Below are 144,179 nucleotides of genomic sequence, written 5' to 3' on the forward strand. Positions count from 1 at the left end.
AGCTTAAGATATGGAGAACTTGTGTTTCCTGATGTTGTTGCTTATACACATAAAATAATTCATATTTTTAAGTATTTATACAAATTAATGTATTTTCCCAAGCATATTTCAAATTAGAAACTTTTACTTTTGTTTTTCATGGAGAATGAATCTATTCTTTTTCTGTACAATGCTGAGATTTAGCTTCAGCACTGTAAAGGATATATCTCCTTCCAATAACATCTTGCAGAAAAAAGCCACTTTGAAAACTGTGGAATAATCAACTGCACATTCTGAGTAGGTGCATATGGACTACATGGATAGTTACACGTTTCTTGTTAAATGTTAAGGCATACCAGTAGTGATTGACCCTTGATTTTTATTTCAAAACAATTAAAACTAAAAAGGTAAAAGCTCACTATCTTGCTCATTAGAAAAGCTGCTAAAGGAAGACAAAACAAACTCAGGATGTTGGTTCTTTCAGTCATTTACCTCTTTTGAACAGAAGGGAAAATAGCTGAGTTAAGTAATAACCTGGCACATGCTTCTCTTCCACTGAGACAGAATTTTACAGCTGGCAAAAAAGCTATTCCCTTGCAACAGAGCTTTAGCAAAAGCTCCTGTTCTATCTGTTTTGGATGAGAGATGCCATATCGAATGTGTCAGGCTTGGACTCTGCACATCCCTGAAATCTCACCAAAACCTAGTGCCTGAACATCTTTGAGTCAGATGTCAGGAGTGACAAAAAGGCCAGCTAACTGCTTGCAGCTGCCCAACGGGCAAGCTGTTGCTCTGCTGTCAGAGAGTAATCAATTTTATAGGTCTTGTCACACAGAAAAATAAGTGATTTTGGAAAGAAAATCAACAAATAGAACTAGGCTTGGAGCAAAATAGTTGGTGCCTCTATGATTTTAAATTAGCATCACATTTAGGCATCTTGCCTTATTACTTGGGTGGGATTATGAACAAAGTGCACTCCCTCATTCAGACCTACACCACTACCCTACATTTGTGGTGTGGTTTGGGGGTGAGAAATTCTAACATCAGCTCAGATACACCACTTGGTTCATTCCTTGAATGGTGCAGTGACACCACAGGCAGCCAATCCTCATTGCCTTAAAGAGTCATTCTCACTCACCCAAACGAAGGAAACAGCAGTGGGAAACTGCTGGTGGGAAACTGAAGATAGCAAAAGAGAGAAATTAGGAGGACAGTGTATTTATTCTGTGCTTTCTGCCAGGCAAACACACTCTTGAAAAGTCTGTGTCACTGTATGTGTCTTTGGACAACCAAATAATTGTTCTTCCTTTCTCGCTGAGCTGCTTGAGGAAGGGGTTATTTATTTAGTTTAATGATTTAATTAGCTTTTTTTTTCCACATACAGGAGCATGTGTTTACTAGCATATCTGCTGAAAATGTTTTAAAAATTCAAAGACCTTCATCTTTTGAACCACTTAGGTTTTCAGGCTTCTTTTCAAATACAGATAAACAGTATTGCATTAATGAATGTATCAAGCATGAGAAAGAAATTGCATTTTCATTGATCTCAGGTGAAAATAAATTGTTTAGTTTGTTGAAGTTTTGTGAACTACAGGGATTACTCAGGCTGTGAGATAACATACAGAAGCTTGTTTAAGACTCATGATTTTAATCTAAAGTTTTTCTGTGTATTCAGTTTCTCATGTAACCTTTGGTGAAGGAAGAAAATGCTTTCATTTGGTCTCTGAACTGATGAATTGTCTCAGATTTGACAGATGTCTCAGACAAATTTCAAGGAAGTTACAGAAGGGAAGGGAGGTTTAACATAGTGTGATTGCAAACCAGTTTTAACTAAAAACACTTTAATGGCAGGGAAAAAAAAATTGAAGCAATGTTAGTAGACAGTGGAATATAGTCCACTGTTTTACTGTCTGAACTTTAAATCATTTTGAAATGCAACAGGGCATGTAGTAAAGGACCAGTAAGGACATTTCAGGGAAGAAAATTCCATCTATTTCATTACCAAAGAGCATGGAGGAAACAAATATTTAAGCAGTGTGAGCAGCATAAAACTATGTTTATAAAGTAAGGCATAAATATTATTAAAAAAGGCTTTTTCAAAAATAAAACCAAGTTACAATAAATTGCTGGTTCTCATTCCAGCACCCTGTCTCATTAAGGGACACAAGGTAGAGACATCTGTTTCTTTGCTCTTTGATGGCTGATTTATGTATACTGGTTTCTCAGGGTTTTTTGGACAGGAATCTCTTGGCAGCATTTAACAGCAAAACTATTTTGAATGCATGGCCTAGAAAGGCAGTGATATCTAGTTAATTTTTATATACATATAGCATGCCAGAGAGAGTAAAATATGCCTAAAAATCAATAATGCCACAAGTTTGAGTATTGATTCATTTTTGCTTCTACATAACATTTTAAAATATTTCCACATCAATTCAGCCACTCCAGTTTTGAATACCAAATGATGCTCACAGATGTTTTACTATAAGGTAAACAATGAATTTTACTTTCTCCTGAGTTTATGAGGTTTGGTGTTATCTTTGTTAACTCCATCTTGGGTACCCTTTTGCTCTGCTTCCTAGCGTGATATATGAGGTTTGAACTTGACTTTTTTCTTTCATTAGAATTCAGTGGCATCTGGAGACCTAAATATTCACTTTTTCATTGCTTAGCTTTGTCCAAAGTAAGAGTAGTTGAAATACATTTTCTTAAATATTCTTCTTTGTTTTCCTTTAAGTCTTATTAAAGTGGACTTAATCTTCTAATGGCCTCTTTTTTATTTCAAATAATTTTTATTTAAACTTCTCTCTTTCTATTTGATTTTAATAATAATGTTTTCTCCATGTTTACGTGTCCGTATAGGAAGCATCTGTTTCCAGTAATATGAATTTCTAGTAATATGGAGGGTTTGTGCTCCAAAAAGCCTGCATTTTACTATATACATCTTTTTTTAATTGACATAATTCACTTTAATATATGACTTCATGTACTTTTGAAAATATTTTTATTCCAGCATAAATCTACATCCCTATGCACGCTAATTTTATTACTTTAGTATCTCTTGTCCTTTCTGCCTTGCTTTCTTGTCTCCAGCTCTCTAATTAAAACTGTCTGTAGTTTGCTTCAGGAAAGAGTTATACAGGCAATCCAGGGAAAACCTCCTCATTTAGCCATTAGATTTATTAGCCAATCCTAGCAGTCTTTAAGGAAGAAGAGTTTACTATATTTATTTACACACTGGTCAAAACCAAAGTAATCAGAAATTGATCACCAAACTTTTTCCTGGTTTCTAGGACACTTAATGTTGAAACAAGTGGAAATATATTGCAGTCTGAGAATCTTCAAATACAACCCTTGCCACAAGGAGAGTCTTGATTCCATAGATAGCATTTGTACTCAGCACCTTCCTGAAGATGCCTTTTGAAGCCAGGGTTTCAGTCAGGCATGCATCCTAATTAGTGTTCAGACGTGCTCATGTGTTTTGAAGAACGGTGCAACAAGAGGCTGCTGCCAGTCTTCAGGGAAGCCAAATGAAATTAAAAAGTCTAACCCATGCAAGTGCCTAAACACTGGAATTAATATGAAAGATGCTGATAGCCTCTTTCTATCAGTCACCTTTTAAACATTTGTAATTGGGATCACCACAGGAGTATCATATTAATATGCAGAGGAGGTAATATTAAAGAGAATAGGTGAGATGAGATGAGGTCACAATGGAATTTGTGAAGCCTCTTTTATCTATGAGGACCAATATACTGCAGCTGAAGCATGAAGTGCCCCAGGAGTTATGTAGTATCATTAACCCATTTAAGTGGCATGTGGGTTAAAATGTAAAAAAAATTTCTAACCTGAATCACCCAAAAGTTCTCATAAACTTGGAATGCGCAAATCAGCAGAAGATGTAAGCAATGTGCTCTTATCTTCATCCCTCACAGTGCTGGGTGCTTTCCCCAAAACAGGAAAGGGACTAAAGGCCTTCTGTGCCATCTCCATACTCCTCTGGATACAGAACCCTGCAGGGCTGCAGCATGGCAAGGATCAAGTTGTTGAAAGAGTGTTCTCAGCAGCTTTGCCATTTTTCTCCAGGGAAATGGTAACACTACCCCCTGTGTCAGGCCCAAAAGATAGGGCTGGTAATAGACTCTCACACTTGCAGCACACAGGAAATATTTTGGAGTATTGTTAGAGGAGCTAGTGAGATAGCCAACTTGGGTACCGCAGCAATGTTTCCAGACATTTTATTATAACTATTATGACTCTTTATTAAGAGACCTATGTATTTTTTTTTTCAAATTATCATAAAAATTTGGTGGTAATCAATTTCTTTAATGAACAAAGTTCATTATCACCATAAGGTTGCTATCTGCTGAGATAAGTTTTTGAAGTATTGTCACAAATTATAAATTCCCGATGAGCTTTCTAATATTAAATTTTATTGTGATATATATTGGCTTTTAGGAAGACATATTTAAGGAGTCAGCTCTCATATTTTACAATGAAAACCAAATTTCATTTGGTTTTGGTAAAGCCTGAACATTTTTTTTCTTTCCTGACGAATAGTAAGTTCAAACTGCACTGTCTTTTATTGTTGTCTTTTTTGTGGAAAAGAAAAAGAGGGGTCATGAAGAAACAAGAAAAGATAATAAGGAAAACCCCCATTATTTATTAATAGATTAAATTAGAATCTGATTAAAACCTTATTAACCTCATTTGGGAAACTCCCACCAGCTTTAGTCATATTTGGGTCTAGCTCTTAAATTAAGTAATTAATATTTTGAATCACACTGATTCTAAGGACCACATAATTTGTATTTTGGTATTCCTCTAACTTCCAGAGCATTAGGGAAAACTGCCATGAGCAAAGGTTTACAGTTCATCTGAGACAGTGTGCTGTTTTACTGCACAAATCTTGTTTTATTTGGCTGTCTCTAAACAAGTTGCCTCCAGATAATTAAATGGAACAGTAATTGAAGGTTAAATGGTTCAGCCTTTCATTCTCTTGAAAGAACATTTTAACCAAGTGGATTTTATTTTCTGTCTTCCAGTATTATATGCAGTATAACCGGTTTATCTTGATACTGAGAATAGTTTGTTCAGATTCTAAGTAGCAAATGTAACAGAGAAAATATGTTATGAGCCCATAAGGCTGTGGGTACCTCTGACAAAGTGTGGAGGTTTCATTTAATGGAGTTTTGTGGCCCCTATCAGTGATATGGACAATCTTGTAGTCCCTTCTACCTGTCACTTTTCCCTCTCTGTGGTGATTTTTATGTAGGTTTCTAGTAAAATTTCCCAACAGTCTGTGTATCTGGGAAGGAAGTTCTTCTTTTCTACAAATATTTGGAATTTAATTTTTTTATTATTCCAGAATAAAATGAATGGAAAACATATGAGATACTCTTCTGCAGTCATTTGGATTGAGGGTTTATAATGAACACTACAGATAGACAAGGAAGAGAGACTGCATACTATGCTATGTGATTAGGGAGTTAGCAGAATCAATTTCAAGTGCCTGTGTCAAAATATATTTAGGCTAGTACTACAGAAGATAATTAATCCAGAAAGAGAATCTTAAAAAGGACATTTTCAGAGAAGCTGATAGAATAGACAGTGACATGACATGAACTTGCAGTATACTCTTGTGAGTTTTTGAGATAATTGGCTGTACCAGAGATTTTTCTTCACTACTTTTTACTGACTGAAAATATTTTTGTTCAAAACTGTTGTAAGTTCCAGTGGTATTTGTCTTCCTATCATTTATCCTACCCAAAGGATTAGTGAAAAAATAATCCTAGTCTGTTCATGTTTGACACAGAAATACTTTTCTCTAGATTCAAGTGCTGATCGCAGCTTTTCTCGTACCTGTTTTCCTTGAATTTGCTTATGATTCATAAATAATAATTGTGACTACTCAATCTGCTAATAAAACACATTCTCAAAGATTTCAATAATTCTTAATGATTTTTTGAGGAAACTTTAGCAAAGGAGGTGCTCAGTGCCTCCCTGCAGCAGTATTTCCCGGGCTACTCACTGGCCTTTGTGTAGTGAGTTGAGTGGTGAAATGTCCTTTGACAGAAGCGTGAACTCTTACACAGCTAAAGTGGAATGGCAACTGGCCACACAAGGAACTCCTACAGTGTTCCATACAAGAGCAGGCATAATCAGTCTTCCCATGACAAACTTATAATTTTCTCTACCAGAGCTGTAGCCTGAGGAGAGCAGTATTGTTGTTGCTGTAGTTTTGAATAAAAAATTTCCATGGCATTGGAAACAATTCCTTTGGAAACTCCAGTAATTACTGAACTGAGAATGGAAAAATACTTTTGACTAAAGAAAATCATCCTGAGACCCTTTTAACAGCAGTCCTGGGTGAGATGCTTTGAGCTCTCCTGGACTGCTGCTGACTATGGCCCTGCGAATGGGATGCCCCTTGGAGATTGACAGCTCTCCAGTTTGGAATCCTCAGAGGATCATTGTTGGATTACAGGACCTGGGCTGATACCCTCACTACTTGATGCTCAATCCTTTGCCCACTGAGAAAGGCCAAAGCATTTGCATGAGTATTTCATAACTCTTGAAGGGAATTTTTCACAGGTATGCATTTGTACTTATGAGTATGTATTGATCTGAGTGCCTTACAGAGAGTATAGCATAAATATGAGGAATGCATAGCTAAACAACTGCTATCATTGTAGTAAATTCTATTGAACCACTTTATAAATTAGTCAGTAATAAACTGCTGCTGTAATCCTTAAGACATAAACTCCTTACCAAGTCTGACAATAAGATTGGAACCAGCACCACTAGAATTCTCTCTGCCAAGGAGTTCAGGAGACAAGGTGGTCCTTTCTGAACTTTATGACCCAAAAGGAGGGTCTTCTCTGCCTCTTGTTTTACCCTATTAAATTCTTAGACATAAACCATTGACCAAGTCTGGGATGAGGACTGGACTCAGTCACACCTGGACTCTGTGAGGATTTAGAAAGCAAGGGAGACCTCTCTGGACCCTGTAACTCAATGGAGGGTTTCCCTCTTAAAACTTTACCCGTTTTTTACCCCCATTCTACACATAAATCATTCTATATAGATCTGAATTCCATGTTCTTGTCTACATTGCATTCGTGTACTAACTAGTAGAGTGAAGCTTGCAACCAAACTTTGTAAAGTTTTTGCAAGTGTATATTAAACCTGCTTTTGCTGATACCATTTTCAGTGATCCTTTAAGCAGCCCAAACCACTCATTTTGCTATAGTGTTATCTCTTAATGTTTGTTTCAAAGGCTTTTTCATATTTCATGATGTTTTGCTAATGACATCTGCTTTTCATGTCCTTTTGAACTAAGAGTCTCTGAATTTTTGGTACTGTTGGATACATACAAGCAAATCTGATGTTATCTGAGTCTATTACATTCCCTGGCGGCCCATATGCTATCATCTTTTAATGGGTTTATTTTCTTCACTGGTGTCTTGGTTTATGCTCATAGCCACATCCAGTTTATTACCAATTCATGGCCAAGGCTGATCTTCTGTCTTTAGAGAACCAAGACTCTTAAGTGTAATTAGCATTCAAATAGGTGAATTATTTTATACTTGTGTACGCAGTAAGTTTTTTCCAACATTCAAAATTAACTAAATGCTTCAGGTCTCAGCTATAAGACCAAAAGATTGATGGCTGTTGTAATGTGAATGCAAAAATTAAATAGCTGTTAGTACAGTTGGATCTATTATGTGTGCCACCGTGACAACTTTTGTGTGCATATGTAATGCAAATGTATAAATCATAACCTTCCCTCACTACTTAGAATTTACTAAAATAAAAATATTCTGCTCTGATGAAACTAAAATAAAAAATTTGAAATAATTAGAGTACTGTGAGTTACTACTTAACCAATACATTCTTCTGTAATCTTTTGTTATTTAATTTTGAAATTAATAGTTTGCATATTTAAGAAGGGGGAAGTGACTAAGAAGATCTAGTTATATAAGTATTTTATCGGTGATTTTTTGTTTTTTTTTCTGAAAGATTCTTTATGTGTGCTTGGCATGCATTTAACATTCTTAAACAACAGCTAACTGTGGAAAACAATCCAAGAAACAGTTCTCTCATTCAAAGTCAAGCAGCACCATGTTATTCATGTTTTTGTTGTTCTGACTGCAAGTACCACACTGTCATTACATCCCATGTTCACAAATCAGAGAATTTGTTTTCATTTTCAGTATACCCTTGGGTATTACTTTTCCAACTCATCCATCTTAAGACTCCACATTTTCAGAAAAAAATCTGCATTTGTAAAAGCAATTTGAAATATTTTACTAATATCTAAGGAATAATATTGAAATCTGATAAAACTTCCTATGTCTTTACCACTCATGCTTGTATATACTCCCTCCTTCCAGAATAATGTCTTTTATTAAGAACTTTTTTTTTAACTGATAATTTTTGCAAAAAAAAAAATCAATTTATCTGAATCTTCCATGCATAATATTTATAAATTTTAAGACAACTACAAATATTAACTCTGCTGTGGAAAACTAAACTAATGTGAATTAATCCTTTCATGGTTATCAGAGACATGACACCTTCTGACTATTGTTAATACATTTTGCAAACTGTAATTCTTCAAAATTTTCTTAAAAGCACAAAAACACCTGAGGGTTTGTTTTTTTGGTAGGTTGTTGTTGTTTCTTTTTTTAATTGGGGAGTGTGTGTGTGTGAGTTGGTTGTTTGTCTGGGTTTTTTTTCCTCCCCAGGGAAATGCAATCCAGGAAAGTGAAAGCAAGTTATAAGACACAAACTCTAATGCAAGTTTTAGTTAAGAAACCAGTGACATGTCTATATTTACCTACCTAATCATTAAAATAACTGCATAAAAGAAAATTTGTGAAATTAGCTTTAAGAGAGGCTACTACTCTGCATATTTACCCTGTTATACATACATTTGTATGCTCACATTATATTAGACTTAGAAAAAAAAAATTACATACACTTGCACACGTTTGGGAGAATATTACTCAGAGAAGTGTGTCTTTATCAGAGATTGATGTGTTTGCTTTTTGCAAACCACCATGCATTTAAAGCTTCAGTGATTTCCTGTACCATTAGTTATTCTATTTGCTTAGCAAAACACTATGTAATGTTCATGGTTCATAAATCTTTTCTCAAATGTTAACAAAGAAATTTATCAATACTTTGTTTTCTTTTCCCATGTAACCCTGATTCAGTCAAGTTGCTTTGAAGACATGATTTTTAATGAACTCTAACATTTATCTTTGCCATCTTGACATTAATTGGGGCTTCTTTTTTGTATGAATGTCTCATTTTACTGCTTTGCATAAGCTTGAGTATTGATTTACAAGTAAGAGTGCATTCTTCATAGAGGAGAAGAACTTATTTACAAGAAAGCTCTTAGCTAACTCTGTCCACATCTATAGTACATTTCCCCCAGTGTATGTCAGGAATCAAATGTTTTATGTTTTGTGGGTAGATAAAACCTTTGAAATTGAACCAGTCTAAATAAAAGCAGAATTTAACACGTTTTATTTTCCAGATTAGAAATATAACGCTTAATTTAGAGCTTCCTTTTTATTTTTCCCTGTGTCTGGACCAATGGGCTCCTGCTGCTGCTGTTCTTCAAGAAATACAAACGACAGCAGATAACATCTACCTCTGGATGTACAAGCTGAGAAGAATCAAAATAATTGCTACACCAACATTATGTTGTTAAATATGTACCGTGCATTACAACAGTGTAATTCAGCTATGAAAACAATGTAATAATAGAATAATTTCTGTGATACCTATGTTAATTTGTTTCTCCTTATCTAAACTGTTCTAATCCTAAAAGCCAGATAGGAAATGAGTACATCAAATTCTGAAAATAACAGTTTGCAGCACTAACAATATATTTGCATGTACCCTCTCTAATTGAAGTAAGAAATAATTATTAGGCATAGCAGGGGGAATCTAATTTTTTTTTTAATTGAAATTGTATGGCAAATGAAGAATGAAGGGGCCTCTTAGAAGTGATTTCAACTTTTTTTACATATCTCTTAGTGTATTTTAAAACCAGTAGGTGTAATGCTACCTAACATAACTGAAACAAAATAACAAAAATATTAAAATCTAACAGATATCTAAAAATAACAAACAAAATTTAAAGTATTTCCTCAATGAACCCAGCTTAATTTTTTATCCTGGAAATTTTATACCAAGGACTATGAAATCTCCAAGAAATTCTCTTGGCTCTTACGAGCTACCAGCCCGAGGTTACTCCATGAGTAAGTGTAATAAACCCTTTATCACAAAAGTCAGGTCAAAAAAAAAATAGTTGCCTTGCCACAAAATGGCACATTGTAGGCTGTACTGCAGAATAATTGAAGAACCTAATGCTTGCATCTTCAGCTGGTTTGATGAAACAAATATGTAGCCATTAACATTTGTAGAGTTGCTTCTCACTTTCAGTCTCGTTTGATCTGCTTTGCTGTACTGCATATTTAAAAGTTAACTAGGTTTTGCTTGCCATGGACCTCTAAAAATCCTTCAGAAATTACACTTTGACATCACAGATGAGTTGTGATCATTGCAATCTAGTGAAGAATATATTAAAGAGTTATATACTATGAAGAAAAAAGTTCCCCCTAGTTTTAAGGTAGCTCAGTGCATTTGAGTGACATAACAAAAAGCATGGGAATGAATCCACTCTTAATTTGGAGATAAAGCAGCTGCAAATGATTTATTGTAATGCTGACACTGATAAAGAAAAATATTTTTTTCAAATAAACAAATCCAGGCATTCAAACGCTACAAAAATGCCTATTACTGTCTAAACTCTGGATCTGAGAGTCAAACTGTGCTTTTGCCAATTCAATTGCTATGTCCTGAAATGAGAGAGGTTGCAGCAGGGGCAGTCTGAGGTCATGTGCAATGCCATTCTCACCCAGCCATGACTTCATTAGCTAAAGCTCTCTTTAGAACCACACAGCCTAAGCAAAATTGATGCCTCTGCAACTCATTGTATTCCAAACTTCTTCCTTGGAAAGAAACAAACAGAGAATGCAAAGGAAATGGCCCATTTTCATCAGTGTAATTAAATTATCCATCTTAACTATCTCTTACTTGAAACTTATTGAAGCAGGATTTTTCTTTCAAACTTGATGAGGCTCATAATCATTTTAGTAATCAAATCAAGACTGAAGAATCCAAATGCTACATTGTCATTTAACAGATGGTTATAGGGACCATGAAACAAATACTAGTTCTCAGATAATTTACATTTTTTATTTTAGTAAGGACTCAACTATAGCACCTGGGGTAACTTGATTTTTGAATGAGTTTGTGGTTTTCTTGTATGTAGAAAAAGTGTGAATCTTTTCAGATACATTTTTATTTTAAACCTGAGATATGGAATGGAAAAATTTCATCCAAAAAGAAACTACTTTTTGAAACCCATGAGCAATTTTAGAAGTAGAAATAAGGCAAAAGCTCCTTCTCAATTATAAAAGACACTATCAATCCCTAATGTAATACCTTGCACTCACTTTTTGCTGCTATTGAAATTATTACTTAAAATTCTGGGAGGTAATTTCTCTACTGATGGACAATGTGCTGTCGTGATATCTGCTGTCCCTCTTGATTGCTATGGATACTTTTCTTAAGTGTTATGCTAATATGATGGAAAATAATCACTTTTAAGAATCACTTTCATGTATTTCATTGTCCTGCTTGTTTCATTGAGTTCTTCTAGTTTATGTATCACCTATTAAAAGTTAGGCTTGCCTCTGAACTTGATATAATAGGCCTTCTTGAAATTATAATTGACATAACCAATAAAAATGTTAATCTTTTTTAAAAGCTTCAAATGTCCATTATAAATATTCAAAAGTTTGAACTTGATAGTCAATAAGAAAATGCACTCTGCTAATCATTTTCTCTGGAAAGCTTTTTACATAAAACCTTTTTATTACCAGGCTTGAGATTTTATGTGGGTTTTCATTTCCAGAAAAAACATCTTTCTGTTCCCCAAGCATAGAAATTCACCTCATTATTTGTGTCATGAAATTCAGTTTTGTGGCTCAAGGAAACTAGGCAAATTCTAACTAGTTAAGAACAGATTTGTAAACTTTTCTCCTGGCCTTGTTACCACAAATTTTATCTGCACTACATTTAAACACTATATTCTATATATATTTACGTTGTAGCCTGTTTAATTTTTCACTTTTCTAGACTACAGGAATTTAACTTTTTCTCCTATCTCTTCTGTCTCTGCTAGAAAAAATTCTCCTTAATTTTGAAAACTATTTTTTGTATTATTCCATTATTTGCCCACAAAGCTACACATCTCTACTTTTGGGCTGATGCCAGTTATTCTCCAACTTACTGGTGTGCTACGTAGAGCTGTTGATCCCTTAAGCACTTGGTCAGTAATTCCAGGTGAGATGAAATCAGCACTACCTGCTACTTCCCTGGTAATCAGGTCTCAAATATCTGCTTGTGATTTCAGCCCTCTGTAGTCCCCCAGTTTAGTCATCAATCTAGTCCCTGTATTGCACTGCTACCTCAGCTCCTTCACCCTCCTAAAGCCTTCAGGCAGAAGGTAACAACCAAGCGGTAGAGGCAAGGGAGAAACTTTTCTGAAACTCATACAAATTAGGTTTTCAGGCTTTCTAAGCCAGGTGCTGAGGTTGTGCCCAAAGTCATGGCTTCCTGAGAGAATGCAGACTGAAGAGACCATTTGTGTAATGGTGTGAGCTGGAGATATTGCTGGACTTGCACAGCGTGGGGAGAAAACAGCCATAGCTGTGGCTTTCCTTTGCTGTCTTACCCTGCTATTGTTGGACCAGAGAAAGACCTCTGCAAAACAAAATCTTCAGTGAATTCAGGCATAAAACAGAAAATATATATCTTGTTAGCAGAGAAGGAAGATTTTTCTTGCAATTGTGCTTTGCAGAACCCTCTGCAGACACACAACTTCACTGAGAATCCTCTAGGTTGATATTAGCTTTGGTGCTACACAGCTATCTTTTTCCTTTAAGACCTTCTGCCTGCAGAATTAAGATTAAAATCTAGAAGTCTCTTGTGGCTAGCACAGGTTTTTCCCACGAGAATTCTCTTTGTGTTTTATAAATAAAGATAAAGTTTGGATGTTATTGGAACAGTGTCCCAGAACTTGGGCAGTGCAGGCCTGGCCAATCAGGCCTGGGGGAAGGCTTCTGACTGACCAATCTGGGTGACTTTTGAGAACTCTATAAATGTGATGAAATCAAAACAATAAAGGTCATTCCTTCTTGCCACTGAGAACTGGTGCTTTCATTACTCTGCTAGCTGCTCAACAGCGACAGTCTCTCACTTTATTTTAGCTCTCAGTTAAGAGGTAGCCTGGAAAAAAATCTGTTTTGATTGCAAGCAAGACTATCAGAAAACAAAGATCACATATCTGCTAGGAAGGCATGAAATTTCTTCACTTTCACCAATGATAGGTTCATTTATCTATTGAATCTAGAGAGACAGCTAGGTATCCTCGGTGTTAAATTACTACTGTGAGATAAAGAAATATGTTCTGGCTGCAATATCTTCTCTGTTTTCCTTGTAGGTGGATGACAAGCAAGATTCATATGAAATGAGCATCAGTCAGTAAAAATGTAACTATCTGAGTCAACAAGAGAACAGATTAGGCTATCAAATATCGTCATTAAAGAATGATCTTCTATAAACATTAATCTAAATATTATAAATCACTTGGTTGTCAAATGGGAATTGGAGAAAGAGATACAAAGATGACAAAGAAAGACTTTCAGCATTTCTGATTTGTTTATTACTGTGGTAAAATATCACATTCAGCAAAAGTACTGGAGAGAGATAGCCTCAATTACCATAAGAAATAAATGTTAACTTGGGAAGATGGATGATTCTTTCTAGATGATTCTTATTTGCTATAGATTAAGATTACGGTGCTGTTCGCTGAAGCATTGTTTTTCCAAATGAAGAAGATAGGCACAGGAAGACAAAAGGAAGACAGAAAACAGCTTTCTCTGCTCATACCTATATGCACGTGTATTAATGGCTATGCCTATGCTCTATCATTTCAGAAGGCTAATAGTCCTTACACCTTGACTTGGGAGGCATTGTTTTAATCACACCGAAGTGTAGTCCTTATTTTGGATGCTCCCACCCTGCCCTGTACATTTGGGCCTGAATCAAGCTGATCTGATCTCTCCATTATCTGATAAACTTTTGAAAATTTATCCTCATGTATTTTTTCCAGCCACAGACTTTGTCAGAACTCCTTTCAATTTCAAAATTAAATTTTCCAGACAAAAATCTCCTTGGGGCTCAGGGAGCTCAGCAGAGCCTGTCCTGCCCATCCCTCCTGGGGCCAAATCCATGGGGTGTGAGCATTCCCAGTGAGGAGGCACGAGGGACACAGGTGCTAGCACACTGAAAAGAGAACATCGGGAGCAACAGCACTGTTTAATTAACTTAACTTGAATTGTCTTTTTTTGGGTTTTGGCAACATTTACGTTAATTAAGGATGTGTTACAAGGAAACTGGTCTCGCAGAAGAAGTTTTATCAAACCCTAATACCCCATTACATCCTCCAGGATTAATTCTTTTTTCCCAGTCCTGTGGGCCAGAAATTATGTTAATTAAACCAACACTTCTCTTGTTTACAAGAAGTAGTTTAACACATACTGAATTAGGAAATAAATGAAGATTTTGCTTTTTTCTCTAATGAATTTTTCTCTTTTTGCAATAATATTGCATGATCAGTTATAACTGAAATCAATAGGAAAGGTTGAGCTACTAAGTTTTTGTAGAAGGAATAAGGGACTAGGCTCTGGTTTCCTCATGGAAATGCATGGGCTGTCAGACACGAAGAAACACACATTCTTTTTCTTCTGTAAGGATATATTCTTAGGCTATTTTTCTTGGATTAATTGACTCCAAGATGTGGAGAATAATAACAAATGATGTAGTCTGACAGTAATCTTTTGTCAGTCCAAACTTATCAAATTTAATTTTTTTTTTTAAATTTTTTTAGTGGTAATGGCAGGTCCTCTCTGCCCCTAAAGGTCTTATTTGCTGGTTTGTATTTGCTGGGCTTTTTAAAATCAATGAGTTGGCAAGAAGCATGAAGGAAGAATTATAGTCATGGTTCATCAGGAAATGTAAGGATATATTCACCATTTCACCTCTTTGTGTGAGATGTGTTAGGGAATGTTTTGAAACTAATTGAAAACCATTTGTGCAGGGGGAAAAAGAAAAGAGAAAAAAATTACTGTACCTACAGCCATATACAGTTCAGGGAAATGACAGTACCTGAAAGAGCTGAGATTTTCCAAGCAGTTATTCCATGATCAAAAGTATTATCAAGTTTTTATTACTTCCTTAAAGTTATTTAAGTTCCTTGAGCACATGTGTAAGTGTATATGTGTGTGTGTGTGTAAATAATTATGTGCATATGTATATGAGATAGATAGATAGATATATATATACACATTGACAAAATTCACCCTAGCCAACAAAAAAGAAAGCAGGAAATCACATGTTGTCAGCATATGGTAAAATATATGATAGGACATAACTGTATTTGCTCTGCTCTGTTTTTCATCATCCTAGTTTATTTTCATGTAGGATATGAATTATTCATTTTTAAGCACAATAGGAAAACATTGGCAATGTTTAATGGCCTAGTGGGATTTTATAATGAAAGACTTGTGAGTGATTCATTGTAATGAGGAACATTTTCACAAGAACAGGTATTAAGTATGAGAAGTAGTGTTAACTTCTTTTTCAGACTATGATAGCCTGGGTCATGAAAACAATTGCATTTGGGTTATTGATAGAGAAAATGAGAAATGGGCAACAACACTTTCTTTTTCTAAAATACAAACCACTGTATGATTTAGCTCCCAACTAGTAAACCACACTGGCTATATTCTTAATAACAGAGAAGAAAAATGTGGATTGGTGAACAATTCCACCAGCACCCCCAAGGGTACAGAGGGAACTTCTGGAAGAACTCACCAAGTTATTTTCAATCATTTACCAGCAGTCCTAACCAACCAGGGATGTCACTGTTTTCTGAAAGTTAGCCGATGGATACCTATCTATGAGAAGAACCAGAAGGAGAATTTGGGGATCTGTAGGCCTATCAGTCTGACCACAGTGCCAGGGAAGCTCATGGAGCAAATAATCTTGAGTGCCATGATGTGGCAAATGCAGAACAGCCAGGGATCAGCCCCAACCAGCAAGGGTTTCTGAAGGACAGGTCTGCAGGTCCTGCTTGATCAATTTAATCTACTTCTATGGCAGGTGACCTGCTTACTGGATGAAGGAAAGTTCGTGGACATTGTCTGTCTAAACACTGGTAAAATCTTTGACACAATTTCCAACAGCACTCTCCTGGGAAAACTGGCTGTGCACTGTTAAGTACCTTTATCCTTGATCTGGAGGAGGGTATCCAGTGTACCCTCCATCAGTTTGCAGACAACACCAAGCTGGGTGGGACTCTTGATCTGCTGAAGAGTGGAAAGGCTCTGAAGATTGATCTGGACCAGCAGGATCCATGGGCTGAAGCCAATGGTATGAGGTTCTGCACTTGGGTCACAACAACCCCAGGCAGTGCTACAGGCTGGGGCAGAGTGGCTGGAAAGCTGCCCATCAGAAAAGGGCCTGGGGGTGCTGGTTGACAGTGGCTGAACATGAACCAGGTTGTGCCCAAGTGGCCAAGAAGGACAATAGCATCCTGACCTGAATCAGCAACAGTGTGGCCAGCAGGACCAGGACAGTGATTTTCCCCTAGTACTCGGCACTGGTGAGGCTGCACCTTGAGTACTGTGTCCAGTTCTGGGCCCCTCACTACAAGAATAACCTTAACATGCTGGAGTGTGGCCAGAGAGGGGCAATGGAGCTGGTGAAGGGTCTAGAGCACCAAACTCCCTGTAATTGTATCTTCATGATATTCAAAGTTAAGAAATTTAAAATCCTATTATAATAAAAATAATAATTATTATAATGGAAATATTAAAATAAAATCTAATCCCGTTATTTTTATCTACCAGAAAAAAATGGCTTTAGTTTAAGTCTCATTGTTATTTTTTATGATCTGGAAAAATAATTTTCCACTCAAGGCAATACTATTTTGGATCAGAGCCAATCTTTTGTCATGAGCTTGACTTATTGCTTTACATGCTCTCTAATTCTAATGATCAAGTATCATAATACTTAAATACAATACTAATCCATTAATTGAGCTGATCTGATTAATGAAGGGAAGTCACCTGCTAGATGGTTTTAAATTTCTAGTCTACCTCTATTTAGAACTATGTAAGCCTAAGAGGTGATAGACTTTAAGGCATGTTCCATTCAAAGTCAAAAAGAAGAAATGCAGCTCCATTTTCACAAGCTATTATGTAAACAGATTTTCTTGTCTTGTCCTATTGCTTCTTTTGCTATCATTTTATCACACTCTTTCATATAAACTGTGTTTTCACTATGACTGTAACCTGCAAAAGGGTCACACAATATAAGTCTTACTGAAATTAGCTTAGTGTACACTGTAGAGATGGTTATTACAAAGAGACTGGGGGGCTTGCTGTACTTTTCTTACACAAAACATCTAGGTCTGTTGCTTTCTGAATAAAATCCCTGACACTATTCCTGCAAAGTCAAGGATTTAACAGGCTCAGGTGATTATTAAGGTTTCACCAAATTAAAACATAGGAAAACTTAAGTAGGTATTTCTGAACCAGAAACTGCTTGTCTTCTCTGGAAAATACTAAGGCTAATCAGTCAGCTGGGAAAACTTTGTGATACATTAAACAGAGTAAGTTAAGCCTGGTCTTTAGAAAAAAAAAATCTGAAATAATTTCTAAATTATTTTACTTGCCCCTATACACTCTCTTTCCACCCCCCCCCCCTCCATGGGACATGTTGTAAATTAGATGAAAGTCCTTAAAAACTTGTACATGTTGAAATTTGATAAAACATACGTATCACCAGACAGCCTCAGGCATCCAATAAATTCGAGTCATTGAACCATTTGTTTTATCCAAGTCACAAAATGAAATCTGCCACAAAATGCCCTATAGTAATTAAACATCTGATTATGAGACTTGATTCTTTCTAATTTTGCTTCCTGCAATTGCTATTTCCTTATCACAGTTCAAAGTATTTCTCAATGGATTTTAAAGACGTAAATTTACTTTTGTCATATCATTAAATTCTTACTGGAAAGTATCAGTCAAAACATATCCAGAGTTCTTTAATTGTCATGTACTGTCTGTATTTCCTTAAGTACATTCAGAGGTATGTTTGTGAAAATGTGATGGATCTACAGGGAACTTTGCTTATCAGTTTCCTTTGATTGCTCTGAGAAAGAACGGACATGCTACTTATGTAGTCATGTAGGCATGCAAAACGTGTCCTGTGTACTTAAGAGCTTTGTGAATTCAAAGTCCAAGACAGAAAAATGTCTGAAGAGATTTTGTAAAAATAAAAATAGCTGCTGAATCATGATGTAAAGTATGGCAACCGATAATTCAAGCTCTTCTGAAGGACAGTGACCATCTCCCTTCCTGCACATTTTCCTTTCCCATTTTGAAACAGTGAAGTTATTTGTGTCCATCCAGAACTTTCCTCTACTAGTGTGAAACAATCCTAGTGCATTGGATGTTACATAGTTGATGCTGCTGTCTGCACAGGCCGGCTCTGCCATCTGTGTGGGTGAGAAAATATTGTTTACCACTATATGTCATTCTGCCAAACTGCATTTAAATAAGTGTTTTCTATTTTGCAAAGCAATGCAAAATAATATATAATAAAACCAAAAAGTTTTAATACTTAAAAAACCCTTGTGTTAACATTGACTCAGATTGATTTTCTGCTTTGGTCAATTTTAATGTGTGCTTTGTGTTTTGGGGAAGAGTTCTCTACTCCATATAATAAAAAATATGTTTTACTGTGACCAAGAATTATTCAGATGCTCAAGTACAGACTGTAAAGAAGATTTAGAAATAAACATGAGTTGGAGAATTTCCTTTGAGCAGCTCATGAAATCTGAGATCCTGCACTGTCTCTGCTGTGACTGATATGCTAAATAAGGATTATTTTTAAATTTTTTAATTATCTTTTTCCATTAGAATGCTACATGTTCACTTTTCCTTTTAACAGGCAACATTTTTTGACTAAAGTTGTAGTACTGATAATGATTGTGCTCAATACACACACCAATAATCACATACCTTTCTCAGAAATCTCTTGGTTACGATAAAATTAGTATCAACCCCATGTGGTGTAAAGTCACCTACCACGGCATGGAATGTCCCCACAGTTTGGTGGCAACCTGTGCTCAAGAGAGAAATTCTAACACAGAAATTAACCAGATCATTTTTCCAATACAAGAACAGGACACATTTTCTCTCCCTTTCTTGCTGAAAACCTTATTTTTCTGTCTGGTTTGCTGACAATAACTAGTTCAGCTAAACTTCCAAATACAACAAAAAATACTAAATGAAAAATTATTTAAAAAATACCACTACAGGATAAAGATTCTCTTCACGTTTCAGTTTCAAAATATTGTCCAGTAATTGCTGTAGCTGTGTGAACACAATCCTTGTGCTGCTCATCTGTCCAGTAACACATGATAATTCTGCCTAGCTAGCTTAAGCTTAGTAAAATATGTGAACAGAAATGTCACAGCTTTTTTCCTCTTCTTTCTACTTTTCTGATTAGAAGAACAATGCACATTAAATAAACAAGCAAACTATAATAGAAGAAAAAGAAAACAACAACAAAGAGCTGACAGATAGAAAGCCAATGCTGAAAGCCTTTGAATTTAACTTCCCCTGACAACCTATCTTGAAGTTCATTGTAAAAGTGTAGGAGACCTGTAAGAGAGGAAACCAGCTGTCAAAACTAATGTCACAGGAATCAGAGAGTGAAACCAAGCATGGAAGGCTGAATCATTCTTTGAAAAGTAGAGTTTTCCTCAACTTTAAGAAGTCTTGACTTAAAATAGCCTGGTGTTTTATGCACATGAACAGTGGCTGTATAAGCAAATCACCTTAGAAAGCGACATAGATTTTGACAATTATCCAGATTGCTCATATAACAGAAATTACCTTAGCAATAAGAAGAAGCTAAAACTGAAAATTCATCTTTCTACGATTTTAAAAGTGTATGAATCATTGTTAAAAATGTTTGAAAATACTGCCTTCAGTGTCCTTTTTCAATATTAAGGAGAGCTAAAATAATGTGTTTTCTGTCTTAACAATTTTACATATCTCTGTCATACCGAAAAGAGTCCCATGGAATACCATAGCTTTATTTGTGCTATTCCTTATGTAAAGGATTTATAAACTTTGTATTTCTGACCTTTCTAAAGAACTCAAAAAAGTGAAAAGGTCATACACATTCCCAAGCTCTAGTCAGAATTTACCTAAGGGTTCAGTTGCACCTGGAGCTATATATTTTAATATTGTTTCATTCCTAAGGCTTATCTTCTCATCTCATTTTATGTTAATTCCATCACCCAAAAGAAACTAAAAGAAAGATAAAGCCATAATGCATGATTACATAGGCTTCCAATAAAAATACAGTTTTTTAGTTCTCAGATAATTAACAATCCTAATGTAGCATCTATTATAGAAAGAGGTTGTACTTTAAAAGAGTTCAAATGTTAAATGTATTAACTGATACCAGTAAATGCAAAAAGGGAGCTTGAAAAATCATGATAGCGACGAGTTTTGTGAAAACATTTCAGAGGAAGTGAGAAGAGAGGGAAACATGCCTTGTTTCAAGACAAAGTTTGATCAATACTTAGAAAAAAAAAGTAATTGCTTAAAATAACAGGGAAATTACCTCTGTGGCCCAAAAAGGCCCCTTGTACTTGAGTGTATTGGCAAGAAGAACTATATATATGCATTTTAAAATGTATTGTTTGCTTCTGATGGGGATTTACCACAAGGTTAGAGAGGTGTGAATGCTCAACCTCAAGCTCTGTGTGGTGGGAAAAAGAAGATAGAGAAAAATGAGAACTCAGAAATAATTGTCTGCAGTTATTAAGTGCTCTCAGAGCTGGGATCTGGGACTATAAAAAGTCAAGAACGAAAGGAGTCCAATTATATCAAAGCATATGTATATGTTTTGTCTCATTAATAATTTAGGTATCTGTAGAAGAGAGGTGCTGGATAATACACAAAGAGAGAGAATCTAAATCCTCTTCTTCAGGACATTGCAATATTTCTCAGTAGAAGTTGATGTGCCTTTCCACTTGATTTGCTCTGCTGGACTGGCACAAGGAGAAGTGAGGATCTGGTCATGGTTCTCTGGTTTCCAAAGTAAAACTTCAGGATCTTTAACAGAATGAAAATTAGAATTAATTAGAAAACCAATGAGATAGTGTAAGGCATCAAACATTTACCTGAAAGGAACTGATTCCCATTTCAGAAAAGACTAGAAAGATCTAATCTTGAATTATTATAGTCCAATAGGTTTTAAAAATGTGTGGTAAGCACCACTCGCCTACACATTCCTGCCTGGCCATAAGACACAGACTTTCCAACTGTGTGGAGCTTGGGATTAGGAATACCATCCTGTCCCACCTGCTCTACCAAATGTGCTGCCAAGGACTTGGGGATCCACATCTGCTGGTCGCCCAGCCTAAGCGAGGCTCCTGTTTGGGATGTGGGCATAGGTTTTGTTTTGGAAAGGAGGGCTCAGGTGGGAAATAATTGGAATTGGTGTAGGACTACTGTTTTGCAAAACCATGGGGGCAAACAGCCCACCACCATTCAGCTGGAATGCTGTGCCTCACATCTACTGCTTGCCCTGCCCCCCTCTCGTGTAAAGGATTTTATGATTAAATGTCAGGGGAAGTTGCTCCGACCCCAAGCATTTAATAACAAATCACGAAGCATGGGCAGATTAATCAAAAAGTTATTTAATTATTACAATCTTCAGGCTATTTTCCTCGAAGTCTCTGCGCTGAATAATTCTGGCAATAAATAATTAATTTTTGACAGCTTTAAATTTGAGTATAAAACTGTAGACACAGATTGTACCACAAGGTATATAAATTAAGTAGTGAAAGAATAGTTTGACGATGATTTTCATATTCCTTACATTAAATATAGCATCTCTTGGAGCCTTTTCCACAAGCTGTGTATTTTAAACCCAGTGGTATGCTATCGACATTAGCCATTTTCCTTGAAACTAATGAAGGAAAGAGAGCCTCTGAATCATAACTGAGCTACAGTTGTTTAATTTAACAAATGGAAATCAATTATTTTAGAAATATCAGATGTCACATTACATTTGTTTCAATGTATTAATTTCCATTAAACTTCGTTGACTTCAGATCATTTTAATGATTCTTCCCCTCTGGGCAGGCTGTCACTTCAATCACATGGAGATAGAGTTTTTTTCAATTAATTTTAAGACAGTTTAAAAAAAATTCTCTCAAAAGAAATGGTACAAGAAAGGGCAAGAGATGAAAAAGTATTTGGATTGAAGCCTTGATTTTGAGTTACAGGTACTATATGTCCTACAGGATTCCAATCAATTTGCCTTTTGGCCTGTATACATTAGCTTGTATGCCCTTTAAGGAGTAAAAAAAGAAAATAAAAAAAAGCTAAAATTATGACAAAACCCTCTCTTTTTGCATGTATTTATTTCACTGTTTTGTATAGACACTGTTCACACAGAAATGATAGCCAGACATGCTTTATGTTGTGTAGTTCCTTGAGAATTCACACCCATCCACATGTCTGTTTTTAAGGATTTAAAAATTTAAAGATTTTAAGGATTTTACCTTAAAATTTTAAAGATTTTAAGATAAGTTTTTAAGATGTAGCTGATATCTAACCACTTTTTTTCTCCTGCTGAAGTCCTAGGACTTCCTTTCATCTTTCCAGACTGTTTTTCATTGCCCACTTGCTTCTCTGGGGGCCTCATAAAGATTTGCTTGCAATCAGTAGCAGTGCTTGTCTTCTAGGCCATGTAGCCAGTCCTCCATCTCTGTGAATAACAGAGTAATGCAGAGCCAGGATTACACTGCTTTTAAGGAATACAGTTCACTGCTATTCTTATTTCTCACAAACTAAAATATAATCAAATATTTTTTCCCCATTGACAGGTGAACAGAATTTCAGCCTTCCCCTTTCCTATATAAAAGCCTGCTTCTGTTTTACTCATGAGTAACTTTCACACAGGCTTGGGCAGTCCACAGCTGGAGTTTTAGGTCATGAGTACTGTGGAGCACTGCCCACTCTGCTCTACAAAATCTGCCTCTGAGATACTTGAGTTACCCACACCTGCTCTCCTTCCACCTTTCTGGCTGAACCACTACATTTCTCTTGAAACTGGAAGAAATACTTTTACTCTAACTGAATAAACAGCTCACCACCTGTCATTTTCAGATGCTGCATGTTTTCACCCTTCATCTCTTATAAACTGTATAACCCTAATCTGAGGTTAGAATGTATCTAATGTTTGTTCCCATAGGACCCACTGAATGAGGATTTCTTCATTTCTCTCAGAGACATCCCATGGGATGATCTACTGTTTGATCTCCAGTCTTCTCTGGGAAGGTTAGGAAAAAAAAAAAAAAGACCGTGAGAAATGTCATACAACCTTGAATTATACTGTCTTTCTCTATCCCAGCTATACTAGTTTGGCCTCATCAGCAGCACCTTCCAGAGCTGTTCAGACCTTGACACCAGAAATTAATCAGAAGCTTTGCTAATGTTTCCCAAGCAGAGCTTTCAAATAAAGCAACAAAACCTTCCCAGAGTAGACCACAAGGCAGTTATCAGTCACTCACCACTCTTTTCAGTGAGCTGAGTATTCCCAGAAGAGCACTGCTTTTAACTTCACTTTTCCTGTTCATTTTCCTGTCAAAAGAGGAGCTATTCTAAACCTCCACAATGGTCTGGGAAAAGGAAACTGCTGGCTGCCTGCACAAAAGGGCCAAATTAGGGAATTCTCCAAAGGACAGAAATCATATCCATCCTGTAGTGTGAGCATGTTTGTTGCCAGGGTGAGTAAGCTCTGATGATTTTTATAGAGGGTATCAAAGTTCACATGATCCATATGCTTTAACTCCCTCATACTATAAATACCTTGCGACTGTATACTTTCAAAAGGAAGTTGTGTACTGCCATGATTTATAGCTTTGCAAGCTGCTGTTCCATATTAGACCTGTTGCCACCTGAGAAAGTAAGAAGTATTTTGTTTTATTTATTTAATTTTTAAGCTGAAGGACAAAGAATGTGTCTGTTTACATGAACAGAGCATGGTATGCTGTCTTTCCAGTAGCAGGTGTTTAAGCCTGTCCAGACAAGTGGGTTTCCCCAATTTTCCCCAGCAAATTATTTGTGCAGACAAAAAGGACACAGAAATGAAAATGTGCGTATATGGCTCCAGTGCTCCTTCTTTTGTTTCTCCCCTGAAGCCACAAAAGTCATTGAGACAGAATTTGTTGCTTTCTGCTATTCCATGCATTCTTGCTAAAAGTAATAGCAATTAAATTAAGTGATGGTATAAAGGCAGGAAGAACAACTAAGACAGGAAAAAATGTTGCTTAATGTTTATGAGGTATTTAACACCGGTCTCAGTAATACAATGCTATTATTTCTGTGTAAAACTGACACTAAGTAATTTAATGCCCATTATATTTCCTGAAAATTGTCTTAATCTAATAATTGCAAATGAAAATTTCACCATGGTGTCTGCACTTAGCAGTTCAGTGTATTCACACATGTTAAATGCCTGATAAGTTTTAATTATGACTCAGAAATGGACATTAGAGTAATATAATATTATTCTTCAGAATGGGATTTAATTCTTTTTCCTCTGCCTTTTTAATTCCTTCCTCTTCCTTTTTTTAAAATTGATTTTTTATTCTCATCATCTAAATGGTAAGTGACAGAAACTTTTCCCACCTCTGAAAAAAAAATTACTTCTAATAAGATTTAAATGGTTTTAAAAGTCCTGGGCTACACCTTTCTCCCATTCAGGCTTATCACTTTTAAGCTTATTAAAATCTGAATAAAAGACTTACCAGCTTGAATTAATATCCTTTTGTGAGATGTTTGAGTTTCTTTTCTCTCCCTTTTCTACAATATAGTCTGTTTTTCCTACTGGAATAATGGTTCTAGTGAATCCATTGAATACCACAATAGCAGGGCATTTTCTGACTTTAATGAAGGCAATTGCCTTCCGAATGAAGTAGTGGGTAGTGCAATATATTCATTTAGAGCAGTATGTGGGAAAGAAGAAGGGGGAAAAAAGACTAATTTTTCTACAGACTTACTGTATTAAAACCCTACATTAAGAGAAACCTAGGTCGTTAATAACCAAATCCTCTAAAGGTAATCCATGCTAAAAAAACCTTCAGAGTGAAATTCAGACCATGGTGTTTGATACCTGAGCTTCTAATGCTGCACTGGACAGAATCCACTCCAGTGTGAGGAAAGCATCCCAACTACTTGTCAATACAGTCTCTTTGGGGCTGTTCCTGGCCCAAGTTTTGTATAACTTCTACAAAATACCAGCAGGTTTTTTTCCTCTGAGACTAGTCTGTAGCCTCGCTCAGATATTTGTTCATGGGTAGGAAGTTTTAGGCCCCAGTGCAGATCTTGTTGTTTTTTATGAATTTTACACCAAGTCATAACTGTTGACAATTCTAAGCAAAAATATAAAGAACTGTCACAGAAGTGAGAAGATGAAACATTGTGCTCCTGGATTCACGAAGATGACAATTTTGACATTGCCCTGTAAACTGCTACCTGAACCAATAATTATAAGTATAAAATCTGGTCTATCCTTACTTTAAAATACTCAATTAATCTCCAAATAAGAAGTCACTGCAACATGTACTTCATTGAAACTTAGACACTAGAGGTAAGTGCCCTCTGAATAAAATGAGAAGTTACATCTTTCAGCAAATATCGTATTTGAAATATACAAATTTATTGATAAAATTAATTCTTTGATGAGATAAAAAAGACAATTATATATGTATTTTCTATAACGTGATTTTCTTTCCCCTAATAATTAATGTGATTTTCATGAATCACAATGTCCTACATATCAATGTATCTACAGTTTAGTAGGAAATTTTTTGAGCACAAGCGCTCATTCTAACAATCTTTTCAGGTCAAATAAACTCACACATTCAGTATTTCATTGCTCTATAACATTTATTTATCACCTGCTCATCTGAATTTCTCAGATCTTTCTGCCTAGGTTAGGTCATAGTAGCTAATTAACTTAAGACCTGTCAAAGGATCATTTTTCCCTGGTTTTCCTCAGCATCTGCCAGCCATATTTACACCTGGAGACACTTTCTTAGCATGTGAAGAATGATCAGCCTCTTTAAATGTTGTTTTGAATTATTTTTTCTTTTTTATGTGACTACTTGCAATCTTTAACTAATATCTTCATTTATTATTGAACCTTTAGAAGGTGAACCAATCCTTCTATGCTCTGACTCTCCTTGTAGCACTCTCTGACTGGGGACTTAAATTCCACCTGAAAGGGATGACTGCAAGCTGTGCTCCCTCTGCAGTACTCCACCTCAATAATCATAGCCATAGCTGAAATTTTCTGTTATTGAAAAGCTGTTGGTGAACTTCCCAAATACCACAAGTGGGTATTGTTAATTTACCTTTACCTGTTACCTGAAAATTCTAATTAATTTTAATTCTAAATTCTAGCTGGACACTAGCCTGATGCTGAGTTTATCTTATGACAAGGCTTATTATTTATTGAGAATAAAAACTCTTTTTCTGTTGATTCCACCTTATACATGAATTTAGCTACCTTCAGTCCTAAATTTCCATTCATTCCTCATTTTTTAGTATTTTTTGCCTCTCTATGTTGGTTGTCCTCAACAGGCCCAGGGTTTTGTTTCTGTTTCCTGTTTGGATGACTGATCAAGTGCTCATGACATTTTTGCTTTCAAATGCAGGGTGTATCATCAATGTGTGTTTAGTTGAGTGACTTCAAAATTGTCTTTACATAAACATTCATGCTTATAAAATTCAGTTATGGGACCACAGGAAAACAAACACAATAGATTCATAAGAAGGATTGGAATAAATTTATTTTTAAATTAATATTCATAGCTATTTATTTTTCACTGTTTAACCACTAACTCTAGACAAAAAAATGGTATGAGTAGGAACCAGACTGAAAAAATTAAAATATTACAGTCCCAAAGTGAATATTTAACAGCATTAAATGCCGTATACTATAAAATTGACCTTTACTGGAAAAACAATACTTTGAGACACTCACTTGAACAGAAAACAAAAACATGACAAGATTGAAAATATTGTTGTGCACCTCCAGCATATGCTGGTTTTCACTGAGTTTGATTCTGCAGTTATATGGTTGCATTTCATATGATTACACCCAAGTAAATATAATCTTTGCAGCAACATCAACAAATCCTTAATACAGCTTCAAAAACATTTTTAAGGGAGTGTTAATGTTTACATTGAAATAACACCAACAGCTCAGGTGTGAAAAACCAATGTAAACTGCAGAAAGGATATTCCTCATAAGGCACCATGGCTCAAGGAAGAGCAGAGGCACCCAGACCTGTTAAACTTTAGTAAAGTGTTAAGTTTTATTAGACCTTGCCAGGCGCTGGCAAACACTTGTTAGTCTAAGATGGCTACTAAAAATCTCTGCTCTGAAGAGGTTCAAATGTTTAAACTCAAAAATAATCCTCTCCTGTGAAGCAATGTTCATAGGGAGAAGTATTATATTTTACTAGAGCAACTAACATAGCTAGAGAATGACAAGCTTTCAGGCATACAAGACTTTTCTCTGTCAACTTCTGCAGCCTTCTTTCTTTGAGAAGTTGTAGAGACTTCTTTGTATCAGAGGAAAATTATGTTTAAGCATCTTATAAATTTTAAAATCTTGGTGAAAATAAAATGAAAATGACAAGACTGCTGCATGGCAGTAAAATACTAAGAAAGAGAAAATTAAAGGGAAAGTTTTGAGAACTGTGTGTTTATATTCATTAATTCAACCTAAAAATCTGACAACAAACCAGCACTCTATGCCTTAGTGACAGATATCCTCCAAAAAACAAGGGATGATGAACATCAGTTCTATTCTAAGGAGGGCAGCAGAAAACATCAATTCATTTTTTCCTGCCACACATATTTAGCAAGTTGATGTCTGTGCCCTCTATGTGAAAAAGACACAATGCGCTGTAGAAATTCTTTCTCAAACGATAAGTGTTAGATTTGACAAGCACACTTGTATTTTTAATATCTATTGTCAATAACAAAGGGACAGCCAAAAAAACTCCAAAACTGAAGGTATTAGCACAGTAAGCAATTGGATTTTTAGCCATTTTTCTTGATCAAATCAGATTACAGGGGTCCGGTTTGCAGTCAGCCACAAGAACGCACAATAGGCTGCTTGGATGGCAATGGTCTTTGTACCCCTCTGGGTTATTCTACCTTTGTATCCTGGCAGGGAAAGCCAATGATTTTCCCAACAGTTGAAAGAAGGATGTTTTCCTTTATGGGTACACAGAAGAGCTTGAAACTACTCCCTGGTTAGCATTTATTTGGAAATTCATTTAATATGTTATTCATAACTCTCCCATGTCCCCTTATATTAAAACGAATCTTAACATTAGCCCTTGTGGTATTTTTCTGTCCCATTCACAGAAGCTCTGTGGTTATGAGCTTTTATTACCTTTTTGTTTCCCTATCATGAATACCATAGCATGCCTGTTGAAGCTGCTTCAGACTCACAAAAAGGTAAAGCTTTTGTGAGGTTACTGACTTTAAGATTCAAGTGGATGGAGTAAATGCCCTCTTACCTACCCAGCTGCTATTTAAATGCCTTCATAATGCTAGCACAGAAGCCAAGTCATCCTATTCTTTCTACTCAAATCTCCAGACCAGAGTGGAAAGCAAAGCCAAGCAGCAGCTAAGTGGAAAGGAATCTGCACTATGGGAGCAGAGTGTGTCCCTCAGGCTGCAATGGATGCCTGTTTTAGAGACACCAGAGAAGGCTCCTGGTCTCCACAGTTACACCACTTTGCATAGGGAAGGGAAATTTGGCTCTCCTAGGGGGTCACTGCTCTTCCCTAAATGTTACTGCTAACATAATTCATGCTCAGCACCAAGTCATCTGATTTCCTCTTTTCCCTCTCTGCAAACAGCTTGTGTTACTTTGGCTCCTACCACTGAATCCTCTGACAATGAGTACTCACACTGAATCTTAAAAACGAAGAGAGGCACTCTTTTCACAGGCAGTGAAAGTTTCTTGAAGGCTTCCAGAGGTCCCCACATTTCTGCCAAGAGGCTGATGCTTCAAGCAGAACCCTTTATGCTGCTTCCCACAAAAACTGGGATTCCAAATGGTTCTCATCACTGTCCAAAGTAGCTTTTAACACCTGCCTTTGGCATTTTCATATGAACTCTTAAATTGGGTGTAGCACTGTGCTAATGAGGTGTCAGATAGCTATGGTCTCCAAGAGGTTTTAATGATGAATTTGCAGAAATTAAAATCTTAAAGGTTAGTTTCATTAAAAAATCCTATTAGGTTTTGGTTTTGCAAAGAAATAGAGGAATATAAATTCATTTAAGTAACACACAATACTATTATTATCCATATCTGTTCAGACTTGCTGTAGTATCGACAAAAAACGGAGCAATTCAGGCCATGAAATCTTTTCATGCTGGTGTTACTGAGCTTCTGATGGTTTTACACAGATCATCAGAATTTCAAACAAAATAGTTTCACAGTCAGTGAAAGCAAGGAAATAATTTTTAGGTGAGAAAGAGTAGCAGATGCACTACAACACTAACTGCTGCCCCCAAATGACATATAAACCTACTTAGTTTAAGAGAGAGTTTTGGACACATTTCAGGGATCGAGGTTTCTGTGATACTAAATAGAATTTGTGCTCATTTTTATTCTGCAGTCTGTTAAAAAAATACATTAGCAGATTATTTTCTATTCCAGTAGGCAAATTATAAAATATTTGGGTGGCCAAAAACTACAGACAAATTTTCCAGCATTTAGATGTTGTACCATCTCCCATTATCTCAAAATATTGTAAAATATGTAGTCAGATGTAAATATCCTAAGTCTTGGCTCACTAGCTTAAGTTTTGTGAAAATGAATGCAAACCAGGCTCAATTATTTCTGTTAGACATTACCCCTGTTTCACTGGTGAAGTGCAAAAGTGTTTTCAAGGAGAAATAACTAAACAATAAGCACAGAATTGGCAAAATATACAGAGAGAAAGCTATCAATAACCACCACAAGCAAAACATTACGGGAGATTTCACTTTTATTAATAAACAATATTACTGCTTTTTTCTAATATAGTTGTTATTATGGTCACCATATCAAACCAGTATACGAATCCTGGCTGAGGGAAGCCTCTTTTTAATTTGGGACATGTCCCTTTTTATTTTTAGTGGAAGAAACTATTTATGCAAAATAAACATTTCATTAAGTCTTGTTTTGGAAACACAGGAGTACATTTGTGGAAGCAGAATGGTTTTGATAGTTTGAGAATTTTTGGATGATGTTTCAAAATATGGGCTGCAACTCTGAGAAGTAAAGAATTATGAGAATTTTATGATTGATGTCATAAATTACATTCTGTGTTTATGGAAATTCATAGTTAAAACAGTCACATTTTTTCTATTGCATGTAGAAAAAAACTTTTGATACAGGATAAATGTTTGAGAAATCAGTTCTAGTATTTTGAGACACTATCTTTTCCTTTTGTAACATAATGTTCTGGTTATTGATTTTGGTTATCTCTGGGCGTTGCCAATTCATAGCTGAAACAAATTTTCAGGAGTTTTCTGGCTTTTATAAATTCCAAGTAACAATTTAGGTGGGATTAAAAATACACTTTTATACATCTGGTGTCTTTTACATTCAGTTACACATCACCGCACAAGGCATTTGGAGATTAGCACTGATTATATAAACCTGACAACTTTGGACTTTTATTCCCTCGTCTAAGCAAGTAAGTGTCTTCTAAGTCTTGCAAGTAGTGATGTTCCTGCTAACTTACTAGGGGCCTCATGGGTCTTTGCCACTTTGATGCGCAATTTAAATGTTCATCACACTCAATTGTTTTACTTAAAATTTGGGGAGGGAAAAAAAAAAGGAAATAGCATTGCTCAGATTATTCCCAAAGCAATTAAATTAAAGAAAAAATAGTAAATTTACTTAGCTCAAGTTCAGCCCCCTGATGTAAAGAGGGATTAATGGCTTTTAATTTGTGCTAGTTCTGAATAACTCTGGAGCCAGGGAATGTTCCATGGAAACCCATTCCATGCCAAACACTGTCAGGCCAGGAAGCAGATTTTCCTTCAGCACAACAGTGGTGAAAATAGCCCTTGGGAGGCCACCAGAGCATGCAAAAGATGATCAGGTAGACTCACAGGGTCCTTTGGGATATAATTTCCATTTCTTTCCTCATTACTACAATAATTATGCAATATTGCAAGCCAGATAATTCCCTTTGATGGATATTATTTAGTCATTACCTGACAGCTACCAAAAATCAAAATAAGTTTAGCAGCCAAACTGCACAAATGCAAAAAGCTTCCATTTAGGAAATCAACTAAAACCCAATAAGATAGAATTACAGAGAGAGGACAGGAGTCCCCTTTCAATTATCTGTTGAATGATTTGAGGACAACCAAAACTTAAGTAACAACTGCAGTGCACCAAGAAAACAAAAACCCCTATAATAACACTTGAAGTAAATCATTGCACCATGATATTTGTTCTAAGCCCATCAATATTCAGAAGTTAGAGGTAGCAAAGTGGCAAGAACAGTCTGCTCAAGCAGGAAAGAATATATGTATCACTGGACCTGTTCTCATGTTTTCTCCTAAAATAGGGTAGGTTTGGAGGGGCTCACAAAGCCCAGCCTTGGCAAAGGTGCCTGGATAACGATTGCTTGAGGTAACGAGCTATTTGCTCATTTTAAATTAATCTGTGAGTGTCATTTGCACAGAGCTTGCAAATGGCACTCACAGAACTGACTATGGAGGAAACACAAAGGAGGAATGGAAGTATAAAGGAAGCCTGGACATCTGTAACTGGGGAGAAAGAAGAGGTACCATAGCAGCAGTCAAAACCTGATTTGATGCTGTCAAAAGTCACCCCACCAGCAGCACATCTCTGCCTGCACCAGAAAGATTTAGGATCACAGATTCTATATTTAAAAACCCCTCCTTCCATGCACAATGAATTTAAAGAAAAAACCTTTGAAAATTAGAAACCTTCTACGAACATTTATAGGGAAGACAGACTTTATCTTCCCCAGCAAGCATCTGAAAAACATGAATTCAATTCAAATATATTTTGAAGCACATTCTTCTCTTGAGTGCTACTTCATTTCTCATTAGCTATCAAATTATTGGCCGATGCTCAGCAAACTGTCCATCCTCATTTTTTATCTATTCCTTCTGGAGCCCTTCTTATCACATTAAAATGAAGAGCAAACATTACTTAAAATATGATGAGATCACCAGCCTTTCAAAAATGTGATAGACAAGAAGCTAAACTAAACTTTCAGAAGGCGTTTTTCATGTATTTAAAATTTAAAAACATGAAAAAAAAAGCAAACTAGGAATGTATAAACAAGATCACAGTAATATCTAAATATTGTCAACTCCAAATACTCAATAACCTGAGAGTTCTTGGATATGGGGAATTTAAAGAAAAAATAAAAGTAGGTGCATTTATTGTAACCACATAGGGAGGCTCATTTGAACCTACTCGTGTATCTAGATTTCTTTTCACTTCAACCTTGAAGCTGAAAACACATTTAATGAAGAATAAAACTGTGATTCCCACAAGATCAAGAGAATCTAGGTGTGAAAATCAGAAGTGATTGAGAAACACGTAATATTACCAGGAGACCTCTCAACTGTATTCCACACCACTCAAAAACCTGGACATTTTCTTCTAATTCTCCTCTGTCTCCATTAAAATAAAATGCATTCAAAAGTGAGATGCAAAATTTAAGTGTCATTGATTTTAAGTGTTAGCTCCCCTGTTTCTGCATTTAATATGAACACATTTCTAGAGACATTTACTCTAGTCTTCCTTATTTTGCTGGTTCTCTTGAGGGGCTCAGAGACTGTGAATTGAAGCATTTCATCAAGCTTGCATACTGGAGCAATATTATTTTAACATTTTGACATAAACTATCTAGTTAATGCAAAGTGAACTTGATTAAATTAATCCAGTGACTCAGGAAATGAATCTTGTGAAAACTGCCTTCAATTTGACAGTAAAAATTAATCATGCTTGAGATAAAATCAAAACAAAACAGGAAACATGTCCCTTCCCCTTCCCCTTCCCCTTCCCCTTCCCCTTCCCCTTCCCCTTCCCCTTCCCCCTTCCCCCTTCCCCCTTCCCCCTTCCCCCTTCCCTCCTTGAAATCTTCAGACATTCAGAAAAATGTCTTAAAAATATTTTTATGCTTTGTAGTTTCTCAAGTGTAACAGCTAAAGATATTGAGACCCTCGACAAGGGAAAGTGGAAAAATGAGCAGAGGAAGGCAAGAAGTTTCCAAATTGGATTAGCCACTGGGAGCCGAAATTGTTTCCTCTGGTAGCAGCTCTGTCATCAAGAACATTTAGCTCTATCTCTCACTGTCAAGTTAACATCCAACTTGAGGTTGTAGAACCCCCTGTGGAGGCAACAAATCTGATACTTTACCCCCTTTTCTGCAAAAGATTAAATTACTCTTTTGATTAAAGGCAAATCTAAAACTCTGTCTTTCATTCTTCTTTTTGCATACTCAGGTAACCTGTGGAGGGAGGTTTGAGGCGTAAGAAAGTGGAGTTGCTTAATTTTTCACCGTTGAGTGATCTAAAATCATCTGTGTGTGAAGATTTTATGAGTTCATGCAACCATTTTTGCTGAACACCTGGAGAATGATTAGGCTGATCAGTATTTTAGAGTGTTGTGGTAATAAAGTTTAAATCCTCAACATAAATGGTTTTTCTAATGCATTGCAGCTACTAGGCTATCAGATGAGCTCTAAATATCAATTTTATGATGGTTTGTTTAATTTGATTTACTTGATGTAATTTTTTCCAGAACTTCTGCCAAAATATCTGAGAAAAAGTCAGATAAAATGAAAGTGTCCTGACATTTCTTGAGAAACTAATGTCAACATAAGTTACTGTGCAACACATGATAGAATTCAGACTTAATTTTTCCCCTTCCTGCTATTTTAAATCATTCACCAGTTTTGCCAGCTAGTATATTTTAATTTTTAATCCATATGGGCTTATGAAATGCGCCCACTTAATTTAATTTAGAGAATTGACTGTCAATTATTTCTACCTCTGGCACATGACTCTGAAGCATGATAGAGAGCTTCAATTATTTGTCAGGTGGACAGGAGAAAAACTGCATGGGTATAGTGCCATCTAATGCCATGGAGAGTTCAGAGATGTTGTGCTGTCTTCACCTTCAACCTCTGCAAAGGTTAAGGATACCAAAGCTTTCAATGATCTACAGAAAATTTAAGTGTACAGTGGTCCTGAAATAACCAGAAAAAAATCCTAAAATGATACTTTTTTTGCTTTTACAAAACTCCATTTAAAGGTATAACATTTTGAATTGTTTTAACTACACTTAAGTGATATGCAGATCTGTAGTTCTAAATGTTCTATATTCAAAACTAAAGATTTTGCTGAGCCAAGTAAGAGTTAGAAGGGCCTACAGACAGAAATATCAGCAGAATATCAAGAGAGAATGCAGAAATGGCCACAGGTTGTTGCCATAGGAAGATATGCAATTTTTTTTTTCCTGAATAGGTTCTTATATAGAGTAACTTCCTAGTTATATTTAACAAGGTTTACTATTAGTCATTTTGAGAAAATTCATCTTGAAGATGTTTTACCTGTTTGTTGCATTCTGAAAATTTCAATTTCACCCTCTCTGGATCATTATTAGTTTGATTTCCGTCACTGTTTTATTCTCTTCTTTAACTCTTTCTCATCATGTCTCATGATGCATGAGTTATCTTTATGCATCATTTTCTTCTAGCTTTCTTTTCACTGTTTGGCATTGCATCAAATTCTCACAGCATCAGCTATCCAACTATGACCTTTAAGGTGATGAAAAATTCTATCAAACTGTTTTAATTAAGTGAAATACTATGTATTTATATGGTATGGAGCTGTATGATTTTTTACTGCTTAAACTTTATCCTATAGTAAGTGTTCCCATGTGCTTTTGTTTTCTAAAACTGACATTCTCTTTACATAACTGACAAAGGATACATTAGATTTCTTGCTAATCAGTTGACAGAAATTTCTTGCAAGTATCATAGTTTGTAAGGTTTATTTCCAACAGACTTTAGAACTGGAAAATACATGACATTTCACTGCAGCATTATCCCTAACCATGGTATGTACCAGTATGATTACAGGCTAGAGGAAGCATCAACAGGTCATATTCCTGTCAGCAGAATAAGAATTAATAAGAATTATGTCTTATGAAAACAATTATAGCAAAGACCTAGCTGTCCCATATCACTTGACTGCCCTACTTGACTCCCAGTAAGCTGAGAGATGTGTAAGAGATCAAGAAGGAAATGGAAAAGCTTTTTGCAGATTTTCTGTTTGTCTGCTTTTGCATTATTTACATGGCTTAAGAATGTATAACTTAAATCCAGGAGAAGACAGAACTAATTCATTCAATGAAATTTCATTCTATTTTCAACACAGCAAAGCTTTGCCACTTGGCATCCAAGCTGTAGCTGAAATCCTGCCTCCAAACACTATGGTAGTCAAGTGAGCTTCCTGCAGTTGTCAGGTACAGTGATAAATTCTGAGAGCTTCTTTTCTGTGAATGAAATTATTGAACAAATTATTAAGAATGAATTATTCAGATTCAAATAGGTATAAATACCTATCTGTATTCTGTGTAATAAGAATAAACACGTGGAAGACATCAGAAATATGCATGCCAGTTTATGAACAAACTGGAATCAGAAGCCTGAGAAAAGCTGAAAACTACTGCTAAAAATCTGCTGATAAAGAGATACTAGACCTCCCCCAGGAAATCTCCTTCAGTAATTACCCATGCTTCACCTTTGCTGGCACATCTTAGAAGTTTAAAAATCTGTTCTTGCTTTCCTCTTAATACTATTCAAATCCCAGCTCCCTTGTCCTTTCTTCATGACATCAGACTTCCTAGACTTCTAAAGATTGCTTTCCATCTTCTGATGGTCCTTATCCATCCAGATGATGTCTTCCCATATGAAGTTGTGAATATAGGCAAGGTACTCCAGCTGAGACCTTCACAAAGGTGTATGATTGGATTATTTACTGTCCTACAGATGTACTCCTGTGGACAGATCCCTCTATGAGATCTGCTTATTGCTACAGTATAACATTGCAGCATAACATTGCTGGCTCATGTTTAAATATGATTTGCTATTACACTCAGAATATTTTCTGCTGTTTAGCTAGGTAATCTCAATCCTGCATGAGCAACTACTATAAAAGCACAGTATCTTCTACTTGTTGAATTCTAATTGTTTTCTTCTAGCCTCAGTTTGACAAAGTCATTTTGAATTTGAGATCATTTTTCAGCAGCCAGTCCTAGCTAGGATGCATCTACAAAAGCAATTGGTACAATCTCTGCTCTGTTACCCTGCTTATTCATTAAATGTTATCCTCTGCAGAATCTCACTTGCACATCCCTCCATTCTGGTACACCAACACTTGTTTTATCAGGAAGGTTTATCCAGCCACTGGATCCCTGCTGCAGTGCTTCTATCTAAAAAACATTTTCACAGATTGCTTCTGAGATTTACCAGATGTGATTCACTTGTTTTCTGTTCCGGATTGAACATTACTTATTTAATTCCTTTTCTTCTACACTTTCAGAGTTTACTTATTTGTTTCAGTATTTTTGTCTAGATCAAAATTAATCTGATTATATCTGCAAGTCTCAAACTCCTACTTTTTTGTCCTTTCTAGAGACAGCTCCACTCTTCAATTTTCTTTATTTTCCTTTTTGTTCCTGAATATTCAAAGACAATGCTATGATCATTGACATTCCATTAGCCAATTCTTTTAGTAATCTGGAATATGTTTTAGCACACCCATCATGATGGATAGAACAGAAATACCCCCATCATTTAATTTTAATTTGCTGTCTGAAAAAAACCACTAATTGATCAAATTACATGCTTTTACATTAATATTTAACTTTTAATTTAGTCTATTGTGTCTCTGGTATAACAGTTAAATCATCATTTTAATCTTATATCTAGATTGCCTAGTTCTACAATTTTCCCCATACTTCCTTTGATATCTTTGCTCATCAGGAAAACATCACTGAAATACCACACTCACAATATTCACATACAGGGACAGTGTTTTTCCTTTCATTCCTTTTGTAGTATGCCTTCTTATGAATAGTACAACAGCTTAAAACACTTTAAAAATATCTAATTTCCATGCAAATTGCCTACAATATTGTTTGCTCACAGGATGCAATTCTCATCCTCTGATTGATAGAAGGCCAGTAGCAAATCTCACTTCAATTTGTCAACTATTTTGGTATTTGGCATAATCAGACTGCTGGCTAAGAACATCTTCTGCATCCATACTTTGGAGACAGGTAATGATGACAGACTTGCTCACATAACAGCCTTTCACCCAGGAGGATTCAGAAAATATTGCAGAAAACATGGTTTGAATAGCATTTACATATTTGGATTGTTTTATCCACCACAATGAAAGGAACTATGGCAACAGTTTAAGAATCTCACTCCAGGAATAAATAACATAATATATAGAGAAACAGAAGAATTTTGTGTTTTGGTGGGCAAAAACATGGAAAATTTGAAAAATCTGTTATCCTGTATTAACTAGGATATTCTAAAGAATGTTAATATAATTTTATGATCTTTTCTTTTCTTGCATGAGTCAAAGCCAGTATGAGAGCTGTTGAGAGGCAATGAAAATCAAGTATTGAAACGCTAGTCACAAGTTATTCTGAAATAACATATATAAAATATTTAGAAATAATCATGTGGGCTTGTGTAAATACTGCCCTAATCTTAAAAAGAGACATCATCAGAAAATTCACAGGTATAAAATAGTAATGAAAATAAATCTGTCCCCAGGACATGGCACTTTTTTGGGCAACCTTGCAAAGGATGAGTGAGTGCTACATAAAAGAACACATATACAAAAGCAGCTGTCATTTCCATATAAGTTTTATTTTCTTTAAATAAAACTCGTTACTGAAACAGCAAGACAGCACCACTTGTTCCTACCCACCCCTCCAAAAAAAAAAAAAAATCCAACCAATGAGTTGATCAGAGTGATTTTAGAAACCTAAAGGATTTTATGGTCTACATGAGGAAGAAAAAAAGATCAGTGGTTATGACGTGAGAGAAATAACAGCAAGAACACAAAAGCCCTGAGTTCTCAGAGAGAAGGGCTAAGGGCAGCTAAATTTGAGTTGAGAGGTGGAGTTGGGTTGGTCCAACTACCCTGAGCAATCCACAGAATGGCACAAGAACATTGATGCTAGAAGTCAGCTGTATCCCTCAGAAATCTCATGGAAAGGGAAGTCTGTTCAATAACACAGTTTTCTACCACATTAAAAAAAAAAAAAAAGAAAAAAGAAAAAAGAAGGATCCAACCTGTCAGTGATGTCATGTAAAGACAGCATGTTTAGCTTTTGTACCAAAATTTCCTGAACCATCCAATTTGCCAGGTAGAGAGATTTTGATATCAGATACTATTTTATAGATGAAAACTGCAAGAATGTTCTTTTTCAGTGTTTTTGCATGGAACCATAAACTTTCCACAGAACCACAGAAGATAGGTTCTCTTAAAAACTAATTTTCTCACAAAGTTTGAAACATTTGGAGGGCTTCCAGAAGGTCTGCACTGCCCAGACACCATAAAAAAGCAACATGTTTTAAGGGTGAAGAAATATGTAATTTCCTGTGGATGTTGATGTGTTTTCCATGTGGGATGGAGGGCACTGAGGAACACTGATCACACCCTTGGTGCTGTGGTGATGACTAGTCCTAATTATTTCAGAAAAATTACCACATTTTTATCCAGAAGAAAAGGGAGAGTAATCACATACTAGACCTGGATCTAATTGGCTCTGAACTATGGAATAGGCAAAAGAAAAAGTGTTTTAATTTATGGTTAACCCATGCTGTTTATAGGTCCTTTCTTTCTATTGCAAAAGCGAAGTACCTCCTATTGTGATTACTATTACCCAGCGGGTTTTCCCAGTGTGTCTCCAGGCACCATGCTCAGTATGATAAACGTTTTTGGGCTGTGCTCTTTCATTGGATCTGCTGATGGAGAAATTCCAGCAGGCTTCTTCTGAGGGTTTTTTGTGAAAGAGCAACAGTTGCCTTTTTGAGGGAAAAAAGGACCTATTTAGAAAGGTACATTCTTGTAAGCCAGTCCAGCAGAGCCCAAGGCGGGGGGGAAGCAATGACCAAACAATTTTTCAGAAGCCTTTATGGATTATACACTCTGTTACAATGTGCATTAACGCAAATTATAAATTTTAGTTATTCTACGTTGCCCTGAATAGGGGAGATAAAGCAAAATTTTGTTTTATTCAGGTATTTTACTACTCAAAATTTGTGTTTCATGACTATAATGTAAGTAAATATTTCTGTAGTATTTCTAAAAATGAAAAAAAAAAGAAATTAAAAAGAAAAGAAAAAAAACCCCAAAAAACCCAACCTCCCTCCCTTAAAAACTAAAAAAAACCCCACCAAAAACTAAAACAACAAAAAAACCCCAACCACACAAAACCAAAACCAAAACAAACAAACAATCAAAACCCAACCAACCAACCAAAAAAAAAAACCAAACCCAAAACCAAAACCCATGCAACTTCTGGTGGAATGGAAAGCACAGAAGAGAGAAGGTGAATAATGAACTCCCTGTAAGGCCGAGGAACATGGGAATATAAATTTGTGGATATAGCTAGCCATCTTGAGTGATTGCAGGCTTTTATTAATGTAAGAATTAAAAAGTAGTTGGAAGGTTATCTTCTGCTTTTCTGTCATACATGAATTATGAATTTTCAGAATTCAACTTCAAAATATTAAAAAGGAACCTGTCATAGAGTTTGGTAACACATGCTTCTCCTATATGTTGCGTTATGATTTACCATGTGTTAGCCTGAGGGAAAGGCTCTTTCCATGGTCCGTGGTTAGACTAAGAATAATCTGGCATTCCTCATGCATGTGAAAATTATTTTAATAAGAAACTTTGAAGTATCTGATCAATAGGATCACACTATAAAAAAGCACACTAGTATTAAAGTATTTGAGGTAGGAACTGTTATGCTGTACCTCAAGGAACTTGATAATCTTTGCTGAAGTTATATTAAGTTCCTAATAGATCTAGGCACTTTTCCTCAGTTCTGCTACAGTACTGGACTTTAGTTAAGGCTTAAAAACATTTAGAAAATAAAACTACTATATGAAATTTGGAATAGATACAAAATCAATCCATGTTAAAGGTAGGATAAATCTTACTTCTGCTTTTCTTCTGCAGAAAAGTAAACTACCCGTGTTTGATTGTCCTGGCATTGTTAGGTAGGAATACGTGAAATTTGGAAAGAAAGACTGGGATATTGGGTTTGGGTTTTGGTTTGTTTGTTTGGGTTTTTGTGTGAGATAATATTGAAATGCCCTGAGGGTGTTATAATGTATGTGCCAGAAAGATACACTGAATTGCTAATGACCTGGTGGGTTAGTGATTGTGAAGACAGACTTGCTTCAAAACAGAGGCTGTGAATGACTTAGTGAACACTGAGTGGAAAAATGTATGGAATGAGCAGAGAGCATTTGAGAGCAAAAGTAAATCCCTTCCACTTTTCACAAAATAAAGTCAAAAGCCTATTAAAAATGTGAAGACATCATCATTTTGAAAGGATCCAAGGCTAGCGGGGAGATTTTTGTGATTGCTCTTTTCTCAGAAAGACCATGGAGAAAGTAATGCTTACACAGAAGATTTGAAGGGGAAGATGCTGAACAAAGGACAAAAAATTCACCCTCTCTGCATAAGTGTCAAATGGTAATAGCTGACAAAGTAAATGAAATGTAACTTGGACACCTACAGAGTTTTAGGTAATACAAGGTGACTTGTGCTGTGACACGAATATATAGCTGAAACAACCCACATTTCCTGTCCCCTGAAGTGTCACCTTGTCTGGCACACTGCTGGCCCCAGTCCTGGTTCTGCTGAAGTGCCCTGTTGATGCTACACCACACACATTTAGATTACAAGGTTTGGGTAAAAAATATTTCACTACTGAACACCCATTAGTTTGTATAGAAGTCCCTATTAAATCTGAGTGGTGTGACAGCCACATTGGAAGCACAGGCAGGAATAAACATCCTGGGAATTCACAATAGGAGAAATAATAATTAAAGAGGAAGAATAGGAGAGATCAATCTTCACCAGGAAGTTTTGCTCTTAAATTCTCATTTCTCAGCTCCTCTTAGCAAAGGTTCAGATGATTCAGGAAGATTGCTTCTGAACTTAGGACCATTCTCTCTCCTTTATTTCCGCTAGAAGAAAATGTAATTGTTTTTTCTTGAATTTATTTTATTTATCTAGTAGTTATCCTGGATAACAAATATGTATATTTCTGTATCTGTTAAGGAGCAGAGAAGGAATGCTGTGCATTTAAAAGACAAAAATCTATGTATAGCAAGCACAAGAGCTCAGATATTTAATGGATATCTGGATATCTTCCAATATAAATCCAATAGATTTTAGCATCATCTGGCTTGCTCATCCTCTTTCCAGTAGACTTTTATCCTGTGTCTTTTTTGTTTTTAAATTCACAGATTTCACTTAATCATAAATTCCATTACATACAATGCAAGTTGCATATACTTACATTACTGTAATTTTAAAATGCTATATTAGATTTATTTACCATAATTACAGAAATTGTATTTTCCCAACTGCAAAATGTAGTTTTTTACCAAAGACATATTAAACTCATAATTCCAAACAATGAGGAAAAAAAACATTTGGAAGTGCTTGAAAAACATCTGAAAAAATCTAAAAGAAAAATATAAAAAATGGTAGGACTTCCCATCCATTTCAATCCTTGCAAATATTTATATATCTTTCCTCTGCTTAAGTTCAAGTATTTCACCTTCTGACTTCAGCCTGAACTGAAGCCATGCAGGGTGGTTTTATAATTCTGCCTGTCCTTACACTACCAAAATAATATGTGTGTGGTTTTGTATGTATAACACTTATATAAATAGTTTTTCTATTTTATCCCTAATCTCTTTAAAGCCTAATCAGGATAATCTGACTTTCTGACATTTTAATCTAGGAATCTCTTAGATGACCATGAAGCTGAAGCATGCAAATAAAATAGAAGCTGGAGTTGCAGGATCAATACACAAGACAAACATATCTTGGGAATGGTTATCAATTCCATTAAAGAAAAATGCCTCAGGTGAAAGTGATGGGTTTTTCTTCCTGTTACGTGTGGATTTTTATTAATAACCTTTCATTTAAAAAAAACCAAAACCCCAGCAAAACAGCAAAAACAACCAAAAAACCCCTCAGATCATTCTCAAGGTAGAAATATGTTGGCTGCTGTTCTTGCCATGATTGTGACAGATGTGAGCTGGTTGGGCAGAGGTACAAATGAATGAGTTGTGGAAGAATTTTTGGTGCATATGTGCAGCTGTTTTGAAATTGAAGTTACCTACTATGAGCAGAGTGATCAACTTCTTATAAGGCAGCTTTGTAGCTGAGGAGGATCCAGAAGGCAGTGACAGGGTCAGTGAAGAGGTTCAGCTCGAAGGGGGAATGGCTGAGGACGGGGCACCCATCACATCTCCTCCTAGCAGCTCTGTGCCTGCCCCTCTGACACCAGTGCAGCTTCCCCAGGGCTTTGGCTGAAACCATCAGGACCCCTCTGCTGCAAACCACAGGAAAGGCATTTCGTTTCCCCACAGGCTTTTCCCTCCACATTCTGCTGACAGCCTGGGAAAGCTTATGAGCCACCTCCCAGATTAAAAGTGATGGTTTCTCAATGCACAGGCACTCAATATTATATCAAAATGTTATACAAAGGTGAAAAAAATATTGCATATTAGAACACACTTTTAAAACTATCTGTATATATGTGAGGATACATACACGTGTGTGTGGAGATATAAATATTGTTCATATTTCACATCTCTCCCCTAACTGGAGATGACAAAGAAAGTTTCCAGTACATCAGCCAGCTGAGTGAGACTACATAATTATCCAAATTACTTTCCACAGCTTTGTCAGTGATTCAGAACAGCCCACTGGGTGGAGTCACTACCAAGGTGCATGATCAGATACTTCCCCCAGTGAAGAAACTCAGTACCATGCTTCTCTTCCAATGCATCCTGATACATTATCCTCTCTTGGCATCTATGGCATTACCTGCAAGTATTTGTTGAGACAGTTTAAAGGAATAGATAATACTATGAAGTAATTCTTCCTATTTAAAAAAAGGAAAAAAATCAATTTCTCCCTTTTCCATTAAGTTTGATAAGGAAAAATATGAAGTAGAGCTTGCTGTAATTTGAAAGGTGCCTTGAAAGCAACGGGATACTAAGTAATTCTTGCAATCTGATTTAGAAGTAAAGCTAAGGAATCAGCAACAAAGCCTATAAATATTAAAACAGCAACAAAATTATAAATTTCCAGGCATTTTACCTATATTTAAAAGCAAGTAGGCACATACATCTGAAAACAGAAGCCCTATGCTTGTGCTACATTTAAAGGCTCAGAAATTGCTCACTCAAAAGAAATCTTGGTAAAAGAATTGAGATTCCTTAAAATATTAAAAAAAAAAAAAAAATGCTGGAACCTTCAGGTCTAGTTCCAGTGGCTGTCATCCAGCTCTGGAGACATGGGAGCAGCTGTTCCTTCCTGCCAAGGGACAGGTTCTGGCCTGCAGGAAGAGTCTATGCAAACTCTGCTATATATAATACCAAGTAATTTCAGTGTCTGACACTGAGGTGTTATAATAAAACGAATCAGAAAATTAAGATGAAGTAAAAATTATCCTGCTTTCTCCAGTTCTTCCATGATAATTAGACATGTTGTCACTTAATTAGGACTATTAGCCCTTAAGTAGCACATACCCTGTTGTCAGACTATGCCTTCCAGGAGCATGTTCTCTTCTTTTGTTTTTCTACCTTTCTTCCCCAGTAAACCAGTGACCCCTGCCTTCCTTTCTGAAATGCTAAATTATTTTACTGTATTTTTCAGGATGATGAAAAAATATCATCATCAAACAGTTACCTTCCAAGAGCACCAAATATTTCAATTACATTTGTAAACAGACTTCGAGTAGTTAAGTATAGAGATGCTTTCCCTTACTTCTATAAAGCAAACCTCTGATATCTATTTTTCTTTGTTTGCATTCTTCTTTTCTGCCTTTCTCATTCTAAAATAAATATCAGTCAGATTTCCTTGCCCCTGATATAATAACACTGATATAATAACCCAAAACAATCCCCACCAAAACCCACACAGGAATAAACAAATAGACCTTTTGCTAATGAAATGATCCATAACATGCTAAAACCTGCTTCTGGCTAAAATCAATCCACATTTCATTAACACTCTCTCCTAATCAATGGATAATACCAATAAATAACAATTTGTCCCAGTCATAGCAAAGGAATGAAAAGAAAACCCAAACACAGCCTGCTGAAGTGGGAGCTATATTAGGAAAAACTTTAAAAGGAGCTCCTGTGCCTGCTTTATTTCTAACTTTATTCTGTATTTTCCATGTTGTTCCTCTCAGGATGTGTAGTGGACTGCAGTTTTGCTCCAGCTGTGAACAATGCAGATGCAGGTGAGGACTGAGCTGCATCATTGCCAAGATGCATTTTCATTTCTGCTGCTGTTCCAGGCACCGTTGAGGCTTGTGTGAGCTCTGGCACCTGCAGCTGGCACTGAGAGGGAGCCAGGGCTCCTATCATGTGCTGGAGCTCCAAGAGCTGCTGCAGTGGTCTGCTGAACTCCAGGGAATTCAGGGAAGGGGCTGAGGGCAGACAGGACACCCCAAGGCGGCCAGAGCCCTCCTGCCTGCACAGGCAGCAGCAGTGAGGCTGTGGCATCCTTTTCCTTCACTCACTGCCACCCTGTATGCCTGACTGGGGAGGAAAGTGATGGATATTCCTGAGTGGTGCTGAAAGTTCATGGTACTGAAATCTAAATGTAAGTTGTAATAAATACATATGAGAGAATGTGGAATTTCTCTCTTTAAAGTACTTGAGACATGTTAAATCATTCAGGAGGCAAGATATAATTTTCTGTAGGAAATGCACTTTGTGGGGGAAAAAATGATATTTTCAGTGAAAGTATAGCTGTCTGATCTGGAGTTAATTTCAAGCCCACTTGTCTTCACACTGGAAAAGAAAATCCCTGCCTTTCACATGCTTCTGATGGCATTTTTTGTCTCTCAGTAGTTTTTAGCAAAGTGCAATTTGGCAGTGAAGGAGTGTCATGTGTCAGCCAAGAGGCAAGATAACTAAAGAAAAGGAAAAGCTCTGAAAAACTTTAGAGTTTATTTACAATTCATAATGAAAAGACCTTTCCCCCCGAGGTCCCCAGAGAGTCCACCAGTGAAACTTCTTAATGTAGAAGTCCAGTAGAACAAAAGAATATAATTTCAGGGCAAAGTGAAATAATAACTGATTTTTGTCTTGGACTCTCCACTGCATGACTTATACTACAAAACATTCCAAGTAAAATTTTATACTTGGAATAATATAGCTACATTTTGGAAGGGAATAATATAGAGACATTTGTAGAAAAAAATTCTTTGATCTTTCAAGAAATCCTTTTTTCAAGGTAGTAATAGAACTTCAAATACAGTAGTTTTCTCTTTTCATAGCTCTATTTTATCTAGAAGACTTGCTCACTCCAGTCTGTAATTTTCTCCCTCATCTTCTGCATAAAATCTCCAAATAAACAGAGAAAAAAACCCCAAACACACACAAAAAGCTCTCAACAATGTAACTTTCGGTGAGTTAACAGAAGTTGCAGTTTGAGTAGGGGAAGAAGAAATGTTTTTAAAAGCACATAACAATTCTACTGATTTTCATTTTCTTTTTCACTAAAAAAAAAGAACATTTTTAACAGCACATCAAGAATTACAGTTCTTTAAGAGTAAATATAGACATCTAGCCATGGCAACAAGTTTAAAGGTCCTAATTCTTGGCAGAATAACTTTTTTATCAGTTTTGTTATGTTGTTTGGCATCTTCTTAGTGCTGAAGCACTTGGTTTCCTTTAGGGAGTTGATGAAAACAAGTAAAAGTAGGACAGGACACCCCAAAAATGAAGGGATTAATAATTAATTTTTAATCGCAAATGACTGAGATGGAAAATGATTCACAGCATTGAGGTGAAAGAAAATACAGTAGAAGTGGACAAAGGCCACAAAGGGTTGAAAACTCTGCTCAGCTTCACACACAGTGTTATCCATTAAATGAGAGTACATACACATATATATATATATATGTTATATGCAAATGTAATAGGAGAAATTTACATAATGACCTTAAGGACTAAAGAATACCTTCCTGTATCTGCAGATGCCAAATCAAGAGAAATCATAGAAATATAATTAATTTCTGTTATTTTGAGGTATGAATGTAAGCATAATTACTTACTGTTATTAACATGGTTTTAACCTTTCAAAATAAGAAACATAAAAATCACTTATGGACTAAGGAAACAAAGAATGAAAGCAAAGGTTAAATTTGTAAATACTATAGTAACTAAATACTACACTATAGTAATTATGTACTATAATTCCTTTAAAGGACCAGTCAAGTTTACTAAACACAGCTTGAGTTCCTGCAGACTGCAACGATGAGAAGATAACTGAATAACCTGTTATTCAGAAGTTAAAATTTTACCATGTCTGTGATCCCTCTCACTACTTGATTTTCAGTTGTGGGCACTTATGAGAGAGCAGCTCTCAAAGCTCCTATATTTTTTACAGTTGCATACAAGCAGTTTCTTTTGTTCCAGCTCCTTCAATGGAAGGCTTTATGGCTCTACATGATGTCCAAGCAGTGGCACAGATTGGAGTGGAGCTTAGAAGTAAGCTTAAGTCTCTAAGCAGAAATTTCTTTCCTCCCCTGTCATGACTCAGCAAGCCAGGGGCTGCCAGGTCCAGGATTAGCCCACTGCAATGATCTGAAGGGGCTTTTCATACATGGAAATCCTCACCAGCACTAAACCAAACAAGGTAATGTTGAGTCAAAAGCAGTACATACAAACCCTTCCCACTCTTCAAAAGAGAAAGCCAGTATTCCCACACACATTCTCCTTAATAATTCATCCTAAAGCCCTTTCTCTTGCTCCAAGGCTCTGGTTAACCATTTGTTTTCTAGGGATGAAATCACTTCTGTTCACATACCAATTTTTCTGGAACTTAAATGAAAATGCCTTGGACTTAAAGGAAAAATATGTTTTTAAGAAAGCTTCTACAAGGTCATTGTCTGCAAAAACTTTGAGCACTGAATGAATAAAATGAAAGAACATGTGTTAATGTTATGTTTGTTTACATAATGTTGATTTTTCTAAAAATGTATATAAAACTTAGTGTGTTCTCTTTGGCTGCAACATATATGAGTAACTATGCATTAACATAATAATAAAGTGAAGTAAGGGATTTAATTAACAAACTCCTAAAGTTCGCACATTTCATTAAGCACCAGAAATGAACTCACTATTAAGACCTTAAAACTTTTCTAAGTGTCACATTGTATTTCACCATTCTGTATTTGCAGTTTGCAAGGCACAAAGAGTATTTTCCCTTTGCACAAACCTTTCATCTGCACTTTTTGCAGCTCTTTTGCAGATGACATGAATTTTTTTAGGTGTATTTCAGTTTTATATATAGCTGACTGAAAAATACTAAGTTGGAGCAAATAGCAATGATGTCTGTGCATACTCTCCTGAGTATAGTCAGAATTAAGGCCCTCTCTCTCTCTTGGATTCATCTTGCTTGAGAGGCAACTTCCAGGGTGGAAGATACATTTTTCCTCCTGCAGGGCAGCAGTGAGATTTGAAGGTTCTGAACAGTCAGAGCAAAACTGGGGTACCAGGGGTTGCAGTCTCCTGCAGGTTGCTTTCCCAGTGAGGCAGAACAACTCACACGGCTTTTGTGAAGTTCTGGTTGATTGCTACCAAGAATTTCTATAATCCTATAGTCAGATGATGTGAACCATCACAGAACCACCTTTATTTCTTCAACTGGTGAAAATCTTCCATAATAGCCAGAAGATGTATGTTCCACACTGGATATTGCAGGGTGTGTTTCTGCATTTGTTCATATTGAAGGAACATTATTTAATTTGGTTTTTCCCTCTCTGGTGTGAGCTGAGTAGTTTTTGGAAAAAATATGAGGCAAAAATTAGATAGGTATATTTAGGGAGGCTGGAAAAGATGCAAATGCACTTTACTGAGTTGAGTGGCATAAATATAGTTACTTTACCTAGGTAATCTGTTCTCCATCTGTCTGCTCTCAGAAGCAGCCCCACTGCCTTTATCCTCCCAAGCAGTGGAATATGTTACTTGGAAACAATCAGTCATTAACACAAAAATAACATTTCCATGCCTGTCACCAAAACCATGTGTCAAAAAAAAAAAGAGCCCTGAGGTGCAATTCTTTAGCTACTTTTAAGCACCATTCTGTGAACTAAAATATATACTTCTGTGTGAGTTCTTTGAGGGGAAATATTTACAGTCTCATTTACCTTTAAGAAAATACAGTGGTTTAAAATTTAGGTATATTTAATTTTCTGTTGTAAAATGGAAGTATTAGTGCTTGTCTGCAAGAGCATATGGACATTTATAGTAAATGAAAGCTCCATAAATTGCCATGATTCAAACAAAAACCAATAAACAGTGCAGGTGGGCTGGTTTTTTATGGATAATGAAAATTTGAGTTATGTTTTGAGTTTGAAGCAAGTATATTGACCCAAATCTGTGCCATCCATCTGTTTGATGCCAAACTGAGTTTGAAATTGTTCTTTCTACCGATGTTTGCCATACTTTCCAATGCTAAATTCCACTACAGAAAATTGAAACCAGCTGTGCCTTCTTTCATCTCACCCATATGCTCTAAACTCTTTGCCAAATAAGCTCCATAGCTTTTCCTGGTAGGATGTCTTCTTTCCTGTTGTTCTTTTGAGCAGTGAAAGAGCTATCAGAGCCGGCATTTGGATGCCACCAGTGACTGGATTAACATAGAGAGGAATTATCTCCGTAGCTGGAGAGGTAGCTGTTGGGCACTGCAGGAGCAGCACAGCCCTGATCAGTGAAAGGACATGGGGTGAGTGGTGCAGCAGCACAGGAAACACACAGCAGCATCAGCACAGCTATCTTTTGTCTACACTGCTGGGTAGTTTTCAGAGCACATTTGGATCCTGAGGAAGGCCAAGCGGCTGGCCAGAGAGGCTGTTCTGTCTCCATTTTTTGCAGGGGTTTAAGATCCAACTGGATAAAATCCTGATTAACCTGATCTGACCTCAGAGATGATCCTGTTTTGAGCAGGAGATTGGACTACAGACCTCTTGATGTCCCTCTCAATCTGAGTTATCTGATGATTCTGTGACTCTGGGATGTATCTGTAGACATGCCCAGGGTATTTCTTTGCAACAATAGTAAAATGGATTTTTATATGGCCAAAATAGGCCATTGATAACAATGTTCCTGTCTTTTCTGGCACAAAAATATTTATAACTTCAGAAACTACTGTGGTCTATTTTAGTATTAAGCTGTACTTCATGTAAAAAAATCTAAGATCATGTTTCCAGAAGATCATGCAAGAAGCATGGTCGTGGAGCACAAAAATATCTAGCTGCCTTAGTTTTTACTGCTGGTTTCAGATAGATATTGCAGCCTACCATGGGGGCTGTGAAGAATCTGTTTCTACTGAGGTGAGGTGCTGAATCAGGAAGAGATTCAAGGTTGAAGATCTGAAAAGCCCTAGGGTCTAGGATATAGAGAGAATAACCCTAAATATATTTCAGTTCCAGAAGATTTTGAAATGTTTTTTATTTATTTTTACCAAGGTTTAAAAAGAGTTTCCCATCACAATAAGGACTCAATTCAAGTACACTTGTACAAGTTGACAGGAGTTTCAGGCTGGGAGCACTGAAGGTCAACAGAACATGTTCCTACCAGTAAATGACAGATTTTGTGTCATATCAAGCCCATCCCAAGCAGCTTGGTGCCACCGTTACATGAATTCTGAAAGGGCCTTTCTCATCTTCTAGCTGTGCTGAAACTTTCCTTGCAGGTAAAAGCAGCACTTCTGAAAGTTCAAGCCAAATATGTTTGCTCTGTCACAAATAACATAGCCTGTATCTCACTAATTGAAATACAAGAGAACTTGCAGCTAATATTCACCATTGACAAATATTCATCAGCAGGTCAACTTCTGTCATTTGTTCTCTGAAGGCAATGACTAAAATTAACCTGTCAGCATCTTGTTTTATTTGGAAGGGCATCTTATGAGCTTCTCAAGAAGCGAGGTAAAACTTGGCTACTTAGCATGAGTCTATGTAATGGCTCTCTTACTACAGCTTACTTTAGTCTTCAAAAGAAAAAAAAGTGCTACATGAGTTTCAAAGAGAACATCAAGTACAAGAAATTTTTATGGAATTAGGTAACAGAATTGTGTCACTTACCTTTATGAGCTCATTGTCTTTTCAGTGGGCTAATATTTTTTCTGCTGTTGCCCTGCTGCAATCTGATATCCTTTGAAGATAATAGGATTTTTCATGTAGTCAGACTATGTGATAATTGAGTGTATACACTGAGCATTCTGTATCCATTAGAGTAGAAGGGAAGTGGGATGAATTGTATTCGTGGCAAGGCCTCTTTGAGGAGAGAAAAATTTTTTGTGAGTAAAACTTCAAGAAGCTTAGTAAGGAGACATGCCAATTTGTTTAAGTGCAAATTATTGGGAAAAAAAAAAGTGCCAAAATGACCAGGCTAATATGCAATGCTCTGCAATTTGTTTTGACAGTGCCCCAAAGGTTTAAATAAATGAAGATCAGAAATAATTAATTTAGAAGAAAATGTTAAATTGGATGTAAGGAACATTGGCTAGTGTTCATGTTCAGAAGAAGGAAATTAAGGATCTGATTTCCTTTTCCCAATAATATACCTTTCCCAAGCCATTTAAATAAGGATTTTATTAGGGTTATTCTTACAGCATTATATTTCACACCTCTCAGTGGTTTAGTAGGACCACTTCAATCATCTGCAGATTGTAAAATTTTCAACACCAGTGCAAGTGCCATAATCAAGCCTTGAAACTCTTTGGACATCAATTCACACATCTTTAAAATAGTGGCACTGTTGGTTGTAATCATATGTTATTGATGAAAATAAGTTTAAGCCAATAAAGTGATTTAAGGAAATAGTAGAAATAAGTTGGATACTATGTTTTTAACTTAGACACTTTCATTTTCCCAGCCTCCTTTTTAGCACATACAAGAATTAAACAAAATGTTCTCTATATTTCATTTTGAGTAATGGAATTTCCAAGGATTTTCTGAGACTCCTCTTAAAAATAACACCATAACCTGTAAATAAATTATCCTCTCTCACAGAACTGTTATGAGCTTTCATAAGAGAATGTTATGTACTTTCCTGGAAAGCTTTTTAGGCACCAGATCAGAACAGAAGACACAATTGGCCCTTTGTAGCTGACTTATTGCTCATTTTCTACTTCCTCATTATGTTTACAGGATTATATCTGCTTCTTTTCATTCATATTATTTTATTATTTTTATTTGACAAATAGGATAATTTCCCTCTTTCTTTTCAATGTCAATCTTATTTGTGTTTGTTTCTCCTTCTCTCCCTTCTCCTTGTGACTTGCTAACAGTCGCCAGCATTCCTTGCCTTCATCAAGCAGAAGAATTGTTTTCTTGCTTCATCTGTCTCTGTATTTCAGAGCTTGAGTTGTTTTTCTTTTTGCTGGTGCTCTCCACAAGAGTGTGGAGCAGTGATTACTGCTCACTGAAAGACAGTGCTGTGACCCTCTTTGCTCTGCTGATTGCCTGAGGGACTCACTTGGTACCAATGACCTGCAGCCACTTACCTTAAGCCAAAGCTGTGCAAGGAAGGCACCTGTTAAATGCTTTTTGCCAGTGGGATTTTCTTCATTCCTTTTGAAAAATCTAAGACCCTATTCAAGGAAAAAATCAGCCATGTAAGACAAAATAACACATGGATGCAGAACTACTCATAGACTTCTGCTGTTGCTGTACACAAAATTTCTCCCATAAACCGGTGACAGTTTTTGGATTTTCTTCCAAAAGAAATCTTAATTGTGAGGTGAAGCCAGAAGACTTGCTACCAGATCTTTTGCGTATTGTTTCCTGTTCAAATCAGAAGGAAATCTGTTGAGGCCATAGACTCCTATAGAAAGCCAGAATAAGAAAAAAAAGAGCCCAGATGTGTGTCTGAGTTTCCTCATATGTCAGAGAAATAATGATCATCCTCATAATGGAAATCTTTAAGTAAGCCAGCTTCTCAGACATACTTCTGTTGTGTCCTCCTTCAAATCTGCTCTCCATATGGATACAAGTACAATACCAGATCAACAAGTAAAAGTACTGTTGGATGTTTGACCACCTGTATGTAAAATTTTAGCAAAAAAAAGACTAGCTATGTTCTGGTAGTTCTCATCTCTCAGTTATTAAAATGCTAATAAATTAACCCTATATTACAAAACCAGAGTGCTCATCAGAAGAAATTATATTACCAGTCAATACTCAAGACACAGTTCTTATATTTCCTTTGCAATGTGAGGGGAAGAATGTCAGTTTTTGAAATTCTTCAGCTATGCCCTAGTGGTTTAGACATAAGGATTAAATGATGAAAGAAAGTGAAGCTGCTGTTTAGTTTAACTTTTGCCGTGTTGGCAAGACTTGGGGTTGCATTTTTTTATTTTAAGCTCAATATTACTGCAGAGCACTGCCCAAAGTAACTCAACAAGCTCTGAAACAACAGAAAAGTAGCTTGCTACGCTTTCATGCCCTGAGGCCCACAGCAGTGTCTGCTTGTCTGATAAGTGTGAGGTAAACATGAAGCAGACACTCGTAGTGTCTATTCACCAATTTTCAGAACAGCCTGTGGAATTTGGTGGAAATTAGTCACTGGCTTTACAGATGACAAACTCAAAACAGACCACTAAGCAGAAATATAAGGACTAACAGTAGGAATAAACTCATATAAAACAATTTTCTCTCTGAATTGAGTCTAAAAACCTGTAAGACTTCCTAGTGCCAAGAAAAAAAGAGAAGTAATATTGAGGGCTTATGAATTCCAACAGATTTTCAAACCTGAAATTCTCTAAGTTTACTCTCTACGTTTAACTTATTTATTTTCAATAGTCAAGTCATCTTTTTCTTTTTATCTCTCTGTGCCTCTGTGTCTGTCCATATACTTAGATAACTCCGATGAATATTTAAAGGACTGAGTAAAATGCTGCTTTTATATTAACTTTAGCAATGAAATAAATGAGGGATTTTTCTATTTGCCTGGCTGTCAGAAAAACTCCTGGCTTCCACTCACCAGACAGAAGATTTTTTTGTCTGGTTTGCTTTGTCTACAAAATAAGACTAACTTCTCTTTGATGTTTTCCCCAGAATATGACCTGTTCATCATGATGTTTATCCCCCTGAGTTCAGCCCAAGCAGGAATGGTTAGTCCTGAACTGTTCCTGAAGCCAACTACGTGTAAGGTAGCAATTGCTATAGTTGCCCTAGGTCATCTTTTAAAATCCTTTTCTTCTTAATTGAGCAGTTTAAAAATAGAAAGAAGCAATATGCCATAGAAATGTACTAGAGCTTGACTCCTGAGAGTGAGATTTTTTTTCAGACTACATGCGATCACTTTGAGTCAGCGTGAATCTTATGAACATGTAGGCTTGAAGGGGATTTCTCTGTATTATATTAATAGTATGAAAGCTATTATCAAGAGTTGAAACCAAATCCAAACTTTCTAGCCAGCCACAAGATGAAGTTAGAAAATAATAAACAATAAAACCCAAGCAAATCAACTGTGTTCTTATTAAAGTCAATGGACATTTTGTCATTGGCCTTGATAGAAATGGGATCTGTCCCAAATACTTCAGTTCTCCCATTAGAAATAGGAAACTGAAATTTATGTTGACATTTTCCCACTCCTAATCTCATTTCCTCGTTTTCCTCTCTCTCCCTCAAACCTAATTCTCCAGGGACCTTCAGAACAAAGTAGCAAGTATCAGTGGAGGGCTACAGAAAGGATGTGATAAGGCATATGCAAGGCAACTTAAGCTTCGCTGGCTGTTTGCTGCATCCATGTGCTGTGGTTACAAGCTACAAAAGTTTGCTTCACTTCAGTCTAGACTGTGTCCGATATAGAGCCAGGTATTTCACAAGCAAATAATATCATCCTCTGACTGGCTGCTTGAGTGGGCAATTTTCACCTCATTGGTAAATATGGGAAGATATTTTAATATCACTGGAAGCACTGGGGGGCAGTGTGATATAGAGAAGCATACATTGGCGCAGCTGCTCTGCCATCTGCCTGGAGTGTCACTTCCAGGAGGGACTCATGACTTTATCTGGCAGCTCTGCTGTACCTCCTGGGAGGGCTGAGAGTATGAGTGTGTGCTCTGCCTCTTCTGGGAGAATGAGGCACTGTAAAGTAAACCACGATGTAATGTTAAGAGAGTCTGACAGTCTAAAAGGCTTGACTTACTGTGAGTGTGTTTTGAATAGGTGGACGCTTGTTTCTCTGTAGGACCGTATGAAATGTGAGAGCAAAAAGAATAGCAGCTGTACTTGGGTCTGTGACTGTGTTTGGAAAGAAAAGCAAATCTTGTCTATTATTTCTGAAGTATACTTTTTCCTGAGAGTAGAGTATGAAGAGGGTTATAAATTGTTATTGACCGTTGCATGTTTTCTGCTTAGGTTCTGTTTGTTTGTTTGTTTCAGTTTATTATTTCTTATCTTCCTCTAAAGCAAGCAAGCAAACTAATCAACTTTATAACATCAGCTAACCTGGAAAGCAAACAAAAAGGCTGCACACACAGGGGAAACAATATACAAACAAAACATTTCCCAGAATGTGCTTACGTGAGTTATTGATTTTTCTTTTTAACATCAGAAGGTCCTGCGATTCTTGTTGGCCTTTTGATTCAGAAAACTCTCTCCTGTAGGACTGCACTGGAATTTCTAAATTATACAGAGAAATAATGGAAACTTGGTGCTTTTATGGGCAACCAAAATGCCTAATGCTGAGGTTTTAATTCTGTATTTGAAAGCAGTCATTCATAAGCATGATCTTTACAAACAGCTTTTATCTGGAAAGAGTACTCTAAAGGGATTACAGTATTATAGGCCTAGCAAAAAATTCCTACATTGATTTTCTAGTTCAAGAGCAGGGGAGCTGTTACTGCTTTAATAATGGAATGAAGGCTGACCCCCAGAAATGGTGTTGAAAGGTAACTTCCACTCAGGTGTATTAGAAGAAATTCTCACCTTGGGGCTGTCTACATGACATAATGTATTGCGCAATGTATGAGTTCACTTGGACATGAGAGGCAGTAGAGTTCTAGTCTCAAAGAACTCTTTCATATGGTGCATCGTGTCCAGTCTTCAGCCAAAGGCCATATCTTCAGTCAGTCACTTTTCCCCCTGCAGTGTATCCAAAATAATTCTGAAAGCAAGAGTTGTGATGTCCTCTGTCTCATGCCCAATAGCCTTGCTGTTTTTATTAACTCCTTGATAGCATCCATGCTGCACCTATATTTTCCAAAAGACACATAAGCCTGGAAAAGGGAAGAAAGGGCTCAGAGGAAAGCTTTTCTCAAAAAACAAGAACAATCAGGGCTCCATAAGGCTTTCCTGGGGTATGTAAGGCTTTCCTAACTAAGCTAGAAACGGAATGAAACTGAACATGCCTCTTTTTTTCATCTTGTTTTTGTCAGCTTCTATGCAAACCAAAACCAAACCAAAACCAAGAAGCCTAAGAAAATTTCCCATATCACTATGACACTATGGCTACCTTTGTTTTAAAGCTTTAAGGAAAATGTTCAAGCTTATGCAAAATGTACATTTTGGAGGGTCTTGATTTCATAGGCAGGCCATACTCCTACTTTGGATCTGATTTCCACACATAATTTTAATTGTCTTTTGCTATTTAAATATCTTTTATATAACTGTATATAAGTACATAAAGATAGAATGTGTTGTCATATACATGCTATATGTGCCAGAAACCAGGCTTCATATGGAAATGTACATGGGATTAAACAAGGATACTGTCATCCTCTGTCTTTTGTGGAGGAAACCCCTGAAAGCAGAAACTGTGATGAAGACTGGCACTGCCAGAAATATAGTCCATATTCTATAAGGTGCTGAGAAAGGTTAGAGGGAAGTTGTAGTGAGCAGATAGAAAGAGATATCCAGCAGTACTAAGTTAGGGGGTTTTGGCATTCTCAGTATTATTGGCTGACCTCATATTTCTGAATAATATTCAGGAACCTACAAAATGAGAAAAGAGCTACAGCAAACACTAATTAAATGTGTGTTCTCTCTGTCTTTCAGACTAATTAGCACACACAGAGTTTAAGCTATAAAGAATAAAATGTTCAGCTTTGAGAGTGCAAGAAAAAATACAATGAAAAAATCCAAATCACTCTCATTGGAAAGTGTATTTGCTTCTGCTCACTGAGGGTTGATGATTTAGCCTTCTTTCCATTTCAGCCCACATAAAATCTGCAAGTAAAATTCAGTCACAGGTTTTCTTTAGTTTCCTTAAGAAATGCAAGGGAACATGCAAGATATGCATGTTGCTTCACCAAGTTCACTTGAAAGAAAGTCATTCAGATTGTCTGAGAATGTAGCACTTACTGCTTCTAAATTGCATAGAAAATAACCTTTTTTCAGAATATAAACCAGGACCTATGATTCAGACAATGTGACTAGTATTCAGAGGGCAACATTAATGTGATATCTTCAGTTACTTCAGTTCTCTAGCTCTCAATTTCATTTTCTAAAGCCACTTCAGATGAGTGCAATGTGACAATTAAAAGTGGTTATTGTTATTCTATGTTATTTTTTAAGATTCAAGCTGGGCAGCAAATTCTAATCCTATCTGTAGTATTTTTAAGATTGAACTTCCACAGCCTCTGCATGTACATTTTTACAATCTGTATTGATAGACTTCAAATGATCTCATTATATTTCATATCATATACGCAATATGTACAAGTAACTTGTTACTTCCCCACCATCAGTCTTCATCATCTTTATGTCTTTACATCAGTCAGCTTCCTTCTCTAAATGCAAACCTTATCTTAATTTCCTACTTATACCAAGGTCTGCACCCTTGCATATTTGTATTTGCATTCAGCTATGACACAGTATACATAGTAAAAAGTGGTATGTTTTCCAAGGGGATTCTTTAGCATACTATAAGCCACACATTTAAAAATGTTTTTAAAAATACTAAATACCAAGAATGCTCATTATTGGCTCTGAGGACACACATACAATTATTGAATTTAACTAAGACCCTCTTCTGTTGAAGAACCTTTTTTTAAAGTAACCAACAGTAGGCAAAGTGTAGGATTCTGTGAAGTGTTAGCAGCTGCTTTTTGTAGCAGAATGCAGCTAAGTGGATGGCCTTATCAAACAGGTTTTAAAATCCCAGCACAAAGAACATATGCAGTCAAAATAGTCCCATACACCTTTCTTTAAGGAGTTGATCTGAAGGCCATTTATTTATGTTGGGACATAAAACATCATGAAGAGCAATGAAAAGAATCTGATCTTCCTGATTCTTCATTGGGATTGTAATATATATGTCCAATATCTTCAGATCAGCGCTAACTACATTCATGTTGAACTGCGCCAAAAGGTATCACCTTCAGCCCTAGTCCATTTTATAATAATATTGTGACAGACACGAGAGCATTTCAAAAGTGGATAGGTAATATAGGAACATATACCAATGAGTCTGTGCTTTTGAGATTCTCAGAGTTTATAGTTCACAGAGTACCTCAGCTCCAGCACTGGGGTCTGGATATTCCTGCCGGTTCATACCATCACACCGTACTGTGAGAGGTACACATAGAGAAAATTAGGAGCTGGGACTCCCCTCAGCATTCTTACCTCATGGTCTGCCTTTTCACATTTTCAGTCTTGCTCTGCCTGGGCTCTTGGCCTCCCCATTGCCTGATTTCCATGTCCCCTGACTCTGTTGTTGTAGCTGTTGACCTAAGACATTTGCCTTCACTTTACCTGACAGGACCAAGTCAGTTGGATGTTGCAAAGGTCTTCTTGAAAAATTATGATTCCAGAGATGGTAAAGTGTCTAAGAGCAGATTAAATCCATCTAGCTGTCCACATACATTCCCACTATTCCCTTTCAACAACAGGGATAGGACCTGACTGTCAGATCAGGAGGGACCTTTCAGTATCTTCTACACATTTTAGTGTTTGTGAACAGTCTACAGACCACAGGCTACAGTACTATGGAGTGAGATGGTGATGAAAACTCTACGTAACAGTCATCGTTGAGAGGATGACCATTTGTGGTAATATCTTAATCTTATGCCTCCATCTAGAAACTTCAAATAAATGTTTTAGGCATAAGAATGACAGGGAAATTAGACATGGTTGTCCCAGATCTATGACAGTGGCTCTATTCAGAGAGTGCCTTTGAAGAGATAGGTTACTGGTCTCTGTGTAGCCAATGAGAGCAGAATAAGTTCTCCTTTTTTGTATCCAAGAGATGTAACTGGAGATAGAACTGGATATCCTCCAAAACCAGCCTTATCACAGCAACTGACTGGATATGAAAGAGACAAATAGCATTCATTGAAAATGCATATTACAAATGATGTTAGTATTGTACACTGTTTTCTAAGATATAAAATTGATCACAAATTTCATTTGAAGGTACTCATTGACATGAAGTGGTTCATTGCAGATTTTATTAACAAACAGACATGACATCATGACTTACAAGAACATGTGCTATACAGTCAGATTACATAAACCTCACAGTAAGGCTAAAGAGATCTATTAGGAAGTTGTATTATGTATGCTGAGTTAAGTCCAGTAGAGTTGACAGAGGAATCTGCAGCTCTTGCTTTGGCTCTTCAGAGCTTCATCTATTGGCAGAAATATCTTGACTTGTTAATCTTGACTTGTAAACTTTAGTTACAGCTACTGGCAAGGGCAACTTCATTCCAGCAAATGTTAGTGAACCCATACACCAGTAGACACAATGTCATAAACACAAATGATAAAGAAGAGAATGGAGAGGATGCTCTGATGGGAAGCCACATTTTTGTTGGCTGGATACTATTGCTACGAAAGCAAGTAACTGAATGAAATCACTGGAAGGGGATTTGGTTACTAGAGTACAGTGTTTTTAAAACCTCCAGGGAATTCTAAAAAGGCATATTTTCATTGCTTATTGGTAAAGACTGGTTCATGTCAGCCACAAAAATTCATAATTTTTCAGCATAATAATGTTTTTCCTAATCTGATTTTATCTTTATCTTACTTCTTATTTCCCTCTGGTTTTCCTCTCTGAGTTCCTCCCTATATGGTTCCCTCTCTTAGAGGAAGTGAAGAAATTACTGGGTTCAGCCTCTTAAGAAACATCCAGAGAGAAGTGATGGTGTAAAATGAAATGACTATTTTGGCAGCCAGGGCAGACAGATTTCTAGGTAGGTATTATCTAAACAAATTCACTGGGATTCTGAATTAAATGGTACAGTAGAGGAACATGATCAGAATAAAGATCCCAGGTATCCCACATTGTGACCCCATTACCCTTGCACATTGGAGGCTGGGCACCAAAAGAGCTGAAACAGCTGCTGTTCCCTTATTTCCATTACATCTGAACATGAAACACTGCACTTGATGGCAAAATGGTTCCACAATGGATTTGCCTTTGTTGACCAGTTGTACAATATGCCTAGAGATCACAGCACCACCTGACAGTATTGCTGAGTTTGACCCTGCTTGTGGAGGATTGCAAAACTTGTTTCACAGTGGATATTTGCCCATAGTATTGGATAAATTGGCTGGGAAATCTATCTGAAGATCTCCCAAAGCTACTGAGGCGACCACAGCCATGGCATAAGGCTAGCTTCAGACTGAACCTCTGTGAGTAAAGTTGCAATGAAACTCTAGGTTTCGCATGGGTGAATTATAAGTACATAACTCACAAACTACTAGGGTGTTCCTGTTTTCTCATGAAACTAAAAAATCTCAAACTCGAAACTATGTACTGTTGAAGAACAAGGCCTGGGCTAGCTAACAGGCCGCAGTACAGCCCTGAGAAGGTGCCATGAGAAAGATACCTAAAAAGCACAGCTGTGCCTCTGAGCTGTGAGAGAATCTCATGGGAAGATTGAGGAGGAACTGAGGAGGAGCCCTCAATGTGTGAGAATAGAATGCAATAAATGTAAATTGTAAACATTATAACAGTATATAAGCCACTCATACGGTAAAATAAATGGAGCTTGCTTTATAATTCATATTGAATGTGTCACAAGATTCTCCCCTCGCCGTTCTTTTTAACAAAAATGTACACCTTTTTTTCTTCACTCCATAAATTTGTGCATGTGATAGGGGAGATTTGTACTTAAAACTCTTTCTCCTACATGAATAAGTTAGAGGAGCATTAATATGAGTCTTTTCCATATGAACCATTTTCATTCAAAATTGTGTATCAGTACAGGACAAGACAAAATATTTTAGTACATATGACCAGACAACCAAGTAAGGGTCTGGAAATCAAACAATAGACAATGGAGAGAAAGCACTTGACAAAACAATCTCTCTGGTGGAATATATCTTCTTGAAAATCTGAATTCTTCCTTGCGGAATGTTGATAATAATTTTTTTTTTTAAAAATGAAAGAATTGCTTCCTATTTACAATTCATTTTAAAAGTATTTCAACTGAAATGGAAATAAATCATTTTGATTGCACCCAAACCAATTTACAACAGTTTGAAGATTTGTTCTCTGATTGTCTTTACTGTGATTACCATTTAGCTACATATTTATTTTACTGTACAATATTCTTCTGCCCTTTTTTTTTCAGGGGTGTGGCTTTTTAGTGACCTCAAAATGCATGTGCACGCTTTGTAATAACATGTTGTGTATATTCACACTAGCAAGAACAAAGGCAGCATTCCATGGATAAGCATGGAGATGTCATTGTTTGCAAAACACTTCAATTTCTTTGCAGCAAAACCAATTCCCTGAGCGCTTCAACAGCAAAGGAAGGCTCACCTACATATGCCGAGCACTTGATGCATTCTGAGCTTCAGTATTTTACTGAGCTTTAAGAAGAGCAATCAGAGTAGTAAAGCCGCAATTCCTAAGCAATTGCCTTCTAAGCAAGAGGAATAAAATTTTTAATTAGGCAATTCAGGCGTTTTTTAAGCTGAAGTTGCAATTAAGTAAAGTTCACCTATTTAATAAATCATCATTAGTTTTAATCAGGAATATTTGTTATTTTTGTCACTAGAAAAAAAAGTCAATGAAATTCTGATTCAAAATTCACATCTGCCTTGATGCAGTGTGCTGCAACATTGTTTTAGTGAAAATATCTTTTTTTCCTGACATCCCATTAGTAAAATGACCCTATCTGCAAAACCATGATTCCTGTATGTAAATTAATAATGCCATGTTTTGCAGTTCACTCCTAAACTATCCAGGACATTGCTATTGTATCTGGTTTAAATAGAATAGTAAAAGGTTTACATTGAATTTGATTGCATAATTTACAAGAATTTTGATAGTATTTGAATTGAGTTATTAATAAGTTTTCCCCACATTTACTGATTCTAAAAGATCTTCATGTAATTTCATGCATAATTCTTTAGGAATGTTACATCTGCAAGCTCTTCTTTTAATGATGCATCATCTTCAAGCTATTTTTCATTATCCACTTTGAATAAAACAACTTTTGTAATATAAATATTCCTACTGACCAGAAACTGTTTGCTGTCTTTTCAATCACTCCCAAAAATCTGTCAAGTTCTGATTCTGCTGAAGAAATTAAATAATTTTATTACACAAATATTATGAATTTTAAAAAGTAAAGGTAGAAGAAACGGAATCTGACAAAGCTAGAAAGTTACAAAATTCCCAGCCTTGTATTACCAAAACACTTCACTACTGAAATCACTCTGTACTCTATAATTTCTGATGTAACCACAACAAAGATATAGAGATAATAAATGTTTTTATGCTTGAGCTATGGGAAGGGGGTTACATTTTAAAAAATATTTTACGAGTATTTATGATAACTGAAAGGCAAAAGGGACAACTGCTAGCTTCTGATATTGGCAAAACTTTAGTTGTTATTTAATCTATAGCTAATACTTCAGCGCTTGATTAATCAGCATTTTAATGCACATTAAGTATAACACACATCCTGGAAAAAAAAAAACACTTCACTAACAAAGATTTTGGCTCTGATAAATCATCAGTTTAATACGATGAGGGAAGGAGGGGGAGTGGTAATGATTTTAAAGGGTTAGACCACAATAGTTCAGTGTCTATACAGTCTAAGAAAACCCTAAATTTCTGCTTGAAAATTTTATTAGAGTGGTTTGTAACTAGCTGCCTTGCTGTGGGATGTTGTTAACTGCATCTCTCAGAAGGTTTTATGCTTAATGATTTGAAACTGCCCTTCTTTAGCACAGTAGGAAAGACATGTAAATCTTTGTTAGAGATAATAGTTTAGATAATTACAGAAGTCTTCAGACTTGCTCTTTAATTTGACAGGCAATTTAGAGGACGAGGAAAATGTGTCACTTGTGAACCCTATCAAGCAAATGCTTTTTTTCTCTCTGCTTCACTTCTCTCTGCTCTGTTAATTCAACTGCAGAATGAGAATAGAAACACCTTTGCAATATCAAATTTAATGGCAAGATGTAGCAGTTCTTTTGCTCAGTGGCCTTTTCAGCCTTGTGTAGAAATGCAAGACTCTCAGACAAAGTAGAATTATTCTACAATAAGCATTTCACTGATAGGGATTTTGGGCTCCATCATCAGTAAAATTGATCATTAAAAGTTTAATACATGAAGATGTAGAAGATTCAAGAGATAATTCAATATCTGATGAATGGAAGGATATTAAGATCTTTATTTAGGATCTATATTTTAACAGCTTTGTTTGGAAGATAATAGAAAATTTTTAGCAATTACTAAAAAGAGAAAAATTCATTTACTGTAGACCATTAGCTGGACATTTAATTCAAATTTAAGAATCACTATTGTAGCTTTGCTACAGCTTATGAAGCTTCATCTCAGACGTTGATTCCTAACTGAATCCTGATAGACTGTAAACTTGCCATTTTCTCTTTATTAGGAGCTGTACTCAATGCATCTAACTAAAGGACAAATACGATGATTGACTATAGACACGCCAATATTTAATGTAAGGTTGCTTGACATTTTATTGTCTGCAAACGCTGGGACTGACATTAATGACTGAGCCACAGAACGTTATCTGGTTCTTGTCGGTTACCAGGTGAGCAAATGTGCTAATATGTGTTTGTGGGTCATACACAAGGATGCCTGCTTTATTGATTTTTGTACACAGGATTAATTTCTAATGTTGTGGACAACAGACATAGCTTTTAGATAAGACACAGAAATAGTGGCAGGACTATAACAACAGTGCTCTAATTGCCATAGGCCCAGGCCAGCACCTTTGGACATAAGTTTTTTCCCACAGAGTAATATAAAAAGCTCCTTTCTAAGCATCCAACTAGTAAAGAACATCACACATATAAGGTGGGCATTACAGCATGTGCTGTGAATGTCTGTAAACACGTGAAATGGGACTGCTTTCTCTCACGGCCAAAACAATCTATGAGAGTGTTACGGGTTGAAAGCCTTGAGAAATGCAGACTGTGAAACACACCAGGCTGTTTCTATGTGATAGAAGTGTATGTCACCTAACAAAGAGGAAAATCATGTTGGCAAGTTCATTTGGGAGAGAAGAAAAATCTGTTCTACAGGAAAGAGGAGTCACAGAACCTTATCCTCCAGAGGGAATGCTCCCGCAAGCCTCAGTGTCATGCACCTTCCTGATGAACTGGTCACTCTGCAGAGGCAGCAAATAACCATTTATTAATTGTAAAAGAAAATTTTAAGCCAGTTCTGTCTCTGAATTGTTGACAGATTCATGCATTACAGAAATAAAGTGCTTGCACCAGATAGTAGGCTAGGAATTTCACACTTTCCCACTGACTTTTAGTAAGAAACATTTCTGTTCCCTTCTTCTTGAGAATATGCCCTGCAGACATGAGGTTCACCTGCCTACCTGTGGAAAGCCATCCTTCACAGGTGTGCCAGAGCTCTCTCAACCACATAAACTCATTTCTCTGATTAATTTGGTCCTGGTATCCAGAGTCACAGTTCCTGTCATTTCTCCATGTCAAAGTAGCTCAAATCCCAAATTAATCGCAAGGATGATATTGTTAGGTACATAGTAACTGTCCAAAATTTTAGGCCACAGCTCATGCATGACTTCTAGAGCTCTCATTGTGCCTCACAAGCTGTCTCAGCTTGAGTTCCCTAAATCCCACATAAGTAATTTGTAGGCAATGTAGACCACTTCACTATCAAGATGTAAACAACAGCTCCTTTTTTTTACTTACAATAGGAAACTGCTGTGTACTGGATGCAACCCAGTGATAGCAACCCAGAAAATTGCATTTGCTTTTACATGTATGTGACTGTGAAGAGAGATTCAGATCCCATTCCCATTTAGAGCTAGGTAGCTCTCAACAATATAATAAACAAAATAAGCAAGCAATCAATTTTAATTGATCATTGTAGAAAAAGATGAGATTGAGATTTGACCATCAACTCTGCATGGATCATAATGATACAAATACTTTAACACTAAATGCAACAGCTGGGTGCATACTTATATACACTTTAAATCCTCTCAGCCACAAATGCTACCATTGATAGTTGTCTTTTGGCAACAATAAAGAAAATGCCCCAGTCTGTGCAATGAGGGGACAGTTCCAATAGGAAATTTCAAATTACTAAGATAAAAAAGATTACAAAAATACTTTTATTTTCCTGGATAAACATAGATGCTTATGCTGGGCTGCAGCAGAACAGTCTCTGGGGCACTCTATGCTTTCACCAAATCTACATAGCCAGAGGCAAATTTTATTCACTGTGTCTTGGAGGAAAAAAACAACAGTGAGTGCCTCTTAACAGTAATTGATATTTGAAACTACTTAAGCCTTTAATGTTTTTTTTTCTTCTCATATGTACAAAATTAATCTCCATTTATTTTCATGGGAAGGCAGTGCTGTGTAAGTCAAGTTTTCAGAGAGGTTACCAGCATGTAACAAGCTGAAATGGAAAAAAGAATATATAGGGTGAAAGTAAGGATACTATTACTGTTATTATTAATGTTGTTGTTGTTTCTTGTTGTTTTTTGTTGTTTATTACTACTAGTATCCTGGATCTTTGGAACTGGGATAAATTCAGTCATTAAAAGAGTTTTTTTGGCAATGTGAGTGTTTGAGTTATGTTTGCAGTAGGATATTGACAAAGAGTCAGGAGGATGGGCTTTTTATTCATTTCTGCAGTGCATTTAAAATGGCTTTTTTTTACAAGGTTCAAAAGACTACCTATTTTACAGTGAAAAGCAAATATGACTAAGTGCTGTTAAAAGGGAGAAGCAGAAAGAATAATCGAATCCAGCAAATTTTGAACCTCGCTGTAATACTGCACATTAAACAACTCCCTGTCTGTTGGATGGCCCACGAAGATAAAAATAAACACAATTGCAGACCAAGATCTTATTAACCACAGCCTAAGCAACTGCAGATATGATGCCTACAGTAACAGCTCGCTGTGCACAGCTGTCAGGAGGTATAAACATGAAATAAAAATGTGAGAGCCATGGCAGGACCTTGATAGTGAAAGCTCTTGTCAGTCGGCTGTGATTCCTCCCTGGCCATAGCTGTTGGGTGCTGAATTGCCCAGGTGGTGCTTGCTGTAGCTCTTGGGTGGTCCTGTGGGAGCCCTCAGGAGAATGATGGTGATCCCTGCAGAAAAATATGCTGACAAAGGCAATGTTTGGATGGCATAATCTTTCCATGATCCTGCTGGTGTATCATGCACACAATCCATAGAATATAAAAATGGTTGAAATGATGAGCACTAGATCCCAGTGGAAAGTCTGTCTCCACCAGTTCTTGTTCAGTAATTAATTGGAAGCAGTAACCTTAATTCTGTTCTTAAATTAGTGAGCTTGCTAGCCTTTTATTAGAAGGTATGAAAATTTTGTTTTCACATGAAATCTTTAAATCCAAAGTTTCCCTCAAAATTGTTCTTTAGTTTTAGAAATTTATAAGTAATGCAGAAAGAAATTTCCTGTTTGTCACAATAACAGACAAGTTGGCTGACATTAGTGTTCCCTTTGACCTTTATGATAGCATGCTGAAGAGACACACCTCTGCCGTGAAGGAAAAAAAAAGACTGCCAGAAGTTTTGTTGGTTAGTTTTTTTTGGTTTTTTTTTTGTTTTGTTTTGTTTGTTTGTTTGTTTGCTTATTTTTTTTTTTTTAACTGACTCACATCTGAAGTGATGTGAGTCAGTAGAGCATGTGTAGTATTCCCAGAAAGTATTGGCAGCAGAAGATCAGGCTTCCAGGAATTGTACTGCTTGGTGCCCAGGGCTCCAGGTTTCCTTGTGCTGTAAGGCCATTCCATAAAGTTAAAGGAGGAATTTCTTTCAATCATATAAAGCTCAATAGAGGCAAAAATATAGAAAAAAACCCATATACAGTAGAAGGCAACATGGCATTGCCTGGTGCAGAGCCTCTGGGCAATGATATCTTCTAAGAAGGAATTACTTAAAAAATCAAAATTCTGTCAAATCATCACCCAGTGACACTGTTTCAAGAAAAGGAATAATTTAGCTCAGCACATCTCAAATGCAAGCAAGCGGTACATCACTTTCTTTGAAAAATACTCTTTGCTGGCTAATGACAACTTAGGCTATACAAAACAGCACTCAAAATAACCATATCTATCTCTTTAGGGATCTAGCACAACGTCCAGGACCTTGAATTTTCTGTCATGGACAAGTTTACAAGCCACAGCAGAGTTATGAGGGCACTGTGACACTGAAATCTCAGCTTAAACAAAAATTCAAGTTTAAACAAATTTGTTCCCAGGATCATTGTTTCAGTGTATGCTCTAACACCAGAGTAGGCATTGGCTAACCCAAGTGTACTCAGGGTTTAAGTTACTTTTAGTCAGTCCCAATATAAATGATTTTTTGTGAGGAAACATGTACTTGTCTACCATGTCTCACCCCATAATCTAGTGCTCCTTTCAGAATTTCTGGTTGCACCCCTGACTTCATACTCTAATTTGAACCTGCTTCTCTTCACTTTTCAATATGCTCCTCTCTCACTGTATGACATCCTCACCCTCCTGTGCAACTTCTTAATTCAGATCATAAGAAAATATTCTTCACCTTTTTAAATTAATAAATAGCTGATCATTACCAAACTTTCACTAACTTGAGTAAGAGCAGGATGTCTTAGGTAATACTTACACACTCCATACACATTTTTCTAGGCTACCCACAAGGAATGCCTAGTGATTTGTAAATTCATTTTCCCCTTTTTCTTCCCAGAATAAGCAGAATGGGTGTTGGGAAATATTTGATATATTTTCATCACTAATTTGGCTGCATTATGATGCAACAGTGACCTTGAGTGACAGTTTCAGACTATACCTCATTTTTCATCTCAAAAGGAGCATGCCTGTCCTCTCAGCTTTGTTTAATGAACAAAGGCTGGAAATACTATGTAAAAAAAATAAAAAAGTTTTGTTTTGGGTAGCATTACTTAAAAATTCCCAAATAAGCTTCATTTACGCCATCACGACTTCTCTGGGGTATAACTGGCCTTGGTTTCCAAAGCATGTAAATGGCAGTTTCAGAGAACTGCTTATCAATTCTTCATTTTTCCTACTTTCTTCATATTTTTCAACCTTTCCTGGATTTCACATGAAAATAATCATGTTAAATCTACTGATGGTAATCAGGAGAAAAGAAGATTTTGCACCAGGAGTGTGAAATTTGAAATTTTAAAGAACTACTTACTTATTTCCAAAACCTCTTCATACTGAAATTAAATTATATACACCCTAAAAGAAATTTTTATCATAGAAGAGAAAAATTTCAAAAATGCTATCTAGCACAGTTTTATATGTTTCCTTTCCATTCTTTATATCAAAACTTGGCAATAAAAATATATAAATACCATAATTATTCCCTCTATTTTGAAAAGAATACATTGTGGAAAATACATGGATTGCTATCTACATGTTTCCAACACCACTGACTATATCTATATAAAATATCATAGCACAGTCTGGACACCACAGCTGGTATTACCGTTTTATTCAGTTTCTGATACCTGCTTATCTTAAAATCAGAAGTTCATGGAGAAAATAGCTGGAATCAGAGCAATACCTACTTTCACTCAAGTGTGATTACATCAAATTTTACCTTTCTGTCTGCTTCAAAGTGGTATGAACCAATATTACTGATATTTCAAATTGTGCCTTTGTTTTCTTTGCCTTTTTTAGGTCCTTGTCTGGTAGGAAGGAAGACACTCTTCATCCTCAGGCACTGAACAGGCTCCCCAGGGCAGTGGTCACAACACCAGGACCGTCAGAGTTCAAGAAGTGTGTGGACAAAGCTCTCAGGCACACAGTGTCACTCTTGGGGTGTGCTTACAGGGCCAGGTTCTGGACTTTGATGATCCTTCTGGATCCTTCCCAACTCAGCATATGCTATGATTCCAGTCCTTCCTTCTGGGAAAGGACTGAGTGGTTAAAGAGGCCATACCAGGCCTAGATGGGAACAGGCTGAACTAGAAATGACAGCCATACTCTTTAGCAGGGCTGTGACTCAAACATCTCCTTTTGTCCTCTTGCCAGACAAACCTGGCAGAAACACATCATTGCGCAGGGACAGACAGAAAGAGTCACCATTTGAGCAGGGGCTCTCTGTGCGAACTGAAAACAGATGGTGCACGTTTGATAGAGCCCTCTTCGGATCTTCTGAGGAGCATCACAGACACACTTTTGTCATCTTATATCTGTTTCCAGTTAGGTTCTACCCATGCAGTAACAGTAGCCCTGGCCTGGGGTCAGAGCCAGCACTGGAGTTCACAGCCTCCTGCAGGGAGTGAAGCCATGCCCTGACCCCAGGCCTTCCAGCTCAATGGTCTCTACCTCCCTTGTTATTTTCAGTCATTTCCTGGAAGATTCTCGTGGATCAGACAGAACGCCATGGATTCTAAATAAACAAATTATTAAAGGAGTTGTTTTCTCATGCAGTCAGTAGTTTGAGTGTGAATGTGGATTTTTTTTTTTTTTTTTTTTTGTTTTGTTTTTTTGTTTTCCACCAGCTGCCTGGCTTTTATAGAAAGAATAGAATGCCTTCTTAAAATCATAAGACAAGTATCTTGGTTGGCAAGATAGCTTTGAGTGCATTTTATGTGACTATTTAATGCAGTCCTATGCTGTTCTTCCCAAGCATATGCTGAATGAAATACAAAAAGCTCTATTTTCAAGGTGTTAAAATGAAATCAATTCTTATTGCTACTGCTTGTAATAGGAACCAAATTTTAGTTTCCTGAGAGGAATGCCTCTCAAAAACCTAGTCAACCATGACTAGAAAACAAGGTCATTATTTCTGCTCTTCTAATTCTGATTTTGAATGGTACTATTACTTTCAAGTGACAGGAAACAAACCTTCACATTTTGTTTTTGCTGTTAAATGGTTTGAAGGCACAAAATACTTGCCCTGCATATTTAGTGAGAAAATTTTTCTTTGACTAATAAAAGGATAGAGGTGAATTTGAGAGACATCTAGTTTACTGATAATGGCACAAAACAATTACTATTCAACATATTTAAAAAATGTTCATATGAAAAATATTTCCACTCTTAAAAATGAAAATGCAAAACTTCAAATATAAATAAAAAATTTAACTGGTGAGAATTTTCCAAGGAAGTCTTCTATTTCCAAGGAAGTCATCATGAAAAAAGCATATTTTCTTTAAAACAATTAATTTATAATACTAGCATCCCATCAAGTATAAAACAGAAACATTAAGCTAGTATTCAGTCTTGATTCATAAAGCCGAATACAACAATTCATTAAATTACTTGTGTGTAATTCAGATTTAATTTGTCACAGATTAAATACTTCAGGCATTCAGCTGACCTCAGCCTTGAACCAGTGGGACAGTTAGCCCAGGCTGGCCATCTCAGCTCCTTTGCTGGTCAGTAGAATGCTATTGAAAGCAAATATATTTTTTGCAAGAAAACAGAGAACCTTCTTTTTATTTCCAAACACTGGAGTTTTTATGGATGTCAGAGGGCCTATATTAACATGATGGATTTTTTTTTTCTTTTTTTTTTCTTTTTTTCTTGGACAACTTCTGTAAATAACTAATATTGAATTCCAGGTGGAGCATGTGAAATTATCTTTCTATTAGTGAGCATAGGATTTCAAATATTTCCAGGTGTAACCAGGGAATAATTACCTCATGTACTAAGAGTGAGGAAATCTACAGCTTCTTAGTCAGAAGGTGTAATGTTTTCAAAGTACCTTACCATTTTTTCAGAAATGCTGCTTTTGCTGGGTCAAATCATATAAATGCATATGGAAACCATGTTGCAGTAATGTCAGACAGATGAACTCCTCCCAGGTGGCCTGAATACACACTTTCAAATTCTGCAGCAGCCAGAGGGAGCTGGCAGGATCCTGCACCTCAAAGCCTGAGATCAAAACTGGTGTCAAAAGTCCTGCATGATTTTCAAAGCACCGTTGACAAGTAAAGATTAAAAATTGAATTACAAACGTTGGAAAAATTCAGAAATAACTAAAAAATCAAAATTTTTTTCATACATGCCTGTTGCCATGTCAAATAAAGAAAAGACACCATGCTATGCCTATCGCTTGCTCCTGTAACTGTTATTAGAGTCTGAACTACTATTAGATTCTAAATATTTGCATAATATTTTTCCTCTCCCTCTACTATTTTACTTTTAGTTTTCACATTATTATCCTCTCAGACTTGTGCTGACATTCCCTAGAATAGGAAGGATAAAATATCAGGAGAAAGCCCATGCTTCCTAAGCTTGAAGAAAAACCTTAAGCTTACATATTTGTTTGTTTAACAACTGTTAAATATAGAAAATTTTTCCTCTGAAAAGACAACTAAACCTTCAAATCCAGATGTTTGTCAGTATCTGTTTCTCTTTAATATTAGTTTAATAGCCAAAGACTCAACAGACCTTTTAACAAGACTTCAGTGCTCCCAGCAATTGAAACCTTCTTTGCAAATTACTCCACTGAGGCAGAACTGCATTTGCCCTGTAGCGCCTGGCTCCTGACAGAATCACAGAATCAGCTAGGCTGGAAAAGACCTTTGAGATTGTAAATCCAACCTAACACCTTGTCAATTACACCATGGCACTAAGTGCCACAACCAGTCCTTTTGTAAACACCTCCAAGGACAATTACTCTACCACCTCCCTGGGCAGCCCATTCCAGTGTCTGATCACCCTTTCTGTGAAGAACTTCTTTCCAATGTCCAACCTATGCATCCCCTGGCACAGCCTAAGACTGTGTCCTCTTGTCCTGTCACTGGTTTCCTGGGACAAGAGGCCAACCCTCACCTGGCTACATCCTCCTGTCAGGCAGCTGTAGAAGAGAAATAATGTCTTTTCTGAGCCTCCTTTCCTCCAGTCTAAACACCCCAGCTGCCTCAGCCGCTCCACGTAGGACTTGTGTTCTAGACCCTTCACCAGCCTCGTAGCCCTTCTCTGGACACACTCCAACATTTCAACATCCTTCCTAAATTGGGGACCCAGGACTGGACACAATACTCAGGGTGCAGCCTCACCAGTGCTGAGTTGAGGGGAAGAATCACTTCTCTGGGCCTGCTGGCCACACTATTCCTGATACAGGCTAGGATGCCATTGTCTTTCTTGGCCACCTGGATACACTGCTGGCTCATGTTCAGCTGCTTTCAATCTGTACACCCAAGTATCTCTCTGCCTGGGCACTGTCCAGCCACTCTGTCCCTAGGCTGTAGCACTGCAGGGGATTGTGGCCAAAATGCAGGACCCCACACTTAGTCTTGTTAACCTCTTATTTTTGATGTCCCTCTGCAGAGTCCTCCTGACCTCCAGCAGATCAGCATTTGCACCCAGCTTGGTGTTACCTGCAATTCCGCTAATGGTAGACTCAATCCTTTCATGCAGATCATCAATAAAGGTATTAAACAGAACTGGTCCCAGCATTGATTCCTGGGGGACACCACAAATGACTGGCTGCCAACTGGATGTGGCACCATTCACCACTCTCTAGGCCTGGTCATCCAATCAGTTTTTAACCTAGGGAAGTGTGTTCCTATGCAAGCCTTGGGCTAACAGCTTTTTGAGGTGTGTGCTATGGGGGATGATGTTGAAGGCTTTGCTGACATCCAGGTAGACAGTATACACAGGCTTCCCCTTACCCACCAAGCAGGTCACCTGGTCATAAAAGGAGATAAGGTTGGTCAGGCAGGACCGGGCAGAAATATGTCCCCAGTGATGTGGACCTGAAAGCTGGGCAGCACAAGGAACGTGTGTGCTGGGGAAACCCTTCTCTTGCTGGATCTGAGTCACCACTCAGCATGTCCCAACACAAATCCATGTTGCTCATTTCTGAGCAGCATGCAGCACAGCTCAAAGCAGGCCATACATACTTTGCTAAAGTAAAAGGTCTTCTGGATGGTCATCAACCTACATTTGTTCTACAATGAGCACTGAACTTTCTCCTGCAAATAAATTATCAATATGTTTTCAAGCACAGCAGTCATTTTTGCATGCTGTCCTCTCCGATTCACAGATTTCTATGTATTGCCGTGCTTCTGTAGTGTATTGCTGTGCTTCTGTAGTGTATTGCTGTGTTTCTGAGCAGGCACTGTTATCCCTGGAGCATGCTTTCTTGTTGTCCCCCTCAGATAGAGCCCTGCTCTGTGGGTACTCACACAGCCTGCACTCTCTGCACTGCACAGACTTGATCTCACCCGAGCTGCCACTGTCTTACACCAAAATCCAAGAACAGGAACTCTCTACCACAGCTGCAGTGGAATTGCAGCTCTGCATCATTCTCTGAAACAATTCCCAGGTCTGTTCAGATTACAATGATATCCCTGCCAAGCTGAATCAGCTAATCAATCCCCAGCACAGAGATAGCGAAGGCACTGACTGCACTCTTGTATCCAGGAACCTCTCTGTGCCTAGTGCCAGCTCTAGAAAAAGCACAGTCTGTACTTTCATTAATTTCCTGAGTTTCTATTGCCAACTTCAATCTCTTGGAAAAGCACAAGGCAACCTTAAAATTGAATTGAAAAGGTGTTTATTTTGTGATATGTGACTGAGGTATTCCTCAGTATGGAGGATGGCAGTTCGGAAACTTATTTCAATCAAAAGTGTCAAGTTTTTGTGAGGCAGAGAGGTCAAATATGCAGTGCATGCAATTGCAAGGGCGGAAGAAAGGCTGATTTCTTGGGGATGCATGTCCTGTGATTTTAGTTGGAACTGTGAGCAGCCATTCAACATATCTGAAAAATATTAAGCCTTCTAAAAGAGCACAGTCTTCTTTCTGCTCCTACTGCTGATATCTCTTATCTTTCCTTTCTTTCCCTCAGCCAGGGGTGAGAAGGGACTTCTCACCCTTTCCTTCTTGAGCAGAGAGAGCATCAAGCCTTCCAAACCTGCTTCTGACTGACACAGACTATGACACAAGGTCTGCCCCCCAGCAGCTCCTGCCTTGTTGAGGAGTCCTTTGCAAGAAGGCACTGGAAGAGAGGAGAGAGCTGCACACAGGAGTCTGCTCTGCTGAGCTCTGGCGCTTTATCTCAGATCACAGGAGCTGCTGCCCAAGCTTTTGGCCTCTTGACAAGTCCTATTCTGTAATGTACACTAAATGACTGCAGGTTTCCTGATAGTAACATCCTTTTCTAGGAATTAGGGCTGAGGCTATCAAAGTTATAATTCTTCACTTAGAGAAATTTGATAAGAATAATATTTTGGTCAGGTCTGGTCAGAGCTGATTTGCAGTCATGAGTGCTGCAGGCAAAAATCAATTTAGATAATCTAACTCACCAGCAATGAAATTTGAGACTACAGGAAAGCTAAATCTAGTCTTGTAGACCAAAATACAAGATTATGTGTCTATGTGCACATCACTATGTGACATAAAAGCTGTTTTTGTTTAGTTGACTTAAATTTAACCCCCATTTATACATATTTTTATGTTTTTGAAATAATTTAATCAAACTAAACCCAGGTCACAATAATCTGTCTGGTGCTAGGATTTGTATTCTAACACTGTTCTCCCTTTAAATGCAAGAAAAAAATATTTGTGAGTGAGGAAAATAAAAAAAAAGAAAGTAGTCTTTTAAATATAGATTAGTTTAAATGTAAGCTCCAAAATTAACCATGTCACTTCCTTCTGTGTACATAATTTTCCCTATCTGTAAAAGAGCACTGTCTTCTCCAGTAAAACATTTTGAAATCCAAGAGGAAAAAAACACTTGCAGTAATGGTATTGCCATCAGCTCTGTTTATAGTTTTGCCATACAACAGTTAATTCATTACATGGGATTTTTCAGGAACATAATAATTGTTCCTACTGGAGAAGTGTAGAGTCATAGAAGGGTTTGATTTGGAATGGACCTCAAATACATTTGAGTTCAACACTCCTGTCATGAACAGGGACATATTCAATAGACCAGTTTGCCCAAAGTCCCATCCACCTTGAATGCTTGTATGGGCTGGCAATCCTCCAGGAACTTGTTCCAGTGCCCCATCACCCTGAGAGTAAAGAATTTCTTCTTTATATCTAATCTGAATTTGCCCTCTTTCAGTTTGAAGCCATTGCCCCTTGTCCTGTCACTATATTCCCCTGTAGAAACGCCCTTTACTATTCTCTTGCAGGCTTCCTTTTGGGTACTGGAAGGCTTCTCTAATGTGTCCCTAGAGCCTTCTCTTCTACAGGCTGAACAACCTCAACTGTCTCCGCCTGCCTGCATAAGGGAGCTGCTCCAGCCCTCTGATCTTCTTCCTAACCCTCCTCTGGACTTGCTCCAGCAGGTCTTCAACTAGACAGGTTGTTCAGAGCCTTGTCCAGACTGATCTTGAATAGTCAGGGATGGGAAGGTTGTACTGTGAACTGCCATTAAAACAAAATTAGGGAAAACATTGAAGTACAGAAAAATACCTACTGAGTTTCCACACCTTCCTTCAGAAGCAGAAATTCAGACTTTGAATACCTGGCTTCAAAAAAGTTAAAGAAAAATGCTCTGTTAACTGCAGACACCCTATTCTCATGTATGTTGATGACTTAAAAGGACTTCCTGCATTTGCACTCTTGTAATTTTTTAGTTTTTTTTTCCATTATTGCTTCTCCAAACAGCATTCATGAGTCAGACATTATTTCAGAATGAAGTTGGGAACTTTGAACGCAGCGAGTGCCTGGAAACAGGTGACTTTGGAAGCACAGAGGCCATGTCAACTGGAGTTGCTGCTTTCCCTTGCCAGCCCAACTGCTGTGTATAAATTTCCACCTAGCCCTCGATGAGCAGTCAGATTTGACGCCACGGATACATAGCTATTAACAAAAGTAGTTGTTAAAAACCATGAAAATAAACATCTACTACAACAGAGGCAATGAGTTCCTGCGGTTTAACAACTTACACAGATTGGGTGACCTAAGTGAAGGCAAAAAGTCTGTGTGAACTCTGAACATTGTCATTAATATTTCAGGGAGATCAGTCTCCACTATGCATACACTGTTTTAAACCTGCTTGTACGAACATTAACTTGTCTTTCCTCTTGTTGTAGGCATCACAGTCCCATGCGTGTCCTGCAAATGTGTTTTTGGTTAATCTGATCGTTACCAAGATCTACAAATGTGCTTTTGTGGTGCATGTCCTCTGTTCATAAACACTGTGGTCATGATGGCAGTGTTGCCCTGCCTCTGAGGAGGGACACACGAAACAGTTGTAAAAGGCAGCATGGGCTTGAAGCCTATGGGGAGCTGTGATAAGGGGGAAAACCCTTATTTATTAAGTAGAAGGGGGAAAAGAGAAAATGAAAAAGAAGTTGCAACTTTATTTGAGGTTTATTGTGCTACCTGTTCTTATCAAGGGTTTTGCTGGTGTAGTAGGATACACTAAATAATAGCATTCCATTTCAGGCACTTGCCCTCTGTCTCAAGGGCAAGGGCTTTTTCCTGAGTAAAAATGGCATTGTTGCAGATCAGTTGGTTCTTCTGCCAGATTCTTAATTTTTTTTCCTTAGGTCATTAGGGAGGAGAGGATGTCAGAAAGAAACATTTCTGTCAATTCCATCTTTCCACCGAAACCTTGATAACTCTTCAAATTTTAAAGAAAGGAGATATGAAAAATAGACCTTTATTTATGTAGTAAAAGGTGACAGTACAGCAAAATTCAGTGAGTTTTTGCACAATGAAATCAGCCTTGCCTAGGTCTGGTGTTTAGTTTTTGCCTTTGTAATTTATTTATAATTTGTATTAAATATTTGTAAAGTGTGCTTCTGGTCTTGTGCTTCAAGGCAATAAAGAGAGAAAATATTTACTCCTCTCATGATTTACCATGAGTGTTATTTATTTAATTTGAGAAGAGCTTCATTCCACACGATTCAGTTGTTTGACTTATGGCAGTAGTTTCACAGCTGAAACAATTCTACTGGAGTGGTACATTTTGCTAAAATAAGTGACTGGGAATACATAATCTTAGAAATTATTCTACAAATAGTCTGAAAAGGAGGAATTCAAATAATTTTTGAAGCTTTTCAAATCTCCTGGTTATTTAGGTGAATGTTTTGATTGGCATACTGAGATCCCCCTCTCAAATACCTACATGGACCCCCACTCTGGAGTCCAGCCCTGTTGCACTGTTCCTGGGGCAGGTGCTGAGGGTTCCACGGCAGTGACATGAAATTGTCTTGGAGTTAAGTACTCCTGAACGAAGGCCTGCCTCCAGCATCTCACATCAGCAACACAGGCAGAACACCATTTGCATTTTTGAGGCTAGAAGAGTAAAGAGGTCTGAAGCAAACACAGTTCTAGTCATTCCTTTTCATCCCCAAAAGCAGCACCATGTAGAAGATCCCAAAACAAAAGGTTCTCTGAAGACAGCATGACAATCTCTGCCCAATATGGTGCTGCTTTGGCACTCTCCGGCCAGGGTGAGTTTTGTCAGGTGTTCAAGATGGCCATGCACACACAGGAGAGCTCAGAGTTTGGATCCTTACAATTGGTGTGTCTGCCCTTGGGGATGAAGCCTTAGGTAGGATCTTGGGCTTAAAAGCCTGGCTTGGGCTTGGGTACATCTATCCTGCAAACACATAACAGTTTCAAAGAATGAAAATCCAGGAGGTGGATTCTGGTATTTTTCCATCTTGACATGTCAGGAAAAAATTTGTGCAATTAGAATCATTGCTATGCTTTTTCATAGACCACAGCATCCTGTGAGACTAATTAGCAAAAGACAGAAATCTCCCTAAAGATTAAGGCAACAAGAAGGATGAAATGCTCTCCTTTTCTTTCCTTGTTTGCAGTGATTCCTCTAGAAATTTATGAAATGGCAGGAAAGTACAATAAGGTGAGGTTGATCCAGGTATTGCATGAAACCCTGTTAGTGGTAAGTTTGTAGCTAATACTGTACGGGGTAATTTTATTGCCTTGAGTCTTTATCTTTTACTGTCTCATTGGATACATGCCTGGAAACATGCCTTTCAAGCCATACTCAGTGTGGCTGCCAGATGAGACCAATATCTATCGTAGGCTCATATGGTGTTATTTACTTTTCTTGAGGGGGCTGAAAATATTGACCCCCAATGACTCTGAAATGAAACAAGAAGAGCTTTGCTAAAGATACTAGCCCACAAACGTATGTGAAAGTTATTCTCTATAGCATCTGCAGTTGTTTACTCAGGAAAAACTTAATTTTGATTTAGCTCAGAAAACAAATGAGAATTTACCTTTCCAAAAAGCAAGTAGGAACATCTGCAACACAGTGGAATGCTGTATGGAAGCCACAGGGATAAAGCCACTGCACCATACCTCACAGCAGCAATAAGTGATAAAGTTCATCATTCACTCTGAAAAAAACATCTTTGAGTGTCTGCCTTATTCTCATTATTTCCCTCCTTTCAGGATAAAGAGAAGCACATAGCAAAGGTAATTGTCATCCCCCATGAAAACAGAAGTAGAAGATTAAGATAATTTACTTTTGCCCACATTTCATTAGATACTTGCCAACGGATACGACTCTGCTATAACAAACCATCATAAGAAATACTCTGGGAGAAAGAGAGCAGATAAAGCTACTTACACATTTCCTTAACACTTTTTATCACTTACAAGAAACACATTACAAATCTGATTTTGTTTACAATTAAGACAGGGAAAAGAAAACAAAAAGCATAGAGTTTCTTAGGAGAAGGAAAAGACAGATGGAACACAATCTAATTGGACTTCAATGTTATAGAAATACCAGAAGGTATTTCAGAAGAACTTCAAAGTCTTATACTCTCATTCTGCCTTCCTTATTACAGTCAAAATTTGCTGCTAAAAGAGTGTGAAGAGACTGAAAAGGTTGAATCGGCTTCATACTGAAATATCTTGCACTCAAAAATAGGTCAACAAAAAAAAAAAAAAACAAAAAAGGAAAGAACATCCCCTCCTTTTTTTTGAGATGCATGACTAATAATTTGTATAATTAAGTGTGCTTTTGGCATTATGGATCTCTATACCACCTTGAAAGTCAGTTATTCACTTAGATCCACAAGTTAGCTGTTCCTCTGGTTCCAAACAAGCGCTTGATAACCACTCTCCATGTCTAAGTACAAGAAAACAAGGTCTCTCTTTGCTTATTAAGTTCATTATGATTTATGCTATTTGCAAAGAGATGTTGCTCAAAGGTACCCCGAAGTTATTAGTTTCAGTAAAAATGGTTCATACTTTTTCCTGACACTTGCAAATTTCTACCACAGCACTCTTACCCATATTCCCATCTTTTATGACACACTCAAGGAAATTAAAGTTTTCAACATCTGCCCTTAGTCAAAAAAACCCTGCACTCTGTTGTATGCATCCATCTGCTTTGAAAAATATCTGTCTTAACTTGGACATTATTTCCTTTGCCCACAGATACATTAACTTCTTAAAGGAATTTCTTCAAGCGCATCAGCAGATCTTGACCAATTTAACAGGAACAGAATAAATCCCCAGTCCTATTGTAATGAGGTAGTTGACTCTCACAGTTTCTCCTGGTCACATTTTGTTTTAGACTTCTCCACTGGTCATAAAAGTAGTGCTTTTAACAAATATCTAAACCAATCCCTTCCTGCAAGCCAAATTCTCTCCTATCTCTTCTTTTCTTTGTACCCTATGTGTCAGTGGGAAAATCATTACAAGCTTCCTAGAACACAAGGCCAGTGAATGAGATGATTACAAATAAACAGATTATCTGATCATACATTTTTCCTTAAGTTGGAGAGTGAAGCAACAGCAGAGATAACACTTTTCACCTCTTTGGTCTTCATCACTGTATTATTTATGTAGGTATTATTATCTTCTGTTTTGTTTCCTACCCATGTTTTTCTCCTGGTTTGAAAAAGTACTTATAAATATTTGGAAGAACTATGGAGCAGACAGTTTACAGTTAGATCAGAGTTTTTCCCTGTGTGGTCACTTTCGTCTCTCCATAAAAAATAGATCAGTTCTTCAACTACCCATTAATCAGATCCAGAAGCAGAGTAGGATAACCTACAACCCTTGAACATGGTTCAAAGATGAGAAGTACTGAACAATGCTCCAGATTCAGGAAAGACTAAAATATCCAAACGAAAAACAGATGATGGTGTATTAAGAAATAAATATTTGGGTAAGTATCTCTTAATACCAGTTACACTTTAATTTCGATATTGTGTGCAAAACAAGAAAATATATTCTTATAGCACTAACTTTACATCAGGAGCATAGTGTTTGATCAACTTACTCTGACCAGTTCCACATTCACTGTTGCACATATAGATTAGCTGTGAGTGACTTTAACCTCTTTTGCTGGTTAAATTCATCAGAGTGGAGGTTTTGTGGCTAACCATTGTAAGGAATTTGTTTCTCAAAAAATGTATAAAGTAAAGGAAGTTCTCTCTCATGGTAGTAATCATATTTGGTCCAGAGCTACAGCACTGTGTAGGTTGCTTAAGCAATTGCCAGTGAAATCACTGAGGGAATTGAACAGTAAAAAGGATCTACTCAACATAAAGTTAAATGTTTAATTTATGCTGTGAAGATTATTTGGCAGCTTCTTAATTTTTTGTTCAATATTGGTAACATTTAATCCCGATATGGTTTAATACATAGAAATTTTAACACAGCAAAGAGGTACAAAAAGGGAGGAGTAAGGATGCAAGGTTATGTCAGAGGATGATAGAAACATATTGTGACAGAAGGGGCCATTCCCCCATCGTTTGTGCTGAGCACATGTAAATAAATCTAGGGTTCCTTAAAAAATCTATACTGTCTTTAAAAGCTTTAGTGAGGGGGATTATATAATCCATTTACCTGACAGATTTCTATATTAACAAGAATTTATGCCTTTAGAAAATTTCCCTGATATCTGACCTCCAATTCTGTCTTTGGGGAAAAGGAGAATGTAGTCTTCCTTGTAAGAGAGTTGTATATTTTGAACGGTTTCCATCAATCTTCCTTTCTTTGGATTAACTAAAGCTAAATTAAAATATTCAAGTTTTCTCTTACTTTCATCTAGACATAATCCTAGGCTAAAGAAATGTATCTGAAGCCCAGCACAAAGTGCCAGTTTAGACATAACTGAACTAAGAAAACAGGTAAAATATTGACCTGCATTTTGTAGGAAACATTCTTTTTAGTATCTCAAACCACAGGACTTTCCCTAATTTAAGAGTATCAGATCACTGTTGGTCTGTTGTCCTACATAACTCCCACACTTTTCTTATTAAACTGGTGCCTGGTCAGGTTTTTTAATTTTGCATTTAGGCACCTGATTTCTCATTTCTGGCTGCAATGATTTACTTTCACATTTTATGAATTTCATTCATTTGATTTTGAGCTATTTTCCAACATGAAAAGAATTTTTAAAAAGCATTCAATATTTGCCTCTAGATTGCCACCCTTTGTAGGCTGGCATCCTTTGCAAATTTGATAAGCATGCATATTTAGGATCTCCCATGTTTTCAGTGAAAATATTAAAGAGAACCTGGGCCTGAGCAGACCAAATTTGTGTCTCACCTGAGGGTGCTGGAAGTGTGAGAGTGTGTCACTGAGAGCAGTTCGCTAAATATACTTTTTAACTGCTCTTTTTTCAGATCTTGTGGATCTTACCCATATCACAATTCTGTAGCCTGTTTGTGAAAACTGCATGTGGATCCTAGGATCAACTGCTCTCCCCTTATGTATGCTGTGGAAAACAAAATTAATTTGCTTTGTCTTGATTTGGACTCAACAACTTCATGCTAGGTCTGAGCATTTATGAATTGATTACTTAATAATTTCTTTCAGCAATTTTCTGACTAATTAATCTGACTGATTGCAAATTCTTCTTGTTTTCCATATTCCTCTATTATGAAAAGGTGCATCTTTTTATCTTCCCTTTTGTCTTTCATGGTTTTTTACAGTAGTTAGCTGTTTACTCTGCTCAGTTCTGAGTTCTTTATGCAACTTAGGGTGAATGTCAGCTGCTGCTGACATTCGTTGATCTCCTTCATATAAATACTGTGAATTTATGTTTGTTCTTGCCCTACTCATATGTCTGGCTTTGGGAGAACATATTGTTATCTTTAATGTCCTAGATTTCTTCCCCAACATTGATTAGCATCCTGAGTTGTCACTAAAATTTTGGATTATTAAAGATACTTCGCAAGATCTACCCCTGTTAAAATATCCATTTTTTAATCATACAATGTGGGCCACTTCCTACAAGTTTTAAACCTCACTAGGCTCTATTGACACTGTTTTGAGGTGAGTGCTTCCTATGCCTTAGGTCTTCTCCACAGCCATTCAATCACATCCAGTGGCATTCTCCACCTCCAAAAAAAAATCTTGTTATATTCTGGAGCATCTGCTTAGAAACATGTTTATTGGTTTGTCTTATCTATAATTTGGCTGATTGCTCTGTTTATCACAGTTTTTATGACTTTCAAAGGTTATTAGGTTGTCATTCTACTATGTTCAATCCCACTTAGTCACACTTGGCTTAGTTCTATTATCTTATTTGATGCCTTTGACTCTAAATCTTCACTGGCATGATCACAGTATATCCATTTTCAAATTATCCCATTAATATCTCCCATTCTGCAGATTTCCTTAAAGCAAATAATTGACTGTAATCAAGAGCCTGAATGTTTTTGTGCAGCTGCAGAGTCATCTGTCTGCCACAAGCTTTTTATTACAAACCCAGGAAAAGCAAAGAGAAGCATTTGCTCCACAAAGGGTTCTTTCATGAAGAGCTGTTCAATCTGAAAAATCACCAGGTGAAGTTAAGATGCACCTTCATGACAATCATAGATTACTGCCTCAAAAATGATACCATTAATGCTATTAAACCACTGCAAATATCCTGGTAAAAAAGTAAAACATGATGAAAATTACTGTCATGAATTTTATTCAAAAATTTTACCCCTTGAATCTCTACCTCTACCATCTTATCTGATATTAGAAAAGGGCCTTTTTATATTGCTGATCTCCTATGCATTTATCATATGGTCACTGCTCAGAAGATATTGGATTCTTTATATTTTTAACGTAATCCTAAAAAGCCCTTTTTTTCCACCCCATACGGTCCCACTCGCATACTTTGTTAGTATTTCCCTTCCAAAGCATGGTTGGTGATATCTTTCTAGCTGATTAATTGGACAGACATCACATGCACAAGTTTTAAAGTCAGTATCTTCCTAGATTCTCGTGTTTATGAAAATAAATTTTGCTATGAATCTCATTTCTATAACTACTTATAATTTTTTTAAATCTGTTTTTATTGTTTAAGTAACCATTGAAGAAACACTGTGTGAAAATAAGCTACTTTCCAAGCTTCTTTCTAATAGATAACTAACTTTTTCAGAAGAACAGAAGAGACAAATTAATTTGCAAGAGACCATGATACTGATACTGGACCCAAGGAGCCAGTGGCCAGAAAGATTCATACACAGGTGTTCACTCTGCTACTACAAAGCCTGTTTTATATGCAAAGTTGCACATAAATATTTCAAAATCTGTTTTACAACACCAAGAACTCAAAAAACTTTTAAGACACCTTCTCAACACAAAGAGCAGGAAAATTCTTGTTTCTTATTCAGCCAATTTCCTCAGTGTCACATTGTTAATATACTGTGTGTGAGTCTGTTAATTGATCCACTAAATTCTTGGCCTTGTACAGTGACAGACACTTTCCTGTGGTTTTCCATTCTTAATTTTCCACCATTTCATGTAATGGAATACTTTTAAATTATATTTTTCCATGCATGTTATGCAGAAGAGTGGTTTGGTGGATGGCATGAGCTTCCATGGATTAGAGCTACATGGAGTTTCTGCGATTTATTAATCAGCTATGAATCTTGTAGGAAATGGAACACCAACTCTTGGTTTTGAAAAGCTCCACATGCTCCCAAAGTTTATGGATCCAATACTGTGAACTAACTTCACGTGGGCCTGCTTTTAAAGTGCTTTATAAATGACACCTTCCATTAAACACTCCAGAGGACTTCTAGTTTGATAATGTTGTGATCAGATTCTGAATTCCAGCCAGGTTTAATATTACTTATTTTACCTGGCTTGATTCCTAGCACTCAGTTCACAGTGTCCTTTGGTCTTTTTGTTTGTCAAATAAGCATATACCTTCCACAAATTATATTTCTGATCCTTCAAGGACATTACTTTCATGATATCTGTGACTCTTAGCTGCCCTTATTATGGACTCGAACATTATTTTATGTATGATTACTAAAAATATGTTAAACTAACATTAAAAAACTGAATCATGAACCCAATTGATTATTATGCTGAGAAAACAGATCTTCATCTATTTCTAGATTTTCCCTACCAGACCTGTTTCATTGACAATTATTGTCTGCCAAAAAATGCTTTTTTCCCCTGGCTCTCATCTTTACACTCCTCCTTGATTCTCAGTTTGTAGTAATGCACATATTTTATTTATCTTCCTTGCAGTGAGAAAGCTTAAAGTCCTTCTAAGCTGCATTAAGACCCAAAAGAGCTGTGGGAGATGACCAAAACTGAAGAATAGGCTGTTATCAAAGATTTGCCATGAAAAAGGTGCTCTTTTTTTCAGCGTTGGTTTATTTTAGCTATATCTTTTTAGAGTACTCATTTGGTTTGTATTTGTAGGGCCTCAATTGCTAAACCTTTTTATCATTCATTTAATTGCAACTATTTCACTTTTTTCAAGATATTATGATTCAGGGTCTTCCCCCCTGAAGTACCCACCATTCAAACATTTCTTCCATATAATTCTGATATACTTCCTGCTGATACCACTCAATTAGATGTATGAGATTTTCTGTAAGTATCTCAGATTTAAGAAATGCTCAACATCTACTCGTAGTGCTTACTTGCCTTACATATGGTTTAATCATTGCCTTAGCTTTTCTCTCCCTCTCTGTTTCTTCTGAGAAGGTCCTTACATTCTTTCATCCTGAAAACTTAGGCAAACTGGAGTCTTTAAACCCTATATTGTGAATATACACATGCAAAGTCTACCCCCTGAAGCTTGAAACAAGACTAACTACTTCATAGGGCTGTAACACTTTGCAGTAGCTTAATAAGAGACTAGGTGACTTCACATTCTCCAGGAAAAGGGTTTGCAGAAAGACACTGAAGAGAGCCAGGCATAGGTGTCTGGCTCCAATGCTGAGGTATTTGAGAGCTCATCTAAACAGAAACATAAGTGGTTTTCCCAAATATCTTTGACACTCAAATCCTCCTTGGCTCAGTTGAGAACTCTTCTCTAAGTCACGATGATGCTCATGGCCCCTCTCACAGGTATTGCATCTCAGCTTTGAACAATGACTTCAGCCTTTGGACAACTAATTATTTTTGAACTGCAGGAGAACCAGTACATTTTAGGCCATCTCTACTATGCTGGCATGAGATGAGTCACAGGAGGGAAACTGAATGTTAGCCTGTCTCAACCCTGGTTACCACAAGTTTTCGCTACATAAACAAATTACATTTCTTTCTTCCCTTCCTCCACTTCTTTTTTCAAAATACTCCATGAAAATAATAAATTTTAAAATACTCCATAAAACTTGTCAGTTCTCATCTTTCTACTCCAACAATCAGATTATAGGACTGAAGTGTATAGAAGTAAAGGAAAATAGTGTGTAGTAAAATTGAAGAAAGGGGTTGTTTTGGATGCTGCTTCAGTAATTCATGTTAGTACTTTCTTGTCAAATATTGTCAGGTAATAACAATTCAGACATCTTCATTACAGGAAATGTTGAAGTGAACACTGACAGATAAAGGACCCATCCTAAAAACTGATGCCTTTCACTACCATATAATGGAAAAACCTCTTCCATGGGAAACACACCTAGTTATCTGGTTTGTCTAGTGACAGAAACCAAAACAGGACTGCAGAAATCCAATATAAGGTCTGAATCCAGCTGCTCTTATCTGTCCAATATACTGGTGACTGAGATGCACAATTTTATGGCATGAAATAAAAAGAAATCTGAAAACCAGCAATATGAGTAGTAACATGTTTGATGATAGACAAAGGCATAAAATGCTTTTTTCTGTGGTGTATAGTCTATCTAATGCTGTTTCAGGTTTTTCATATTCTTTCCTGTTTGAAATACCACTAAAATTTGAATGTATGGTTGTTCAAATTTTATCTTCTTCAGTGCAGAGTGCATTATGTGCTGTTATTTACAAAGTTACCAAGCAGTAGCACGATAGAAACTAGTTAACATACATAGAGCCTAAAAATAAAGTTCTGGGAAACAACTGAAAGAAGAAATGGTAACCAATGCCTTGATTGTCTTCTCTGACCTCTCACTTTTTACAGCACATGAATAAATCACAAAGTGTGCTTTCTTTCCTTTTTATTTCCCCCTTATTTCTGTTTCTTTCATTTCAATTTATGTCTGCCTCTGTTAGATGATGACACTTTTATTGTGGAAAAATTTACTTTTACATTCACAGGATAGGTTGTTAATTCATCTGCTGGATGTCTGCAGTGTACCTAAGCTGTGTGCTAGCCTGGATGCCGAGGGGTATTCCTTGTTTAGTCACTATCCTACACCGTGTGACAAGTTGGCCTCTCTGACACACTCATTACACAAGACTTCCTTATCCTGCCATGTATTTGCCCACCTTAGAGTATTAGCAAGTTTCTAAAGACCTAGACATACATGTGTGTGCTGATATTTGGATGGAAGAGCACTGTGGGGGAAAGAGCAGGAACAGATCAATCAACGTTTGTCTATTTTGACTGCCCTTTCACCTCTGGGCCATTTCTCCTTCCTTCAATTACTTTTCTGCATCTTCTTGTAGCATTCTTGTAGCATGTTCTTGTAGTAATACAAAAATTGGACTTAAATGAACACTGGTCTGTGCTGGATTTCCATAAAAGCCTTGTCAATATTCCTTTTTTTCTCTGCACGTGTCATGACAACGGTCTCAATGTGAGAATGCCTAGTATATGGTCTCAGTCTAAGAGATTTTGTTGACAGGCCTTTTCTCGAGTTTCTCAATGAAGCTGCCATATGATGCAGAAATTTTCTGATGGGCTGGAGGAGCTGTGGGACCCACAGTCTCATGCATGCCAACTATGCATCAAGGGGTTAAAGTGCTGCCTTGAAGGCCAAGGGTCCAACTTCACTCCCAGGAACTCATTATCATACCACAGAGAAGGTCCACAAAAGGCTGTGGGCAAGAGAGCATCCAGAGTTAAATCATCTTCTTCTCAGCCACACTACTCTGTAAATCCACCGTCTTTAATTAGAAATCTAGGCTCTAGAGGAATTCCCAGACAGTTAATGAGAAAGAAATTATGAAGCAATCAAATATCAGGGCCTTGTAATTCAGCTGCTTCAGAGAGGCAGAAGTAATTCTTCCCGACTGGGATTTTCAACCTGAAACATTGTCCAGGACTGGTCCTCAGATCCTCTTTATACAGCACAGCCTGAGAACTGGCTATGGTAAGCAATTTGTTTTGTGGTTAACAAACTCAGCCAGGATGCATAAAAAAGGTATAATTTCTTCCTCTGACTAAGAGGAGTAAAAACTCTTCCACTCTAATTGAAATAATTGAATATTAGTTGGGCCATGAAGAAAGAACAAAAGGCCTGCATGAGGGTTAGAGCACTTATGTAGGTGTCAGAATATGCTTAAATATTTTATAACAATTATCCACTGGAGCTGAGCATCAGTTCTCGCTGGTGAATTCTCTTATCTTGTTCTCTGTGAGCAGCCTTCCACACCTTCTGAATCTAGCTGGCTAGATGTGCTACAGACAAAGAAAGTAATGTGAAAAGCATCTGCAGAACTGGATTTCCTAAAGGGCTGTAGTTGTTCAGTAGTCTTGTAGCCTCACTTCCATGACTTGTTCCTCATCAATCTCCTTAAATATGTGGCAGAAAGTGTGCTTCAGTAATTTCTTTTTGTTTTTCTACATCTCTTCATATAGAGGAAGAAGGCATCTCCCAGTATTCACACATTCAAGAACATATAGGGGAAAATGAAGAAAAAAATTTGGAGAGTTGACTTTGGCAAAAAGATATGTCATACATTTACTATTGGAAATGTCCATAGCTTATCTGAGCCTGAGGAACTTCCTTAAACAGTACTGAAACCTTCATATTGCACCTAATAGATTGGTAGATACAGATGTTAGCTATATTTGGCAATTGTCATGCATAATATTGCAAATCTTGTCCTTCCATGATTAAGGAGTCTTTCTATTTCACTGGCTGTTTGTACTGGGCTAGAGCTCTAACAAAGAGGTTGGAGATGGAGAGGGAGACCTGTTTTTTTCACAGAAACCTATGTTCACCCTGATGCAGAAATTAGTCTTTCAGCACAGAAAAGCTGGGATGGGAGAATAGGAATAAAGTTCCTACCTTGAGTGTGACAGCACATCTCTGCTGCTTTTTGTGCTATGCCAAAAATTATCCTTCCTTGGGGCAGTAAGATGTAGAGAGGTCATATTTATCATAGCATTATTGAAGGCAGGGGTGACACGGTTTATGAAGCATCCCAAAAAAGAGACTTAAAGTTCCTAGCAAAGGGGTTATGGCTGTCAGCAGAGGGCAATAACAGAGAACAAGGTGGAAAGCCATAAGCAGCTCAAAAAAGAGGAACCACCATATAATTAACAATGGAAAATGTACATTTTGCTATGAAGGAAACCTCAAAAATTTGCACTGAGATTAGAATTGGCTGACTGCTTAGCTCTGTGGCAATGCTGAACTAATAGAGCACTGACAACTGTTCTTTCAGTTGTTTTGACTGTCATGGTTTTTGTCTAAAACTGGAAACTTCTGTTTCTCCAGTGATTGACACCTAGAAGTAGCACTCTATTATCGACTGAGAATGAGTGATCATTTCTCCAGCAAAGCCTTACTGTCATTACTGCATCATAACTGCTTCTCTCCTTGCCTGTGTTCGTCTTGAACTTATCTCACACTTTTTCTACATCCAATTTTCTTTTTTTTATCAGTTATACTGACTATGGAAAATGAGCACTTTTTTTTTATGAGTGAGAATGGGAAGGGCACTGGAAAATTATTCAGGTGCTCAGGGCCCCGTTGGTTTTGACTCCATGCCATCATTTTGGATGCTGGACTTGGTTCCATGTGGCTGCTACCAGCACCACTGCTTTGACTGCTCAGCCCTGTTCCACCTGGCTCTGCTCAGCTCAGTTTGGCTCCCTTTGGCTCAGTGGGACTGGGGCTCTGTCCTGCCACTCCATTCCCTTTGGTAAACTCCTGCACCAGTGCCACCCTTCAGCACCACATCAGTTCTGCGTTTCTCTGCTTTTCAGAACCATGTCTTGGAGCCACAGCTTGGGTAAGGGGTGGATGGCAGCAGCAGATGATGGGGTCTGCAGGGCTGATCCCAACAACCTTCCTACTGGAAAGAGAGATGCAAAATTATGTATTTTCAGGGGTATGATCATCTTTTCTTCTACCCGAAACTACATGATAATGTGGATGGTATAGAAGAGCAAATTAGCCATGCCCACAAGGTGCTAAGCTCCACCTCTCTGCAGCCTTGACACATCTCAGGGATGCACTGCCTCTAGCTGGAATCCCTCTTGTTTTGCATTGCTCTCAGTTTCATAACACTCTGCTAAATAAAATCATTAACCCAGAGTATTTTCATTCCAGACACGAAAGTGTAGAGGTGGGTGCTTTTAGTCCAGCATTTCCCTTTAAATTGTAATATTATTTAAGGAAAATAATAACATAATGCACAACACAGTGCTTACATACCACCATATTTTAATAAATTTGGAACACAAAGCTACGAGAGCAGAAGAAAAAGGTTTTAGCTGCTGCCATTACTATTAACAGTTTATTAACAGCACTATTATTCACCCAGGAAAAATGGCCAATCTCAGTCTCTTCAGATGGTTACAAAGATTCAAGAAAACTTGGAGTTGAAAATCACATGCAGCTATATTTGATCATTAACACACAGTCCAAGGCCAGTGACTTCCAGTCTTGATCCTGACATTGGCTTGTTTGACCTCCTTTTGTTCACTTCCTGACCTGTAAAACTGAGATAACATTTTACTTACATATTGAGATTCCTAGATATAAAACACTGAATAGTATAAAAAAAAGTGCTCTATTATATGCAACATGTATCACTTTCTCAACATTATTTTTAATTGTTTCCTGTATGCAAAAATATTGAAAAAAACCCCCAATTTATTTTAACCAGGCTATAAATTCTCAGGTACATTCACAGTCATATACATTGAAAGTAGTCAGAGTGTCTTTGGCATCTGGGAAAGAAGTTCAATCATTTTTGCTTGAACTGAAAAATAGATTTTACATCAACAATGATAACTGAGTCATGGAGTTGAACATGGCCACGATTTTCATTTATTATATAAATATTTTTTGTTATTATGTGTATGAGCCATTTCTCAGGGGTTCTTATGTATAAATACTACAGTAAAACCATTCCTACAGGAACAGTTATTAGCTGTCTCTCTGTGTTAAATGAACTCTGTAACTTAGCAGGACACTTTTATATTAGTCAAATGTGCAAAAATTTTCCCATTTTTCTGTGAAGTGTGTGTCTATTTTTTTTTTTTTTTGTACATAGTGAGTCTTTAAGAAAGAATTTACAATAATGTGCAAAAGAAATAAAGAGTACAAATGGTATCTGTATGCACATATGTTCCACTGCTAGTACCAGCTTTGAAGAACTAAATAGGACACTAAATCCAACTGATAAATAAATTCTCAGATTTTCATTCTGTCCCAATCTCCTTGCTCTCCTGGAGGGAAGAGATGGGAGCCTGTATGGGGCAGAGATGCTCCCTGAGCTGCAACAATCAGGAACCAGGTAGGGACATATACTGGCACTGTACCCAGCCAGAATTAGAATGTCCTTGCCAGAAGTAGTGCAGAAAATAGCCATTAGACTAAACGTTTCAGACACAGCAGAGAGCACTGCCAAAAAACCTGACAGATGTCGACAACGAGACAATAACCTTGTGGTCTGGCTTGATCTGTGCTAAGACACAACTTAGATAACCAAGCCTGAGAAATCTGGTGAGGTAAAGGACCTGGGGTGAGGTTCTCCTTGATCAGCTCTGAGTTCAATCTTCCTTAGTCTTCCTCAATGGAGTTGTCTGATTTATGTAATGGGAGTGAAATCCCTATAACTGTTGCATTACTCTGAAGGTAAGCAGCTTCCTACATTCATTACATGCTTTATTTTGAGTAATTTATGTGGTGATATTGAAGGACACATTATGCACTCTAATGTAAGAAATCAATTCGTTAATTCTGGTCTTGCTGGGACCTATAAACAGACCACACACTGAACTGCAAAACATGAACTGTTGGATGATCTGACAAGTCATAAATATTTGTAATACAAAATTACAGACACCCCTACCAGCGTGGTTATGAATTATTTTTAAGTTTTATAAAACCTAAAAAAATGAGAATTAAGATTAGAAAAAAGCTATTCAAGTTGGCAGATATTTTTTTATACAGGTAGCATTGCTTGTCCAATAAAACTGTGGCAGTTTCTCTTGTCTGAAATACAATTCAACTTTTTAGGCTGGTTTACTGTTGGGACCTTCCAGTTTTACTTCTACTTTCAAAGTCAGCTCAACCATGCAACTAGAAAACTGGGAACATAGAGATCCTCTCCATCACATGTTATTCCAAGGATTCTCCTGGTAGGAAAAGAATTTAGGCTGCAAAAATCTAGAGGGTCTTTAGAACAGGGCAGTGGTTCTTCAGGTGTGACTGGGGCACAGGAGGGAGGTTTAGGAGACACTGATTTTTAGTTGCAGCTGAGGGATTCTGGGAGAAAACCCAGAGAGGTCACAAGCGAGATAGGCTTATGTTTGCCTATATTCAGGCAACAGTGGATATAGCTTCTCACAGGCAGAAATCTCATCTAGAGAGGGTATAGTAAGGCTGACAGACACCACATTTGTGGTAATCCATGAATTAGGAATTTTGGGAGTCTTTAGCTCATCTGAGGTGAACAGATCAAACACAAATCTGTTCCTTTCCCTGCAGGAAACCAGTATTCAACTGTTCGAAAGATCATAATCTTCCATGAATTCCGTATTTTTGCTGATTTTTAAAAGGATCTGTTAGGAGAATATCAGCAGAGGTAGAGTGACAATGCATATCTGGAACTAAGAACATTTTAAGAGCTTTTATTGATATGTATGAATATAGAGAAATTTTACACAAATGTAAGGGAGAATATTTTACCTTCCTTTCTTCTCATCTCCCTGTGGCTTTCCCTCCACTGCGCAGTGGTCCTGGCATTTTGGGAGCCCTTTCAGTTATTGACTGAAATAAAACAGTTTGCTGATATCAATGTTAGATCCCTGAAACAAAATATCAAAAGCAAGAGAATTTTCACATCTTTGCATTTTAATTTCCTCACTTGCAAGACTTGACTTGCAGTTTATTTCAGGCATTTCACTTTAGTTTTAAAATGATAACATATGAGCAATGAGTTTAATGGAGCACAGAATGCCTTTGCGCATGAAGCCTCCTCAGAATTGTTTTTGTGATCTAGATTGCTCAAATGATGCTTTCTCTAATATAGACAAGGCCTGAAAGTAGAAAATGTTATGCTATTTAAATATTCTGAAGTTTGCTTTCTTCATTTTTGAATATTCTGATGGCTGGGAGGGCAAGAGAACTTTAAATAATCTGTCAGAACACTCACTTTCTTGCTCTGACACATTTTTATGTGTACAGTAATTACTAAACTTTTTCTTTTGGTAGTCTCCTGACCTCTCAGCATTTCTTTGCCTTCAGTACCTTCTAGCTGATTTCATTTTATCTTAATACCCTGGGCAGAGAACAAATTCTAATTCTTGAATATCCAGATAACAGCACCATTTAATGCAAGGCTGCAAGTCCACAGCAGACTTCAGCACTACACTGTTGGCTTTTGGCGAGCTGGCAGCAATCACAAAGAGATGGTAAACAGGTCAGGATTCTCTTATTTTGTGGCCAATATGCCATGAGTGATAACTACAAGGCTTGAGTGGACATGCACAGCATATGTGCTTTTCTCCTGTGCCTCATACACTGGCTGACACTGCTCACTTCCTCAGAGACAGTAAATCAGAGCTCATTCTACATGTGGAGGTCATGAACAGAATAACTCTGAACAGTTGAAATTAAAACAGTGCCAGTAGTAGAAAAACTGAGGATTTTATGCACCTCTAAGAAAATAGTTCACTTGTCAGATATGTGAGTAATATGGAAGTGTGATGGGTAATTAAAATTAGTTTTTCTTTAGTGAGAAATGAGAATTGGTCATTGGAGAATTAGAAGCTGTAACTGCTTTGAGACAGAGTGTATTATACACAGTCAGATGGTTGGTCCATTACAGAGAGTGTGCTGTAGGAATAAAATAAGTTGACAATAGGAGCAATCCTGGATAACAAAGAGAAGGGAGAAATACAGTGGGATAGAAATAAATGGATATTGGAGTTTAATCCGTTCAAATCAAGGTAGATAATCTACATTATTTGCACTTTTTATTCTTTGGATCTGACTACTTACAGGACCCTAAGTCTTCCTTTTCCATCAGTATGTGTCACTTCCAGTTACCTAATTATGTTTGCCCTGCTACAATATGTTAGTTGATATAAATTAGATTGACTTTGTAAATCCCATACTGTGCTTTCTTTGGTCTTGTCAGCTTAAAAATAACTTCATCAAAGCATAAATATTACTTAGTGAGACTTTTAGCTTGACCAGCCTGGTCTTCCTCCTGAAGAATTTCTATTATTAATAATCTTGGGGGGAAATATATTATTTTTATTTATGGTAAATAAGACCAAAGGCAGGTTTTCAACTGTTGCTGGATGTGCTTGAGGAACTTGCTGCAGAAGAATCTGAAGAAAAGCAGATAAAAAGTTCATGAGATCACTGATGCTTTCATAGAAGAATGAAGCAAAATGAGGAAAAGCTAAAAACATTGTGTTGTGGAGGTTTAAGGTGTAAGTAGGGAGGTTTATCACTAATAAAGTGATTCCTCAAAAGAAAGAACAATAAGTCTGATGTAACTACCTGCTAATATCAAATAGTCTTGAGTAATAGCTTCCCAAATACCAAAAAATGAATTACCTTACCTCTCACTTAGGACTAATGGTCAGCTGTGGCACAGAAATATCTAACACAAGTATGGCTGTTAAAACTTCTATAAAATAAAAATCCCAACAACACCAAAAGGCAAAGAAACACTAGTTTAGAAACTACATTAACATACTGATGAGGGGAATTTTATCACTACTTTTGCTTGCCTTTGACTTCATGCTCCTGCAAGTATCCTGAGGGTTTAAAAGTAGTGTTTTCTAGAAAGATAAACTGTGGACAATGAGCAGATGTTCATTACTGTGAGTTACTTCTAGATAGAAAAAGCGGAAGAAATGAGAGTGTGCAATTTCCACAATATAAAGTATCTGTACTTCAGAAAGCCTGTAAAGAATGTGTAAATTATGCATATATCTAGTCCTTTTTGAATTTATAGAAGTGAATAACACTGAGGGAAAATGACATAAAAATGAAATAAATTTTCATGTACAATAAAAAAGTGTTGTTATTTGAGCAGGAGAAAAACGACCTTCACAAGACACACTACTTCAATCACATTTTCAGTTTCTACACTAATGGATGCAGCATGAGGAACAAACAAGAGGAGCTCAAGACTTTGCCCTGGTCCCAGAGACTTGACATCATTGCAAGAAGTGAAACCTGGTGGGATGAGTGCTGTAACTGGAGCACCCTTTGGATGGTTCCAAGCTCTTCAGGAGGGACAAGCATGACAGAATAGGCAGAGGGGTGGCATTGTATGTCACGGAAGGGATAGAATGTATGGAGCTCACAGCTGGCAATGGCACAGTTCAGACCCTCTAGATAAGAATCAAGGGTCAAACAAATAATGCAGATGTCATTGTAGGAGTCTACTATTGACCTCCTAGCCAATGATGCCAATGAATTTTATTTTGTGGAACTAAGGGACACTTCCAAATCAACTGCCCTTGTCCTTATAGGGGACTTCAACTTGCCAGAAATTAACTGGGAGCACCACACAGCTGGTACAATCTAGGCCTTAAGATCCCTCAAAAACCTGGACGTCAACTTTATGGAACTGGTCCTGAGGGAGATGGAAATTATCAACCATCACTACAGAATAAAGCAAACTCATCCACTTGATCTGGATACTCAAGAACAGATGTTTTTTAATTAGAATTTAATAGAAACTCATCAGCACTATGTATCTATTAGGTTTACACCAGAAGACAAATCTCTCTTTGATATCTCTAAATTATCCAAGTGCATTAGCAATTAGGGCACAGCAAATTTTCATGAAGCTTGGTGGTAAAAATAAAGTAATTTGGTTTAATTATGCTAGTAGAAAGGGAAAGCTTTATGATTTCTAACTCACTCTTTCACTTCGACCATCTAGACCTACAAGAAATGTTAGAAACAGATGCAGTGTTTTCCTAGAAAACCAATGAAATATTAAAACATATTAAATATAACAACTCCTAATCATCAACATACATTACCAAGGGGAAATACTCATTATTTTGTTTTGCATTTGGCTATTTTCTTTTTTAACCTAACCTGGAAAAATGGGTTGTTTTAGGAACCAAAAGCTTATGCATCATTAGTCAAATGCCAATGATTTTGTGGAAACATAGATACAAGTGTACACTGGTGAATTGGGGGAACATTCTCTGTGTACATAGATGCCTGAGAGGCAGGTGGAGTACCTGTTTGTGCTATTGAAGGTATGCATAGTGCACTTAAATATCTGTTTTTCTTTCTCTCTCTCTGTGTTACATTTATTGGATTCACACTTCTGAAAACCATTTTATTTAACATATCTTTTGGCACTTGTACATAATGGGATACAATCCGAGGGACACAGAGTTATTTTAGTGTGATTTGGTCTGGCTGCATTGCAAACCAACACATACCCATTTTACTGCTGCTTCTTCTTTCCTTGAAACCCATGCCCTAGAAACTACCATAATTATTTGCCTCTGGACAAATCTGTAATGCCTGCCCAAGGTGTGGTTTATGAACTTGAAGGAAAAAGTTATGTTGAATAATGGTAGGTATGATCTGAGATAACAAGTGTTCCCAAATTGAATCTAGTATTGGACATCCCAGACACATTAGGAATCCATAATGAATTTAAGACCTGAAAGACATTTCATGATTAATTACCAATGGTCAGACTGAATAACCTGCTGTTCAGTTTGTGACATATATTAACTCTTCAGGTACATCTACAGGCTAAAATATTAAATTAAACATTACTTAAACAAAATTGCAGTATCCATACTTCAGAAAGTAACATTTTTAAACTTGTACTTCCATGTGTACATTTTATCTATTTTTAGGAGGCAACATTGGAAGAGTAATGCCACTTCAATGAAAAATTATTGCAATAATAAAAAGCACATTCTTAAGGACATTTAGGAACAAAATTTCAGAGAGTCATAGAATTGTCAAGGTTGAAAAAACCTTTAACAATATCAAGTCCAACTGTTAACCTAGCACCACCACCATGTTCACCATCAAATCACGTCTCTTAAGTGCTGCATCTACATGGCTTCTGAATACTTCCAGGGACAGTTACTCCAGCAGTTCCTTAAGCAGCCTGGTCCAATACTTTCCATGAAGAATTTTTTCCTAATATTCATCTAAACCTTCCCTGTGACAACCTGACGCCATTTTTTCTGTTATTTAATTTTTTCAGTGTTTTTTACAAACTATATAAATTAAATTAATATTTTTTATAATTATAATGTCACCTAAGTCAACATTACATAGGTGTAATCAAATAGTAGATACCCTCAAGCAAACATCTCAGCCTTTCTCTCAGGCTGATTTACAGTTCATCTCTTTAAGGTCAGATTTTAAGATGTTTTAGCTGCTGTCCTAATTCTCAACAGCTGGCAATTTCCTCGTTAATTTGGCTCTGCATTCTGCTTAAGATGACAATAGAAGAAGGCTCTTTAAAGAAGGATAAGAATTTTCAAAGCAGTATGACATTCACAGTAAATATTGTATTTCTGTATGTCACACAAAAACCTGGGGATCAGAAATCAGTAGCAATTAAAGGCCATGGACCTATCCAGTTTTTCCACTAAATTTTGTGTATCAAGCAGTTTCCACCATTTCCACCATTTCCATTTCAAAGTTTATGAGGCTGCACTTCAGTGATCAACTCTTTAGGTGAAAACATCTTGGATCACAAAAAAGCTGCCTATGGACAAAGCACTTCCCTCTCAATTGGAGTGGAGAAATGAAAAACAACATTCTTTACCAATGCTGCCCTGCAGCTCTCTATGCTCCACAGGAAACATAGCAACCATTGTGAACTCTAATAGAAAAGCATGTACTTTCACCCTCTGAGTGGTGTGGGTTTGCTGTGCAAAATGACTTCAGTCCTACCTGTGTCACTCCCCTTCAGCACCCTTTATCCATGCCCAAGCACCAGAACAGAATTTTAGTATCACAGACCATGTAGCTCATGCAAAATCTATTAACTTCCTTTCCAAGCACTCTGATGAGGCACTGGTGCCATTTTAGCTGAGTTCACAGAGGATTTCTGGTTGCTGTTGTGTTGCAACAGAATGAGATGCTGCTCTGCAGTTGCTTTGCCTTCATTCCATCTAAGACTTCCAGGTGAGTCAGAGTGCTTTAAAGAGGGAAATTGATACTTTTGGTTATTTTTTATTTTTCTCTTTTCCAAGTTCATTGAGAGCAGCAGGTTGCAGAAGGGAATATGTGTAATGATGCCAGCAAATCTGACAGGGCAATAATTTCACTGGGGAAATACTGATAATTTGCTTAGGGAAGTAACGTTCATATTATCAAACAAAACCTTACACACCTTAGAATAGCTCACCGGTTCTTGCCATTACTAGCTATGGTGTTTGTAGGTTGGTAGATTTATTTCCGTCACCTCCCCCAAAATCCCTGAGTAGTATAGGAACATGTAACTGTACTGCATTATGATTTTATGTTTCATGACAACTTTAGGAAGAATTACATTTCTGAGTAATCTAATAATTAATTCTTTCCTCTCAATTACAAGCTAGCCCCAAAGAGTTCATCCATGTGTTTCCTTACTTAAAAAACAAACCAGAAAATAAAGCTGGATAACTGTTCAAATTTAGCTAACTGTTGCTTTGATACAAAACCATCCTATTATTTCACATTCAAAAGCTTTTTTGTAGAACGTAATGTACAGAAAGTAATGATTTTTAATCTGAGTGGTCTGATATCTGTGGTCTTTCCATGCAGAAGAGAATACAAGGTTAGGAAAGGATGGGTGATCAGAAATTAAAAGTAATGTCTATTCTGTCTGTCTGAGATTCTTGGATGCTTTATGGTTTCAGGAAACACAGTTTTTAAATTGTGCTTAAGCATTACAGAGGCTTATTCTTCTATCTCTACTTCATCTTTTCATAAACTCCTTCACTGACTTCCATATCTATAGCTTGGCCCCAAGCATCTAAAGATGGATGAACTCATCTTGGAATCAAACAAGAAGTGAGAGAGAGAAAAATGCACGTGAAGATGTTTTACATTCCCTTAAACCCTGCTATTCAGCCCTCAAATTCCTTGCTTGCTTGAATACACAATGATATTAAAGCCTGAGAAGAAGAAAAAGCTAAACCAATGTTTTTAGTGCTGACACTTCTGCATCTCATTCCCTACTGTGTCTGTTGTAAATATGCCTTGACTTCTGGTATGTGATACTGAAATGATATCAGACGCACAGGAGATCTAGTCAGGGTACAGCTACTGCGAGAGCTTTGCTTTCCAGTTTGGATTTGGGTGTCAAGGAATTTTTTTAGGATCCTTTTTTTTTTGGTTTTGATGTGGAGTTCTGGTATCTAGCTCTACTGCAGACAGCCTGACAGCCTGAATCAATAAGATGGTCAAACCACAGAAGACATCACCTATCCACTCACAATCCTTACAGCAGAAAGGACAGCACTTCAGGAAGAATGGAAAAGCTTTCTTAATGTGTCAAGTATGTCAATTTTCTGTTCAAAGTAAGAGCTGAGGCTTCACAGGGTAAATCAGTTCAGAAAATAACAGAGAGCTCTTATCTGCTTTAGAGTGAAAAGAAAGAGCAGATGATCATTTTAAAGCACAGCTTTGATTCAAGTGAATCAATTAGTAGCTAATCACACACTTAGTGTGAAAAAATTGAAATGCAAATGATTGCATAATGTTACTTGAATTGTTTTAAAATATATTAATCAAAATTTCTGTCTTGGATTAGAGTATTAGCTGATAACACATCTATATGCCTTTCTATTCTAACAGTAATATTTGCTCCCTCTGACCAATTTTGAGCAGGCTCTGACTGGCAAAATTGTACGTGATAGTTTAAAAAAAAATGGAAACACACAAAACACAAGTTCTTCTAGCTGTTCCAAACAGACTCTTATAAAAAGATGAGAATTTCCTCTTTCTAATCTAATGAGCATGCATGACAGCTAAACCAGGGTGATGTGTTTGACATAACCATTTCTCCCTCCTTTATTCACTATGCAGAAGAAAAATGCGACTAAGTTTGCATAGGTCCTTGATGTTCAGGATGTCAGGAAAGCATCTGAAAAGCAGTCTGTGTAATGTTGTCTGTGCTTCATCATGAGTTGAACTGACATGATTTTTTCCAAAATCATCCTTCTCAAGGAGCATTTTTCAGCAGTGGCTCAATAAATCCTCCTCTATAAGAGCACCCCCACTGTATAATATCCTGATAGAGACTGTTTTTCAGGAAGTTTACACAGAGCTGTTTAAAACTCCATGCTAAGTTGTTACAATTGCCTCACTTCAGATTTGGACTAATTCCACATAACACCAATCCTACAATGAAGGTAAATTTTGTGCTCTTTGTATGACAGACTTTTAGGTCTGCAAGAATTAATTTTGTTCCCACTCCTGCGATAACTTACAGTCCCCACTTAAGACTAGTCTTTGAGAGAAACCAGTGTAAGGATCTGTATTAATGCCACTGAACTACTCGGCTGTGGTTTCCCCAGATAGTAAATGATTTGGTAGTTTAATATAGACATGACTTATAATAAAGAGTTGTTCTGATCTGATGTTATTTTTCTTGACAACCTGCAAACATGCTTACAAAGATGGTGTTTGAGGCATTATTTTACTGTCATGAGAAAGCAAATGCACTATAAATACAGCTACAAGCAAAATGTAGTATTTTTAGGATATGTTCACTGAACTTGTTAAATATTCACCCAAAATATAAACAAATATATACTTGAAAGCCTCTGCATTATTTCAATTTATTTTTGGATTCAGTGACAATGACTTTCTGTTTTCAGTGGTATTTCTTTTTATTTATTTTATTGTTTAGTTCTGTTTGTATTTTTGCTTCCCCTTAATGATTCCCCCTGATATGCTTTCAAAAGTTGTGGTTTGTTGTTTTTTTTGGTTTTTTGGTTTTTTTTTTTTTAGAATGTTGCTAAAAAGAAGTTTTAATTTAATAATGTAAATGGTGTTTCCCCAAAAAGCATAGACAGTCATGCAAAAGGCAATCAGTAACTATTATACAATTTTTAAGGAGTGACTTTATATAGAAATAAAATTTCTAACTAAAAGACATGTTAAGCAAAATGCAGGGTAAGAGTCATCTGTGTCTACTCATTTGAACAAAAAATTATGACAGAAGAGAGGCATCACTTAGGGCTTCATTTTTGACTTGTTGATCCTTAAATTTCAAATGGATACAAATATTTACAAATATGTGCATATTCAACATTATGTCACAGGATTTACACACTTGAAATTTATTGGAGTATTTTTTTAAGTTGCTTTAGTCACTTTACCTCAATCCTGTTCAAAGAATATGTGACAGCTGTGTGAAAATCCACACCTTCAATAAAAAGTTCAGGAGTTCAATGACCAGAAAGAGGACTGGAGTTCATAGAACAGTTCAGCAACTACTTAAAAACTTGCCCTCAAGGTACAAGATTAAAGTGAAGGAGTTTGAGATAACACTTCCTTTTTTATTGCCTACAAATGTCTTGAAGCAATTTCGTATGTCATAATGAGCTAGAAATTGGTAGCTGAAGTGAACATGAACTATCATGCACTAATGTGTGGCTTGAAAAGGTTTTTAGATTAGTTTATCTCTCGTTTTTGGATAAGCAAATATATTTAATTTATTAAGAGTATTACATGTGCTGCTTCATAACTCTGATAGAACACATCAGAGGTCAGATTCCCTAGAAAGTTATGATGTTGTCCTTGAATTTAATTTTGGGGTTTTTTTAATTAACTTGGCATCATTTTAAATTGCTTCTCCCTCTAATTTAGAGATGTGTAATGCATCTTGGGGGAAAAATCATCATCGTATTGTTGTACCTTTCTTCTTCATGTATTTTATTGACTTGGCCAAAAGATAAGTATGTTGCAAGAAAATCATTCCTTGTATAAATTGATAAAAGCTGCTGACTTTCTCTTGATAGCTCAGTAACTGTTTCAAACACAAAGTGGTAGTGGAGGATGCATTCTTCAAAAACCTATTCAGAAAAAATGTTTCTTCATTTGGAAGTGAAGCCCCATGTATTAAAAAATGTTAATGTAACAATAATATGCTTCTCCTTTCTGATTCTTAGGAGCTTGTCTAATGTTGGTATTTAGCAGTCTGATTTTGCTGTGTCATGTCTTCAGTACCTTCCACTGAACTCTATAAACTCCCATGGGTTTGCCTACAATGAACATCATGTTTTTTTTTTTTTTACTTTATCAGGCTTTAAACACAGTTTTAATCTCCTAACATCAGTTGAAGACATAAGGGAAGCTATGTTAGAAAATGTGTGCCTTGCTCCATAGTCTGTTATTTCGCCCCTATTGAGTTAATGTGATGGTGTGGTACTCACAGGCAAATCAAAGGGTGAAAATATGTGAAACTGTGTATAAAATATGAGTTAAACATTTTACTTTTTTAATTTGTTTCCCATTTCCAACTATGATGTCTCTGAACTTCACCCACTGTAGTGAGAATCTGAAGAGTGACCTGATAAGACTGATATAATAATAAGGTACTCATTAGGATCCCTTTTTATGGTCGTTGGTCTATATGTCACATGAAAGCAGTTTTAGGTTTTTATTGCTTTGGGGTTTTGGGGTTTTTTTTGGGGTAGAGGGCTTGGGGATACTTTGGTGGAGTGGGGTATGAAATGTAAAAAGGATGTGATTTTGATATTATGGACCACTAAAGAAGGAAAGCCTAAAGGTGACCAAAGCTGATTGAAGGATTCTTTCAAGCTGATCGTCCTAGAATTTATATTTGAAACTTTGTTGTTGTGTTTTATCTTTATGAAGCTAAAAACCTGTTTGACAGCTTGCATTTGAATAAGCTTCAGGACAGAATTTGTTACACAGAATTTCAAACACAATTTTGTTTCCTGGAACTGGAAGATAACCAGACAAATGAAAAATTACAGATGTTACTGAAGCTAATACATGCAGGCTCACCAGATCTGTCCTTGTCCAGCTCAAAGTAGGTGACTTTTGTTAGTTAAATATTTCTTTTTTTTTTTTTAACCTAGTGTTAGAAATAATAATATTTTATTTTAGTTGTTGTTATTTAGGTATCCTCAACTTATTAATACCCTGTTTGTGTATGTTTTTCAGCAGACTTAAAAAAAATAATAGGTATTTGACTAAAACACTTTATAATGTTTCAGTCTATGTAGTTATGCGGTTATCTGTTGCATTCTTACTGATCTTAAATTCTGTTTCATAACAAAAATCTTCATTAAAATTTAATATATGAAACAGCACCCGAAAAATTACTTATTTATTCACTGATGGCTGGAATAGACCATTTGACTTCCCCACAGGCTAGCAGCACCCATGAAATAAGTATCCTTGGCAATAAAATTGATGACTTTACATGAAATGTTGTGTTTTGAGCAACACTACACTGTTCTTCTAAGTCTCAGTCTTTTATGCATGCCTATAGCTGAGACTGTCTCTAGGTATGCTAAAATCACAACCTGCTCTGCCAAACAGAGACCAATGTTCATGGAGTAAAAACCGGAAGTTTTACATACAGCTGAATTGCCAGAGAGCTTTGGAAAACACAACCTGATTTATGCTTGCTGGATATAACTCTGGTTTTGTGACAGACAAAACTAAAATAACTATATATTTCATACATAAAATTTACCCAGGTCCTTTAGTCTAGGACTCTTTCTTCTTCTCTGCTGCCAGCTGTAATTATTTTCTGTAAATTTAACATGCTGTAAAGCAGAAGGACCAAAAACTTGTCCTTTTTCACAAATATTTTGTTTAATGTGCTACACAATGCATGAATAAGTCCTGCTTGTTAAAACTGACTTCCTTCTGTGGCAAGAGTAACCCACCTATTTGATCTATGAAAGCCAGTAGATGCAATCTTTTTGAGAGTCAGCAAAGCTTTTGACATTTCTCTCACAGTGTCTTTCTGGACAAAATGTCCAGCACCCAGCTGGATAAACACACCATCTGATGGGTGAGCAACTGGCTCATGGGTCAGGTGCAAAGGGTTATGGTGAATGGGGTGACATCAGCCTGACATCCAGTCACTAGTGGGGTTCCACAGGGCTCCATCCTTGGCCCAGTTCTCTTCAGCATCTTCATAAATAACTTGGCTACAGGAATACTATGTAAATTTGCTGATGATATTAAAGTAGGAGGAGCTATTGACTCCCTTGAAGGCAGGGAGGCCCTGCAGAGAGACCTCAGCAAATTAGAGGGCTGGGCAATCACCAAGCATATGAAGTTCAACCAGAGAAAGTGCTGGATTCTGCACCTGGGATGGGACAACCCTGGATGTATGGACAGACTGGAGAATGAGACATGGGAGAAAAACACAGTGAGAAGAGAACTGGGGATCCTGATCAACAGAGAGCTGAGTATGAACCAGCAGTGCCCTGGCAGCCAGGACGGCTAAGTGTGTCCTGGGATGCATCAGGCATAGCATCATCAGCCAGGCAAGGGAGGGGATTGTCCTGCTCTGCTCTGCTCTGCTCTCCACTGGGGCAGCCTCAGCTTTTTTTTTTTTTTTTTTTTTGAGTAATGATGGATCCCTTTTTACAGGTTTTATTCTTAGATTCTTTCCTTCACCCTTTTAAATATAAAAATTACATTTTTAACCTCATTATTTAGAACAAATTTATCTCTTGTTATCTTTCTGTGTTAACTCTGGTTCACTTGTCTTTTTCTGAGCACTTGAATTAACCTGTGAGAGTTCTCCGTTTTGTCTTCATTTTATGCTAAGGATGACACAAACTCTATGGAGTAGAAATGTTGCATCCCACCTGTATCTTATGAGAGCTGTCAGCAGAACATCATGTTGAACTTTTTTGCTTACTTATTACAAGCTCATGTACTTTTATGCTGCCAGCCTCCACAGGTCATGGATCATGTCATGGCAGAAATGGAGCTATCTGCAAGCCTCTATATGCTTTTAGACAGGAGAGTGATAGAAAGACTATTTGGCAATGTTAAATTTTATGTCAGTCTGTTTTGGATTTCTTGATATGGGCAAAGCTTTATTATTCCATTGTTATTCCTTTAGTACTGCTGTTTTGACTTTTAGAGTAAGTTATTTCCAATTCTTACACATTTTGCCTGAGGAATATTCCAGTTCTGTATTGCTTCCATGGGAAAGACTTGTACCACATTTATTTCCAGAATAAAACAAAATACCATAGAAATGCTAAATGCCCTTTTCCCCTTGACCTTCCGGTTACACTATTGAAAAATGAGTTTGTTACTTATTAGGAAGGATAAAAAAATCAACAGTCATTAAGACAATGAAATATGTCTTCATGAATGAATCATGCTCACAGCACAAAACAATTGTTTCCCACAAGAAGTTCAGAAATACAATTACTGTTGTTTCTGTCTTACTTCATGATAAATGCATCTGTGACTTTCTAGATAGTCACATAGGACCAGGTTCAAATGTGAGATTTTGCTTCATTTAGGAGTAGCAGGGCTGAAAGTTTCCCTCTCAGATGATCTGTCAATGCCCAGATTTGAAGGCTGTGAGAGCTGTTCTTTTTATGTGCCCTCCCCACCTGCTACACTTGAGATAACACTGGAAAGCTTGGCATGCCTTTCGCATTCAAATAGCTGGGGTTTCAAAAATAGGCATTCTCTGAACAGGACAGTCTTGTACTTATTTTAAGAGCATGTCTAAAACATAAGTTTGGCATCTGGACAAAAAAATTAACTGCATTGTTTGCTACCACTGACATCTGCAAGAGAATGGTCAGAGAAGTCTTTGAAACAGATAGAGACCTTGGTATCTATCACCTCCTAGGAGGGTGTATGGATCAGCAGACTATTAAGGTTATTTTCCTTTTGTTGAAAAACATTTTCTGCATCAAGGATTATTTTCACTGCCTAGAAACAAAAACTCTATCAAGGTGAACTCTTTTCCCTGAGTTATGATTACAAATTTAAAGAGTATATGTGCTTTAGCTTTATAAACAAAAAAAAAAAAAAAAAAAAGAAAATCTGATTCAGAAAAATCCTCTTTTTTCTTCCTATTTCTTGTAATGTTACTGTCAACAAGTCAGAAAACACCACATGAACTCAAAACTGTTACTGTTTGTGCAAGAGGTAAATCGTTATGCAGCTTCTAAACTTTACTAACAAACATATTTCTCATATGCATCTTTCACAGTCAGAGATGAGTTACTACTGTTTTTCAATACAGAAGCTCTTTCTACATTTGTTACCTAAAGAATCACAAGATTCCTAGCAAAACAAGATCATGGCCTTCTCTCCACAGCAAGTTGAGCTCCCTTGAAGTGGTGAGCATGGGCATCACCTGTGCCAACAGGTACTTCAGTAATGACTCACACTTTTTTCCTTAAATGTATCATCTCTGAAATTAATGAAAAATAAAAAAATGCAGTAATTAGTTCTTCAGAGCAGAACTGAGCAGAACAAAACTGTGTCTTGTTTTCATAGTAAAAGATGCACTGACAGCATGACAAATCATGGATTTGACAGTCCCTGTGTTGTAGCTGAAAATTAATGTTCTTTCACCAGATCATATGTTTCCTTCTCACATTTCATAATTTTTCTTTGCTAGAAATAGGCTTTTTACAGGGATAAGATGGGACTAAGAGGAAGGGTTCTGCTTGTTGTCTTAGAAGTATTTATTAGGTTCTGAAGTTCTTCTACTGAAGATTTATCTAAAGGCTACATCCTTTCAGAAATCCTCAGGGAAAGATGGGGTGAGATTAGAGTCAGAAAATGTCACTGATTGTTAAAGAGGAATGTGATACCATCCACAACAGAGCAAAATGAAGAGGAAAAGTCATGTTGTTCTGTTTTGTCTGCTATTAAAGCCACACTTGGTTGTCAATTTCAATGGGGAAAAGCTCAGGTTCATAAAGATACTGTGAACTGAAATCATGTGCACAAGCCTTATTTTGGGGGAAGTATCTTAAATATTATGCATCCAGGGAGATGAAGGGGCTGTTTTATCACAACAGTGGTAAAGAGTACTGATACCACTTTAGTTAAAAATCACAGCCTAGCTCATTTTTCACTAATCATTTAAAATCCCCTGCACTTACTTTATTGCTTTGTCCAAATAAAAAAAAAATTAAAAAAAAAAAAAAAAAAAAAAGAAAAGAAAAAAGGAGAAAAAGAAAAAAGGAAAAAAAAAAAAGGTGGGGGAAAGGGGGGGAGGGGTGTCATTTTTAACATCTGAACTCTGAAAAATTAGTTCAGTGAGTGTAAAAAAATGTATAACAACATTCTGGACATGTAAGTGCCTCATGTTTGCAGAAGAGCAGCATTTTTTCACTTTATAAGCCAGTATGTGTCAGAATCCTGGTTGTATTATCCAGTCTTGAATACAGCATTCTCCGAACTCAGTAGTGAATTTGCCATGCAGTTTACAAATCCTCTCCCATCAGGTGTGCTTCAGAACTTGTGTGGGAAAAGAGCAAATAAACAAGCTCTCATTTTAGATGGAAACTCAGTTTCTTTGACTTGTTTATCTCTTGCTAACTCTGAAGCTGACAATATCAGGAGTAATTAAGGTTCTAATATACGGCCTCAGACACCAGAGATTTGATGTACACTAGGGTGACTTCTCATGCAGATCAGCAAACAGCAGTTGACTTAAAGTTGAAAATATTACTGAGAGAGTGACTTCAATTGGTGACCTCATGTGGAGCAGTCCTTATTCCTGAGATCTGAAACACAGAAGTGACAAGGAATCTGGTGCTAGGGAATTTTTCTGACCTCTTCATTACCTAGCTCTGGGGCTATGATGAAGTGCAAAGGAATGGCAAGATTAGGAATTATAGAAATAATGACACCAGTATTGACTGGAATAATTGCATTGAGGTTTATTACCATCAGGAAGAGAATGAAGGAAAAACAAGGGGAATAGAACAGCAAAGGAAATAGGCAAGAAGAGAAAAGAAAATTACAAACATAAACATTTTATATGGTTGTGAGGAAGGACATAAAAATATTAAATACCTTTCAGATGGAAAAAAAAAAGTTATTTCTCTTTTTTTCTTCCATATAATTCCAGCTACTACACCTCTGACTTCTGTGTGTTCTATGGTTATTTGTAAGTACGGTTAGGGAATGTAGGTTAAGTGAATGGACAGTGAGGTGGATCAAGAACTGTCACAGAAATGGCACAGCTCAGAGGATCATGATCAGCAAAGTAGAATCCAGCTGGAGGCCTATAAACAGTGGCATTCCCCAGAGATCAGTGCTGGATCCAGCCTTATTAAACTTGTTTATCAATGGCCTGGGCAAAGGAATGGAATGCACCCCCAGTCAGTTTGCTGATGATACAAAACTGGGGAGAGTGGCTGATTCACCTGAAGTCTGTACTGCCTTTCAGCAGGACCTTGATAGGCTGGAGAGTTGGGTGGAGGGAAACCTGGTGAGGTTAAGCAAGGGCCTGTTCAGGGTCCTGAACCTGGGGAGGAATAATCCCAAGCACCAGCACGGGCTGGGGGCTGACCTGCTGGAGAGCAGCTCTACAGAGAAGGACCTGGGAATCTTGGTGGGTGACCAATTGACCATGAGCCGGCAGTGCCCTTGCAGCCAAGAGAGCCAATGGCATCCTGGGGTGCATTGGGAAGAGTGTGGCCAGCAGGCTGAGGGAGGTGATTCTGCCCCTCTACTCCACCCTAGTAAGGCCACTTCTGGAGTGCTGTGTCCAGTTTTGGGCTCCTCAGTGCAAGAGAGACATGGAACTACTGGAAAGGGTCCAGCAGAAGGGCACAAAGACGACGAGAGGTCTGGATTATCTCTTCTATGAGGAGAGACTGGGAGAGCTCAGCCTGCTTAGTCTAGAGAAAAGAAGGCAGAGAGAGTATCTCATTATTGCATATAAATATCTCAAAGGTGGGTGCCAAGAGGATGGTGCCAGACTCTTTTCAGTGGTGCCCAGTGACAGGACAAGGAGCAGTGGCCATGAACTAAAACACAAGAAGTTCCACCTGAACATGAGGAAAAACTTCTTTACCTTAAGGGTGGCAGAGCAAAGGAACACGCTTCCCAGGGAGGTCGTGGAGTCTCCCTTTCTGGAGACATTCAAAACCCACCTGGACACGTTCCTGAGTAACCTGCTCCAGGTGACCCTGCCATGGAAGGAAGGATGGGCTGGATGATCTCTAGAGGTTGCTTCCAACCCTAACAACTCTGTGATTCCATTTCATGCTGTTTTTTCTGCTACCTTTGCCTTTTTGCTACTCCATTATTTGTAAATCAATGAAATGCACCTGAGTGAATGAACCAGCTTTGCCTATAATAACACTGAAAAGAAATGTGCAATGCAGCAAATTAAAATCTAACTTAAGCAGTGACTCTGCTCTGCTCATTTTTTATTAGCTTTGTGATTTCAAAACATCATTCATTTTCAAGATGAGAAATAGGTTTAGGATAATATGGGCAATATGAAGAATAGCAAGTTCTGTTGAAACCTGTAACACAAGCTGGAATAATAATGAATACAGTTGTGCAGATAATATTTTGATGGAAGTAGATGCAGTTGAATTATCCACTGCAGATGAATAAGAATGAATCATCAGAATGTTCTAATTCTGCCACAAGAGTAAAAGGGTAAGATAAATATTTTAATTCTATTAGCTATTTTAAATAATTAGTAGTCATTAAAGGGGTTATTAAATAGTCAAGTTTGCTTTAAATGTCTTAGATCTGCAGTTCTGTCAGAGTAAACATCTTTTGGAACAAAAAGGTTCGAACCCTTAAAGACCTCACAATTTTGCCATTTACAATTTGATTCATTCACAGTAGAACATAGATAAGATAGAAAAAACAAGCATATTAAAAAAACCCAAAAAACTAACCCCAACAAAAAAACTCCAAACCATAACAAACACATAATATGGTTGGGGTTGAAAAACAAAGTAGATTTGCATTCTTTTACCTATGCATCTGAAAGCAGAAGATAACTGAATATGTTTTGGCTGCTCTAGATAGAGTACTTCAAGATATATGAAAGCTTCCAAAGACTGAAAGATCCCACGAGGATATGAATACTCTATAATTTTGAAAACCAGTACAGCATTTTGTGACATTGTCTTAGAATGTTATCTTCACAGATGAGCTTCTGGACCAACATATATAAATGCCCATTAGCCACTGCAAGGCAAAGTGAGGGACCTTAATACTCGGGGAAAATAAGAGACCTCATGCAACTGTGTGCACTGTTGCCTCTGTAAAGATAAAAATCTCTGTACATAAGATTTTCTTTATTAAAGATATCATAGCATAGACTCTGCAATAGTTACTCACATTGAGTAACAGATTACCATGTGAACAGCAACAGTTCAAATTTAAATGAGGTTTATGATGGAAATTTCTTTCAGTAAATCATCCAAAATTAAGTCAAGTCTCCACAGGATGGTGTCCAGGGATGTCTTAAGGGAATAAGATCATTATCTGCAAGTGTATTGGTGAAAAAAAGCAAATTGCCTGCTTGCTTTATATGAATGCTAATGTAAATTGGATCAGTGAAGTATTAAATGTTTGAGATGAGGGTGATGCAGGCCAGTGATGTAGCTTGACCCCACCCACAGGTGAAAACATAGAGTTAACAACTTCTTTCAGCATCTCACTTTTGTACAGGACAAAAAAAGTTCATGGAATTAGAGAATTCACAAACAGAACACTTTGCAACATTAACATTGCTGTTTTTAGGGCGGCTAGAATTAGACAAAAACTACATGCATTTACAAGGTAGGTTAATATTTTTTTAATTAGTTTTTGGAACATTGTGATTTGAAATCAGTCTATCAGTCACTGATCAATACATTCCATTAAGAAAATCTGCCATTGGCATACAACAGGTGCACCCTGTTGATGGGCCCTCAAATCTCTATAAAATATGTGGATGAGATTTGAGACTTAATGAGAAGAACAAACACCTTTATTTGATCTCTGTCTGATTAAATTGCATCGTAGGTAAGAGGACTTTCCTCTGTACTTCATGTAAACATCCACCAAGCATGTGAGGAGAGGATGGCATGTCCAGGCTCGTTTTTAGGGGTTTGCAAAGAGCAAAGTTTTTGGACTGGAGTCACATTATCTCAGGTCAGTGTAGCACTGATTTGGAGCTTAGCAAACTGCAATTCCTATGACAGGTTCAAAGAGGGGTAATTGATTTTTAGCTTCAAGCCAGGACCCAGAGTTTAAAATCTATATGTACATAAAGCCAAAATACAATGTTAGCATAAAATTCAGCAAATAATAAAGTGCCAAGTGTGTAACATCTATTTCTCAGCTCACGTAGAGAGTTGTGGCAAGAGGTTTTGCAAAGTGTTCCCCATCCTCCTAGGAAATTAGCAAGAAGCATTGTCTGCCACTAATTTTCAAATAAGCTGCAAAATGAAAGCTAATCATTGTCTGCCAATGATGAGTGTAATTTTGCAGGGCAATTACAATCAGTGACTAATTTCTTCAAGATATTAGTTTGCAAAATAGTTGTGGTCTGGTGCACATCCAGCGTAGTGATTTCTGCTTGCTTGCTGCATGTGGTGAGCTCACCCTGTTGCCTGTGAGCTGCAGCAGAGCTCTCCCATCACTGCAGGGTTTAGCAGTGTGACAGGACGTTTCCATAGAGCCCGAGATGCACTTTTACCATCTGAAATGCCTGTGTGGGTGTTTGTCTCTTGGTTCATCGCTTCACCAGACACTGTGTCTAATTTGAAATTACTTTTGCTTCTACTTGTTCTTTGCTTATTGCCTTTCTATAAACTCTAGGCTGCAAGCAGAAACTCCTGAAATCTCCTAAGTAAAACCAACCCATTTGCTGTGCTACTGGTGCAAGAGTGTTTCCTCTTGGCTGCTTCTGTCAGCGTAAAGTTTTCCAGATATTTTTCACCTTTTGATTTCTTTGATCAACTGTTAATATTACGTTTATGCAACATACAACACACAGAGGAAGTGTCCCAAATTTTATTGGGCAGCAGTTGGGGTTTGCCAGTATTTGACTAGACTTTTTTCTTATTGTTTCTTGATGTGACTGTATAAATTTCCAGCATAACCTCAGTTATAGAATCTGAATTGTTACAGAATACTGAGGTGCTGAATAAGAAAAGAATGTTACAATGGAGGTAAACCACTAGAAAATTTTTGTTTATGAATATTGTCTATATTTAAATATTTTTACAAATCAAGACTATAGGAGGAAAGTTCTGCAGGAATGGATATCATCTGTAGATGGCACAGTGCTAATCAAATTATCAGTTGTGAATCTGCAAAATTCCTGTGGAAAAAACCCCATAATTTTATAGCAGCACATGAAGCTGGGAACTCATGCAGCAAAAGCCAGCTGAGATTTTTACAGCCAGCAGCAAACAACCTGCACTATTTGACGAAAGCAGCCTCAACAAAGTGCCTGTTACCAGAACCACCCTTCAAGGGTCTGTGTCTGAAGGCTGTTGTAGCAGTGTGTTTGCACAGAAATGAATGTGAAAAGTGTTGCCATGTCAGTGTGACCAGATGTCTGCCTGCAGAGAGCTGACAGGCATTTGAGTTATGGTCCAGAGTGTTTTCATTACAAAGCTTTTCACTCTCCCCAGGACTGAACAGTGACACCTCAAAAGTGCTACTACCTGTGTGTGTTTACTAATCTGAGCTCCAGTAAGGCTGGCTGGAGATTTTTGTACTTTAATGCCTATTTTTTTTTCAGTGAATGGGTGTCTAAAGCTAACTGAAATGTGAACCTTTAAATAATGATGCAAATCTCCCAAAACTGTGGTCAATTTTGGAAAATCATTGATGTGTATTTTGTCAGCCCCCTGTATCCAGAGGCATTTGATTAAGGCCAGCTTGCACCCAGCCTAGGTCAGAATCTAGCTGATTCTATGCACACATGCTTGTATGCAAGAGAGAATGTTAGCCAGCTCAAAACTTTTGATTACCTGGAAAATCTTATTTTAGATAGTCTTCCTTAAGCTTTGCAGCTGCATTTTTCAGGAGTCCAACTGCTGACTGTGTTATGTCATGGAACTGCAAAGGATTTAGAGTTCAGGTGTCATGTAGTCACATTTCGTTTGGATCAAGAGTTTGCTCACTGTGAAACAAGTGCCAGCTGTGTCTTGCATGATGCAGAAAATTAAGTATGCATATCAACAAAAACCTTTAAGTGGTTGGTTGAGGACTCTGTTCTTGGAAAGCATGGTTTATTTCTCTGTGATGTAGCTCCAAATGCTCACTAAGGATAACAATAAGTCTTCACATTACATGGATGTTGGGAAATATAGCGCTGTGTGTCAACCCCTTCATTAGTTGCTCTGATGAGTACATAAAATCCCATTGTACAATTAACAGAATTTACATGATGATTCAGATTTAAAGGACATGTGTTGAATGGGGAAGCAGAAACAAAACAGTGAATTTCTGATCATGGAATAAGTGAAAGAGATTTTAGGCATTGCTTATAACAGGACTTTGTGATATAGTGGAATATATATGTGGAATAATGAAAATAGTTATTGAAATGCCTAAGATTGTGCCACATCAGCTTCTCATAAGGAAAATTAATTAAATATGTGGTTTTGGCTTTAACTCTGTCATGTAAAAAAATCCTCATTTAAAAAAAATATTTATATAACAACAAAGTAAAAATAAAATAATTAAATGTATTCTTATTTCCTTTGCCTGTCATATTTTCTATTTCTACTGAAGCACAAACATGGTCTTTTTTTAGTATATGCAGATATATTAAAAATATAATAACACTTTGTGAGTGTTAGGAGTGTTCGAAATTCTCCTCTAGTCTGCCTGATCTCAGCAGTCACTGTATCACACCAATTCCTTCATAATTCTCCTGGGTCTCAGAAACATCAGACACTCACAATCTCCCATGCTTACTTTCCTTTATCTACCACCTTCATGCCTCTAAGGCAAAAGGAAATCCCATATGGATTCCAGGTCAAGGTGCAGAGGATATTTTCAGGCTTATTCTGGAAGCACGGAGTATTCCAACATTTACAGAAATGCTTGAGGCTTGCAGTAGCTTTAATTTAATGAAGGTTGATGTGATTTGTTGCATGGATTTCAGTTTACCCTCACCCACTCTGTAACCAACAGGAAAGGAAAAAGTCATGGATCGTTTTGAAAAACAGATGTGTAACAGATACCCCTATATAGGGTGCTTGGTTTTATTATTTTAACCTTCTGCTATTTCAGCCATGAAATAATAAATGTTCATGTCTGACACTGCAATATTCATAGGCAGAGCTCAAATACTCAAATACAACATCTTCAAATGTAAGAAGACATTGTTATTACACATTTCAAATGAAAATACTGGAGTTAAAGAGATGAGATGTCCTGACAAGATATACAACAAAAAAATGTTATAAGGTTTGTAGATTTCTTGTGCAGTGCCATGATCTGTCCGTTTCATCTGTCCAGAAATCACTTAATAAAGAAAAACAGGTTAAGATGGAAGATGGTATCATGCAATGATCAGTGGCAGGAATAAATCTGAATGGTTGAATAAAAGATGAGAAACAGCAAAGAGTCTTGATTATTGTTTTTTACCAGAATCAGCTGGATATTTTAAGTTTATTTGCAAATCTGTGTCCGACAAAAAGGAATTAGCTCTCAGAATAACGTTTCCAAATGTACATTCAGTGGCTTTTTTTGAGAGGTCAAGCTGACAATGAAGAAAACCTGACTGAGGCTGGTGGTTTTACCTTTCTTTCTTTGACATTCCAGAAGAACTGGGTCATTTCCACGATTGCAACATCATTCTGTCCTTTGTGATGAAATTAATTATTGATTAAAAAATTTAGTACATTAAATAGAAGTTTTTAAAATTAAAGGTAAAAGTAAATCAAATTAATTTTAAGAAAAGAGATAAGTAAAATCTGAATTATTAAGGGTTTGATCTGGTGATACTTTATTTTTAAATTGGTAAATTTGGAACACACTTACATTCCTGTATTCCTTGCTAAGTGTTCTCAAAACAGACTTGATGCTTTTAAGACGTTATTGCAACAGAAGGTAAGGAAACTATTTGAATAATCTTAACAACTTAAAACCAATGAAACTATAAGAAGAAAATGTTTTGTTTGTACCATGAAGGAGAAGAATTTGATTTACATAGTTTAGCACTCACAGGTCTATATGCTAAAGGAAATGACCAATTTTCCTTTTGTTTCTTTTCCTTTATTGAGAGTATCCTATTAAACTGGTGTTTAGCATCTTCATGGGGTTTATCCCATTGTTCTCAATAGATACAGATATATGGGTAAATAAACTAAGAAATTACTACAAAACTGTATACTAATGTAAATTAAATGTATTAAGAAGATACAACAAACTCTTGCATATGTTTGATGTTTAACCAGCCTACCATAGCGCTGAATTTTCACAGGATGCCAGCTTCAGGATATCAAAACAGTAACATTTCACAAACACACCTAGCTTCACAGATTTCCAGGTGAGAAAGCATTGAATTCAAGTAAACTGTGTTTAAAACTCTCTTACTTCCCTTAGATTTCTGTCAGTAATTCTACCAACAGTTATCTGGATGAATCTCTTTCTTACCAGGTTATATAGAGTAATTCCCTAGTAGTAAGGATTCAAGTTTTTGCTCTCCTTTGTAACCTGAAATTGTCATCTTCAATAATATGCTATTTTTTCTCATTAGTTTTAAAAAGCAGTCATATTATTTACATTCTGTAATTATGTAACAGTCATATTATTTAAATTCTTTAAAGCAATTCAAGCATATGAATTCATTTTGAAATTAACATTTAAACTTTTTGGTTTTGATTGTACTGAAATATCAATATACTAAAAGAAATAAAATTAATTCACCATAATGTCTATGTCTAGAAAATTGGTTGTATTTTATGGAATTTTGTTTCACATAGATACACATGCTTTACATGAAAAAAGAATTCTATACTAATATATTATGCTAATAAATTTCAAAATAAGACAATCAATCTCAGCTTGATTCTGTGGCTGTGAGTATATTAAAAGACTGCACTGGAATTGAATAGCACAGACAATTATTTCTTTTTTCACATGAGAAAAGTCTGATGAGTCTCAAAGGATATGGCATTACTTACTTCTTACCTTCAAAGACTTATTGGATACAGATTAGCTTTCAGTTTATTATTAAAAGGAATCTTTATGAATGTAAAACACATCTTTCAAACCTTTTATAAAATGTGGCAAGGGAATTAGTTACAGAAATATTGTTCCAGATGATTTAGGTCAGGATGATAACTGTGATGATAGTATTAGGGTCTGTCTTCTTCTAGCATACATCAGGAGTGAAACGGAAGTTGTGTGCCTTTATGAAAGAGAAGGGAAAAGAAGGATGCTACAGTCAACATAATACAGTGGCTTTGAGTTATTTGCCTATATATCTGAAGTTTGGTACAGTTTACTTCTGTGGAAGACTTTGAAAATAACCTATCAAGCCAAAAAATGATAACAATTCATAGGAACAAATATTAATAGGTCTCGTTGAGCGTTCGCCAAGCCCGAATTGGTTCTTAAATACCTAAAGAAGGAAAAGGAAATGTAATACATCCCCTGACTTCCAGTCTACAGGTAGTTTTCTGGGGTTTTCCTGGGACTCATATGGTTTGGTACTAGCCTACTGTATATCTCTCTTCGAAATATGTGTTTAGATTCCCCTCTAGCTCCACTAAACATATTGCAGACTCAGAAGTGAATTCCAAAATTAAAGCATAACAATCACCGAATCACAGAATGGTTAAAATTGGAAGGGATCATAGGGGATCATCTGGTCCAACCTGCCGGCTCAAGCAGGGTCATCCCAGAGTACATGGCACAGGATTGCATCCATGTGGCTCTCAAAAATCTTCAGTGTGGGTGACTCCACAAGCTCTCTGGACAGCCTTTTCTACTGTTCAGTCACCTGCATGGTGAAGTTCTTCCTCATATTTAGATGGAACTTCCCATGCATCAGTTTCTGCCCATTGCCTCTTTTCCTATTGCTTGGCACCACCAAGCAGAGCCTGGCTCCATCCTCTTGGCACCCTCCCTTTAGACACCAATAGACATCGATGAGGTCCCTTCTCAGTCATCTCTTCTCAGGCTGAACAGGCCCAGCTCCCTCAGCCTTTCCTCTTAAAAGAGATGTTCTAGTCCCCTCATCATCTCTGTATTTTCTGTTAGACCTTCTCCAGGAACTCCATGTCTCTGTTGTACTGAGGATCCCAGCACTGGACACAGCACTGAAGATGTGGCCTCACCAGGGCTGAGTAGAGGGGCAGGATCTGCTCCCTTGACCTGCTGGCACTGCTCTTCCTAATGTACCCCAGGACACCATTTGCCATCTTGGCCACAAAGGCACTGCTGGCTCAGGGACAGCTTCTTGTCCACCAGAACCCCCAGGTCCTTCTCCACAGAGCTGCTTTCCAGCAGCTCAGCCCCAGCCTGTGCTGCTGCAGGGGTTATTCCTCCCCCGTTGCAGGACCCTGCATGTGCCTTTTTGAATTTCAGTTCTGCTCTGCCCATTTCTGCAGCCTGTTGAGGTCCTTCTGAAGGGCTGCCCAGATTTCTGGGATATTGGCTGCTCCTTCTAACTTTGTGTCATCAGCAAACCTGCGGAGGAGGCACATAATCTGGGATAATACTGCAAATTGGAACAGGGAAAACTTCTCCATAAAATTCACTCCTTGTGTTTCTGTGCTGATTTCCCTCCACAGAAAAGCCTTCTCCACCACCAAGGATTTCTGGTAACAATTCCCTTGTCTATATCATATCTCGGGATATGATCTTTCTTAGTTTCTTTCAAAATGATGACAACTTGAAGCGAAAGAGACACATCTGAATATATGTATCATTGCAGCAGCCTTCTCCCTTTTTGCAAGCACTAATCCAAGCTTCAATCCTATTCTTGTCTTCAGCACATCTGTCTTCTTTTGTTTACACATGGCTGTTAAAATAGATCCGTAATTTACTGAAGTCTTATCCTCAGGTTACTCTTGCACAAACTTTCCAGTGAATCCACATCTTTACTCTTATGCAACTCGCCACTGTTGTTCTTTGATTTCATCTTCTGTCCCATGCTATTCATGGCCTATCTTTAATTATTTCATTGACTAATTATAGGCATTGCCACAAAAGGATGGAACTAAGATCTGTTGCTCATTTTTTAAAGATATTACAGACATGGACTGAGGAAAGTGAATATCCTTGAGATCAGGCACCATGTCTCATCAATCTTGGGTCTGGAAAAATAAGATAAACTTCAGTGTGTTTTTTCTATAATCTAGCTATGTAGGTTTATTCTTTCCTTAAAAGGTTGCAGTAATGGGAAATAGCAAAAATTAATTCAGAAATTATAAAAACATATGCAAAAAATCCTATCAGGGTATCGCTGAATAATAAGAAAAAAAATATCATTTTGTTCTCTAAATAAGTTTTAAAATTTTGCTTTTATCTTTAGGATTATAAAAATCAGTGTAATTGGAAAATAAATGTCAATCTCCTTGAAGATTGTTGAAGAACAATGATTTGACATATATAATAAAAAAATAAAGCACGGTTTTGTGAAAATGGTCAAAAAGAAGAAATACATGGATTTATATAGATTTCTTTATGTATTTCTTGATTTTTTTTTTTATAATTAACTCTGAAGATTTATTTTTATGTATATTTGTCTTGGACTGACAGATGAAGAGGTCTACAAAATATCATGGACAACAAAGGCTCTTAGTTTTTTTCTTCAAAATGCAGGACAAAACCATGTGTCCAAATTTAATAATATAAAACTTAGTTTTGATGCAAAACTAAGTGGTACCGGATCTCCAAAATGTGTCCTATGTTATTAGGAAAGTCAATTTACTGTTGTTGATAAAACCAGAAATTTTTAGGCTCATCTTTTTATTCTTTGACATTATAACTATATATATGATGCAAAATAGTAAAAAAATGAACCCAGAAAAATAAAATAATATTTAAATTTCTAAGTAAATTATTCCAGACATGCAATATTTCAAAGGTAAAAGATAACATTTTTCCATAATGAAGGAAAACAAGCATATGCTTCTTCAAAATTACTTGTTTGATTTCCTGTACAACAGAAAGCACATAAAAGAAATGTAAACAGATTTTATTTTATAACAGTTACATAATGGAAGTGTATGTGTGAAAGAAATATATGGAAAACCAAACTTGCCATGGAGAAATTCATTAAGATGACAACTGTGCTAAAAGTAAATCCTGTTTTTTAACACAGTTTTTTTCATATGAGTTGATACATCCACCTTGCTTTCTACAGATGTGTTACAGCATAATGAGTCATAAATATTACAGATATATATTTTATGTTTTCATTTCACTGCCATATTTTATAGTTTTTTAGATTTTCTAACGCAGAGCATAGCCAAAGCCTGTGACTAGATCTCTTTTGGGCCACTGTCAAAAGTAATGACAAATCTCACATGTATAATTACATGTATATCACCCCCAAATTAATTGTAATTTAATTCCGGACATATGTTCTGCTGAAATATAAAAAGTAATAAAACCATAAATATGCACTATCACTTCATGAGAGGGGTGTACATAAAAGACATAAAACACAAATAATATTGAAACTTAAGATTTGAAAGAGAGCGATATGCTAACAGAATTTTATGGGGAAACAGTATTTAATTTCTGAGTAGAAAGCAGAAAAATATATCTAAGCTTCAAGTGAGAATGAATGATTGAAAAATGCAAATATTAACCTATATCTTAAGATTCCGAACCCTGTGAAAAATTATTTCTGATTCTCTAGTTTCTCCTCTGCTACCTCCTTTTGCTGCCTTTTTTGTCAGAAATGAACCCGAGTTATCACTGGAAGGAAAAAATAGAAACGAAAGATATGAAACGCAGAATTATTTACTTGTTAGAGCCATGGGGGAGTAGTTATGCCATTGCTCTTCTGATTCTTATTAAAGCACCGGTAAAGTCGTATTTCAGAGTGGGTCACAGTGTCACCTTGACAGGGCTATGGGGGAACTCAGAGGTCTTAGCTGATCTCAATATGCCCTGAGGGCAAGGTCTTCCCAAGGCTTAAGCTGAAAGGTTTACAGAGGTGCTGCTTTACAAGTGATTTGGAGATACATGATATTTCAAAGTCATATGTGAAAAGAAGTTCAAAGCAGACAAAGGCCAGTGTTAAAACATGAATTATGTATCATCCTCCCATGTATTTCAACTGCTTCTAAGCTTGTTCTCCCTTCTCTTACTCCATCAATCTCCCAACCCAAATTCAAACTCTCAGATTTAAGAAACATATTGGGACAGGTTATACTTCTGTCATCTCACATTTCTGGCATACTATTTTTAAAAAGACACTAAATTGATCCATTAAACCTGTAAAAATAGGAATAAGAGTAAGGAACTTCCATGTGGATTCAATTTAGGACCAGGAGGCTTGCTAAGGATAAAGGTTTTCCTAACCTTGGAAACTAATTTGAATTAAAAAAAAGGTGTGTGAATTTTGCTCAGCCGGAATCCAGGCTAGAATGAAGTACATTTAGTCATGAGTAAGAATATCTGTTAACACAATTGCTCCAGAACAGCTGTCCTCTACCAAGACTTATTCTGTACCTGAAAAACAGTGTCGGCATATGACTTTCTAAAGGTCAGAGGCTGGTGGCCTTTCAGGACTAATAAACCAACTTAAAATGAAATTTTTCACACTTTATGTCAATAAAACACTTTAAAAACAGGTGTGGCTTACTACAGCTGTTCTTAATTTAAACAAACATTCTGAAAAAGCAATTATACCTTAAATTTCTAAATCCTTTTTATGATGTAAATATGCAACTGTAGAAACATATGACATTTGGGGTGATGTTCGTAGAATTTAATTACTTTAGCAAATAAGTAAAACCATCTTAAAGCTATGTAGGCAGAGTTAATTTTTTTTCTAGATTTCATTGTTTTGATGCTTGTTTTCAGATCAGTCTCTCTTGATATTTAAGTAGTCCATAAAGGAGGATGAAAGTCAAGATCTGGGCCAATGCATCAACAATGAAAAACAGAGACAGAAAACTGGGACTATCAAGAAGGTGGACAGATGATATATTCATAAATCTTACCAGACACCACCATGAAACCTGAACTCAGGGAGCTCTATTTGCTTTCACCTTGCCGTGAGATGCACAGAAGAGATTAGTGCTCAGGGCAGACAAGCTGTCAAAAGAGAAATATGGAAAGACAAGAGCTGATTTCATCAAAGCTTTTTCTAGATTTCCTTTTATTTGATTCAGATATGTGAAACCTTTTTTTTTTTTTAAATTTTCTTGGCATTTTATAATAAAAAGCTGATTGTTTTATGAATCTCCACATCATGTACTATGCACAGTGATCTACTTAATTGCTTTCTGTCAAAATTGGTTACATGTCTAAAGCTTAGAAACCACCTGATTTTTTTTTATTTTATTTTTTTCTGGAGAGCTTTTTCTATGTGTGAAAGAGGGATTTTGTCGTAGTAGAGAGAGGTCTTGTTGGAGTAGACCACAATCACATTGTAATATCAAGCAAGTCTGTGGCTTTGTTGCTGTCAATATCTGTCCATAAGCAAAATTCTACCAGAAATCAGATCTGAATTTTGCAAAGTTGTGGAAATCGAGACTGGACTTTAGAAATGTAAGTCTCTAGTGGAGCTGAACATACAGAGATTAAGAGACACTGATATATTTACATTTGGCAACATTTCCAACTGATTTGGGCCAAGTTCTTGTGACTTTATATTGTAACCCTCAGGCTCCTGCATCCCTGACAGTACACTGTTGCCTCCAGAAAAAAGCATTTTTTACCTGTTCTGTACTACCCTACCAGAGAACTCAATATCTTTTGAGGATGTTTTCTTTAGCAGCTCTATAATCAATAGTGGTTTTGCTGCTTGTTAGAGCTCTCGATTTATAGAAAAATATGATAGTAGAATAAATATTTTTTAAATTCTTACTGTGTGATTTTATGCTTCACTGTGCTAATACTGCCTTGAGACTCTAATTTAACACTTGGATGTGTAACTTAATACCAAATGATCCTAATAACGGAGACTACCAATTCATCAGTCTTCTCTGGAAAATTTCATGTGTTATGCTCCTAAACTATTGACTGTACCTAGTCAATAAAAAAATCATACACCATTAAAGGCACAGGAGGGTACTCTGGGCACAGGCTAATCAATTGTTCTGGAATAGAGCTGGACAAAATATTGGGTTGAAAGTTTGCAGGTCAAGCAAATGATCTGTAAAATAATATCAGTTTTTCTTTAAGAAAATCACCAATTATTGATTAAAGATAAATTTCTGGCTGAATGAGTTTTCATCCAAATAAAAGTCTACATTTTTCACATTAAAATTATCAAAATAATATATTTGATTTTTAATACATATATTTGTTACCATTTCGTCTGTTTTTTGGCTGAAGTGTCTGAAATTCAATGGGAGTACAATTTACAGTCATCCTGAAAATGTACCTTCTCTGTTTAAAAATAAACATGCATGATAACAACAACAATATATCTGAATAAAACCCAAACACAGCACACAGAATAACCCCAATCAAGCATATCTCTGAATTAATCGACAATCATATGGAGACCATGACTGCACTACAGCCATGCCTTGAAGTATGTATTCTTCTTTACCTTAGGTCCTCCTCCTATTTACTTTAGGGAGTGGCAAATTTCTTACTAACCCAGGCAATCCTGTAATCTAGGGATGGTAATGCTACAAACTTTTAGCAAGATCATAAGCAAGTGAAAAAAACCCCAAAACATAATTGTCACTCCTGGATCAATGAAGACTCCCCTGAGAATACAAAGGGCTATTTTTACAGAAGTCTGGGTTTATTGGTACTGACCCTTGTACATTCTGACCTGTTTATCTTCTCTCATGGGTAGTTTCACAGTGTTTCTCTTTCTCATGTTGTGACTGAGTTTCATAGTTTCTCATGGTGTGACTGAGCAAAACAACTGCTTTGTTCCAAGTGCCAGCAGAGCCTTGATTTCTTGCTACTACAGGGGCAATCTTGTGGAACTGTTATACATATGGCATAAACTAGGTGGAATAATATAATTTTCCCTTCTCAAACACTTTTATTAAACCTTGGGGATGTTAGAATTTATATTCAAAGCCACAGTAGAGTTCAGATTTTTCTGAAGAATGACTGTCCTCCCTGAACGTGTCTTCCTGCAGTGTTCAGAAACCGGGACTACCTGATTTTCAAAGAAGGGTCAAGGACACCAAAAATAAATCTCAGACATATATTATAAAATATTTTATTACTATTACTTAATTTTTTATTATAAACCTTTATTTTTTAACTACCTTTTTAATAGATATTTACCTCTGGCTTTCCAGGTGATTCTTTCCTATTCAGAGTTGACTCTATCCCACAAGCACAGTGATAAAATTGGTTTTGAAAACAAAGATCCTGATCTTTTGAATATAAAAGAGAGAAGGAGGACTATAAACAAAAGATAAGTCTTTCTTAAGAAGTCTGGCATGAAACTGTAATTTTCATGCATTGCTAATTTTTATTAAAGCTGTGTTCAGAAAGGCATTTTCCCATATATTTATTGTGTGTACTGCGTATTTATATTTATGTAACCAATTACAATGTTAGTCAGTCAGAGGAAGCTTTCGTTTAATAGCATGGCTCTAAATTATATGCTAGTTTCTGCAGCAGCACACCAGCAGAAACATGATTCATAATGGAAAAACAAAGGTGACAGAAGAAGAATATTAAGAGCACATCTAATCCACTAGCCACTCTGGGTGGTTGGTTTTCCCATGGGGGAAGAGCACAGAGGGCTCTGGGAGAATCCTTTACCTCCATGATTATTACATAAAAGATTTGCGGGTATACATGTTCTGATTTGGTTTTAAATGCATATCTAAATCCTCCCCACAATGCTTCTTTTCTTTAACAAACTGAAAACTCATGAGCAGAGTAGAAGAGGAACAGTCAGGGGAGGGACAGTTGATGGGGACAATCTCTCCTGTACAGTTAGACCTTAATTAAATCCATTTGGATTCTGTAACCTTTTTTCAATAAACATGTGTGGGAAGTGGGCAAAATTTGCCCTCTTCAGAGGAAATTTGCTTTTTTTGGTTTTGGGCAGAACTCTGAAAAGTTGTCCAGAGCAAGGATTTTGTCAGCCCTCTTAAATACATAATATGTATAAAAACACATACCATGAGTATATATGCAAAATACATGTACACATACAAACATGTAAGACATATCATGAGAAAAACAATTGTTATGGACAGTAACTGATATTTCCTTGTGTTTCTACACAGTTCTACAACTTAGTTATGAGTATTGAGGTGACTTTTTCCTGGGTTGTTCCTTCTTGTGGAATATCCAAATTTTTGTTAGTTTTCTTCAGGGATGGTGTATATGTTTTAAAAATTAGTAACTATCTACCCACACCCTCAGCTTGAGTCTCTTTTTTTCTTATAACTGATGAGGTTTGCTGTTATTTTTGTTGTTGCTCTAAGCATTTGTCTCAAACTCAGAAGACAAGTAGGGAAATGTCATGTATGAGAAAAAAATCTGTGCAGATTCAATGGCTAAGTAATGGCTAAGGAAGTGGCAAGTGCTTATTTCATCTAATTGTTTGCATGCTGTATTTCTTTTATTCTGTGAGTGGGACCATAGAGCCAGTCTGAAAGCATGGTAGCCAGCCAGCTCTTCCCAGCCCATCCTGAGGGAAGTTTCTCCAGAGAGGTCTTATCAAACACCATTATGAGGGCTTACTGCATTGTGGCACTGGTGGGGTTTGCATTGTTTAGTAGGACAGTCTGAATTGTGTGATAAACCCAGCCTGTTTGAATGAAAACCTGTAATACAGCCAAATGAGAAGTTTTGCATAATTAGAGAAAAGAAAGAAAGGAAAGCATACAAATAGAGTGGGAAAATAGGTGTCTTGGAAAAGAATGTCTCAGAGAAAATGATGTAGGGATTCACATTGGATAGACAACTCAATTGGAGCTGCCATTATAATGCTGGGTCAAAAAAGGCCTAATGCAATCCCTAGATAAATACAGAGAAAAATAGTGAATAGAAGGGACGAAGTGATTTTGCTTCTGTACTGGGAAGCCATGTAGGATTTTTGTCCAGCATTTTTAAAAGGCTGTTGAAAATCTGAAGAGATGCCAAAAGAGAAGTAAAAATGCATTCAGGGGTATAGGAAATCTGTTTCAGGAAGGTACTTAGGGCTTGTTTTGTTTAGACTTTCAAAAAGAAGACTGAGAAGTTAGTTGAATGATGAACATAAGACCATTTAAAGGGAGAAAACACTGGAAAATTATGGGCTTGCTAAAGCGGAAGAGAGAGGAGTTGCAAAGGTTAGTAGCTGCACAACAAACCCAGAGAAACTGAAACACATAATTTTAAACTGTGAGAGTGGTTAATCACTGGACAAATGGTGAAGGGGAAGACATTTCCCATGACCTAAGGCCTTCATATCCAGAGAGGAAGCCTTTCGGGTAGAAGGAGAAAAGCAGGAGATGAACTGATCTAATTTGAGTGAACCTGAGACAAATTGGGAGCAGACTGTGCATAAGCCAGAAATGCATAAAGTTTATTGCAGAAAGAGCAGAAAAGGAAACCACAGTCTGCAGCTCTGCCCTGGCCATTTTCACCTTACCCAAGCCCTACATCCTACCCTGAGGTTAGGAAGCATGGCAAGAGCCTGGCGTAGGAAATGTGAAAGACAAGTTGGGAGTAATGTGGGTTTAGATACCTGCTTCTGCCATGAAGCTGTTGTTCCATGGGCAGGAAGAGGGAACAAAACACCTCAAGAAATTCAGAGACAACAGCCTGAGAGGGAGCGTGGGCAGGGTCAGCCCTCGGTGGTGCCTGAGCTCACACCCAGCAAGACTCCAGGACCCTGTTAGGTGTCAGTTTGTTTCTATGAGTCACCATCACATGTGTGCTCATATATATGTATACACCCCCCCATTCTCTAAAATAGCCACAAAACTATTTATTATTCATGACAAGTGCAATTTCAGAGTCCTTGTTTCTACCTTTAGTCATGGTCTTTTTCTTTACTAAAAAGTCTGTTGCAATTTTCGTAAAAAGCAGTTTCTAATGGGTTCTTTTAAATATTTTTGCACATGTATCCTAAACATATTTTCCCTAAACATACATTCAGATTCATACAGTACAATTGAATATTAAATATTTTTTCTTCATTTTTACCTTGCTGAATTGAAGGATTTCTCTTTAACCAAACATTTTGTGGTGCGATAGTCATAGTCAAAATAGGGAGAACAAATATCTTTGATGTAGTGGTGGCATTCCCTGCCTTCATTTTGAAAAGAATTACATTGAAATAATTAATCTGAGATCTCTTGTATTTCAAGCAGATTTCTCATTCTAAAGGGTAATCTATATTTGGATCACATTTTTGCTCTTTCTCTGAACTTCTCTGAACTGATTTCAAAATGGATGGAAACACATTTCTGGCAAACATAACTGGTCATGCAAAGGAAGGGGGAAAGCCTCCTGTTTCTAGCTGGAGGACTCTTTCCCCTGAATAAGTCATTAGAAATATAAAGAGATGTGACTCAAACTGCAGCATTAGAACTTGAGCAATAGATAATTTTTTCCGAACAATTGTTCTAGTTGCTATTTCTTTTTCTTTTCCTGTGGGATCCTTATGAAATAGATAGAGAGAGGTTCCCACAGAATCTCAGATCTTGTTTCTTAGGGAAATCTTCAGTGACTATAAGTTCTGGAAAACTGCTTTTAATGAGACAAGTACATTTAATCCACTCTTCTTTGACATTCAGATTCGACCACCTTATTTTGGTATTGTTAAATCCTGAAAATACATTCCCTAAATACATCAACTCTGAAATATATTTTACCAGAAGCACTCGCATATGTCATCACATGGAAGGTGATTTCATGGCTTCATGGTCTTACTGCAGCTTGGAAAATCCTGATAGGCACTCTGGATTAACACTTTAGCTGTCTGTGCTGCTGAATCTTTGTTGCTATTTTCACTCATAACACCTAGACGCAAGAATAACTACTTCTGCTTTTAGGCTGAAAGCTGATTTCACATCTGCCAATATACAGCTTCCAGAAGGTAACAACATATTTAATTTTTTTCTTGCTCCATTTAGATTTGAACTGAAAAAGTGGAAGCAGATATCATGTATCCATTTACAGTGCAAATACTAATTACCCATGTGAAACATTAGGGGTTTCTTTTTTAAAAATTAGCTTGTTTAGATAAGAAAACTATACAGCTTCAAAACAAAATTAATAAAATTTATAGTGAGTGTTCTAAAAATATTTTTTTAATATTTACTTCTCCCACTCCAAGAAAGGAGAACAGATTCAAAGATCTATAAATCCTAATCCTTAGAATATTATCCACCACATTTCATTTTGTCAAAGTGTACTTGTGTCAAAATAAGATACCTTTATAATTTGATGGAGTCAATCAAACATTCTTAACATTCTCAGAGACCAAGCTCTTGTTGACCAGGATGGCTGCTCATCATAATGATGGGGGAATTTATTCATCAGTGAGAGTGAGAAACTTTCTAGTGGGGAAAGATGATAAATCTAGTGGTGAACTAAAGCTCCTTCCAGAGACCTCTGAAGGGATGGGAATTCAGAAGAAACTGTGGATGATCTTTTCTTTTTCTTTTTTTTTTTTCTGCAAGAGACATAAATAAGCACAACCAGAAATCAGACTTCAGAATACTTCAGTTATCTGTATGTATTACCACATTTAGGGGTTAAAACAAATTTTCATGTCCTATTAGGGTCGCTGAATAGAGAATGATATCAACTCTGAGTCCTATCCTATTGCAATTGAATAATCATTGCAAAGTTTTCATTAGTTGTACCTGGCAAAGATCTGATAGATCATGAGGGAAGCTGTGCAGGATTTTACCTCTTTTTTTTTGCCCCTGAAAAATTAATCAGTTTCAGATTGTTAAAAAAGTTAACTAGAAACCAGCCGGTCAGCTTGAAGGCTGGCAAGTACCTAGTAATGAATCTCTGTTATCCAGACTTGATTAGTGGTGGAGACTCTGAAAATACAGCACCACTCTTAAACTTCTGGTAAAATGTTTAGACATACATTAGTTTACCTCTCTGAGCAAGTCTCAGACATTTGTCAAAAGTGGCAGATTCCTGGCTTCTCATAAAGTTAAAATATCCCATTAAAATAGGATGATAACTATATTACAAGCATGTAAATTATTTCACAGAATTATTAATTCCTCCCTAAAAAATTATGTAATTGCATTAATTTCAGAATCTGCCATTATTTGCCTAATCTGGTGTTAGCATGAAAGGAATACTATAATATACTGTCACATACTACAATATTCTGTCATTTTCTGTCTAGAAGACCAAACATGAGAAATACAGTCTCTCAGGAGTAATATTCATTGCTTTTGCCTACCTGCAGTCCTTACTGTAGTTGTCTTTATAGAACAAATGCTTCCTTCCAATGACAAATAGGCCATTTCAGAAAATTGTGGGGCAAGTAGATGAAGGAATTTCAACAAACAAGTAGTGCTTTTCATTCTCTGAAAAGTGGTATGATGTATTTCCACTTATCTTGTTGAGCAAATAATGAAAGTTACTCACTTTTCTCTGTAATATCTTTTAACAAGTCCTCCAACCTGTGTAGCTGCATGAAATGAAGTCCAGGATAGTAAAGATCCTCAAATGGAAAAGAAGAGTTTGTGTTACAAAACAAAATTGCTCCTTTTTTTGAGAACTGAATAATGCCACCCTCAGATACGCATATTTTCTGTGTTAATCTGGCCCTTGTGTTGTGATGCATATCAGTGGGTGACTAGTTCTAAACCTAAGAGTAATACATTAGAAATTAAAGATTCTCTGGTACATTTCCTTTCAAAAATAAATGCTAAAAGAATATCATTACATCTTCCAGAAAAGTGATTATCAGTCAGGAAAGTGTGCATTTATACAAGGTTGAATAATGTTAAAAGAAAAAGAAATAAAGAAACAACACTAAATAAACAGGAACCCTGATGCCATAACAGACATAAGGAAAGACTAACCAAAACCTGGTTAGTTTTGAGTAAGCTGGCTTTGAACTAAGGGTCCTTATCTTTCTCTCACGTTATTTGCTCTGTCAAAGCCATCAGTCTTCATCTAATTCAAAGAAAGACGTGTGGAGGGAACAGTTGAAAACTCAGGCGCTTATGTGAAAGTAAAAGGATCTCTAACATTTCCCTAACTGCTTAATTCAAATAATCATTCTATGACAAACCTGTTTTATTCCTACAAATAGAAGCATTTCATCACCAGACAGCAACTTGACATGCTTTCTGTACTTAATTAACCTCCAGGAGTCAGAAGTGCCATAGTCATGTTGTCTGATATTTATGTACAAGGAAGCAGAAGGTGAGCAATTGATTGTGGGTCATTCATACAAATAACATATTTGATCCTTTGAGGACTGAGGAAGAGGATGAAGGTGAAGCAAGATACCAGTGTAGGTGTTTCACCCACTAAGAAGGCAAAGACATGCAATTCAATGGAAGAAGTATGTCTATTTACAGCATTTCTAGGGAAAAAGACAAGAAGACTTTCACTTGTAGAGGCAAGGAGGCATTGAAGGGCCACAGGAAGATTTCAGGCATGTCTATAGGTAAGGGTTATTTGCATGGTTGTGGGTTGGTTTTTCTTGCATTTTAAGCTTTCTGAATTAAAATCTGTCTCCTTTTGAAAGAGGATTTAACTACATGGCACTCCCTACAAACTCAAAGATTATTCTATCCCTTCTGTTCAGAACAGCAAGATGGACATTGCAACAGCAAAATCTTTTATGTGCTCCAAACACAGATTAGGCAACATGGTACAAAGGGTACAGCATAATATCTCCCAGATCATAATTAGTGGTCCAGCCCTATTATCTATAAAGCAAAGTCTAAACACCAGCAAAGAGTTTGGAAGCAGAACTCTGGCACTTAAACAAAGAAATAGAAAAATTTATTTGAATTGAGCAAGTTCTTATCTGTCTCACATCACAATACCTGACAAAATACAATATTCTTCTGCTGAATTTTGTTGTGTTCCAGTCTGGCTATTATTTTTATGAGATTCTTCACTTCTTTCCATCATTGCTTTGTTTTCTATGTTTTTAAAGCCAAAAATAAAATATATTACCTGACCCTAAAGAAACAAAACCATGTGAACCAACTGAGAGTGCTGAAGCAACAAGCATAATGAATCAGTTTCAGAGGAAAGTAAAGAGGAAAAGATGATGGTAAAATGAGATCAAGTAACAACAAAATACAGGAAATTCAGTAGCTTTTCTCAAGTATCTTCTTGTGAAAACTTCTCATGGTAAAGTAATTAATAAATTCCTGTATTAATTTATATTTTTCCTACCTTTTTTTTCCAGTTCCAATAGTATATTGATTCCTGATAATGAAATAGGAATTGATAAATACCATGAAAAGCATTTCACATGGATAACATTTAAACTTAAAGGCAGAAAAAAGAAGCAATATTACTTAAAACTGCTCAAAATTAAAATAATCTCTAAATGATTGATGTTCACTAAAATGAGGTTCAGAAACAAAATGTTCTCTGGCCTTGAATTTTGCTAAACAAGGACACTGAAATCAGAACCCTCTACTATAAATCAAATGTTTTGTGCTTCACAAAAACAAGGAATAAATAAGCATTTACCATTCTGATCTTCTGTTATTTTTAGCAGAATGAGCTGCTTTCTCTTCATGATGGACTATGGAATAAAGTGTCAGTATTACAGCCTTCAAACAAGGCTTGTAAGGCTGTAGAAAAAGAAAATTATATAGTAGAATGATTGATTGCTAATAGTGATTTTTCTAATAGTGGAATGAGAGAAAAACTTTACTGCAAGAAAGAATTTCATAATTGTAATCCCTTCTTATTGCTTTCCTTTACTGACCAAACAATAAGGGGAAAGAATAAAGTGGTTTTATGAGAATGTCAGAGTGGGAAAAGAGGAGATCTGGGCAAAGAAAGCAAGGAGATTTATTTTCCTAAAGACAGACACTTCAAAAATTATCAAAGGATCCTATACTCGCTTGGTCTAAGAATAAAACACATTTGAGAATGCTGAGGTATCTAAGAAGAGAAAATGAGAGTGAATATCTATAATTTGTTGCTGCACATATATTTTTCCTCTGTTAAATATGTGATTGATTACAGGAGTTCCAAATGAGGGATATTTTTATTTCCACTTTTAGGTCCATCTGAAATAGAGGAAAAGCACATTCTCAGAATGCTTGTAAGGCTGCTACATGGGGAAAAAGTTTCAAATTGTTTGAAATTCTGGGTCTGATTCTCTAGGAAAATGGGAGGTAAAATCCCCTCTTCTGATGAGGTCATAAATTTCATGACTGTACCAGGCACCTGTTCAAATCAAGGAAAATACAAGAACTTGTGGCCCTGATATCACGAGATTCAAAAGAGCAGCTCTATGAGTATCCACATGAGGTATACAATGTTTGTTATATAAGCTAATTACATGGAAAGAGATTATGAAAAGAACATGAAACAGGTTGCAAACTAAAAATCAGGGCTATTGGTTTCTCTACGATTTTGCTGTTGGGTTTATGACTGCCCTGTAGATGTGAATGCTTCTATTTTTTACATTGTCGACATAAAAAAGACCTAAAGGACACAGACTAAAGCTCCTTTTAAGGGAGAAAATAAAAATTAATTGGGATGCTATATATTAATTCTAAAAGATATTACTCTGTGGGAAAAGTAGCAAGAGAGAGGACACTTGCTAGATGATTAAGCAGAACTTTTGGGTCGGTACTGCCTTTGCAGACATGGAAATGAAGTCCATACAGCAAGGAAACAGCCAAGAGCCCTTGAAGTGACGAGCCCTCAAAGGCAGATGTGCACAGAAAAGCTGAAGACTTAAAATCAGCAGAAGATAAAGGTGCTAGGCTTGAGCACTAGTCTGTCAAGAGAAAAAAAAAACTGACTTGATTTGTTACTCTTTGATCAACAAATTTGAAACAGAGACACTAAATGCCCTATTATATGTCTTATTGGGAATTCGGACCCAGGAGGGATTAAAATCTGTCTTGCCTCTCTGGGCTCAAAGACAGCTTGCTCCCCCTTCCACTAGATATACCATTTGAGTCTCCCCTGAAGTAAGACAAACCACCCACCATTGTCACATTTAAATATGTTACCATTTTCTTATCTTTTTTTTTTCATGTTTTCTCATTGTACTACTTTCTATCATTTATCCTATGTATTTAATCTGTCCTAAATCTACAGCCAAATTCAGGGCTTTTTTAAGTGTTAACAAGTCACTTAAGCAAGATTACGTTTGAGTGAAGTAATTTTTTCACAGAACTGAATTTTTACAGACGTAGATTTTTCTTACAATGAAGCTGAATCTAGACCATAAACTCACAGTGTAGCTGATTATTTCTAGCTTTCAGAATAATTCTAAAATCATGCTACTTTTATGAGAATTAGGAGCAATGAAATCTCAAAGGGCCAAATTTTCTGGAAGCATTGGCTAAATTTTGAGTTTTACACAAAAGTGAGGCCAGTTATATGTTCAGATTAAAATTATTTGAAATGGCATGGTTTGCTTTTTGTTAAAGTTTTTCCCAGATTTTTTACTGGTTATTTTCTTGTTTTTCATCAGTAAGCTACTGATTTACTCCATTTAAAAATTAAAGGCAAAACTGAAGGAGTTAAATCTCGGCTTGGCTGGAGACAGTGGGACTTTTATTCCTGAAATGAATACTGTGGTGACCCAACCCTTCCTCCCTAATAAATCACATTAGCATTTGGGGAAAGAAAAAAAAAAAAAAACAAAAACAAAAAAAGAAAAGGAAGTTTTTGCCTCTGTCCGCCCAAGAAAACCGGAAAGTTTCATGCTTAAATATGGTTGTTCCAGTGAAGCACTGAAAAAGTATTTTGGAAACTTTCCCATCAAAGCAGCTGTGCCCTTTTAATTTGAGTCTGACTAAGTACCCTGTTTTTCATTCATATTGCAAGAACTACTGAATGTAAAGGCATTAAAAAGGAGCTTTCAAGATTGCTTGGGCAAATTTAACATTTTTAAATGTTAAGGTACTAACTTTTTGGTAAAAAATATCTATTTAATTTAATTTAATCTGTAAAGTATTTTGATAGCCAATGATAAAATTCTTTTCAGTCATTTAGTCTAACAAATACATCTTAATAATTGCCATGTCTTCTATCTTTGCTTTAACTTCTGTTTTGCTTTTTCCTTTGTTTTCATGAGACTTACATCCAATATTATAGATATAAATATATATTTAACATATATATATATATGTATATGTGTGTATATATATCCTTTTTCTGATAAAAGCAAAAACTTTACATGGTACTGAAAAGAAAGATTTTACAGGGAAATGATGTTTTAAAGAAACAACAATAATCTAACAAAACATATGGGACATTAGTAGAATTTTGCAAGCATATTGGGGTTTTGTCATCATGTAATGGAAAATGGATCTCTTTAGCCACCAAGCAAACAGGTGTATTCTGTACACTAGTAATAACAGTTCACATGAACTTCAGCTAAACTCTGCCAGATCATTCATTCAAAGGGAATGATTGTATCAATCAAAGAACAAGCTACTGGACTCAGTAGAACTGCAGGGTTGAATATCAGGACCAAGGTTAAGAAGTCAGGCTGAGTGATCACAGAAGGTATTTCTATGACTGATTTTCAATTAACCAACGTTCTTGTTTAAAATTTTCTTATTCCAAAAAAAGCCTAGTAAGCAGTGCTGTAGACTGTGAAGCTACATATCTATTAACAAAGTAACTCATCATTTAGTGATGTTTAAGAATTTAGTGTTACATTAGGAATAGCTAGACACAAAAATTTCCATATCCTTGACTCATTGTCCTATGCAAAAAAAATGAAACAGCCTTAGTGGTTAAAGTGAGACAGAGCAGAACAGAAAAATTCTTTTTTCTTCACTGATAGCAAAATAAAATACCATATTGATAATATCGAAATGAGAAAAAGAATATAAACTATGAAGCTCTTGTTCCAGAGGACTGACTCCAGGAAATTAGAAAAACAGTCAAAATGCTATCGGTTCATATTTTATTACTTTGCTTCATACATATCAATTATAAATTTTAGCCCTTTGTCAGGGCTGACTAACTTGAAAAACTGACTTTCTCATGTCTGATTTCTTAACACCTGAAAAACTGCCATTTGTGAGGTTATAAATACAGAAAAAATATGGATGTGAATTAATTACTTTTTAATTACAACGAGAGAACATTAAATAAAAAAAAACTTTTAAAAGAACCTGGTGGAAATTCTATTCTTTGCTAAATCTACTCCAATATACATATTGCTGTAGTAGTAAAGAGTGAACTTCTAAGCAACAGAAGAATATGTGTTTGCCAGAGAGAAACATTTCTTAAATTTCATTGTGCTGCCATAGGCATCCAAGAAGAATTAAGTGTTTTTTCATTAATTTTTTAGAAAACCTTCCTTTTGCATTTCTATTTGACTTTTATGCTTTTTCTTATTGCATATCTACAAGATGTATGCAAAATTAATCCCAAAGAATAGTTATTTTGATTTTTTATGAGTCTGTATTTCATCATAATAAATGCCTATATGGGTACTGTCAAATTTAAGGTAGTTCTATGATAGTTTTCCTTTGTTACTCTATGATCTTCATGTGGGCAGTTTTACATGTGATTGCACTACATTTCCTGAAGCAAAGACTAACTTCTTGCTTGTTTCTCATCTAGATAACTGCAGAGTGAGAAAATTAAAAAAGTAACTGTTATTGCCAGAGAAGTTCTGTGAAAGATCAGTCAGTGCTAATACTAATGTTCTGTTTTGGAAAACTGGTCCCTGGAGCTGTCAGAAAATTTTAATTTGAAATACTCTGTCTTTAAACAGATTTTTTTCAAGGGTAGAGATCACTTTGACAACCTCAAGTAGATTAGGTAATTCAAAATGTTGAATTAACTTAAATGCTGCATCAAAATATTTAACCATTACTCCAGGGGATCATGTGTATCTTACCGATTTTAGTAATTTAGTTATACCTCTTATTTGAACAAATGTTCTCGTTACCTCAATATGGTCAATATCTGGCACCAGAAAATTGCCTCGATGGATGCTGGTTTTTGGGGAATGCTCTTTTTATCAATAAAAAATTATGGATTCCATTTTTTCATTTTTCCACAGAAATTTCTCAGAATCAATATAGTAAAACAATTAAATTAAGAACTATAGATATGAGTAATAAGATCACCACAATGTCATGGTGGGGGAATGCTTTTATATTAAGGATGAAAATTCATCTGAAACTTCTGCTTTGAAAAACGTTCACCTGGAGGGAGATCTAAGAAATTATACAGTTGATAAAGTTATGGTAAATATAGATAAAATTAATTATTTATTGTTTTTGTAAACTGAGATTTTATTGGGTACCAGACTAAAATCTAAAGGAAGCCTTCCTTTTCCCATAAGAGAGTCTATTTTCACACAAAATTTATAAACACATCAAGTGTAAGGTAGTTTCAGCTGTGCCTGTCATATATGATGACTTGAATTCAAACTCTAGGTCAGGAAATTTCTAGAAGTCTTCCCACTGATTGCTGGGAAAATAAAATGAGCTAAAGATCTCCATTATCTGTTCTTATCCTCTAATATTTCATTATTAGACACTCCTAGACAAATGGCTTGCTATGCTCTGACCTGGTTTTCTTGGTGGAGTGACCTGTCTAGCAGAACGCATGTTCAGAGGTATTTTACAAAATCCTGATAGGAATTGAGGTGGTGGTGGAGATGTCACCATTTGTCTGGGTTGGATGTATAAACGAGTCTCCTTCACTGACCACGTGTGGCAGCTGTGAGCACACAAAGACACAATTCACCATATGCTTTCTTTCAAACCTGCCTGACAAATTTACCTGAGTGCAAACCTCTGAGAGGGTCTGCTCTTTTGCAATAGCATCGTGTCACATGCTACTGTTTCTCTTAGGAGTTAATCTGCTTTATGCCTTCTTGTGCATGTATTCCACTTGTTTCAGATCATTGCTTGAAGTGATAAATAGATCTCACTTCAAAACTGAGCATGGACTTGTCTTCTTGAACATAGCTTTGCCTCTTTCTCTACCACAGATGAAGCTATAAGTGATCTGGCTCATTTCCATTGCCTGACAGGCTGGAACTGGAGTGGCAATGCCACTAGCCACTAACCATATGCAAGACTGAAAGCAGTAATAGTCCACAGCAAAACAGATGGAAACCAGTAACAAACTTTTTCTCCATCAACTTCTAACTCTTCATATTGAAAATTAAATTTTATAGAAGTTCTCATAGTAAAGTCTAAGAAAATATATGGGGCCGGGGGGAAATAGCAGAGATACAGATTCTCTTCACTGTTATTTCTATATTCTAGCATTTTACTTTTCAAGTCAGCTATTTCTGTAACGCTAGTTAGAGATAGCTGTCAGGAACTGTTCTTCCATGAAACACAGATATGAGGAACCCTTGCCAAGGACTCCAAGTGATTAATGCACATCGGACTATTTCATAAGCAAATGCAAATTATGATCTATTTTGATGGTTTGTCACAGATGATTTCTTCGAAGTTGTCTTTTATATCTTAGTTTTCTGTCTTTGTAGAAGAAAAGTCTGTTGATTGAAGGGAACTGACTCCAAATGCTGTAAATTCAGGTCTTCTTAGCTGTGCCATACTGGCAAATATGATTAGTCTCATTTTACATATAGACATTTTATAAACATCCTTACTGCTCCTATGCACCAATATATGGATTTTGAGATTATAAAGATCAATTACTTTTAGTGCAAATGTTAAAACATCGTATAGCAAGCTTTGTCCTTCAAAATATTCCATTCCTTTTGCTATATTTACAAAAGAACCTTCAGGTTTAAATATTTGTAATCAGATTAAGAGGTTAAATGTTAAACTCATTTCAGTAAACAAACAAACAAACAAAAAATTCTCCAATAATTTCAGAGTTTCCACCCAAAATTGTACATACCTTGGGCAGGATTCATAAAGGGTCTATGAGTCAGGCAAGACAGGCCAAATGAATCATCTCATCTGCGCTTCCTACGTGAACAACCCAGGGAAAACAGCTCTTGGTAGGATTGATCTGGCACTGAGAGCTTCCCAGACAGCAATGAGTATGCCAGTTTAGAAATGCCTCACTCTTTCCTTTAATGATGCAGGGTTTGTAGACAGCAGCTTTAAACTAAATGCCTATTTTTAGCTGTCTATATTCAGGAATAAGAAATGCAGAAGAAATAAGTAACAATTAAAGTTATACATTGCATATCTTTAAGCAAAATTAGTCCTCCTTAACATCAGGGTACTCATGAAATAAAATCTTTCCTAAACTCTATGTATATTTGCCTCTTAAATTTTTGGCTGAAGGGGGAGGAGGGTTGGGCTTTGGTTTGGTTTTTCTGCCTTCCAAGTTATAAATCAACAGAGTCATTAATTCATTCATTTGTAAAATAAAATTATTATATTTCTGTTATAAAATTATACTTACTCAATTATAACCAACAATTACACAACAATTACATAGAAAACACTAGTTACTAACAGACTTGAAGGAAAACTATTATGAGAATATATGTTTAGAAGTATAGGGCACCTTCAGACAAAAAAAGCCCCACTTGTGTCACCTAAAACTTTCAGGTAGGTGAGCCAAAATGGCAAGAAGCCAAGACTGAAGAAGTCAGAAAAAGACAGAACAGAGGGCATGGATGAGAAAAGTTACAGCAAAGAAAGCCTGAGTATTAATTTGCATCACACCTCTTCAAAACAATCAAACGACTTCATCAGCTGGCCCTCTGAAAATACAGGCATGCTCTCACAGCAAGGGGCCAACTGCCTTGAATTTCAGCAGATATAGAAAACACCTGCAGAAACCTAAAGTCATACTATCCTAATGCTCTGAGGTTGTTTATGTACTAAGATGTGCCTGTTTGCTTCTCCTTATAACACAGGGAAAAAAAAGAGATACGTCATAGTCATTTCTTTGGAGCTTAAAGAAGGGCGCTAGGCCAGATGACAGTTTATGACTGAAATAGTAACTTGAAGTGTTTCCTTTCAGGTTGCAATGCTGGGGTATTTTCTGGGACACATTTTCCTTTCAGGAAAGGGACAAGCAAAAGATGATCAATCAATCGGAAGCTGAGTCTAAGGAAAAACCAAAATAGAGGTGAGAATTGACTGAAGGGAAACAAAAGCAACCAGCAGAGATTCTGCCCTGAAATCAGCATGGCTCAAATGAGCTTCCCCATGCTGCAGCAATTACTGACCTTGCTTCTCAGCACACAGTTGCCTCCACTAAAGATGAATAAAGCAGAGGTGCCTGAGCTAGGCAGGTGCTTTCACTTCAGCAAAGTGACAAGGGCCAGCTGCATGTCCCACAGCAAAGAGACCCTGCAGCTCCTCTCAGAGCCTCTCTGTCATCAGCATGTGGCCAGATGCTTGGGTGGTAGCTGTTTTAAGGAATGCAGGCAGTGAAATTTCCCTACTGATGCTCCAGCAAAACCTTGACAACAAAGAGAAGAGGGCTGTTTTCTCATTTACAGTAATAGGAAACATGAAATATATAAAGGTTTATATTTGCATTGAGGTTTCTGATGTTGATTGAAATCACTCCTTAACACACTGGATGGACTGCAAGCATCTTGAGAGAGAGATTATTTTCTCTGTATATAAATCTTAGGAAACAATTTTATTGAATATTTTGGTCTCTTTTCTTATACACTGCATAGATACTGTAGAAAGTGCTAAGGTAGATGGGTTGCTTTTCAGTACCTCTCTTTTTTTCTGCAAAATGAATAGTGGTTATAGTGTTTTAATGCAGATTTCAATTAGTTTTTTGAAGAGTCATTGTTCTGTTGATATTAAAAAGGAAAAATAAGCTGTCTAATCTCATCCTGTGCAAGGAAATGACTTTTATTTTTCTAAATTACATGCATGTACAATGTGTTTAATACAGAAAAAGAGATGTCTTAATAGCATAATACATATTCCATTTGTATTAGATGCAACCAGCTGCTTGAGAGACTAATAGAATAGAGGGGATAATATTCTTTAATGCCTTTCTGATGTATTCCACAAATCCTCTTGATATATTCATGTGAGAAGAAGTTTACATGATGCTGCAGGCTGGCTCTGGCAACAATTGTACAAACTATGTGTTGGCCTGTGCCTGCCTGAAACTATGTTTGAGATTGGATGGGACCCCTGAAGTTCACATTTTCCACTCCCTCTGCTCACATAGTGTCATCTAGGCCTGGCTGCCCACCATCACATCCAGACAACTTCTGAATACCTCCATGGATGGAGATGTCCAGACAACTTCCAAATATCTCCATGGATGGAGACTTCTGCAATCTCTCTGTGCAACTCATGCCAGTTTTCTGTCACCGTCCTAGCAATTATGTTTCCTGAAGGTCAGATGGAGCCTTTTTTATTTCAGCTTTTGCTCACTGCCTCTTAACCTGCCACTGGGCTCCACTGGAAAGTGCCTGGATCTATCTTCTTTACAACTTCCCTTCAGGTGTTTGTATATGTTGACAAGGTCACGTTTGAGCCTTCTCTTCTCCACGCTGAAAAGCCCCTTATCTCTCAATCTTTCCTCATAGGAGGGATTCTCCGGTCCCTTAATCGCCTTTGTGGCCCTTCATTGGATCTCTCCTGTAGTTCCATGTCTCTGTAGTGCTGAGGAGCCCAGACCTGGACAAGGCACTCCAGCTGTGGCCTCTCCAGTGCTGAGCAGAAGGGAAGGAGCACTTCCCTTGACCAGATGGCATCCAAGGTCTCCTTTGTCATTTAACACAAAACTAATCAAGATTCTTTCTTACAGCTGTTTGATCAGTTACTGATAATGCTTGGATTATGCTGCCTTTACTTTTATTCTTGTATTTATGTTTCAGGGAAACACAAGTTATGGCAATGCAAACTACTTAAAACACAGACTTAAATTTTTTTAAGATTCCTTGGTTGAGAATGGACATCATTCAAGTAATGTTCCTGCCTCTTTTGTTTTTCTTTCCAGTATGCCATCCCAGGAGAGAAGCAACAAATAGACAAAGAAGGACTTTTATATAGACTACAGTTGTTATTTGCTTCTGGATGTGTGTAGATAAATACAAAGCAGGTGAAGCACATCCAGAAACCCTGTCACTCTCTTGCAGATCTAGGATTTGCAATGATATCCCAACTGTTCAGTCACTGTCATGTTCTTTGTAATAGTTAAAAGCCACAGTAAGCACACATGGTATTATACTTCAGCTTGCCTATGAATGAAAGGTCAATTGATAGTCGAGATTCTTTAGAACAATTAGTAACTACATGCTTTTACATATCTCCAGTTCATTTTCTATTATGAAAGTGTTCTCTGCTTACTACATTATTGCAATAAAATTCTAACTTCTACTGGCAACTCACATAAAGGCTTTAATAAGGCAATTTGTTAAAGAATATATTTAAAATATTAGAGCTCTAAAGGTTGAACAGAACAATGCGAATGAAGGCTTTTTGCTTTTCCTGAACTAAGGCTGTTAGGCATTGTTACAAAGGAATTGTCATCAAATGATGTATTGTGTGTTCATGATACTGCTCACTATAATTATGATCACAATTAAACCTCAAAAATTGTTACTGTCAGTTTAGGATGTATGAAGCTGAAAAGACAGTTTGCAGTGCAACGTATTTCATTATTATTAAAGACTGGTTAATCATAGCCAGCTGCATTTGATCAGTCTGGAAATCTCACACATTTAGGAACATGTCACCAAGCTGATTCACTTAATTTTGGGGTTGTTTTTGCAGTTACATCTTAGCTGTCTCTGTGGAAAGAACAATCTTAAATGTCTTCCTTCACTGTCCTTGTCCAAACCATCATGAGCAGATTACATCTTCTCTTAAGCATTTTTACTACAATTGGAAATACTTTGTAGTCAATTGGACTGCTGTATTGTTATCATTAAAAGATACTTGTATGGATTTAGAAGTAAGGTAAAAGTGTTAACTTTACCTCCCCAAGTTAGATCTTGGACTTAGAAAATTTTCATTTGAAATTCTCTCTTGTAGTATTAGTAGATAAAGTTCTTAATTCATAGAATTAAAACATTTTATTCTAGATTTTCAAATTCATAGCCTTTGAGTTTGATATAGAAAACTTTAGTCCTTTAGTTGATACAACAGTGTAATGATTGGTTATATATGGAAATATACAGATTCCATTCTAACCACAAATTCCTATGAAATAATAGATTAAACTTTACTCTTTAGGTGGGATTTTAGTCCAATTGGAATTTTGAATTGAGTGCTTGAATTACTGGAGATTTGTACTTTTAAGAGTTAGAACAGAGCAGAGTTAAGCATTTAATACAATTATATGTTTCAGTATTATTTGCCTTAATAAACAATAATAGATAAATAAGTAAAAGTAGATAAAATAAATTTTACAAGTCTTTCTGATTTTGGAGAGCAGGAGTATTTCAATTGTTGTGTTTGACCTCTTCATGAAGGACTCAAGCCCTTGGCACGTACCAAGAACTGATTTCTCTATTGAACTTAACTTCGAAAGTTTTGAGTTTGTATCATTTGACATTTATTATAACACAAAAGTTATTTTGTGTACTCAACTACAAGTCTTTGTGTCTGGGAGACTGAGAAAAATATTAGCTGGAACGATGAGAAATTATGATAAATATTTTCTCAAAAAGTAATTATTTAAGAAAATACATCATAAAAATTTAGTTATAAGATCTGAAAGGGCAGTATATATTTCAAATTGATTTCCATTGTTACTTGAAAGTTTAATTACACAGACAATTCCCATAAATGCTATGCCACCGCTATTGTGATATGCAGTTCTAAATGGAACATAAATTAATTTTCAATTTTTCACATTTGCCTTATAAAAAAAATCAGGGAGTTGAGAAAATAGCATCCATTTGTGATTTACAGAACTTCATTTGAATTTCCTGTGTAACACTCAATGCAGCTATGAACTATGCATATGTGATAATATGGACGAAAATGAGGGTCTAAAGTGAATGAGAATAGGAGGTAGAGAAAGGAATTAGAGACAAAGTAATGCCAAGAAAAGAGGCAATTGGACAGTGTCTGTATATCCATGAGTATTTAAGGTGAAAAAACCCTGAATCTGACAAGCCTGCATGGCAATATGAATTGTTTCTCAAAGCAGTCTGTTGTCATGACATTTAGACTTCAGGAAAGACTTAGGTGTTTACTTCTGTCCTGAAGAACCTTTAATAAAGTTGTTTTGTTTTGTTTTTTTTAAGATCTGTGAAATTCTAACTGCATTATAAAGATGAAATTTCTTAGATGATTTTGCTTGGTAAATCACAGAATCAAAGTACTCCAGCATTCATCAGTATTCAGAATCTTGAATTTTGATGTCACATTGAATCTGCGTTTAACAGCTGAACTCAACAGTTTCACCTGAAGTGATAATTACATAGGGAGTTTTTCTTTTGTTACAAAGTTCATTGCCAAAGTTTCCAGTGGTAGACTTTTTCCTTAAGACACATAAGAAATCTTGCAGTGATTCAACTTTAAAAGTGGCTTGTCTTTTTGCATCTGACTGTTCTATTCTCTTTAAATTCACTTCAAATTTATAATTGCACCTGCTTATAACTATGGCAAAAGCCACAGGCTTGCTCTCCCGGTTTTCTTTTTCATTATATACACTGAGTATTATGCCAGTTTTTATAACATGGCAGACAGTAACAAAGACTGTTTTCACTGTGCTTCATTTGGTGGTTATCTTTCCCTCTTCTGTTAAAATAAACTCACTTGATAGTTTTGAAATGCAGGCCATTATTAGTTGATCAATATTTTACTTATAAATCAGATCAACCTAAACTTATGTTGTAGAGAAGAAAATATCCTCAGTTCTGAAGTCTGAAGTGTTGCACAATGGAGGACTCCACACTCCCTTAAAAAAAAGAGCTGGGTTTCTATGTCAGTACAAAAGATAATTTCAAAGTATAAGCAATTTTTAGCTCCTACATTTATCAGTTTTCATGAGAATATGTTGTATTACCGCATGCAAACCACAATAGCAAAAGTATCCTCACTGCAAAACATCAAGGCCAAGAATCTGAAAATTTATTCAAAATTTGAATCGAAGACATAATCCTAATTAAATTAGGAGTATTCCATATTCTGCATAATGACCATAGCATAGTCATTAAACTTTATGCCATTGCATGCAACCAGCCCAGTAACGTCTGACTGAAATAGAAATTGTACTGCTGATATATGTACTTGTACATGCTCCTTATACAAGTGCAATTCTGCAGTCAAAATCACACTTCAAACCTGGCAATAAATATCTTTATGTGTAATTCCTGGATCTCATAATAGTTCAAGTATTATATTTCTGAAGGACATTTAAAGCAAAGAGATTAAAAAGCATTCATGAGGATAATGAGCAATAGGAATGAAAAGTTAATACCATATTCTTTGTTCTTCAGTGGACTTCAGATATAATTATTATTTTCATACTTAGATATTAGAGAACAAAACTTTTTAACTGCCATTAGATACACCTGACTTCTTTTAAACTTTGTGCAATGATTATAGTTCTCAGACCTACCTCTGAAGTTTACAGGTTCCAATTTCATATCAGTATGTTTACTCTGTTCACTCATAAATGAATAAGAAATTACTACAACTTCATTATTGCAGATGATCCTTGAAATTCCAGGTACATTTCAGCTGTGTCCTTAACAGAAAATATTGGCCTCCAACTATGAGAAGCCTTATTACCCTGCTTTTATTTGTACCTCATTTAATTTCATGTGCTATGAAGACAACTGTGTCCCAGTAAAATGTATGGCCTTGGGAATTATCAAAGTTTTATTGCAGTTTAAGAATCTGCAGTTATAATGGAAATGACTGAAAAAAACTTTGAAAACCTTTGAAAATATGCTTATCATATTTTCTAATCCATTCTAACAAATTTATAATCCAAAAGATCTCATTTATTGCTTTACAGAAAATAAAAGGTAACTAAATAATGTTTTTTGTTATTCATAAGATAGCTGCAAGAAAAATTGGAAATACATTCCCCTTATTGATGTGTTTCTCTGAACACAACCAAGTCTATCTGATTACTGAAAACTTTTTTCACAATTGTTAATGTGGAATTTGTAGGAAAATAGATACTTTCATTCTGTTCTGGTTTATAGGCATCTACAGAAAATACTATAAAAGCTATATGTAAATATTTTAAAATTTATACATTTACTTCCAAAAGAAGGATCCAAATTATGCATCCCTTTTTCTAATCCAACTAGAACTGGAAACAGAGGAATAAAGACTATTGATGTGTTGTGAGTGATATGTGCCTTGTGTCTTCTCTGCTGTGCAGTAGACAAGTGAAAATGCTTGAGCTCTTTGAACTAGCTCTGAAAAAGATTTGAGGGGGGCAGCATTTCAGGAGCTGTTCTAGTCCTGAGTATGTTCAAGGTTAGTGCATCACTCAGAGTCCACCAGTCC

Source organism: Lichenostomus cassidix, chromosome 3 (genome assembly GCF_008360975.1).
Source record: "Lichenostomus cassidix isolate B80296 chromosome 3, HeHo_3.0, whole genome shotgun sequence".
Lineage (NCBI taxonomy): Eukaryota > Metazoa > Chordata > Aves > Passeriformes > Meliphagidae > Lichenostomus > Lichenostomus cassidix.